Source organism: Chenopodium quinoa, unplaced genomic scaffold (genome assembly GCF_001683475.1).
Source record: "Chenopodium quinoa cultivar QQ74 unplaced genomic scaffold, ASM168347v1, whole genome shotgun sequence".
NCBI classification, from domain to species: domain Eukaryota; kingdom Viridiplantae; phylum Streptophyta; class Magnoliopsida; order Caryophyllales; family Amaranthaceae; genus Chenopodium; species Chenopodium quinoa.
Genome location: NW_018743212.1, coordinates 4983976 through 5119713, shown reverse-complemented (window position 1 = coordinate 5119713; position 135738 = coordinate 4983976). Strand labels below are relative to the sequence as shown.

The following is a 135738-nucleotide window of genomic DNA, read 5'->3' as shown; positions in this document are numbered from 1 at the left end:
CGTATGGTGATGTGTTTAGGCTAAGGCTAAGAGAGAGAGAGAGAGAGAGAGAGAGAGAGAGAGAGAGAGAGAGAGAGAGAGAGAGAGAGAAGCTTATAGCTTAGAGAGTGATTAAGATGATGATTGTTGGTGATCAAGCTTGTTGATGATTGAAAATGGGGTAAGAAGACCTTTATTTATAAGAAAAAAGAGGGTCGAAAGATCAGAAAAGAGTCAGAATCCGACTAGGAGTAAAACTGCTTTTCGTCGCGACGCGATATTTTTCAAAAGATAGAATCTGTACGGAATCTGACTCCCAATCAAATTGGGTTAACCGTGTTCCGTACGTATTCTAATATTATCAAAATATAAAATCATTAAAAGACAAGTGTTTTGCCAAAAGTAAAATTCTTAAATTTTTATCTTTTCAAAAACAGGGTAAGTTAGAACCTTCTAGTGGATTCTAGAAGATAATAATAAATCCTAAGGGATTTAGGAATAGAGTTAAGGTTAACGGACCCTCCACATGGTCATTGGGTCGTAGGTAAGGTTCGGTTTGGGCTCGGTTTAGTATTTTGGCCATAACTTGTTCGTTATAACTCGTATTTAGGCTTATAATATATCGTTGGAAAGCTCTTTTCAAACCCATCCAAATACACAATTATTGGACCCAAATTATGGACCAAAATAAACTAATTTGGAAGTTTTTATAAAGAGGACACGAAATGAACTATTTTGGGTTTAAAGATACGAAATAAATGATTTTGGCTTAAAACATTTAAGAAAAGTTTAGAAATGGTCAAGGTTAAAGGGAAATTCACGAGACCCTTCAACACTTCACCTAACTCGATAATCAAAGACGTGAAAGGTACTCATCACTAGGTTTAGTTTTTGGGGAAGACACAATCAGGTGTCTACACCTGTCTTGTAATGTACTTACTAACTTATTACAGATTTTTTTAATAAAAAAACTGGTTGCTCACTAATTTATAATGTTTACAACTCGCAAAATAAAAAAAGTAGTAGTAGTTGTCTAAAAAATTTAATACGTATGTTTACAATGTGATTTTGATATTTATTATTTAAAGATAAGTTAGAATTGGTGTATAATATAAAATTAAGTGATGCTTTTAACTGGTTACAATGTACCCTACATGTTTCGGTTCCAAAAAATTGAGAATCTGAACCGGAAAATGTTGCAACAGGTTCTCCATTTTGCTACCCGGAACCGGAACTTCTTGTACAGGTTCCAGTTCCGGAACCTTCGATTCCTAACAGGTTTCGGTTCCGATTCAAGGTACCTTGATTTTTTTCTCACCCCTAATTAAAATCATGAAATATCGAAATGGTCCACATGCCGGATTGATTAGCCCAAAAATATCTCCCTGAATTCTTTATAAGAATTTTGGGGATTCAGTAGCAATTTTATTCATAGATGGCCTTATTATTAATTTGCCAAGTGAACATACAGAGCATGTTAACTCATCTGATCGAGCTATTTTGACATTTCTTATTGAATGTCCAACTGAATTTGCTATAATTCTTTGCATCATCCTAATTGCTGGATGTCTCAAACGATCATGCCACAAAATAATCAAGTGTTTGTCATCTAACTTCTGGTTAGATATCATACTGATTTCCACGAGTCGTATATTTATACGATATAACCCTGAAGAATATGCTGGCAATTTCTCATAAATATGTTTAATGAGTTTGGAGGCAACCTATCAAGCCAATCACTTGCCTTGCCCATACGAGAAAACTTGAACATGCTCAACAAAATGCTCTCCGGAGTCACCCCATTTGCCTTCACGGTACATACTACAATACCGTGTAAATTGCTTGAGATGCGCAATGGGATCCTCATGTTTTGCCCCGGAGAATTGGTGACCCTCTATCAAGGTGATAAGGGCGGGCCTTATATCAAAATTGTTTGCTTCGGTAGTGGGAGTAGCAATCCCACTTTCTTCTAGATAAGGTGGAGGAACACCAAACTCTCTCAAGGTTTTATTTGGAAGAGCCATTTGAAATTGATGGAAAGATGAAGAAGTTGGAGAAGTCTTTGGTGATTCTAATGGAGTGGTGTCTACACTAAATTCACTGAAACTAGAATGCTCAGATTCAATGGATACTTGCGGCTCACTTGAAGTATCTTCACTATCTCTCGCCCTCTTTTTTCTTCAATTTGCCATTACAACCTTTTTTAGCTTAAGATTCAATGGCACAAGAGGTAGTGCTCTATTGCTGCGTTTGGGCATAAAACAAAGAAAACTAGATTGGAGATTAGTAGGTTAGTGTAAAAAAAAAATAGAAAAATAAAGCTATACAAATGAACTAGTCTCACATGTTTCATAAATAACTCAATGCTCAACGCCATTCCCTGACAACGGCGCCATTTTGGTAGAGGATAAATCAATCGTTGGTCGAATACCCTAAAGCCAAACAATACTTCTACGTAAACCAACCTAATACAAGTCTAGGGTAAGTAAAGGATCGTAACCACATGGAATGGGTATGCGTACACCAAGATTATGAAACGGTTGTAAGCTAGTTTGGTCACAAGATTGAGGTTTTGATTAATTAACTACTATGGAGACAAACACTAGGGGGAAATGGGAATCGACACCAACCAAACCAATAGATCAATACAATAGGTAAAAACTAACACAAATTAAGTGATAGAAAGGGCACTCAACATTGCCTTCTTTTGGAGCCACAACACTAAGCATTCCTAAGCCAAACTCAACTAACATGATAGGCTAACCAAGTCTCAATGATAGAAAGTAGACTACTAACTCGGGTTTGTCTTTCGATCGTTTCAAGAAAGCATTAAGGCACAAATAATTGGGGATTTCCTAATTATCGTAACTAAGACTACTACATCATCCAAATAAGGAACCGTAACCAAGAGGAATTTAGCATAATAGTAATGGAAAAGGTTCAAAACTAGACCTCATCTTTCAATGCAAGCATAGAAGTGAATACATGAGCAATAAGCGGCCATCCAATTACACATGCAATTAACTAGTCCTGTAACAATCAATCATCAACCCAAAATGAACATGCAAGCACAAAAATTAATTAACCCATGGCTTGGTTGGGTCTTCACCCAACCCCTAGCTAAGAAACTACTCACTAATCATGGTGTTCAACATCCTAACAACAATATCTAAATTCAACATTAATCTAACAAGTTGAGAGAAGTAGTAAGAACAAAGTAGATTGAACATGCAACAACAAATAATCAAGATTAGAGAAGAAATTAACAATAGAAAGCAATTAAAAACAGAGAATAAAGAGTAAGAGATAGAGGAAAGAGATTACTAATGAAGCTTCAAAGTTGAGGAATTGTTGAAATTAAGAGAACAAACTTCAATTAAACTATTACAATGATTGAGTTTTGAGAGAATCTAAGCTAAATTAAGAGAGTTATAAGAAATTAAGGGAATAAGAAGTCTAAAAGGGAAGAAGATCCTTTCTACAAATGAAGCCAAAAGGGTATTATATAACCCGGCCCCCAAGAAAAACGACGGAGAAAACAAGGAAACGACTCGTCTACAGGTCGGCACGGACGTGCCAAAGGTTGCACGGACATGAAAACCTATTAAAATAAGTGCAGTAGCTACTGCCTGCCCTTGCACGGACATGCAGAATTTGGCACAGACGTGCATGGATGTGCACGGACATGCCACTTTTTAGCACGGACATGCAGCATTTTCTGACGAAAACAACTTCGTTTCGGAAGGCCATAACTTCTTCATTTCTTATTGAAAAAAGGCATGTGACCAGTCGTTGGAAAGCTATTGAAATGAAATTTAATCTCCAATTGAAATCACTATAATATGTTGAGTAGAAAAAAATTCATGGTCATTTGAAGTTGACCTTAGTGTAAAAATCCTTCCAAAACCCTTCTAATTTACTTAACTCTTAGACACTTTTCCTTGATTTTTTCATTCTTCCTTCATTGATTCATTCTTTCATTGCTCCCTTCTTTCCTCTTCTGGCCTCAAACTTCTTTGCTTTTTTATCCAAAAGCCTCAAAGTGCCATCTTTATACCTAAATATGCACCAAAACACTAACAACCCCGTGAAGCATAGGATACACAAGAAATGCATAAAAATAGAGTAATTAGTGAACTAAGACATTGATTTCTCACAATTACAAGGCTCAAAACCACTCTAAAATCATACAAAATTACAAGCTATCAAATCCCCCCAATCTAGGCTTTTGCTCGTCCGAGCAATATAATCATAACAACCAATTTAGGAGAGGAAAGAACCCGTTAGGATCAAAGCAAAGAAAGGCAAGATAATGCAAGGAAAACCTCACTCATGGCAAACACGAATCAGTTTTAACACAAGTGGGAAGCCATTTAAACCCATAAGTCGCCTTACAGGACGAGTTTTGATCTCGTGAGGGTTTCCATTGAGCTTAACCCACAACTCACGCAAAAACCACAAAAAACCATCAAGGGTTACACAAGTTCCAATGTTTTTATCACCCAAGTCAACTCGTCGGGATATGAGACACAAGCAAGACAAGTGAGCAACTTTCAAGAATTACCAATCATACAAATGTACACATGAGTTGGGGGTAAAGAGGAGAACTAAACAAGGTTGCACTAGGATACTTCCTTAGACCTTTTACTGGTTAATTATAGCACATCTAAATATTCCAAAGTTGTAACAAGCCCTCTTTCGGTTATAAAATCTCAAACTGCTAGTCCACCTCCCAAAATGCACACCTAAGGCCCCTTAACTACACTCTAACTTGGGAATTTCACAAGAAACAATGATGTAAACAAGGTGTGGGAGGCATTCACGAGTTGACCTCTAAAGAAGAGAATCTTTTTTTTTTTTTTTTTTTTTTGAGAAATTTCGGGGGAGTTTTTATTCTCCCTTTTTTTTCTATGCCCCTTTTTTTCATCTTTTAATGCTCTCGCCTCTTTTAACTGTGAGCGACTCTTTCTTTTATTGATAATATGTGACTTATTATGCTACTTATTACACATAACACAAATAGAACCAATTCCCTAATAGAGTTTCATTTCGGGGAGGAAATGAGGCACATCAAGGGCATAAGGGACCGCAAATTGACTCAAACATATCCTACTTTGGGCGAATTCGACAATATCCTATACTAGATGTGCAATTGAGCATTCATTGGCTTTCATTTCATATACACTAATGCAATTAAGATTAATAAGCCTCTAAATGACCCCAACTCTTGCATACTCCCTTCTAAAAGAACTAGTACTCATCGCTCAAGAGTCAAGCAAGGAAAACATATAAGCATTGTCATTTGAATCTCATCCTTGGACAATTTTTTAATCATTTTTTTTTAGAACAAAATCCAAGCAAGAATATTTAAAAATCTAAGTTAAGCATAAAAAAAAAAAAAAAAAAAAAACATATTCACAAAACTAATTACAGAGAGAGAGAGCGAGAACTAGTATTCACATGATCTATAATTCGTAAGACAAGAAAGAAAAAGAGAGAAAAGATTTACCTCATAGGAGAAAGCACAAACTCCATAAATGATCCAATATATTACACCTTTTTGATCCATAATCCCGCAATTTTTTCTCATCTCTAAAAGGTAATAAAGGGAAGATAATCCCACCATGAATCAAGATCCAAACCTAAGCACCAACCTATATACAAAAGAGCAACACCAAAAAGGAAATAAAAGTGAGAAAATACAACAAAAATACTTGGGTTGCCTCCCGAGAGCGCTTCTTTAACGTCACTAGCTTGACGCAAATTCAAAAAGTATCCTTAAGGTGGGATAAAGTTCGAAACCATTATTTTGCCATTGCTTTCATCATTACAAATTGCCTTCATGGAAAAAACCAAATTGTTTTCTTGACTAACACTAAAGGCAAGTTAATTCACAACTTCCTTTGAATTCATCTTCTTCTTCCTCTTTCTCTTTGCCTTTCCTTTCCTCTTCTTCTTGGAAGCTTTGGTGTCATACCCTTCATCCTTATGAGCGTCGGACTCACCTTCTTCAAGCAATGTCTTGAGGCAAGAAAGCATGACAATCACCTCATCAAACCTATCTAAACCTTGCTTTGACTCATGAACATCAACAAAAGAGTTAGTGGCACAAAGCAATTTCAAGTCATGCAATCTTTCATGGGGGGAGGACATCCTCTCTTAGGATCAATAGTAAGACAAAATTTATCATCACCCACATTTAATGTGATTTTTCCTTCCCTTACATCTATAATTGCACCACCCGTTTGAAAGGAATGGTGTCCTTCCAACAAGTGTATTATTCCGATAGAGGGTTCGGAATTATTAGAAAGCTAATTATTCAGTGAGGTCAAATGATCGGAATGCCTGGGTGGAGGCCGCTTCCGATCAGTAATATTAATGTATAATTAATATTGCAGCTTAATCTTGACTGAACCCTTCGATTCGCACCCCAATCGAGTAACCGATCCGAGACGACGAATCAATCCGAAAGATTAGATGAGTCAATAGAGTATTACGAACAAAGACGTCGGATATCAAGCTTAGAGCGTCGAAACCGAGCGTCGTAAGTCGAGTCGAATTCAAAATTCGACTAGACGTGAAATCAAGTAAGCGACAAGTGCAAGCTAACCATTGGCATACCCATGCGAGTGGTAGGCTAGCATGGGCCACCAACCGCAACGCATGGCTATCCCGTAAGCCAAGCATGCATGTGCGTGCTAGGCTCGCTGGCCGAGCGTGCGTGCAAGGTTGGTGTGCCTAGTCGCACACATGCTAGCGTGCCAATGTGATGGCCCTTGCATAGCCACAGCTAGGCTGCGCTTAGCACGAGCATCGCAAGCAACGTGCTATGCGTGCTTGCCAGCATAGCAGCACCAGCCACAAGCAGCAGATGGGCCTCGCTAGCACACGCAACGCAGCAGCAGCAGCAGCCCGCATTGCGTGGCTTGCTTGCTGCGCTCTTGCATATGCGGGCTGGCCTGCTAGCCAAGCCAAGGTGCCAGGCACCAACTAGGCAGCCTTGGCAGCCAGCTATGGGGCTTGGCCAGCTCACGGTCAATGGAGGGGACCGGTTTATGGGGATTTCTTGGGGAGCAAGGGAATTTTGGTCCCCCCCTTTAGTGGTCCTCACCTACTCTTGCTCACCATTTGCCACTTGGCGCTTGTTGATTCATTTGCATTTTAATTTGTTTTTAGATTAAAATAAATTGAGCAAAATGCAATTTTCCCACATTGAAGGGAGATGGGAAATTAAGACTCCCTTCCCTATAAATTCCCATGTTTTGAGTTTGGGAAGAAGCACTTGAGTTGAACTCAATAAGGCATCTCCTTATAAGTGAGAAAACCTTTAAGTTCATAATACTCTAGTATTTCCTTGGTCTAGCCCCGATTAACCTTCGGGGTAGAGACCGCTCGGTCGGGTCGAGGGTGCGAGCCGTCGGAGGCTTACGCACTTGCGAAGCTAGAGCTTTCAAATAAGAGCTCGTAAGCGAGCGAAACACGCGTCGAGGGTAAGATTTTGTTTTCTTTTGCTCTCTCTTCTGTTGTTTAATTATGTTATTGCATGTTTAGTTACATTAATTAGTGTGCGATCTTGGGCGAGTTTCATTCCACGTAGTGTCGGACACTGCAAAACCAACAGCGGTATCGGAGCCACGCTCATTTTAATTATTGTAACTAATAATAAATTAAGGTGATTTAAAATGGATTTAAATTTCTGGTTTTGCTTTCTATTTAGATTAGAAGCTTGTTTTAATTTGTTTTAATCTTGTATTTATACTAATTTTGGCTCAAGAACCCAGATTTCGACCCAAAAATAGTGAATTTTGGGTGGAATTGATGTTCTAAATCGTTTTTGACCCTCTTTGAAAACTGTCCAGAAGCCAAAATCCACCCAGAAACATGTTTTTCAAGGGATTTTTCGTTTTTGACGAAAAAATTTAAATCTTTAAACCTTGATAAATTATGGCATGTTAATGTTAGATTATGTGTATGGTTACATCATTAATCTACTGCAATAATAACCCTTATTAAGCATGTTTATGAAGTCATATTTGGTGCTTAATCTGGTGAGTTCATTTTTCACATAAACTTACAATTTCACATTTTTTAAATTAATTGCTTCAAGTGTGAATGTTTATGGTGAATTTGTAATTTTGAAGTCCTTAAAAGTGTTAAAGATCCAATCTTTAATTGTTTATTTGGTTGGAACTTAACTTTCTAAATTCCATGTTGAAGTAATATTTAATCATTTTTAGTTGATTAAAGTCTTGAAAGTTCAAAACTTGTGATTGAAAATTTAATTAATCTTCATATTGGAAGATGTAATTTTTCAAGTTTACACAAGTTAGTGTTGGAAATTTATCATTGGATGATTGTGTTTATTTTTCCAACCCTTTTAATTTTGTCAAATCTCATTATTAATTTATGTATGGTTAAATTAATTGTGAGTATAGCCCTTCAATTTTGTTGCATCAAAATGACTCAAAAATAATTTAAAGAATGGTTCTTGAAATAATTTTAGTTTGTGCACTAAAATTGAATTTATTTAAGTTGGACTTGATTTATTTAATTTTTGCTCAAAATTAGTTCTAAAATAAATTTAAAATTAATTTTATATCACACATAAATCGGGATCAAATCCCGAGCTAAGAGCACACAAATCGAGGCAAAGACCGCCCAAGCACACCCTTGGCAAGTTGGGCTGCTCACGCAGCCCACATGTGGCTGCCAAGATGCGTGTATGGGTTGCTCATGCCTCAAAGGTGCACAGCCGTGTGGTATGTGCGAGCTAGGTGCACGCTTGGTGCTGCGATGGGAGTGCGTGGACTGTTAGGCACTCGGCCGTTTGGTGGGCTACCATTTTGCGTTATTTGGGCCGTTTTAAATATTTAAACGGGGCTAGGCCTCGGTTCCTCCGGCACTTGCAAAATAATTTGTCGAAATTTGGGTTAATCGGCTTAATTAATTGGATTAATTAAGTTGGATGGGGAATTTAGTGGGAGCTTCGTTAATTACTTGAGCTAATTTTATTGCGTTTAATCACATAATCGATAACAACTTTGACTAGTTTTAATTAGGCACGTTAATAAGATTAACCACCTAAGTTAGTTACTAGCTTGTGCGTGTTATGCATTGTTACTTGTTTTTCGTTGTAAAATGCATGGGCCATTCACATATAGTGAATGGATGAATGGAATGTATATTCTATCACAGGTTTTGTGAAAATGGCAACTAGTGGGACCCGATTAGGATAGTAAATACGGACTGAGATCCGTTATTTATTTTTGTAAATCTAAATACGGTCTGCGTACCGTTGCGTTTTTTTGTACCTTAATATTTAGATTAGTCCTAGTCGTAATTACTAGTAGTTGCATATTTGGTGGAGATGTCTCGAAGACGGCGTTTCTAAGAAGACAAGCCAAGAGGATGCATCAAAGACCTTTGAAGACTCAAGGGGCCATGCTAGTTGCCAAATGCATGTTAGATGCATGTTTAAAATTTCGAATGTTGCGACGATTAATTAAGTTCACTTAAATCAACCAACATAGAAACCCTAGGTCCCTATAATATTGAGCCAAATTTGCCATTCCAAGAACAACACTTACCAAACTAATGCGCGTAGTGATGCCAGTGATGGGCTACGCCAAAGCGAGGCATCACTACTTCCCTAGGAACGTAAGGTATACTAGGTATACAAGTTGGTCTTGGTTAAGCTCAACGATAGCAGTAAGGAGTCCTTAGATGTCGTGGCAATGTAGATAAAACGTCAAGGAAGCATTAGATGCGACGTTTTATCGAACCAAGAGTAGCTTAGAGCTATTAGAAATTGGATTGCTAACCCTAAAATATTAAGTGTTAAGACAAGTCAAAGCATGCTTAATCACTTTTTGATTTTTGGGATCTTGGAATCGTTTTATTCCTAAAAGGGAAAAATTTTAATGCGTGGATAAGACGTGTAATAAGATTGAAAATTTGCATGTATGCTTTAAATTTTAAACTTATTATGTTTGTATCCTGATAAATGGTTATACTTTGCACTTATTTGTAGAATTCTAAATCAAATTATATTGTTTTCAATGATTGGTAAAGGAAATCTTTGAGGATGGTTCTCAAAGAAAGGAAAAGCATTTCTAAAATACAACTCTCATAAATGACTTTTATAACTAAAGTCCGAAAGGACGGTTGGATATCATGTATTCAAAATACTAGGTAGTTTTGATGAACATGAAGTATTGACTTGAAAAACTCAAATTGTCAATAGTTGACAGCCAACATATCTTTTTGCTTCATACACTAATGAGTAGGACTCATTGATGTAGTAATTCAAGCATGAATTAAAGAAAAGATGGAACTTTGTTTTACGACGCATTATAGGCTTAATTATGCCTAACAAAGTATAAAAGTCAAAACACTTAAAGAAATGGTTCTTAAAGTAATGAGATGATGTATGATAAGAAATATAGGAAATAAGGAACAAAGAAAAGGGATAAGATTCCTTTTCTAACCATGAGTTCATGTTATTCTAGTTAACTTAGCAATTTGTTATCTTCACAAGTATCGGATACTGCTTGAGTGTTCCACTTTGAAAGTGACCTCAAACCATTAAAGTTAAGCTAAGTTATTGACTTACAAGCTTAGAATGAAGCAAGAAGTGCTACATCAGTTGTAAGGTCATTTGTTCTATTTAAAGACCTTTTTAGCTAAGGCTGGAACGAATAATGGTTATTATGTTCCATAATCAGCAAGCGATCCGTTTACACATGGAAAGACTCACATTTAAGGTAAAAGAGCAATAGTTGCGGGTTTTATTTGAATGGCATGGTTGTCTAAGCCATGAGTCAAGAATGCTAGATTATAAACAAACATTTCCCTAACATAAAAACTCACAAAGTTCAAGTCATGGAAATGATTTGTGTTCCAAACATCTTTAGCAATGTCACATCGACAAGAACGTACTCAAGGCTCTATTAGATAGACTCTATTAGATAGACTCTTGATAGTTGATCGATTTGGAATCGTTCTAAGACAAGCAAGTCTTACTTGTTGAAATCGACAAAGAAATGAGCTATTGTGCTTGGTATAGACAATTGACTCCGAAAGCTAAAGAGAATTCCATTACTTCAATGTCTCACAAGAATTTGAAAGAATATGGATATATTCATCAAATGTGAACAAACTGGACCTTGAGTAGCTCAAAAGTTCAGTGAAGTATAGAATCGACTTGGGAAGATATCAAAACGTTTAGATTAGATCGAGCGATGTTTTCTTGAGCCAAGAGTGATCTTATCAAAGTTATGAAATTGGAATTTCATAATTAGCTCCACAAAGAATATAGTATGTCTTGACGGAGACCTCGATGCCATTTGGAAATGACTCGAATGATGATGGATCACATCACTTCTTATAAAGTTCTTAAAGATTTGCACAAATGACTAGTGTTACACTAAACAAAGTTGTCGAAGCTAAGAAAGGACACCATATTTAGTTATGGATAAAAATAGTTTCTAGTGTCTTTTCAGGTATATATATAGGGCTATTAGCTTAGTGGGAGTTCACTGGCTCAATGGGAGCTAAGTGGCTCAATAAGGGCTAAGGTAGCTTGAGTGGGAGTTAACTGTTTGTTTCACAACAAACTTTTACCCAAATACTATATACATGTCTCTTTGTAAGATTCAAGTGAGACTACAGGCATTACTTCCACAACCTAATTGAGAACATAGTATTTGTTGCTCTAAGTGGTGTCTTTCTAGAAAGTAACACATTTCCAAAACGACAAGTGGGAGGAAAATGAACTCGATGACTATCGAGATTAGCAACAAACTCAAACTGAGAATCTCCGAAGACTTTAGAAGGGCTTCGTGGGAATGATTGATCAAGAATACTCAAAGAACTTCACAAGTTTCTTAAATGAGAATCCAGTCCTCACAAAACTTTAGAAGTGTTGTAGTAAGATCAATATAATCAAGGGCTTTAAAAGTACCTTGAAACTCAGTGTTTGATGCAATTACCCCGTATAGGTATAGAATTCACCAAAGGCTTGGATTGAATCCTATAAATTAATATTAAGTTAGACATAAACCTAAGACTTACAAGCATACTATTTACTGTTGGATGGTAAGGGAATAGTGTCTTGTAAATTAGCTACGACGAATTCAAAATTCCGAATAATGGTTAGAGGCCATAAAATCCGAAATAGACTCCATGTTTGAAAATCATGTTTGAAACTTGATTAATTTTCATGAAGGGTGAAAGACCTATCAATTGAAAATAAGTTTTCAAGGAGAAAACTGACAAATGTGGAAATGTATATGCATACATATCTAGATTGGTTGAAAAGGATACAATTAATTCACTGCGTTGATTTTAATAAAAAACTATTCACTAATCGGAATGCTTAAGTCTTTTCGTGATTATTCTAGCAAAATTGCGCATATGAAATATGACAAAATAGATAATGAAACCGCCTTCCTAAAATGGGATTTTGGAAGAGACTATGGAAATAGTCTAAGGGTTTTGTAATTCTAAATAATGCTAGATTTGAAAGCAAGCTCAAGAAATCCATTATGGGATTAAGTGAAGCATTGCATGTAGGAATTGAAACGTGTATTCTCATAAAGTTAATAAAAGGCTTAGCTTATGGAGAATCAAAAAAAAAATTATGGATAAGAAGTTTAGTGGGAGCAAGAGTTAATCTTGCAAGGTCCAACAAGAAGTTTATGAACTCTATTGTGAAATGACTATCAAATGCTAAAAGTTTAGATTTGAAAGGATTTTTGACAATGGACCAAGCAAAAGGCGATACTTAGTACATAGTGGGAATTAAGATCTATTGGATAGACTTAATAAAATGTTTGAACGAGTAAAGAAATTTACTGTGTTAAACATGAAGGACCTAAAAAGGCTTTCAACCCATATGTATAAAACTAAGTAAATGGTTGAACTAAGTATAATCTAGGCAAATACTAAGTCAGACAAGAAAGACTCTAGTAGAGACTTTCAACCGTATTACATAGCAAACAGTTTAGCAAGACTCGGTGAAACTAGATGAGCTAAAAGGTCACATGAATGGAATAATATTGGGAATAATTCTGCAATTGAAACCATCATGTATTCTATGATATGGAGTCGTCACACAACTTACATGCTTAGAGCATGAGAAGCATAAAATACTAATCAATTGAAATCTAAGTAATGGATCGTTAGATTATGATCAAGAACATCCAAAGTAATTGGATAAGTAAAAGGGATGGGTTCTTGATGCATGGAAACAAATGTAATTTCAGAATTGATGTTGCAAGCACATCCTTAGCAAGGATCAGATCCTTAACAAGGAAGCCATTTATAAGCACGAGCTAAAATGCGTCGTGGCTTTAGAATGATAACATGGACACGCATCCATGTGTAATGTGCGGAAATTTAAGGTAAATTTCCATGATCACAAGCGATTAGGGTATCCCAAATCATTGTGAGCCGTTTGGAATGAAATCCAAGCAAAGCACCATTAGGAAGTCTACTGAAATCATTGTCGAACGTTGATGATTGTAGGTTGTCAAGTTGAAGATCTCAAATCATGAAAATGAGTAGGAGCCATCACTTGGACAATAAATCCTAAATCATATATAATCCATAACACTCTCAAATTTTATCTTCTTATTATGAAAAATGTTCGATAATGAAGATGCTAAGATTTGCAAAGTAATCATAACTAAGCTGATGCAATAAGTGAACGACAACATTCACAATTGCATGAAAGAAATCAAGCATATTAAATATGGGTGTGATTCCTATTAATGTTTTGTCAAGAGTATTACTCTTAAAACATTTTGAGAAAACCAATGATCATAAGATGAAACGTTGAAAAGTTTCATAGTGGAATAAAATGTTTACTAATAATTCCACAAACTATTTAATTATGGTTTAGAATTAAATAATGAGTCCAATCAATTTTGAGAGTATTCAAAATAGGGTATCAAGACAATGTCTTAGATAAAGAAACACCTATGAGAATATTCTAAGAGATTTAAAATCGTCATAAGTATATTTCTCATTATAACTATTGGAACCTCTTTCCTCAACCATGAGTATTGTAAGTTCTCTTGTTTGAGTACTGGTCCGTTTCGATGTTGTCAAACGTCTGCCGTAAATGGGGACTATAACGGTAACTCGGGCGGCTAGGTCCTCTTATTAAGGAAGCTAACAATACAAGACTGAAAATGTCCCCCTATTAACAATAGGGAATATGTCTTTGTTGTTTACAAGGCCTCTCGAAGAGCGAGACTGAAAATGCATGGCCGTGCTCAGATGGATTTTCGAAATCATCTGCTTATTGACAGTCAAACTCGGAATCGAGAAACACTTCTGGACGTAATAAGGATGACGAAGAATCTTACCTGATAGTTCATGAAGAGACATTAAGTGACATAGGAAATGGGCTTTACACTAACTACACACTTGTCCAGAAGGACAAGTGGGAGATTAAAGGAATGATGTCCTTCCAACAAGTGTATTATTCCGATAGAGGGTTCGAAATTATTAGAAAGCTAATTATTTAGTGAGGTCAAGTGATCGGAATGCCTAGGTGGAGGCCGCTTCAGATCAATAATATCAATATATAATTAATATTACAGCTTAATCTTGAGTGAACCCTTCGAGTCGCACCCCAATCGAGTAACCGATTCGATACGACGAATCAATACGAAGGATCAGATGAGTCAATAGAGTATTACGAACAAAGACGTCGGATATCAAGCTTAGAGCGTCGAAATCGAGCGTCGTAAGTCGAGTCGAATTCAGAATTCTACGAGCCGTGAAATCAAGCAAGCGACAAGTGCAAGCTAAGCCGTGGCATCACATTGGCATACCCATGCGAGTGCTATGCAAGCATGGGCCACCAACCGCAACGCATGGCTACGCCGCAAGCCAAGCATGCATGTGCGTGCTAGGCTCGCTGGCCGAGCATGCGTGTAAGGTTGGTGTGCCTAGTCGCACGCATGCTAGCATGCCAATGTGCTGGCCCTTGCATAGCCGCAGCTAGGATGCGCTTAGCACGAGCATCGCAAGCAGGGTGCTATGTGTGCGTTTGCTGTGGTTGTGCGTGCTTGCAGCATAGTAGCACCAGCCACAAGCAGCAGCTGGGCCTCGCTAGCACACGCAACGCAGTAGCAGCAGCAGCCCGCATTGCTTGGCTTGCTTGCTGCGCTCTTGCGTATGCGGGCCGGCCTGCCAACCCAGCCAAGGTGCCAGGCACCAGCTAAGCAGCCTTGGCAGCCAGCTATGCGTGGCCAGCTCACGGTCAATGGAGGGGATCGGTTTATGGGGATTGCTTTGGGAGCAAGGGGATTTTGGTCCCCTCCTTTAGTGGTCCTCACTTACCCTTGCTCACCATTTGCCACTTGGCGCTTGTTGATTCATTTGCATTTTAATTTGTTTTCGGATTAAAATAAATTGAGCAAAATGCAATTCTCCCACATTGAAGGGAGATGGGAAATCAAGACTCCCTTCCCTATAAATACCCATGTTTGGGTTTGGGAAGAAGCACTTGACTTGAACTCAATAAGGCATCTCCTTATAAGTGAGAAAATCTTTAAGTTCGTAATACTATAATATTTCCTTGGTCTAGCCCCGACTAACCTTCGAGGTGGAGGCTGCTCGGGTCGGGTTGAGGGTGCAAGCCGTCGGAGGCTTACGCACTTGCGAAGCTAAAGCTTTCAAGTAAGAGCTCGTAAGCGAGCGAAGCACGCGTCGAGGGTAAGATCGTCTTATCCTTTTCTCTCTCTTTTGTTGTTTAATTATGTGATTGCATGTTTAGTTACATTAATTAGTGTGCGGGTCTTGGGCGGGTTTAATTCCGCGTAGTGTCGGACACTACGAAACCCAACACCGTTTCCAAGAAAGGTCGACCTAGGATGATAGGGGTGAGGGCATCTTCCGTCATTTCTAGCACAATAAAATGAACGGGAATAATGAAATTGCCCACCTTAAGTGGGACATCCTCAACCTTATCCTTAGGGAATTTGGTGGATCGATCGACAAGTTTAAGAGTGACATCGGTCAGTACCAAACCACCTATGTCAAGCTTCTCATAAACCCAAACAGGCATCAAACTCACATTAGCTCCTAGATCACATAGGGCATTTTCAAAGGAAATGTTCTTAATAGAGCAAGGAATGGAGAAACTTCCGCGGTCTTTTAGTTTAGTGGGTGAGTGGTTCTTGATGATTACACTACAATTTTCAGTTAATCTCACCGTGGTAGACTCACTTATGACAACCATTTCATCCTCACTTAACTTAGACTCCTTATCATCTTTCTCTTCCTTAACCTCCTCTCTCTCATCCTTTAATTGCAAGCTCATGGGTGGAGTTTCTTTTATGGTAGTCCCACATCTAGATATAATTACATTACAATGTTCTCTAGGATCATTGGCTTGACTAGGCAAATAGGTGCTAGACTAGAAGTGTTACTCTTAAGCGCATTAACTAATTGAGTTAATTGGGTTTCTAACATCTTGTTATGGGTTTGCATTTGATTGATACTCTCCTCTAAGTCATTAGTTTTCTTCGTTTGAACACTAACATATTTTTCCATTGTAGACTTAAAACTTGACTTAAGAGGTGGAGCTTGAATTTGGAGAGGTGGTTAAGGGATAGGAGAAGGGGTTGGTCTATTTCCTCTATTAAAACCGGGTGGGTTATTGTTAGAAGGATATTGACCTCTTTGATGGTACCTATTGTCATTTTGATGGTTTGCTTGGTTATTTGACACATAGCTACCATTACCTTGGTTCCTATAATTTCCTTGTTAATTATTTTGAACATTCCTTTGGCCACTATATGACCTTGACCATTTCCTTGAGTTTGGCCCCCTTTCCCAACTAATTGGGTGATGTTTCCATCCCTCATTATATGTGTTGGAATAAGGGTCATACCTAATTTAGGAATGGTTTGACCATTATTGATTGCATTAACTTGTTCCATAGGAGGATAGGGGGAGCATGAATCATTTAGCAAATAGCACTCAGAAGTCACATGATCATCACCTCCACATGTATCACAAGACATCATTTGTATTGACATATTTTCATTAGATGAACTAGATGCATGTGAATTTTGACATGGGGAAATGGAAAGGGAAGAGGATTGCAATTGATCAAACTCAGAAGAAAAAGCATCTAATTTTGAGTTAATCATATTAATAGCATTAACCTCATACCTTCCTCCCTTCTTGGAGATGCTCCTTTCATCAGGACTCCAATAGGTGTAGTTTTGAACTACATCCGTTATGATCGTGAGTGCTTCCGATGGTGGCTTATTCATGATTAGTCCACCCATGCTTCATCCAATAATATGCGATCCGCTCTCAAAAGGCCCCTGTAGAATCCATGGAGCAAAAGCCAATCCTCTATGCCATGGTGTGGGCATTGTTGTTGGTAGCTCTTGAATCTCTCCCAAGCATCATAGAGAGACTTGTCGGGATTGTTGTAAGTTTGATAGTTTAGACCTCAACTCCGTCGTTTTCCCAAGAGGAATGAACCTCCCGAGGAACGCCGAAGTTACCTCAGTCCAAGTGTTTAATGAGTTTAGAGGCAACCTATCAAGCCAATCACTTGTCTTGCCCGTAAGAGAAAACTTGAACATGCTCAACAAAATGTACTCCGGAGATACCCCATTTGCCTTCACGGTACATACTACAATAGCGTGTAAATTTCTTGAGATGCGCAATGGGATCCTCATGTTTTGCCCCGGAGAATTGGTGACCCTCTATCAAGGTGATAAGGGCGGGCCTTATATTAAAATTGTTTGCTTCGGTAGTGGGAGTATCAATCCCACTTGCTTCTTGATAGGGTGGAGGAACACCAAACTCTCTCAAGGTTTTATTCGGAAGAGCCATTTGAAATTGATGGAGAGGTGAAGAAGTTGGAGAATTCTTTGGTGATTCTAGTGGAGTGGCACTACTAGAAAATAGTCGATTTTCGACAAAAACCTTCCGACGGACAGATATTTCCATCGGAAAAACCAAAATTTCCGACGGAATTATAATCTGTTGGAAATTTCCGACGAATTCAAATATTCCGTCGGAATAAAAAATTCGTTGGAGTTTATGTACTTTCCGACAGAATATTCCGCCGGAAATTAATATTTTCGACGGAATAAATTTTCGTCGGAAATTTGCGACGGAATTTCCTTCGAAACATTAATTAAAAAAAGGAAAAATTCATGGGAATAATCCCACCTTTGGGCCATTTGTTTTTAATAATCCCACCTTTGAGATATTATTTAATAATCTGACCTTTACCCTCCGTTCTTTTTTATTGGTCCCATTTGACCAAAAACTGGTTGAGTAGTTAAATATTTTTTTTAAGTTTAATTTATACGTGTCACAATTTGATTTGTCACCAACTTCCCAACCATCTTGCCACCGTTCCCTCTCCTCCTCCCCTTTACGCAGCTCCCTTATCCCCCAGCCCAGAAATCGGTCGGCCGGCGTCCAACCCACCCACTGCCGGCCGACCCACCCCCTATAACTCCGACCTCCCCTTAACCGTTTCCCCACCCATCCAAACGAACCCTAACCCGCGAAAACCTCAGCCAACCTCCACCTTCAATTTGGGGCTTTTTGTTTGGTTAAGCTACTCTTGTAATTCGTTGCACCAGATGAATCTACGTTGGATTATGAGCATTTTGATAAAAATTTCATACATTTTGGTGAAGAAATGAGTAGGCTACCATTATGCCGAACTCCATACGTGAGCTTCAATGGAGTTTCCTCCATTGTTGTCTTCTTTAACCTTAAAAATGGGGTTGTCAAGGAAGGAAGGGAGGGGGAGGGAGGCCGGCGGTGGCCGGCGCGTCTGCCGGAGCAGGTACCGGCGGCATGGGGCTGGGCAGGCTCCCTGGTGGTTGGCTTTTTTTTTTGTTATTTTTTTATTTTTGACCAATCACAGGCCGCCACGTGTCATGTAACCTGTTATTAAAAAAGAATGGGGGGTAAAGGTCGGATTATTAAATAAATTCTCAAAGTTGGGATTATTAAAAAAGAATGGCCCAAAGGTGGGATTATTCCCATGAATTTTTCCTTACAAAAATTATTTTAGAATAATGTCGGACTCCTCTTCTCATTCTCTCTCTCTCCTCTTCTCTTTCCCCTTTCCCCTTTCCCCTTTCCCCTTTCCCCTTTCTCTTTCTCTCTCTCCTCTCCCTTTGTTTCCCCTTCCGCCTCTTCTCTTTCCCCTTTCTCTTTCTCTTCTTTCTAGATCTTTCTCCTCTTCTCTTTTTCACCTCTTTATTCTGTCCTTTTCTTTGCCCTTTTTCTTTCTCACATTGTTGGGTGGGGGTGGTCTGGGTAGGTGTGGTGGTGGTTTTTTCTGGGCAGGTGGGTGGGTTCGGTTTGGTTAGGGTTAGGTGGGGTGAGTGAAGTACGGTGGTCTGGGTGGGTGTGGTGGTGGGTTTTTTTGGGCAGGTGGGTTGGGTTAGGTTTGGTTAGGGTTAAGACTTAGGAGGTGGGTCAGGTTGGGTTAAGGTGGGTAGTAGGGTGATTCGGTGAGAGTGGTAGTGGGTGGCTGAAGGTGGTGACAGGCTGTGCCGGTGGTGGTGCGGCCTGTTTTTTTTATTTATTAATTTGATTGCACCAGTTTTCGACCGAATTTCCGTCGGAATTTTCCGACGGACTTTTTCGGTGCCGGAATTCCTCTTCATACAGAACAATTCCGACGGAAATTCTGTCAGAAAAGGTCGTTTTTTCCTACAAAAGGTTTTCCGACAATCGGTTCCGACGGAATTTTCGTCGAATACGGGTTTTTCGACGGAATTCCAGGTGATTCCGACGGAATTTTTCCGTCGGAAATGGACTGTTTTTTTAATAGTGTGGTGTCTGCACTAAATTCACTAGAAGTAGAATGCTCGGATTCAATGGGTACTTGCGGCTCATTTGAAGTAGCTGCACTATCTCTCGCCCTCTTTTTTTCTTCGATTTGGCCTTACAACCTTTTCGGGCTCAAGATTCAACGGCACAAGAGGTAGTGCTCTATTGCTGCGTTTGGGCATAAAACGAAGAAAACTAGATTGAAGATTAGTATGTTAGTAAAAAAAGAAAAAAAACAAAGAAAAATAAAGCTATACAAATGAACTAGCCTCACATATTTCATAAATAACTCAATGCTCAATGCCATTCCCCGGCAACGGCACCATTTTTGTAGAGGATAAATCGGTCGTTGGTCGAATACCCTAAAGCCAAACAATATTTCGACCTAAACAAACCTAAGACAAGTCTAGGGTAAGTAAAGGATCGTATCCACAGGGAATGGGTATGCGTACACCAAGATTATGAAACGGTTGTAAGCTAGTTCGGTCACAAGATTGGGGTTTTGATTAATTAACTACTATGGAGACAAACACTAGGGGGAAATGGGAATCGACACCAACTAAACCAATAGATCAATACAATAGGTAAACATGAACACAAATTAAGTGATAGAATGGGCACTCAACATTTCCTTCTTTTGAAGCCAGTACACTTAGCATTCATAACCCAAACTCAACTAACATGATAGGCTAACCAAGTCTCAATGATAGAAAGTAGACTACTAACTCGAGTTTGTCTTTCGATCGTTTCGAGAAAGCATTAAGGATAATTGGGGATTTCTCACCTAATTATCACAACTAAGACTACTACATCATCCAAACAAGGAACCGTAACCAAGAGGAATTTAGCATAATCATACAAGAAAAGGCTCAAAACTAGACCTCATCTTTCAATGCAAGCATAGAAGTGAATACATGAGCAATAAGTGGCCATCCCATTACACATGCAATTAACCAATCCTGTAACAATCAATCATTAACCCAATATGAACATGCAAGCACAAAAATTAATTAACCCATGGCTTGGTTCGGTCTTTACCCAACCTCTAGCTAAGAAACTACTCACTAATCATGGTGTTCAACATCCTAACAACAATAACTAAATTCAACATTAATCTAACAAGTTGAGAGAAGTAGTAAGAACAAAGTATATTGAACATGAAACAACAAATAATCAAGATTAGAGAAGAAATTAACAATAGAAAGCAATTAAAAACAGAGAATAAAGGTTAAGAGATAGAGGAAAGAGATTACTAATGAAGCTTCAAAGTTGAGGAATTGTTGAAATTAAGAGAACAAATTTCAATTAAACTATTACAATGATTGAGTTTTGAGAGAATCTAAGCTAAATTAAGAGAGTTCTAAGAAACTAAGGGCCTAAGAAGTCTAAAAGGGAAGTAGATTCTCTCTACAAATGAAGCCAAAGGTGTATTATATAACCCCCAAGTAAAAGGACAGAGAAAACGAGGAAACAACTCGTCTACAGGTCAGCACGGATGTGCCAAAGGTTGCACGGACGTGCAGACTTGTTAAAATAAGTGCAGTAGCCACTGCCTGCCCTTGCACAGACGTGCAGAATTTGGCACGGCGTGCAAGGATGTGCACGGACATGCTACTTTTTAGCACGGACATGCTGCATTTTCTGAAGAAAATAGCTTCGTTTCGGAAGGCCATAACTTCTTCATTTCTTATCGAAAAAAGGCATGTGACCAATCGTTGGAAAGCTCTTGAGATGAAATTTAATCTCCAATTTGAATCACTTCAAAATGTTTAGTAGAAAAAATGTTATGGTCATTTGAAGTTGACCTTAGTGAAAAAATCCTTCTAAAACCCTTCCAAATGCTCTTATTTAACTCTTAGACACTTTTCCTTGCTTCTTTCATTCTTCCTTCATTGATTCATTCTTTCATAGCTCCGTTCTTTCCTTTTCTTGCCTCAAAATTCTTTTCTTCTTTATCCAAAAGCTTCAAAGTGCCATCTTTATACCTAAATATGCACCAAAACAATAGCAACCCCGTGAATCATAGGATACACAAGAAATGCATAAAAATAGAGTAATTAGTGAACTAAGACATTGATTTCTCACAATCATAAGGCTCAAAACCACTCTAAAATCATACAAAATTACAAGCTATCAAGTTTCTTGTTGTAATTTATGCTTTAGAAATATTTAGATCATATCTATTTGGTTCTAAAATTATTGTTTTTACATACTATGGGGAAAATTTTCAACTCTCGCCCTACTGTGGTTCATGTATTTAAGTATGGCGGCGCTCCAAGGATGTATTTAAACTAGAGATAAAAGAGTCGCCAACAAGTTTTAGGAACTTTTAAACCGTTCACGAGTGTGAATGTTACACTCCATAGTGGTCTGGAACCATGACTGGATGTTCAGGGATGATAGTACGAATCCAACCTAAAAGAGATTGAACCCGCTCTAAATAGGCGTCTACTCAATTCATATGATATTCTTGTGCACTTTTCGATCAACATACATAGGGATGTCAATGGGCCGGGGCGGGGTGGGTTTTGGCAATCCCATCCCCATCCCCGCCTCATATTTTCATCCCTATCCCCACCCCCATCCCCATGACGGGTCCAAAAATTATCCCCATTCCTGCCCCGGCGGGTTCAACTCCAAAATCACCTCTGCCCCGTACCCGTCTCAGCCCCATACCTACCAAATCCCCGCCCCATACCCGCCAATTCCCTTCACTGGAGAGCCTTCTCCAGGCCTTCTCCCAGCCTTCTCCGGCAACTTGGGGTTTTTTGGAGATGGCTAGGAGAAGCCCAAGAGAGCCCTCTCCAGGACTTCTCCCAGAAAACTTGATATTAAAATGTTACATATTAAAATACTAAAAATTAGTAGTACATACGGAAAAAAAAAAACAGTAACTCCAAATTGTCCAAAGTTCAAACATTAAAAATACTACAAGTCTACAAACATTCAAATACATAATAAGAAATTTATTAGGCCTTGAATTATTCGGTGCAAACTCCACTTGTTCCGGAATCAATATCCCATGTTTCAAATCCTTCCTCTAATTCTCCCACTAATTTAGCATATTCATCATCCTTAAATTCTCCACAATCTGCAAATACAATGTGACTTAATAAAAATTGTATGCATCAAAAACCCCAGATCCCACGGGGGAAATGGGTTAAAAAGGGACAAATTTTAGCAAATGGTGCCGCTATTTACCTTAATTAAATAAAATGTTATTTTAGCTATTTACCTTTAAGAGCAACCCATATCCAATTTTGAGTACACATCAAAGCTTCGACAGCTTCCGGTAAAATCCGACTACGATAAGGATTAAGAACCCGACCACTTGTGCTAAATGCGGACTCTAATACAACAGTAGAAACAGGAATGCTCAATATATCTCGTGCTATTTGCTGAAGAATGGGATATGTGCCTCAATTTGTCTTCCACCAGTTAAGAATATCAAAATCTTGGACTAGAGGTACATTAGCAGCATCTAAATACTTATCCAATTCAGAAATTTCATGACTTGGGTCCTTATCTTGTTGCAAAAATTCTGCAAATTCTTGCATAAAGGTCTCTTCATTGGCTTTGCTACTACTACCCAAATCAAAAGGTTGTTGACTGCTACTACCTTGAGTTTTACCAATCTTAGACCCATATTCATCAACCAATCTTCGTAGAAGATCACTAATTCTACCAACCTCAATTTCAAAGTCATGCTCATCAAAAAATTTTGCAAAATAAAAGCGAATAAGAGCCATTTTGTATCTAGGATCTAGTATTGTTGCCACTCCCATTAAACCATTCACACTAGCCCAATACTTGTTATATTTATGTAACATAATGTCAGCCATTTTCCTTACATAATCATGAGGAGATAAAAGCCAACCAGAAATAGCAATTCTCAAAGCACAAATTTTAGGAAAATAAAGATTGGCCGTAGGGTAATTTGTTCCTGAAAAATTAAGGGTAGTTTTACTAAACACTTCCAAATGTTCACACATTTTCTCAACTTTTTCCCAATCTTCAGGGGTCGGTGGATTCTTATATAAATTATTACGAGCACTTAATATAACAAACACTTGTTTATAACAAATAGCAGTAGAAAGCATTTCATAAGTAGAATTCCACTGGGTTTTGCAATCAAGTGCTAACTTTCTACTACACTCAGGAGCTATTTACTTAGCCACTTGTTCAAACCTTTGTACTCTTTTATCAGAAGCAGTCCAAAACACAACACTATCCCTAATTCTTTGAACATTTTCCTTACATAATCATGAGGAGATAAAAGCCAACCAGAAATAGCAATTCTCAAAGCACAAATTTTAGGAAAATAAAGATTGGCCGTAGGGTAATTTGTTCCTGAAAAATTAAGGGTAGTTTTACTAAACACTTCCAAATGTTCACACATTTTCTCAACTTTTTCCCAATCTTCAGGGGTCGGTGGATTCTTATATAAAGTATTACGAGCACTTAATATAACAAACACTTGTTTATAACAAATAGCAGTAGAAAGCATTTCATAAGTAGAATTCCACTGGGTTTTGCAATCAAGTGCTAACTTTCTACTACACTCAGGAGCTATTTACTTAGCCACTTGTTCAAACCTTTGTACTCTTTTATCAGAAGCAGTCCAAAACACAACACTATCCCTAATTCTTTGAACACCATTTGATACCACAACACTTAAACCATCTTTAACAATCAAATTTAATATGTGAGCACAACAACGCATATGAAAAAAATCACCTCGCAATAAAAGTGAGCCATATGGAAACACTCCTTTCAAAATTTCCATCATTGCATCATTAGTTGAACAATTATCCACAGTTATAGAAGACAACCTAAGATCAAGATTCCATGATTGAATGCTTTCTTTCAAAGCATCAGCAGAACCTCGGTAGTATGAGGGGCGGGGACATATAAAAACCTACCAAAACCAATTAAATTGACTTAATTATCGGTCTATTCAATAATATTGTGGATATATGGGCTCATTATTATCATCCATCATCATAACTTATAATTATTATGATTTTTCCAGGGATCAACAATATAAAGGTATGTTATCATTTTCAATCGCACACAAAAAAATATAACAATACAAAGGAAACCAAAAAATTAAACAAGTTATAAGTAACCAGAAAACGATACCTTATGATCCGACTTTGCAACTTCCATGTATTATCAATAATAGGTGACCGCCATATAACCTTTTCTCTGGTTGTCAGCAGTCCACATGTCAGTAGTTAAGGAAATCTTACCCTTTGTTTTCCTCAACAAGGTTGCAACATTCTCCTTCTCGAGCTCATATCTTTTCATAATATCTTTTCTAGTTGTGTTGCGAGACGACACTTTAAATCCAGGTTGGAGTGTCTTGCTATATTTTCTAAAACCCATATGCTCAACCATGCTAATTGGATACTCATGCAAAATAATCATCTCCGCCAAGTCTCTTCTTCCATCTTCTTGGTGGAATTCGTAAGGAGCCAATGTCTTCGTGTCATTCTTATCATTCAAGTTTTTTTTTGTACCAAACATTCTTGTTTGTTAAAGATCTTAACATACTCTCTTTGGACATATTTTTAAATGATCTTTCAAATGAGTAGTTCCTGCTTTCGACCCACCAGCAAGTAGCTTGGAGCAATGGTTGCACTCAGCTTTTACCACATCACCAACTCTCTTTCTCTTAAAGTCAGACCACATTGTTGAAGTATGCCTAATAGTTATTGGTAGGACAGAAGGATCGGAATTAGTCTCCACAGGACTTTCATCATCATCTAATGCAATTGGAGTATTACTAGCTGAAGTGGGAACACTAGCATTATTCTCATTCTTTGATGCCATTCTCCCCTATAAATTTAAATGAAGACAATTAATGCACTAGACATGAACAAATCAGTGAACATAGAAAACCAAACATATGAAAGTGATATTAATCTAAAAACACCAGTAGCTAGAAGAAATTAAAATCACATCAATGCATTTGTCATTTCACTTCAAAGTGTAAAGCTAAAATGAATTTGTCATTTCACTAAGAGTATATTTTCTTAGTTAGATTTTTTTTTAATAGAATTTCTTTGTCAAACAATAAGGTTAACAGGAAAACTAGCAATCACAAGTTACTATTTAGCTAGCAGGTGGAATATAATTTAGATTATGAGAAGGTAAAAAATGAAAGTTGAAATTTGAGATAAAAAAAAAAAAAAAAAAAAAAAAAAAAAAAAAAAAGAGTAAAACTTTGGATTATTTGGCAATGCAATACAACTGAAAGAAAAGAGTCTTATTTAAGTAAGAAAGAAAGAAGGACAAATCATAAACAAGCTCAAATTTCAAGTAATAAAATAATTATACTACCTACTTATAATTTGATTACACCCCAAATATCTAGTTAGGGATATGATATCCTTTGATTATTTGTTATTGAGTTTCATCCTACTGCACAACATTTGCCAAAATCAAGTTACAATCAAATATCACAAACGAACCATAGATGTCATCCTTTCTAATTCCTTAATTGACAATATTAATAAAAAGCATTTTGTTATAAATATAAAGCAGACCAATATGATCAAAGGTTTAAAAAAAGGGAATTAAAATTACGTTCACATACTAATCTGAAAATTCATTGAAAGGCTTCAAAGAATCAAAACCCACCCCATAAAAACCCACGAAACCAAAAAAATGACTTAAAAAGAAACGGAACTCAGATGAGCAACATATGGGTTACAAATCTACAAAAAAGGGACAAATACCATAAAATTCAAAGATTGAGAGTGCGAAAACGTTTACCTGATGAAATCAAGCAAATTGAAGAATTGCATATCGGAGCATTGAGAGGAGAGATTTGATCGGAGCGGCGAGATTCAGAGGTGGTAGATTCAGAGCTTGAGAGGAGAGAGGTAAGAGACTGAGAGGAGAGACTGAAAGAGTAGGCTAGGGTTTAGTTTTGAGAATGAGTGTGGGTTACTGGGTTCTAGAGACTTCATTAGGTTTAGTAATATTTTTTTTTTTTTTGTTGTATGCAGTATGCTATGGATGGGTATAACGCGGGTATGGGTTGGGTATGGGGTGGGCATAACGCGGGTATGGGTCGGGTATGGCGGGGCGGGGCAGGTACGGGGTGGGTCGCGCGGGGCGAGTATTACATAAAAACCACCCCCGCCCCATCACCCATGGCGGGTATGGATTTTAGACCCACTGACATCCCTAAACATACATACATCAAGTCAATTCTAAACCTGTTTAATCTACGTTGGTTGATTATTAATGCACAATCAAATCTATTATTGGTGACCACTTGAATTAAAGTCATATTAAGCCTAAATCAGATTGTTAGTATCTAATTAGGCGTGATTTCAAGTACAAATTCCCTTTAAACCTGCAAAAAGGGGCGTGATCAAGCAATAACAATAAATCATGAATAATCAAGCAACATATGATCAACACAGCAATTATCATTATAAAAATATTATCAAAACATCGTTAATAGTAAGATCCTAGGCATGATACTAAACGAATTAATAAAAAATCCTAGCATGTCACTAATAACAAAATCAAGGCATTATCCTAAACATGATACTAGGAATTAAAATAACAATGTAAGCATAATTTCAACTCTAAAATCAAAGAATAGTAAAAAGGATAATTGAATTACTCACTTTGATGCCTCAACTTTTTTCTATTAAAACAATACACACGTTAGTAAACTTCAAGAAAGTTAAATCAATAAAGTAAATAAATCAAATATGAATTGAAATATAGATTTGGGACCAAACCCTTTGAACTCATCCTTTCATGTCGAGGTCGAAGGCAACGTCGAGGATGGCTTAGAGTATCTGAATCTCGTGAATGAGGTATTATGACTGATTTGGGAGAGTATCAAGGATGTTTTTAGGATAAGGTTAAGAACATTGTAATTGAGAATTCCGGGTATTAAGATGATGATTAGAGTAGTTGATTATAGCTCATGGTTGATGTTATCTGATTTGAAAACAGGGAACACGACCTCTATATATAAGGAAAAAAGAGAGTCTGGACCATCAGAAAAGATCAAAATTTGGAACAGAATAGAACTACTCTTGACGCAAGGCGACAGACTTGTCGCAGCGCGCTAGAATCCATCGCGGCGCGATGAAGCTGACGTGTCGCATTGGTTTTGTCGTACTGCGGTGATTTCTGAAGATAATAAAGTCGTACAGAGTTTGATTCCCAATAGAATTGGATTTGTGAAATATATTTGACGTCTTTCAATTTGAACGGGATAAGGACTATCATATGAGAAGTTTTATTCGATCTCGAACTCTTTTGATCTTAATCTTTTCGGAAAGGATAAATTAGAACCTTCTAGAGGATTCTAGAAACTCCTAATGAATCCTAATTGGTTTAGGATTAGGAATATGGTATTTCGACCCTCACATGATCATTGGGTCGTAGGTAAGGTGGACCTAGGCTCGGTTTGGGCTCGGTTAAGTATTTTGGCCATAACTTTTCGTTTTAAGTCGAATTTGAGCTTATGACATATCGTTGAAAAGATATTTTCAAGCCCATCCAACCAAATAATAATTGGACTGGGAACATGGACCAAAATCATTTGATTTGGACATTTTTATGATTTGGACACGAAATGAATGATTTTGGGTTTAAAGACACGAATTGAATGATTTTAGATTAAAAATTTTTAAGAAGGGTTAGGGATATGGTCAAGGCTTAAAGGAACTTCACAAGACTCTTCAACACTTCACTGAACTCGTTAATCAAAGACGTGAAATGTGCTCATCACTGGGTTTGATTTTTGGGGAGATATAATCAGGTGTCTACACATACATACGCCAAGGCGGAACCGAAGCATAGGCTTCTCCGTTGGGTACTTTTGCTCCAAGACTTCGATATTGAAATTAAAGATAAAAAGGGAGCAGAAAATGTAGTTACAGATCACTTGTCAAGGATCAAGTATGATGAGGGTAAGGATTCCACTCCTATCTTTGATTCTTTCCCTGATGACCATTTGTTTGCAGTTGTAGAGCAACACCCTTGGTATGCCGATTGCCAATTATTTGGTAGGCGACACACTACAACCTAACATGTCCAACCACCAGAAAAAGAGCTTTCTTTATGATGTGAAACATTTTTTTGAGGATGACCCTTTTTTGTGTCTTGAGTGTGCAGATGGACTTTTTCACAGGTGTGTACCCGAATGGGAAGTCCATGGCGTCCTAAATAGATGCCACAACTCACCCTATGGTGGACATCACGGCCCCACAAAGACAGTAGCAAAGATTAATGAGTCGGGTTTCTATTGGCCTAGCATGTTTAAGGATGCTCATTCCTTCGTTCTATCTTGTGACTCTTGTTAGAGGACTGGCAACATCTCGCGCGGCATGAGATGCCTCAAACCGGTATTTTGGAAGTTGAAAATTTTGATGTTTGGGGTATTGATTATATGGGACCTTTTCCTTCTTCAAAAGGGAATCGTTATTTCCTTGTAACCGTTGATTATGTATCCAAGTGGGTAAAAGTCGTTGCCACACCTACCAATGATGCCAAGGTGGTCCATAAGCTTTTCAAGAAAACCATTTTTCCTAGATTTGGTGCCGCTCGAGCTATTATTAGTGATGGAGGCTCTTACTTTCATGAGCGGAAGTTAGATACACTTCTTAAGAAGTATGGTGTTTACCATAGGACAGGGTTAGCTTACCATCCCCAAACGAGTGGTCAAGTTGAGGTTTCTAACTGAGAGATTAAAGGTATTCTATAGAAGGTGGTAGCGAAGTCTAGGAAAGATTGGAGTGATAAGTTAGATGACATACTTAGGGCATATGGAACCGCATTTAAGACCCTTATTGGTACTTCCCCCTATTGACTTGTGTATGGGAAAGTATGTCATCTCCCGGTTGAATTGGAATATAAGGCTTATTGGGCAATTAAAGAGCTCAATATGGATGTTAAGGCTGCGGGAGAGAAGACTTCTTCAACTTAACCAGTTAGATGAGTTTCGATTGTTAGCCTATGATAGTGCACGTGTCTACAAGGAGAAAACTAAGAAATGGAATGACAAGAAGATCCTTCTGAGAGAGTTCAAAGAAGGAAATAAGGTTTTGTTATTTTATTCAGGCTTAAAATTTTCCCTGGAAAGTTAAAGTCTAGGTGGTCGGGTCCTTTTAATGTGAAAAGGGCAAATAAATTTGGTTCTGTGGAGTTATATGATGAACATGGAGGTGTTTCAAAGGTAAATGGCCAAAGGTTGAAGATATGCTATGAAGGGGCTACGATAGGTGCAGTTGAATTACTTCACCTAACCGATTTCACCTTATCTTGATCTACATATGGTAAGGAGGTCGTGCGGGACCTAGATAAACCAACGCTTTGCGGGAGCCAACCCTTATTTACTTGTTTTCTAGAGTAGTTTTTCCTTTTATTTGAGAAAGAAGAGAGGAGGGAATTTTACGTGTATTAGAGGGTTTTTGTACAGGTTTAGAGCCAAGAGTTAGCTAATTTTCAAAGAAAAAGGAGAAAAGTCGGAGAATAAGTGTTGCATGCGTGCCTGACCGGGCGGTGGTCACCCGACCGGGCGCGAGAGTGCACATTTAGAGATCGTAAAACTACCCAACCGGGCAGTGGGCGCCCGACCAAGCACGAGAACAAGGTCGATTTCGAAGCAAGAATCGCCCAACCAGGCGATGGGCGCCCAGCAAGTGTGAGTTTGGTAAAGTGAACAAAATCGTCCTCCGATCGCCCGACCGGGCGTGAGTACGGAAATTCCAAGGCTTATTTTTCGCCCGACCGGGCGAGCAGCCGCAGGCGCGTGTCTTCTTCACCCGGATTCCCCCCTTTCCTTTTCTTTCCTTCTTCTTTCTTCTTCTTTTGTCTTTATTCTTTCTCCTATTCCCACTCAAACTCCATACTTTCTCTCTCTACAAAACCCTCTTCACTCTCCTTCTCTCTAAGATCCTCACTTCAATTCTCACTCAATATTTCTCATCTACTCACCCTCTACATTCCTACACTAATTTTGTTTGCTTTTGGAACATTTTTTTCAAGGACGCAAAGAGGTCAAGGATCGGGATCAAGAGCTTCTCAAATCGACCAATCTATACAACTTGATGAATAGACAACGATTGTCATCACCACCCCCGCAACAAAAGGCACGATTGGTCAACCTCTACGAGAGGGAGGTAATTTTTACTCGGTGGTTACACCGAGAAACTCTTGATACAATATATGATAATTTTAGGCAATTTATGAATGACATTGGTATGAGAAAATTCTTGGACATGCATTACCGTACTTATCGTGAAATTACATGTGAATTGTTGTCGTCTTTAAGTATTGGTAAAAATAAGAATGTTCCCACATTGCGTTTTAGGTCAAACAATCGTAATATTGAAATGTCACTTGTTGAATTTGGACAGTTGATTGAACTAGACGCATCCCTCCCCCACATGCAACATGATGATTGTACAGTTGCTGATGTTAATTTTTCTTTATCAAGGAGACCATGTCCTAATGTCCAACATGCTAGCACCATCTCTTTCCACCATCCCGTCCCTAAAATCATCCAAAGGTTCTCCGGGACTTATTTTTTAGCCCGTCACAAACCACACAATGCCAATATTTGGAGCTTGATATCCTAGGCCATTATATTCATGGTTGGGGTAAACTTAACATTGCCCGTTTTATTGTTAACCATTTGAACCGACACAGGAATTCTTGTGATAATAACGTTAAAACCCCTATTTATTTCGGTGGCTTGATAACTTTATTTCTTCTTTTGGTTGATTTATCTTTATTTCTTCTCTGTCTTTTTGATTTTTGGTGTTTAGATTAGTTTTATTTCTTTCTAGTGTAGTTTTTATTGCTTTTGGAAAAAAGAAAAAAATACAAAAAGAAAAAAAAAACTGAAAAAAATAAAAATACAAAAATACGTTCCAATGAATGATAAATCATGCTTCCCTGTGCCCCATACATATTCAAATTTTTGAAATTGTTTTAATTCTTGGTATATGATAATGGATATTTTGGATAGGTTAGCCATGATTTGATGTTTAATTGTTTTGATGCCTTAATATGAGTCAACTTTATCCAACTGTTTGTGGATTTGGTGCTTGACTAGTTATATTGGCCTGGTGAGGAAATGTATGTATTAGTTTCTTGGTATGTCAATGAAGTTGAGTATTGGTCTTTAAATTTGAGTAATATTTGTGTGGCTTAATATTATGCACATTGAGGAGGACGAAGACGTTTGTTCTTTTAGGTAGCCCTTCATATGAATTTAGATACATATGTATGTTCCCTTCTTGCTACCCATGTTGTTGCTTGTGCCCTTTTCATTGTTTTTAGCCACATTACAAGCTTAATTTTTCCCCATTAATTACTAGTCCCAAGCTTGGCTTGGGGGAGCTAATAGTGAGTAAGGTGAGGGAGTTTGTAGTGTGCTTCATTATTGCACAATGTGGATAGGTTTTGAAAAGTTGTTTTGTTCATTACTCATGATTGTGGATTATTATTGATGAGTTTGAGAGTTAGAAATTCTTGAAAAAATAAAGTGTGAAAAAAAATAATAAGTTCAAGAAAAAAAATGTGAACTTCAAAAGAAAGAAAGAAAAAAAATTTTACAAAATAAAATATAAATAAATAAAAAGAGCAGAAGAAAAAAATTGTGAAAGTTCAAGTGTTCTAAATGTAGGTTGCTCAAGAAAAAAAAAGAAATGAAAAAATAAGTTTCAAAGAAAAATCAAGTTGAAAAGAAAATAAAAGAAAGACTTCAAAGTTTATTTATTCACTCAAGTTCTATAATATCATATTTTTATGAGTGAAATTGTAAGTGTTAGAAAATTTGTGAAATATTAGATTGGTTGTTATGGTGAATTTTAGTGGATTTGAGTTGCGTTGGAGATGATTTGGTCATTATTTACTTTTGGCCTTGGGTTTATTTGTTAGGATTTTGGCTCCCTTAAGCATGGCTTTATTCCCCTTATTTTTCCCAAATTTTTATACTACCTTTCACCCTAGCCTTACATTACAAGCTTTGAAGACCTTCTGACCTTTGTGCATAGAGTTGTATAGATGTGAAATTAGTTGTTTATCAATGCGAAGAATGATTTGACATATCTCGAGTCGACTATTAGGTTGAGTACTTGTCTTTTAAACACACGAGTGTTATGAGTTTGGGAGGGCATTGTTCACATTAAAGGGGTTGGATGGAGAGAGATTGGATACATTTTATGTCTGCCACAAAGATGAGTGAAGAGTGCGTGAGCACTAGTCATGAATTCCATATACACTCGTGGTTTGCTTTGTTTGACGATTGTTTAAGGAAGATTAGTAGTCGAATGGATTTGATTGGTTGGTTTTGATGCATATTTGTTGGATTAGCCTTGAATCTTATCTATTGGATTTAAAATGATTTTTGGGGTGAAGTATGTTTTACTTGTTCATTGATGAGATCTTTTCTTAGGGACAAGCAATGGTTTGGCTTGGGGGAGTTTAATATGTCTATTTTATATAGTGATTTACCCCCATCCTTTGGTCATATTTAGGAGTATTTTTGGCTCTAGGGAGCTATTTTTATTACTAATATGCGTTTTCTAGTGTTTTCGTAGCTATGATATTATTTTATAGGAAATTGCGGATTTAGAGCATTTCCCACGATTATTAAGCCACTAAGAGCATTGGATATGGAGCACACTCATATGACCACTTTCCGTAGCCCAAGGCCGTGTTAAAGTATTTAAACCCAGTGATTAAGGGCTCGACGAGGAAGAAGGACCCACTAATTGCAATCATGTCTCGCAAGTTGGGTTGGAATTGAGAATTGGCCCAAGCAATTATATTGAAGAAAGGCCCAAAGTCCAGAGCATTTGTGTAGGCTCAAAGACTCGCCCGGCCGGGCGAGAGAAAGAGAATGTTGAGTACCCGGAGGCTCACTCGATCGGGCGAGATAGCATTAGTGACATCCGGAGGCGCGCCCGGTCGGGTAGTTAGGCGCCCTATCGGGCGCGTGTTTCTTCAAGAGATAAGAGCTTATTTAAGTCTTTGTTTAATTTAGGATTTTCTTGCTTAGTATAAATACTCTTTTGTTAAGCGAGATTAGGACGTCATTCATTAGTTAATTTCCAGATTTTGAGTTTTAAGATTTTCTAACAATTTGTTCTCTCAAGATTATTACTCTTTGGTTTATACAATTCATATTTCCCTTTTATTTCGGTAACAATTTTCTTCCCTTTTATTTCTAGTAATTCTATTGCTTTAATTTAATTATGTTATCTTTAATTGCTTTGCTTAGTCTAGATTTAATCATGTGTGAGTAGTTTGTTTCTAGGATTCTTGGGGATCCGTAAATAATATGAAGGGATGATTTATTATTATTGATTGTTGGTGTTTTGAATTAATTTTCTATTGATTGATTTATGCAATGGAATTAGATTAGGCCTGGTTTAATTGTTGAGTTATGCAATATTGAGTCGAGATTCGATAGATGAGAATTGATTTTTAGGCTTAGTTTCAATAGGTAGGTTGATTTATAAATGGTTAAGTCAAGATTCGAGAGATGTGATTTAATACCGCTATTTTAATTCTGTGATTATATGTAGCGAAAGCCCTTTATAATCTGGTTACTTTATGCATTGATAATTGATTTTTGTCCTTATATAATATTTATTAGTGAACCTATGCCCTATACTTTAGTTTATGGAAAATTTGTGTAAAAGGACCTTTTAAGTGGTCGATTTTGTTTAAAAGGACCTTTTATGTGAAAGTTTGTGAAATTGGACCTTTTAAGTTGTATTATGTTGTGAGGGGGTACTAGGTTGAATTTTTCGGGTGGTCAACGGCGGAGCTCCGGCGTTGACTCTCACGTGGGACTGTGGGAGTCACGTGACTTTTATAAAAAAGCCTACACGTTTTTTTAGAAAGTATGAAAGGGGGAAAATAATAGGAGTAGTTCGAAAAGGAGGGGAAAGAGGGAAAAAAACGTATGGGCTTCTTTTTTAGAAGTCACGTGACCCCAACGTGAGAGTCAACGCCGGAGCTCCGTTGTTGACCACCCGAAAAACCCAGCCTAGTACCCCCTCATTACATAATACAACTTAAAAGGTTCTTTTTCCCAACTTTTCACTTAAAAGGCCCTTTTAAACAAAATTGACCACTTAAAAGGTCCTTTTACACAAATTTTCCTTAGTTTATTGATATTCTCTTAATTTTAATTTCTTAGTTTAATTATTTTTCTTAGTTTAATTCATATAAATCACACTAGTTACTTGGTAATTTAGATTATATTAATTTAGGGATATTCTCAATAGTGACCCCAACTTTTGCTACGCACCAATGTTGACCTCCCTTTTTTTCAATTATACAAAATGACCTTAGTTAAAAATTTCATCTCACTCATAACCTTATTTCATTAAATATTAACTATTGTTAAATTTATATTTTAAAAAAAAAACTAAAAAAATTTACCCAACCACCACAACCATCCACCCCTACCTACCAGCCACCATCTTCTTTTCCGGTGACACTACCCCAGGATCCCCCGACCGCCGATGAAGCTGCGCCAACTCCACCTTGACCACCAACAATTCAGATTCCCAAATCCCCACCCACGACCCTCCTTCTCTCTCCTCCCTTCTCACCGTCACCACCACTAGATCGCCAAACCCAAGCCACCAATCAGCTGCGCACCACCACACAAAACACCACAGCTCCCTCATCAGCCCACGCACTTACCGTCCCAGCCAGAAGCCCCGCAACAACCACTATCACCACCAGCCTAGCCACGCTACTTCTTCCCCTCGCAACCACATTCACCGCCCAACCACCAATCGGCCACCTTATACCTAGTGCAGCCTGCAATAACCACCTTACACACCACCGCACGAACCAGCCACCTACCACCATCACTACCAATCGCGCACCTCCTACAGCACACGCAACGACAGCCACAGATTTCCAACCACCGAGACCACCAAACAACAAACCGCACAACAGCCACCACTCTACCTCCACTATTCGACTTCCAATCCACTTGCAATCAACAATTTGGCCATCAACAATTACATTTTCGGTCTCTAATTGCGGTAATTTGGCATTCAACATCTCCAATCTTCAACCAATTGAAATCCAGAGTTTAATCTTCAATCTTCAACAAATTCAACATTTTCATTTAGAGGAGAGAGAGTTGTGAGGTTAGGTTTCAGAGAGGGCATTCGGTGATTGCGGTGAAGGTGGAGGTGTTGCTGGCTACGTCTAGTGGGGGATGTGGGTGGCGGTGGTGGCTGGTTGGTGGTTTTCTTTTTAGTTTTTTTTTTCAAAGCTAACCATAGTTAGGTTTTTTTTCTAAATAACACTCAATAATGTCATAAGTGAGAAAAATTTCTTAATTAGGGTCATTTTGTATAATTGAAAAAAGGGAGGTCACCATTGGTGCGTAGCAAAAGTTGGGGGTCACCATTGAGAATTTTCCATTAATTTATTAGGAGTAAAAGAACATTGTTTCATTATGGATTCGACCCTACTTCCCTATCTGCTTTAGTTAAGGACTTAGGAATTTCTTTTGATTAGGTGATACGACTAGATCCTGTCATGTTCCACTGTCCAAAAGGCATTGATATTCAGAACCAATTTCAAGCAGATCCATATCTTCATAAAATAAATATGAGATTAGTTTAGAATAATATCATACAAACTTTATTGATGATAAAAATTAAAAGTACATGACTAGATATTTAAAAATACAGTAAATAAAAGAAAATACATTAAAACATAATACACATTACATTAGTGGATGGGAAATCTAAGCATTGTTACTTTCTCCAAATATGAAATCATTTTCAATCTCATTGTTGTCCATGAAAAAATTAGACACATCAAGGCTAGGACAAGGAGCATTTTCTTCATTAACATAATTTGCTTTCGCGTTTTACCCTTTGCCTTTCACAGGAACTTGGTAAGATCTACCAAAAGTGTTGCGGTATGACAAGTACGTCCCAAATGCCATGTCATACCACATCTGTAACATATGTCTTTTCCTTTTGAAGGAGTTTGTTTGTGGCTTCCAGATATTGTCCCTTCTTTTTTTAGAATTCTTGAAATTACTGTTTCTTTGAAAATTATTTTTACCTCATCCACGGCCTCGTCTGCGATAATTTCCACGGCCATTGTAATTTCCACGTCCACCTCTTTGTGTAGCATTTGCCTCGGGTGGATAGGAATTTGTTGCATTTGCCTCATGAGTGGCCAAAGACCCAATTGGTCTAAGATTATGATTTTTCAACAAAAGATCATTATATTGTTCAGCAACAAGCAATACACTCATCAATTCATTAAACTTTTTGAAACCTCTTTCACGATATTGTTCTTGCAACAGTATGTTGCTTGCATGAAAGATAGTGAGTGTTTTTTCTATCATCTGTTCATCGGTGACTGGATGATCACAGTATCTCAATATAGATATTATCTCATGTATAGCTGAATTGTAATCAATTACAGATTTGAAATCCTAGAATTGTAAATTGTCTAGTCAAATAATGTCTTAGGAAGGAGCACCCTTTTGTGGTGTCCAAATTTTTCATTAAGGCAATCCCATAATTCTTTCGGATTTTCAACCATCATGTACTCGGTGTTCAGGACTTCATGTAAATGATGTCTTAGTAACATAACACTAAGGCTTTTGCCTTTTTCTTATTCAGTTACAGGTTACAACCGTCATTGCAGAAGTGGTAGTATCGGTTGCTTGACCAGAGGGACTTTTATTATCTTTAATAGTGTGCTCCAACCCTTGAGCTTTCATACTCATCATTGCATCTACTTTCCATTCCAGAAATTTCTTCCCGGAAAAATCTAGGATGTTGAATTGTCTTTTCATAAGATCTCCCATTTTAACTACAACATATTACGTGATAACTAGTTTATAATAATAAATCATATGTACAACACATATGTTTAATTCTTCCAAGTTAATGAAACAAGTGATAATTTAAATTATTTAACAATAATAAACCATAAATAATATAGTTCTTTTCTCCCCCTTGGTTTATTATTGTGAGTAAATATATAATTAGGCAAAAATGAATCATGTTAGTTGCAAAAACAGCAAAACGACAACAACAGCAATAATAATAACAATGATTATAATAATAACGGTAATTTTATACAATTAATAACAACAAAATAACATAATAAAACAAAAAAAAACTTTTAATATATCGAAACGACAAAATAAACGAGCTTCACTTGTGTATAATGACAAAATTTAATATTGCTACTAACAAAACTACGAGTGTCATAATTAGAAAGAAATATTGTTTTATTTTCCTTAAATCTTCCACAAAAGTAAAGGTATGGGTGTTTTGGTTGCCGTCGACGGGAAACATATCAAAGAAGTAGGGGGTGAAAATTTTTGGGTGATTTTTGGATAAAAAAAATGGGAAGGGATAAGGAATTTTTGGTGAAATCGGGAGAAAAATCTGTCTTTTATAGTGGTAGGTTTATCCGTAATTATTTTGTACAACTGTAAAAAATATCATATAATAGTCTAATGTACTAGCAAAAATATTATGGTCCAAATATAAATATTTATAATTGTAGAAGGTTATCACACTGCGAAAATACAAGCCATAGTAGTTCGATAGCCCTTATACCCTTAAAAGATCATGGGTTCGAAAACAAAAAGAAACAAAAAAAAGTATCACAAAAAGTATGTAAAAGAAAGAAAAATAATAAATATAAAAAGGCTGCATCTTTTTGTCAATTATAGTTGATATGCATGCAAAGTTACATAGGTTACAACTATGCAATCATATAACTAAAACCAAATTTTACGTAGTAGGTGTGTACACAATAAAAAACAAAATACCAACATGAATTGAATAAAAACAAAGGAAGAATAGTAACAATTTCTTAAGGAAATTTTTCACTGTTGTTTTTGAGATAAAATTTGCACAATATACGGTATAGTAAATGTTTGAGTTTTTGGTATAGAGGATCCCAAATATGGGAAACTATAAAGCATACTCCTCAAAACAATTAGAAGTAAATAGTATTAATTTGTTTCAAATTTTGAGAAGCATGTATAAATATACGTGACTAGAAATCCGTGCTGATAACTTGTTAAAATTTTTACCGATAGTAAGGGATTTATCAATGAAGAGATAAAGATTTAAAGTAAGTAGTATGATAGAAGCTTTTTGATATTTACACACACTAGTTCACAATATGTGAACTTCTCTTATATAGCCAAAATTATGGAATATAATAGTATACATTATTGTAATACATGTAAATTATTATACTAGGTAAAATTGCATTAACCGGTTAAAACTACATGCATGTGAACTTCAATCATCTTTGTATTTTTCTCAACAGTTCCCATTTTTTTTCATTTTTGGATCCTATGAAAATACCTACCTACCCTTATTTTTTTGTCTTTATCTCTTAAAATACCTAAAATACCCCTATATTATATTTTTGTAAGACTTTGTGATACCGCCTGCATTTAACTTTCAGAGCATGACCAATGGTGAATAACCACTAACTCACAATTCTCTCTCTGCTCTTTGTGAGTTAACTCATTATTGTAGTTTGTGTCACAAAGCTTACCCATGAGGAGGGGAACAACCTACTACCGGGTCACTGACATCAAAGGCAAAAACAATTCTGATTTTATTGTGGTTCAATAGTCTTGACAAGTGTCAGTGACATCAAATAAATGTAAAATTTGATTTCTTTTAGTATTGTGGTAAGCAACCTTATCATTGTAGAAAAATAAATAAGGTGACTCATAATACTCCCTCTGTATTTTATTACTTGCTCCATTTCTCCATGCATAGAGTTTTAGGAGGAATAGTTGAAAGATATAAAATACTTGTATGATGGAAGTGGGGTTAGTTGCAGAATAAAAAATCTAAAAAATCAAAAGTGAATGTAAGTAGGGAGGAGGGAGAATATGAAAAATATTACAACATGATGTGAGGGGACCATTAGTGAAAAGGAAAATAGTAAAGTATTGTCAAAATTTTCAAAAAAAAGAAATGGAACAAATAATAAACTACGATTGCAAAAAGAAAGTGGAGCAAGTAATAAAATACAGAGGGAGTAGTAACTTAAGATAGTGGAAAGTTATGTGAAAGATGATTTAGAAGAGAGATTAAGGCATGCATAGTTGTGAGGTTATTCACCATTGGTTATGGTCTCATGCTCCACTCATTTCTTCTCTCTACTGTACTAATTATTTCACTTTACTTAGGAGCCGTTTGGTTGGGGGTATTCATCAAAGGGAATGGGAATCAACTGTCCTGATTCCCTTTGTTGTTGTTTGTTTGGCATTTTTTCTCATTCCCTTTACCCTCTCCATTACCCCAAATCCTTCCAACTTCATTCCCCACCCCCCCTAGGTTTTTCCATTCATTTTCCTTAACCACCACAACACCACCACATCCAAACCAGCCACCACCATCCTACCCTATCCCCACCACCCAGCCACCATCGCCGCACCTCCACCGTCCCTCGCCGAAGCTCCCCTGCCCATTGTCGGAGCTCCCCCGTCCCTCGCCGGAGATCCCCTCCCCCGTTCCTTGTCCAAGCCAACGCTCGTGAGCTCGCCGCTGCTCTCACATGCACCACCTACTGGGTGTCGTCATCCCAACCAAAACCCCGACCACCATTGAATTTGAAACCCTGGCCTCTCTCAAACCCTATAACAACCACCAAATCTCCGAAACCACCAACAACCCCAAAACCCCTCTTCTCCTAAAATCTCCCACTGCTCATGGGTTGATTTATTTTGCTTGGGTTCGGGCTGCAGAGGGATTTTAGGGTACAGTGGGTGGGTTTCAATGGGTTGGGTGGGTGGATTTCGTGGGTTTTGGCGTTTAGGAGGTGGCTAGGTTGGGTGGCCGGATTTCAAAAGTTGGGTGGTTGGGTTGCTGGGGTAAGGGGGATGGACCTAAGGTTGGATTACTAAAATAAATTTTCATTCCATTTTCTTTCATTCTCTTTGTTCATTCCATTCCGTTTACCCCATGCAAACCAAACGGCCCCTTAATTCTTTCTTTCTCATCACTTTCTCTCGATATTGGAGGAAAAACCAAAAATATTTCCTTCTCTTTCATTTTGCATAGTCGCTAATCTGTGTGATTTTTTTTGATTGGCTGAAAAATTTGCCTTCTCAATTTTAATTGGATGTTACTAAGTCGTATGAATTAAAACTTTTGTGCTTTGTTCTTATTAATTGGCTGATTGAGATAGTGGAATTCACCAAAGAATTCCCACTTCAAAACCGTCTCTTTTCATCACTTGCTCCTTCTAATTTTAGTAAATCATTGGCATTTTCTACTTTTAAGGTATTTTATGTACTTCCTCCTTTTTTTTCCCCGAATTTTTTTCACAAACGGGAACTATGTTTGGGAACGGAGGAAGACTAATTTACTACTATTAGGGTAATAAAAGTCAAACTAAGAAAAATGAAAGTGAATATAGGGAAGGAGGAGATAGTGTTGGTGTGATTATAAGGAAAATTATGTAGTGATGGTCTAGGATACATGGACACTTCACCCGAATGTAGTGTCCGTGTCGGACACCGACACTCGTTGGACACACGACGATACGTCTCGAACCGTGTCCTACTATGATACAGGCCGTTGTGGTTTTGACACGCCACCTTATCTTTTCAGTTTTTTTTTTTAATGAAAAAATTTAATAAGTAAAATAAGATAGATAAGGTAATAGTTAAATAATAGGGGTCTCTTCATATATAGCTCATTTCATGAACTAACAGAGTATTATGATATTGTTTATATGATAAAGTGTGTTCTAATGAGAGGATGGAATGACATACAACATAGAATTAGATAGGAAAAGAAATAGATTATACAAGTACTTCATGCTAATTAATTTGATAATTTTGTAATATTTGGATTTAAAATTGTAAGTATATGTCATTTATATGAATTTTAACACGTCGCTACCTGTGTCCCCTATTTTAAGATTGACGTTTTCTCATATCCATTTCGTATCCGTATCCATGTTAGTACCCGTTCTCGTGTAACCTAGGTGATGGCGTGGTATGAGGTGAATGAAGAAAAAGAAACTATTACCATTTTCGGGGTAATAATTACACTAGGGTGGGTAACTAACTAACTATGACCCTCATGAAGTTAATAAATCCTCCATCTCTGTATTTAATTCATGGCACAACTACCTTATTTCATTTGTAAACACATTGCCTCCTACAATAACACCTCTAATTACTTGTGTTTTTTTCAAATTTTACTATAATTACCCCCTTAATCAGGGGCGAAATCGATCAAGGGGGCTAGGGTAGGGCATGGCCACCCCCTTGATTTTGCATAAAATGTTTTTGTTTGTATATATAAACAGTTTTTAGTCAGTAGGTCCGTTGGCTTAATTTTTATGGAAAAGCATTATGAGTTTGTGACAAGGTTTCGAATTTGGTTGGACTCATATACTAGTAGATTTTTTTTAACTTCTTCATTTTTTGTTGTACGGCTGGTAGTACTCATTTTAAGTTTTAACTCCCTCATTCTTATTGTATTTGCTACAGACATCTAGTTAATATTTTTTAGCATGGTTTTTGAACTTGTATATTTTTTTTTAATAAAAAAAAATAAAATAAAAAAAAAAAACTTTTTAGCTAACGCTTTAGTAGCTTATTTTTTTGGAAGAAGGTCAAAATTTTATGTGTTATCCAATGAGAAATTAGAAATTATGTTGATGTTCCCGTCAAAAATAAATAAATAAATAAAATAAAATAAATTATGTTGATGTTAAAAATATATATAGATGATATTGACCGTACCCCCTTTATGTAAAATTTATGGTTCGCCACTACTCTTACTATTATACCCCCAATCCAAGCATGGGGGAGTCCCATTTATTATTTTGATGAAGGATTTATGTTTATCTAGGGGTACCATCGTATATTATAGGTAAAATTTGCACTAAAATCGCTATTTATATACGATAAATAGTTAAACCATGTGCACTTATTTACGATGTTGTCACTAGGTAAACAATTGTTGTTTAGCATGAAAATCAACTTGTATTTTCTCGTTACTTTAAAAGCGCAATTTATTTTGTACTCCTAGTCTCCTAGAGTACGATGTTCTTTATACTCCAGGTTCTTATTGTTTCATGTTATTTTAAGGTGTGTATTATATTATTTAAAAATGTATTTCATGTTATTTAACTATACATTAATGTTATTATTACATCATTTTCATCATCGTATTTCATATTACAGATGTTACTTTATTTATTGCATTATATTATTCAACATGATCAAACTCTATGTTATTGTGTAAGAGACTTTTTGTTACATAAATTATATATTATGTCACCTCTACTACTATTTTGGTTCTATCTCTTTTGTTTTCTCCTACCTCCATTAATTATTTCACTTTTGTTCTCTGTTTTTATTGAGGTATTTATTGTAAAGTTAGTTTTAAACAAAATAATGAAAGTTTTTAGCAAAATAACACAATGTTTAATCAATATTTTAAAAGGATTTATATTAAATAATAACACAAGATTTTAAGCAAAATAACAAAATAGTTTAGAAAAATAACATAAGGTTCAATCCAAAATAACATAATGTTTGAACAAAATAACAAAAGGACTAATATAAAAAAAACGATCACAAATGATAAGCAAAATACTCTGTAACATTATAGTTTAGCAAAATAATGGAGTATAAGGTTTAATTTAAAATAACACAATAATGTTTAAACAAGATAAAAATGGGATTGAGTTAAAAAAAATTAAAAAAAAAATAAATAAATAAAAAAAAATAATAAACTAATATAATAAATAACACAAGTTTAAGCAGAATAACATTAGATTATGATAATAATAGCATAAGGTTAAATTTAAGAGAAAATCAAGTCGATAAGTTTGATTTACATAAATTTGTAAATCAAGGGGTAGTATAGTCATTGTATCAAATTGGGGTACCTTTGTCTTTTTATCTACTTTTTTTCCCCATATTTTATTAACTTTTTAATTTGAAAAAGGTGGTTGCTTTACATTTTCTGTAAATCAGCTAATTGACTAGATGTCTCTCGAGGAAAGAGAATTGGTGGGATTAAATTTTAAGATTTTTGATATCTCAAACATTGTAGAGATTTGGAAGGAAAACTCATCATTCTTCTCTCCCCTTCCCTATCTTTCCATTCATTCCTTTTCCAATTCTCCTACCCTACCCTCCCCTTCTTTTCCTCCCCCTTCCTTTATCCAAACACACTGCTAGAGGGTTTTTGGTTCTTGCGGGGGCTAACACAATGAAATTTAGAAAGGGAAACAAAGAGAAAGAAAAGGAAGGACCTTGATTTTGCCTACTTGTTTGGTTGTTTTGCAAATGGAATGAACTACTCATGGATTTCCTTTGAGATTGTTTGATTCAAAGCACGAAATCTAATTTTTAATTTGGTAAAAAGTTATTAGAATTAAACTTTTTTTAATTAAAAAATGATTCATTAAAAAAAAGTCATACGACATCTAGGAAGAGATTTATATCTAACAAATACATGACAATTGAATCAAATAAAACCTTTTAGTAAAGCTACAATCGTGTTGCAAATCATACATTCTTCATTCTTCTTTCAAATTGTTATGATTTACATCCTTCTTCGACAAGGGGGTTTAGCAATCTGTTGTAGCCGTAAAGAAAATTTCCGTCCGATTCATCTAATTGTATTCGAAAGACTAACCTCTTTTTCAATCCCGCACAAATCTTTACCCATGAAACAACTCTAGTAATCCATCAAACAAAAAAAAACACAAATCCTCTCCCTCAAAAGAGAGAAGAGAAACTTCGTATTTTGAAGGAGAAAATTCCTCCTAAAGAAGAAGAAAAACCCCTTCTTTCGAGGGAAAATCATTCCTCCTAAAAGAGGAATAATTATTATAAACTTAAAGCAAATAAAAACAACGAGAAAAAGCACACAAGAAACAAAAATTAGGCTTTACACCGGTAAAATCCGATATAGGTCCCTCCAAAATTCAACAATAGAGGCTAGGGTTTTAGAGAGAGGAGAAGGGAGAGAGATTAGGGTTGTATATTTGTTCAAAATAATTAAAGTTAAATTATCATAATTAAACTAGTAAATGAAATAAAAAATTATCACATACTATATAAAAATAAATAAATAAATAAACTACCATCTAATATCATATCATATCACTAATAAATAGAGTCGGTCTCGCAGTCAGCGACACATGGCATTTCAGTTTTTCGCCAAGTGTTGCGCCACGTAAGAGATAAATAGGTATTATTGTGACACATATGATTCTAAGTAAGTTATTTTTGGATAAATTTTATAAGATAAAATTGTTGCATAGAGTTTTATGATCGATAAAATTCTAATATTTCATATATACGAAATTAATCATAACTTTTGGTAAATATCTTATAACTCAATTCTATTTCCATCATCAAATTTGTTTTAAAAAGTTCTTTAAAATAAGATCCATTTATAATATATTTAATCACAAACTTTTATACGTAGCTAGCCAAACCCTGTCACCAACTATTACAAGATCAGAGTTATTTCGTTAGTGCTATAGGGGTTACTTGGTTAGTGTTATAGTGGTTACTCAATCAGTGTTATAGATAGGGGTTACTTAGTCAGTGTTAGAGGTTACTCGATCAGTTAGTATTATAGGGGCTACTCAATCAGTTTTATAGGGATTACTTTGTCCGTCCAGATGGTGTAATTAGCCGCATACAAAATGCATTGTTATTTAATTTATTTAAAAAAAAATTAGATAATTAGTAAAATAAGTTTTAATCAGTAAAATAATTTTAGTTTGGTAAAAATACTTTCACTTCAGTGCAATTAGTTTACGTTCAATAAAAATAATTTCAAGTCAATAATAACATAGATATCTATTTACAAACAAAACTATACAAAGTACAATCCATATGATATCGTATGTCTAAATATCCTACATTATCAGAACGAATTATTTGACCATATTTAACATTTCAAGTAAAAATGTTATCTTAAAATTTTATCAACCACCTGGCATCGCCTGGGCACAAAACTAGTCACTGATAAATAAAGTCGGTCTTATAGCTAGGCCACGAGACAGCAACACTTGGCATTCCAATTTTTCGCCAAGTGTCGCGCCACATAGGCGACAAATAGGTATTATTGTGACACATATGATGTTAAGTAAGAGAATTTTGGAAAGATTTTTTAAGATAAATTGTTGTATAGAGTTTTATTATCAATATACTTCTAATATTTCATATATACAACATTAATCATATCTTTTTATAATTATCCTGTAACTCAATTCAATTTCCATTATAAAATTAATTTTAAAAAGTTCTTTAAAATAAGACCCATTTATAATATACTTAATTCATTTATATAAACAATAGAGAATAAGTAAAAATAAGTTTTATTAAGTAAAAATAAGTTTTATTATGTAAAAATAAGTTTTAATCAGAAAAAAAATACTTTCAGTTCAGTAAAAATAATTAAAATTCAATAAAAATAATTTCAAGTCAATAATAACATAAATATCTATTTACAAACAAAACTACAAAAGTACTTTATTATATAAATAAGCGATATGATATCGTATGTTTAAATTTCCTGCATTATCAAAAGGGATTACATGACCACATTTAACATTCAAGCCAAAAAGTTTTATCATAAAATTTTATCAACAATTTGGGCATCGCCCGGGCACAAAACTAGTATATATATAAAGGGGAGATTTTTTCCAAGTTTTTAGAGAGCCACGTAAGATTTTAATTTTGTAAAAATTATTAAAGCGCCATGTAGAATTAGTATTTTTGGGCGTGACGTGTAGGATTATGCCACGTAGGATTATTATTTTAAAGCGCCACATAAGATTAAAATTAAAAGTTTAAAGCTCTCTAAAACTTTGGAATATATACACACACACAAACAACAAGAGTTGGTTTGTATTGTTGTTTAAACAAAAATTTTTCAAAATATACATTGTTTATATATGTGTGAACCTTTATTGTATAAAATTAAAAACAAATAGTAATATTATGTATTAAATTTTTTTGTTATAACGATTGAATATTAAATGTTAAATTTAACTATTAATAAAGACTCGTGCATCAGACGGGCTTAAATCTAGTATTAAATAAACTAAACCACATATAGGAATTAAAGTAGCAAATTTAAATTAAATTATCACTACAATTTGATAAATGCAATGACTATACTACCCCTTGATTTACAAATTTATGTAATTAAGACTAATCGACTTGATTTTTTTTTTTTCCTTCCTCTTTTTTTTTTTGGATTTTCCATTTGGTACCATTGTAGTTTAGGCTTTTCCATTTAATACCCAATTTTTATTTTTATTCCAAATGGTACCACTATACTTTCAATTTATTCTCTGTCATCGCATTCCGTCAAATAAATTATGTAATCTTCAATTTGGGTGTCAAAAAAATTGATCGGTTAAGGTTAATAGGATGTTTTAGCCCTTAACAGCCTTAAGGTTCAAGTTCAAGGTCGAAAACAGCAAAAAAAGCTTAAAAATGTCACGATTTATGTGCAAAAAAAAAGTCTCGTCTTGTATATTTCGATTTGTTTAGCAAAAAAAAAAAGTCCGGTTAAAGTGTTGGGCTCATTATGATCTTAAAGGATCAAATTTTGCAGTCGAAATTAGAAAATTAAGGACCATCGCACAAAACTAATGTTTTATTTAACAGATGCTATAATAAAGAATAAGTCAAAATTACAATGGTACCATATGGAATAAAAATAAAAATTGGATACTAAATGAAAAAACCAAAATTACAATGATACCAAATAAAAAATCCCTTTTTTTTTTTAAGAACCTCATTTATTTGTTTTAAAAAGAAACAGATTATATATATATATATATATATATATATATATATATATATATATATATATATATATATATTTAATAAGAAACAAACTATTTAATTAATCAAATCAAGTTCCACCAAAATTTAAAACTTCAGGGAAAAGAGTTTATACAAAATACACGCAGAGTTAATATACGGAGTAAGATACTCCACCCTCCATTTTCCTTCCCTTCTTTCCCTCTATCTCCTTCAATCTAAACACAATAAAAAATAAAAATAACAAAAAACAAAACCCACCCATACAATCCAAACACACTGTAAAGTGTAAATTGACATTTAACAGAGTTCTTCAATGGAATCCCTCAGTATTAATTTCTGGCTGAAGCCAAACCCCAATTCCCAGTTCAACAATCGAATTTACTTTTATAAAGATAAGACGAAGATTAAAGTGGGAACCCAAGTAATTTCTGCTTTATCTTATCAAAAATTTGTAGACTTTGCTGTTGAAGAAACTAAGCGTCGTACCCATCTCATGTCTTCTCCTTTACAGGTTATTTCTTGCTTCCTCTTTGATTTTTCAATAATTTATTTTCTGGGTTTTAGTTGATATTTAACAATTTTAATGGTATGTCAATTGTACAGTATGTTGATTATAAACTAATCTTTTACGTTTTTGAATTTCCCATGTATTAAAAAATTTGGAGTTACTGAAGATTTAATCATTAAAGAAGATTTTATATGTTGTGAAGTTATTGCCAGTGATTCATCTTTTTTTTTTTTTTTTTATATGATTCATATGAAGTTGGTGTATTGGATTGCAGAGAAATTGGTAGGTTGTTTTTGGTTTGGAGGAAAACATTTTGAGTTGGATATTGTTTTTGATGGAAAGTATATATTGATATCGTTTTCCTTTGTTTGGTTCCATGATGGAATAGTTATGGAGGGGATTGGGTGGTAATGGAGAAGAAGAGGAAGTTGAGGAATAGGGTCATAGGGAGTAAAATATGGCATTCCTATATTAAGATTACTAAAGGTAGGATTTGGGAACAATGATGTAGAGAAAACTAAGTCTTAGAGCAACTCCAATGGTTGTAGCTAGGGGCTTGCTTGCAATATTAAATAATCTCTAGCTACTAGCCTAACCATTGGAGTTAGAAAATGCAATTAGCTTGGTCAAGCAAATTAGCTTTGCTTGGAAATTTTTTTGCTAAAATAAAACAAATTAGAATAAATAAAATAAAATTTAAAAAACGTAAATTAAGGAGGTGTTGTTCATTTAAATAGTAATCTAATAGCTAGCCATTGGAGCTCAAATGATAATTAGCTTAAAAGCTTATGTGGCATGACAAGCTAATTTGACAATTAGCTTGCCATTGGAGTTACTATTAGGTATGCGAAATTGATAGATGGCTTTAGGAAGGCAATCAATGAAACTTATCAACAAAACCTTTTTTTGGAAGGTTTTGATGATTTGTTTCTAATTGTACCATCTTTTGTGGAGTGACTGCAATATTCATTATCTCTTTTGTTTAGAGGTCTATATGGATGAGGGGGCGGGGGAGAAGAGCTTGACTATCATGCCATTTTGGAATGGGAGTTTGGTTGTTGGATATTTAAGTCTGATATAGTTTGTGTTTTTAATGGGAGGTGTTTTGTGTCTTTGTGATACTTGTTTATTGGTCAGTTACTATTAAATAAGTTGGATTTTTTTTTTTTTTTTTGGGTAATATCTCACTGTAGTCTTGTTGATGGTTGTTTTGTTGATGATTAGTCTATATCACGTTAAGGTAGTTATATCTACCTCTTATGCTTCTAGGCCAAGCATTAAACCATATAACTCTACATCATGGTTCATTAGGGAGCGAAATCCAAACTAGTTTGTCCAGTGTGCATCTTTTGTCATGCATGTGCTGATTGTGTAGGATTATTTTTGTCTTTAATAGATTTCATCATCATCTTGTTGTAATAGACTTTCTGCATCTCAATTATTTGTTTGTTAATTCCTTTTTTTTTTTTTTTAATCATCCAAACTATTGTTTGAGCGTCAACAGAAAAATTTTAGCCATATTGAAGCTATAGATGGAAAGGCCAACCTCAAGTTTCAATCTTTTGAAGATTCTAAAATTAGATTACTTCGCAGTATGCACATTGATGGGGGTGATTCGCTGCAGGTATTTCTTTCTTTCTTTTTTTGCCCCCCTAATACATACATTTTTATGGGTGTAAGGAAAAACTAATAAATGCTCATAGATAAATAATTGGCCATACGCAAGAGTTAGTCTGTTGTGTAACTCTTCTGAAAATCTTTATAAAAATGTGTGAATATGCTAATTCTACATACATTGAAATGTATATGACACACATACCAGTTTAGTAGGTGCACCTGTTGCTTCGAAGATGTCATTGTCTTTTGATTTCACCAGCATTCATTGCCTTAGAAGTTAGAACGAACGCATTGTATGCAGATTTTACCAGATACCAATTTAATAGGTAAGCCTGTTTTAAGAAGACGTTAATGTCAATTGAATCACCAATATGTAATGCCCTTAAAAGAGCACTCTGTATGTCGATCTTGGATTTGTTTAATGATGATGACTCTACATTAATCATCTCAAAATAAGATGACAAATTGACTAAGTTTGACTTTCATATAGCTCTTTGGCTGTATTGTAGAAAAGTCAGATCATGTATCATTTGTTTGTGAACAAAGTATCTTTGGAAGGCAAATGTTTCTCTAACAAGATCCTGGCCTAGGAGCTATCAAGTTAACATCATCTATCTTTTGTTTGAGAAGAAAAATTCATCTGGAAGGATATTGTTTCTTAAACAAGATAATCGTACAGTAGGAAGTAGGCTCTATTTTGTTAGTCTGGGGCCTCTGGGCCATATATAGGTGCAAAATCCATGCGATTGAAGTCTTACTTAGATATTCTGGATAGGAGCAAGCAAGGCTGCGGACAGTAGGTTTACATCATGGTTTACTGTTTATTGAGCACCTTGTCCTGAAATTTTGACAGATATTCTGAAAATATTAAGTTCTCTAGCAGTCCAGAAGGTTCAATATAGGTGTTAATGTGTTATGTGTAAAATTTTTTAGGTATTAGCCTGTAATTTTATTATTTCATGCATATTGCAGTTTTTAGCTACAAGCCTACAAGGGGTCATAATCTCATGCATTATAATGGGGTCAAAAAACTTTGTATTGAAGAATTAGTTGTGTGGATTAGCCATAGAGGAATTAGATTGGAATGGAGGAATCTGTGGTTAAAGATGTTCTCTACATTGTGATGGACTTGTAATGGCAGGGCATGAGTGTTTTGATTTTGGTACATTTTCAATTTTAATTTGTAAAGAAGCATGCTCATCTTTTGATGCCAAGAAAGGAATGTCTCCAAACAGTAGATACTTGAGATTTTATGCTACATAGGGGTATATTGTTTAACAAGCTGAGCCAGATACATATGAATGTAAGCTACATTGGGGTGTAATATGGTTAGCTACTCCATTGCCTCAAAACATAGATAGATTCACCAAATGATAGTTTAGTTGCTAACTCATTACCCTGCCCTAGTTATGAAACTACTCATAATCATCATAGAAATCATGGGACAATTGTACTCGTGATTGCATCATAAGCATGATCAAAACTTTAAATTTACCAATCAAGCTAGTAATTTAAACATAAATTTCGAAGACATATGAACAATTGCGCTATATTATTGCTATCAAATTGGGAAAATCAATTTAATGGCTAAAATCTAAATCAAGGATGACCTTGAGGAAAGAAAAAGTTCGCTGAATTGAGCTTGAATATTGAAGAATTTGAACTCATGATGAACTTTCTCTCGCTACCAATGAAGTTATTTCTCTTTAAAATCTAAGGATCGCCAACTAATCTCTCTCTAATTTTTTTCACTCAAAAAATCTGATTCATAATCTAAGAATGAATTAATCATTTTAATTACATTTTAATTACATTTTAATAAGATTAAAATATGACATCAAGATGTTGATCTCCGGACTTGCCACGGTCACATTTGTGGTTACACCGAGCTTATCTCTTGGTATAATGATCTGGGAACAAAGGGCATTGTAGGCATGCTCTCAATATACCACCAGCACACTCTCAACAAGCCATTGGCATGTCCGTGTGAATCCTGCAGGTGCCACGTAGATGTTATCCAACATCTGACTTTTCTATTTCACACCTGCGGGCAGGGTACGGGTGTAGAGCGCAGGTGTTTTTTGATTTATTTCCGTCAAACTCTTTTGATCTTTTTCTGTTCGCTTATAAGCAACATAGTTATATCTATATAGCATATATTGTGAAAGCATAGACTAGGAGCAAATATGATTAAATGACACATTAAAAGCCAAAAAAGGAGTTGAAACGAGCGCAGCTGATAAATTATGTGGTAGGCAGCTGCGGGAACTTATCTTTTCAGGCTAGGGCGCAGCTGATAAATTATGTGTTGCTTATATACTGGGTTCATGTGTATGTTCTGCCTAGGAGTGCTTGACAACAACAACAATAGCAGCAACAGCAAAGCCTTAGTCCCAAAATGATTTGGGGTCGGCTAATATGAATCGTTATAAGGAACTGTCCGATATAGAAAAAGGGACATAGCAAGATAATCAGCTGAAAGAATTTTAAAATGGTGTGTAAATTTTGCAGAGCTTCCTTATGGAGTGGGGAGTATTATAGCAGGAAGGCAGGGTATGTAGCTTGATAACGTTTGTTGTCCTAAATTATATGGAAGCCTTGGGTATTGAGAACCTTGACTTATGGAATGCTGCATCAATAGGTATACATGTGCAATCACAAATAAGCAGGATAACCTGTGTATATTATGGATCATAATTGGTGGAGTTACCAGCCTACTAAGGATAGTTGTTGGAATTGGAATAAAATTTGTGAAGTGAAAAATATTGGAAGTACTATGCTGTGGTAGTGAGTTGAAAAAAAAATGTACCAAAATTGGCTAACCATGCTTAAAGAATAATATTCAGAGAAGAAAATGTACCAGAATTTGGAAGTGAATGGTCTCAATATACCTTGGACAAGGAAAGTATGGAATGGATTGTTTGTTCCTTAACACAAGTTCATAAATTGGCTGGCCATGCTTAAGAGATTGCAACCAGGGAGTGATTGGTGAAGATACCATATGTTGGAGAGCTGTGGAATCTCATAAGAATTGGTTGGGGATCTGATGCAGAACAAGGGATATATTGCAGGGATGCTCAATTGGATCAATAGAAGATCAAGGGATCAAAGTTCTAAAAGGACGTAAATACAGCAGCAACTGACGTTGTGGTTTACATAGTATGGAAGATCAGAAATGATTCCTTATGGAATTATAAAAATTTGACAATTAATCACTCTGCACAAAGAGTTAAAGACACACTTAAAGTGATAATAGTGATAAACGGTGGATTTTTCATTTTTGTCTTCGTAAATGATATTTGTCGATAATAGCTTGATCATTAATGTTTGGTCTGTCTTCTGATGGATCCAACCTAGTTTATTTTCTTATTGATTTTAGATCTTAGTTTATATCCCTTTTGAATTTCAATAGTATTCTTGCTCTTAGCAACAAAAAAAGGAAAAAAAAAGTTACACTAAATAATTGACTTTTATTTCTTAACAACTTTCTACAATGCACATCCACTGTCCACGTATTATCTATCTCAGCAAATTTTTGCAATTTCCGCCTTTCTTTTCTGTTTTACCATCACAATGTTATGTGCAGGTGTTGGACTTTGGCATCTTCCCAAAAGTTGCTTTTGACTTGCCTATATTTTGTGCCAACTTTTTCAGCAGCTCATCGACGAACATTATTGTATTGTAAGTTGTACCCATTCCAATGTTGCTTCACTTGTGTGTGTATTCGTGTATGTGTGGTGCTCTGCTGATGAATGTTCTCTTGCTTCTTTGTTTTCTTTTTAACACCTTTATATCACACTCTTATGTTTATCCCTTTTCTTTTATACGGTTGCATCAGGGATCTCAATCCATTGCATGATGTCATTACTAATAGAGAATACAAAGAGAAGTATTACAAAAGTTTAATGCCTCTCAGCGTTAAGTATGCTGAAGTAAGTTTGTACTTCTTCTACATTCCTGGATCAAGTCTTGATGCTATCATCTCCTAACCCATATTAAAATTTCACTGATTTTAATTCAGATTATATGCAGCTTTTGCCATGGGGAGGAAAACTTACAGGTGAATCTTTGAGGTTTTTCTCACCAATAGTTATATGGACAAGATTTACTTCAAGCCAAGAGAAGCATGATATTCTATTTGACGCATTCAGTGAATATTACGAGGTGAATATCAACTTCTAGACTTGACTCATTGACTCAAATGCTCTGATATCTTGCATGAAATAACAGCAGAGGCAATTAATCATATTTGTTGATTTGTTAGCTGGTGATGTTTTGATGTTGGAAAGGGAAATCATAGACCATAACTTCATAAGCAATAGTTTACAACTTCACATTATATAATGTGTGGCTTTTAGTGAAATTAACAATCCACAAGACCACAAGTTGGAACCATGATCGTATATTTAGCAGATTCTTGGGACTGTCATTGCTTTCTTTGGTCTTGGTGTCTTGCTGGTGACTATCAGTTCATGTCTTTGTGTAGTCTTTTGTCATTCAACCTTCAAACTTAGTTGTCCCTAGAAGATTGCCCTAAACCCAAATATTACTTTTTTAAGATTCAAAACAAATTTATGCACATGGGTGGGCACAATTGTTGATGAGAGAAAGAGAGAGAGAGAGAGCAAGTGAGGTTGCAAAAGGAAAATTATACTAAATAAGTTATGGGGCAATCTATTGACTGGATTATGGAGATCTTGTCATATTGCTGAAGTAATAGTAAAAAATTGTTTCGAGGAAGAAGTAGAAAGTGTAGATTGGTTTTTGTATCCTAAATTAATGATTCTACTCCGAAGGACACAGGACACCATGTACAAATCCTTAAAATATGTTGTTATCTGTGCAGACATGGCTTGACTTGATGGAACATGCAGTGGAGGAGACTGCTGCTGACCAAATTATGCTCAACAGTGAAGCACAACATAAATACCTTACCTGGAGAGCAGAGAAGGTAAAAATATCTTCCCCCTTTTCCTTTTCCACCAGTATCATTTATTAAGCTTTTGCAAAATGACTTGATTGTTCCTCAATATGTTGTTTGTGAATTATACTTCGTAAATAGTATACACTGAAATACGTTTGGCTGGGGATGGTTTACAGAGAGAAATACTTCTAGTGGGCTAAGAAAAGTTTTTGCCAAGGTGGAGAGTTTTTGTTCTCATCTGAGGAATGAATGCCACACTTTCTATGGCTGAACATCTATGTTTTATTGTGATAATGTTTTCTATAATATCTGATTCCACGATTCCCACCATCCCAGTTTATAACATAATAAGCCTGACACTATCGTAACATTTGCAATAGGATCCGGGGCATCCAATGCTGAGGAGATTGCTTGGGGAAGAAAGAGCAAGAGTACTTTTCTTGAACTGATGAGCTATCTTCTAGCTATATTCATTTGTAATATGGGTGTAATTTAAACTAAGACTTTTTTTTTAATGAACTTCTATATCACAGAATTTGCTGAGGAGCTTTTTATTTAATGGAGTTGATGAACTAGGCAGTAAAACATTTCTGGACTACTTCCCAGAGTACAAGCTTGACGATGGAACCTTAAATGAGAAGCGCAGTATCATGGGGAAGTCTTTTGAGAACCGGCCATGGGATAGTAGAGGGGAACTCATTGATAACTGTTAAGCTTAATTTAATATTTGGGCTCAAAAGGTTGGTTCGTCGAAGTTTAAGAGCAGTCTCGCAGTGTTGCAACAATTGCAAGTGAGAAGCTGAATTTGAGTTTACTATTGGCAACGTTATTCTGAACGTGATCTGCTGATCCATGTTCTTAGCATTGGCTTGCAAGTCTTATACTATGTATATAATGTGAAATCAATTTATTCGCTTAATGCTCATGATTTTTTTCCCTGTTGGTTTCTCTTTAGATCAAAGCTTCTCTCAAGATACTTTTTGTTCTTGTAATACAGGTAGATTAAGTGTTAGTTTGTCTATTAGGTGTCTTAGGACATTATGTTAGTGATAGAGCGGAAGAATGTTTACAGAAATTTCTTTTTTCAATCACAAAAGAGCTGAATTACGAAAAAGCTTTTCATCTCTTTGCTTGATATAATGTGGTTTGAATCTTTTGGTTATAGTTTGATTGAATCTTGACTGCATTTTTGTGTAATCTATTTAAACGGAAAATACTACAACATATTTTAAGATGTTTTTGAAGAGAGCAAAAAATTGTACAATGACTTATATTCATTAGTTTGCTATTTACAACTAAGTGCAGCGAGTATTAGGTACTACTTGGTATTATGTAACATTGACATATTTTTGTTTTTTTTTTTTTTTTTTTGAAACACAATTTGTTTATTTAATTGTACTCCACATGTCTTTACTTTGGCTATATTTTTGCTACTAAAATATAAAATAATTTCGGTGTAACTGCCTTTAATTGACTTTTTCTACACAGGAATGACTAAATTTCCCTTTGCGGGGAAGGGAGAAGGCTGTTTTGTAATGTCTGATTAGGGCAAAATAACATATTTTAAATGTTGTACTGCATAAATTACTGTGGTATAAACGTACAAGCTTCGTATGATACCCTAGGCTTTCCCAAAGTTATTTGTTGGAGACATACACCTTGTTCTCTTGATGTACTTTTACTATTGTTTGTCATTAATTCATTAATAATATTAAAATAAAATTAAAAAAATCAATCACTCGAAAATAATCTTTGCAGATATAACTATTTATGTGAACATTACAGTTTGTGTAAACTCATGATTTACAATGCTTTTACAGGTTATAATTTATAAAACACCCAACTTTAACTTTCTTAGAAATGTGATTTTAGAATAGATGTTTCTTACAAGACCATATGAACCGCTAATTAAATTTTTCCCTGCAAAATTTTCGATCCTGCAAGCTACATCAACTTTCCAGCCGAACACGAAACAATGATTTACAGTACTTTCTCAGGTATTAATGTACAGCAGCTATATAGCTGAATGATATTATGCAACAGCAACAGCAACGGCAACGGCAACAGCAACAGCAACAGCAGAAACTCCAAAAAATTGTGACACCTATTCATGTAATTCATCTCCCTACCGCTTCTCTGACAAGGGGAAATCGATCAGCCCACCGGGAATAACCTGTGATCGTGTTCAGAAGTGCTGTAAATGATATGCTCAATACAGTGCAGAAGACCTAAAAGTAGTACTAGTACTTGCTGAAAGTGTCCACAAAATATTGTCTACTGGTCTACCAAAGATTAAAAGATATGCTTCATGCCTTCATCATCAACTAGAATTCCAAGGAAGAACAGAAAAAAATAATAATAAAAAGATAAAAATACATTCAGTGAACTGAAATTTAATTACACCGACTTTATATCACACAATCTCAACTTGGATATCAGAGATTCAGAGAAGTTGAACAAACCTGCAGCTATTATCTGATGAAGATCCACATCCGAATTTGCATTGTTACAGTTTTTCTGTGACAAATTTTTTAGAACGAACAATTTTTTAGAAGGATCTCAAACTCTCATGAAAAGCCAAGAAAATATTAAGCGGAGAAAAGTATGTGCATAAGGAAATTACGAGTAATGTTTCACTAATTAAGATACAAACAAATGATTTCATATCTACTAGTGAACTCATCCCCTGATTAATTTGCAGCAACAAAGATTAATCCCACCAGGAAACAAGCAGAATCTTATACGCCATATTCCATGCAAGGATTTATGAGATTGTTATTCAGACAAAAGCATAGACATTATGGGTTTGCTATAGGAGCTACATAATATCTGATGAATTACAGTATATCTGAAAGGAGACCTTAAAATTTTTTAAGGAACTCTCAAAGTAAGATGCCATTTCTTTCCTCGTCCCAACCAAAACAGTTTCACTATGTTGACTGCAAAAGGGTGCATTTCTCAACGCCAGTGTAAAATACATACGCGGAGGAAGCTTGGTATTATACTTCTCTTAAACTTTTATCCCAATTTATCTAAAGAGGCTTTCACTCTGGATGGGTTGAATATCTAGCTATCTACTGCCTTACTCCTATAGTAGCAGCAAAGCTGTCTAGATCAGACATTTAAATCGAAATGCTAACACCATTTACTACATAGTATATAAAAGCACACTGACAGCATAACGAGTCAGTCACAACTAATCCAATATAATACAAACCCAAATAGAAAACACTGATTTTTGAAATAATTTTGTTGGATTCTACCAAGCAAGAACAACAATGTAGATTCTCAAATGTTGCATGTCTCAACATAAAATGCATGTGATTGAACAAAATACAACTTTTACCTGTGCACATACAACCAAGCTTCTTGCAATGAGCTGAGACAATTTATGTAAAATGCTTATATCAATCCCTGGATATGTCAGCAGGGCCTTCTCTGATGTGTTGTCAAAAATAAGTGAACATATGCTTGACGCCATCATGATGTAAGTTGAGTCACTTGTTCCCTCTGGCCATTACAGAAACAATAGCCTTGTATAAGAAAACACATAGCTTAATAGAAATTTTGTATGACTTGTATCTATTTTATCTTTCATATTGATGGATCCAGAGGCACCAGATCCGGTCAGTAAAATACCCCACTCTCCAATAAGAGTATAAGACAATTGAAAGATAGGAAAATTAAAAGTAGTGGACAACAATTTTTGGGTATTATTGGTTCCTGGAGTGTTCATGTCTGGCATTAACATATTAATAACGGCAATTCAAACAGCCCTTCCCAGTAACTTGTCATTTTGAGGTCACCATACCTCACTTTGTGGGGTCATATCACTGATATGGATTGGGCTTCAAACACTTGTTAAAGTGAGATTATTTTATATAAAGTTCAAGTTTGACTTAAATCAGGTATACAGGTCTAATTAAGTCTATTTTTGTCTGTGTGTGTGTACGTGTGCTGGTTCCTGTGTGTGTGTGTACGTGTGCTGGTTCCAGTCAACTTAGACACAGGTCAGAATAATGTTGGGTCAGGATGAGGTTCAGGTCAGGTCAATGTTAAACTGGATTCTTGTGAATGTAGGGGAGGGTGGGAAAGGTAAAAAGAAATTGTCGTGTGCAGAGGACAAAACATTAAGATGCAGAACAAGTATTACTAGATTAAGCTTAATATCCTTTGCCTTTGTTATGCAAGTTCATCAAATGTATGGAAAGAGCAAACTTTAGGTGTTTTTAGATATACAGATTTTTCAAAGGCAATATGAGAATCTGACATCCAAAAAAGGTACCTGTCCAATAAGTCAATGCCTTCAAGACTTGGACAAACACAGCTTCATCCAGCTGAACTTTGATGTGTTCCCTCTAAGGAAAGCAAGGACAAAATCAAAACCACAAATAACTGAATAAGTACCATTTAATGCAAGATAACCAAGGGAAAAGAAACAATATTGCTAGTGGCATTACCTTCAACAAGAAATTTATAACTGTATCACATATTAACAATACAGAATCACTATTTTCACTGAGACGGGAATCTTTACTCATTAGATGTACGAAATACTCCATAACCTGGCCAGGAACCAAAAAAATTAAGATGCAAGGAAGCCAAAATCAATGAACAAATACGAATATTGTATACTCCAAAATAAAGTAGAAATTGTATTGCCAATTTTACTCATGCATTGCTACCATAAGTTCACTAAGTGGGTTAGGACCATAGAAAGTTCCCACAATATTCAAGGACGTTCCTTCATTATTGAAACTTTAAGATAGCTAGAAATTACCTTTCCCCCCATTTTGTCACTTGTGTGTTCAGATAGTGATAATGCTGGAAACCAATAAAGGAAGCAACAAATGTGATAACCAAATGAGCATTTAGAGAAATGAAACATCAATTGGCGTTCCAAATATTATACTCACATCAGAATTTAAAGAAGAGGTGCATCAAAATAAAATAAGCAAGCAATCTGGGAAAAAATGAACAGCTTCACATTCTGGTAGAATACGAGCTTTTCCACCAAGAATGCAGTTGCTGGAAGCATAGGACACAGAAATTGTTGCATATACTCTGTAATTATACAGGATAATCAGAATAAAAACTGATTGAATAATCCCGAGACATTAATGACTGAGGCATAAAGCGAGGGTTCTCTTTAGCCCCCTTTTATTTTCTTTTGGTAAGTTATTGCTACTTTACTACTGTATATGGGAGCGGCCGAGTGGGAGCAACAAAAAAGAAAGACAATTTCCCATATTATCCATTCTAAAATCAAGCAATAATTAAATTCTATTACCTTTACAAAAAAAAATTGCATCAAGACACATTTGTATTTACTAAACAATTAGCTGGTCATATGCATTATAATAATGAGGGAAGAAACTTACAGCTTTGTAAGCTCCAGAGGAAGCCAGCATTTTGACTCCTTCAGTTGTCATTGTTGCTTGGCAGATCATGGGAAGCAAGAAGCTTCTAGAAAGAAAAGGACTGCCACAGAAAAATATATCAAACATGCTATTCAAACTCAAATAAATTTTATTGACTTCGAAAATGTACACTGTATTCAAAACTTACCTGAACTCATTTTCTCCTTCAATTGACAGCAAATAAGCTAGAAGCTCCTCGACCTTCTCTTTGCTTGCAAGGGGAGCCTCTGCCAAGTAACTGAAACAAAAGTATATCAGAAGCAACCTCAAAGGGGACAGATCTCCTATTTTGAAGCTGACGAAATAGAAAAGAGGAAAAATAGGCACACCTTCCAACAAGTCGTACAGAAGCAAGAAGATCATCTCCCTTCTTTTGACCGTGGTCCTTCACAGCATTAAGATTAAGTTTAATATTGTGAATCTTTTAATTGCATTTAATAACACCACATAATTACCTTTGCATCCTTAAGATATTCAAGGACTACTTCAACCGTCTCATTAAGTCCAGAAATGACCTTTGTGAATGTGCCTTCACTAATAATACTCTCTGCGGTTGCAGAAAAATCGTCAGTGTCATTTATCAATCAATTTAGTGACTTGTGTCAGTCAAATGGAAAAAATTCAATCCATCACACAGATACACGTATAATCATTCGGCACTAACTATTAAGGTAGGAAGAACTCCACATTCTAGCCAAGCAGAAAGTACTACTTATATTTGGACAACTAAAAGAAGAATATGCAAACAAAAAATTCCACGAATATGGGTAATACTACAATATATAATAATCTTCAACTCTCACATTCAACAGACAAGAAGTTGTTGGAGGAGGGGGGGGTGTGGGGGTGAAGACAGCATAAAAAATTATAAATGTGAAAAGCAAGAAAGAGTTTTCCATGACCTTCAGCAGTAAAGGCTTCTAACAACAGCATCAAGGCAATAACAATAATCAGAATGTTCATTGTAGAGCAAATGTTTACAATCTTATTTAAACTGGTCTCCCAGCCAGAAACTTTAAGATAGCTGATGCCCCAAGAGGTATAAACCTTTATGCATATGTATCTTTTATATAATTTAAGAGTCAATTCACCACAACACTCCAAACCCCCAACTCTCAATTCTCATGCATTATCCCCCCCCCCCCCCCTTATTCCAAATTAACATGAAATAAAAATCCATAACTTCCTTTCCCAAAATAAAAAAATAAAAAAAATTCTATAACTACCACTTATACTATTTTTTTTCCTAAATGTACATATATCCCGTGCATTAACACGGGTACATTCTAGTTCAAAGAATTCAACCATGGATGAAGAAAATTATAACAAACGTGATCCAGAGACTGAGATGATTACATTTTTCAAAATGAGATTAAATCATTAAATTACCGCTACTTTATCTCCCTTTAGGCATAATTTGTAAGGAACCATTTTCAAGATTAGTGTACTGGTGTGGAGCTGAGGATCACACTCCAATATCGCCAAGACCTCTGGTTAATTTATTTTCTGATTTAAAGTTTCCAAGTCTCATGTCGTATCCAAATGACCAAATGTTGAAGGGTTCATGCAGATGCTCTGAGATGTAAGGAAGGAAGGAAAAAAAAAAAAAAAACATTTTTACTCTTAAAAGCAAAGAAAATGTTGAAACAGCATTACCTTCATCTTCACTAAGATTTGAGATGAGTTTAATAATATTTTCAACCAACGAAAACACAATGGCCAAGTTACGTCTCTTTAAAAGGAATGCTTCGGGATTTGATGAAGCTGCTTCATATTTTAAGTATGCCAGCTCATTAAGCAAAACAGCAATCTCAACCCGTGCTGACTCTAGAACAAGTAACAAGCACCTGAGAAATAAAGAAGAAGAAAGAGGAACTATAAATTTAAAACTTCAGTAGTGTAAACGAGTTGAAATGGATGACTGAAAACCAGAAATTCACATGTTACCAACCTTTCAGATTGAAAGGACTTATTCAAATCCGGGACATCCAACTGGACAATCAGCCACCCTTCTCCCAGCATAGCTAGCATTGCCTCAGCCACAATAAGAGCCTGAATCTTTTGCTCCGCAGCTGCAAGGAGAGACAACGGAAATCAGCCTTAAGATTTTAAGCTTAAATTGGAGCAAGGCTAATAAAAAGGCAGGATAGCTTATAGCAACAATGGAAGGCAGTCTAACAAGTGCAAGACTTTCCCTTTGATCCTTCAAAAAAAGGATTTAAGTCCAACATTCTTTGAAAAGAGGCATCATAGACCCTCTATAACCCAAGCATGACACAGCTCTTGCTCAATATATGCAGTAGAGTAAGCCATGAGCTAGAAAAATAATTAATTTAGCACAAGGAAGATGTAAATAGAAAAAGGATTTGGCAGTCTTTTTCTCAAGCTTGTTTATGTATGTTTAAGATATTTCTAAAGCTATGATCATGAAGTTAGCTTTCCACAAATAAAGCAGACAATTAAATGGAAAAAAAGATTCATGAAAAGCAGATATTACAATAGCATAAACATACCAACACGATTCTGTAAAATATCCATTATTCCAGCACGCACATAAGCAGACCATTTATTATCCGACATGGCTCTGAGTGCATTTTTCAGAGGAACCTAAAATATTTCAAAAGTATCATAGAGGTTTTCAGAGTCATGAATACATCAATACGAAAAATCTGAACGAGATCAAATCGACCATCATGTTCATAACCATAAACAATAAAAAAAAAAAAAAAAACCTACAGTTCGCAACAGGCTACACAAATAACTTCTTTTTTTTTGGTTTATTGACAAGTATTAATACAATATACTGTGACAGACAGTATGTGAGCATGAGGGAGTCACCCAGAGAGCCATGTCCACTAGGAGGGGACCTTCTAGCCATGAGGTTGGAGGTTCAATCCACGCTAGGGACAATTTGGGGAAGGGTTTTCCTTATCTTTCCTCTCACTCTCCTAAGTTGTCTAGCCCACTAACCTAGGCTGAGTTGACCCGTGAGGGGTTCCGGCCCGATAGGGTCCTTCATCTTACCTACCAAAAAAAAAGTACAAGGCAAAGGACAAAGCTCATATTTTTGAAGGCTTGAGCTATGATGGAGCAACTTGTCTTCAAAATCAAGAAGCATTAAGTATCGCTCATAACCTATTAATTTACTTGAAGACTAGAGAAAAGAATATAAAACCTTGACGAAGGGAAGGTATACCATCAAAAATCCATTAGTTTCATTCTTTCTAAGCGTCCCACAAAAAATGCCAACAAAATTTTCCACACTTTAACAGGCCAAGCTTGCTTCAACATATTTTCCAAGCTATACAAGTATCTTTCCTGAAACTACATTGAACCCGATTCATCCCAAACAAGGCTAGAGATAGATGCAGAAGGGAAAGAACACAAGGACATAAGGGTAAAAGATGATAAACCGACTTCCTCCTTGAGACCAACTACAATGGCTTGTATTGTAAAAATAATAAAAACACAATTCATCACAGACAAAGCTAGAGATAGCTGCAGAAGGGAAAGAACACAAGGACATAAGGGTAAAAGATGATTAACAGACTTCCTCCTAGAGACAAACTACAATGGCTTGTATTGTGAAAATTCCTCCTCTTAAGAAATTCCACCATTAGGATCTTCTCTATGACAACTGCCAAAGTAGCAAAGCAAGCTTTAGGAGAAGCTAAACTGAAAGTTTTTTAAAGTTCCACTCACTTTCCGTTTCACGGTGTTTCACAAAGTTTGACTCACTTTCACTTTATTTTATTTTTGGTAAACCTTTTTACAACCTTACTCCACTTACCCCACACTATCTACACCTTTCCACTCACACTCTTACTTAATTCACCATTTTCTTACACCCACTCATTATTTCCAAAAATTCCTAGAAACAAAAGTCTATAGTAAGTCAAACTTTTGGGAATGAAAGGAGAGTATATATAAGTTTTGCAATATATCATGATGGCGATACTTGTCCCAAAATATTTTATTTGCACAATTTACAATTAATTTTGTGTACGACACTAATCCATACATAAAGCCAGTCTTATACACCCCTTGTCCTATAAATTATAGAAGAGACCAAAATTCTGGCAAAGTTCATAGTATATAATTTTAATTCAAATCCTTTTTGTCCATTATATAATAAAAGCTTTTCTATCTGTCACGACAGAAGACCTTTATTACTAGCTTCATCTCCAAGCTATAATATAAAACCTTAATGCATCATTAGGGCTTCTGTGGATTTTCAATTTTGTTCGTGGCCTTGCCGTATAAAGAATGATCAAATTCCAAGCCACTTTAAGAGTTTGAATAGAGTTTACTTAGAAGCATCATAAGGAGTTTGAACATACCGAATGATCCGATGAAAGGATAACACAAAGAAGCTGGAGCAAGTCAAATTTCAGAGCATTTTGAAACAGAGCAAACTGCCTAGCTATGGGTACAACCTGAAAAATAAGGATTCAGTCAGAAACTTCATAATTTCTTGATGAACAAGCAAAAGTAGAGATGCAGGAGCATGTTTGAGAGTTGCTGGAGACAAGATCAGATATAGTTTTGCAAAAAATAAAATTGGGGGAAATATTTAAGCTGAAAGCATGATACAGCTTCATAAACTTTGTCATAGGGGGAAATATTTTCTAACTTTTATATCTAAAACTTTTGTTGCTCAGTCATCCAAAAAATATGAGGGTTGATTATTATTCATTTCCAAATTCTTGATCTTAGCACAATAACAAAATGGAGCTGTCTCATGTAATTGACATCTTTGAGAGTTAATTAATGAATATTGGTTTTCTGTCTCAAGTTTGAACTTTTTTAGTCACTTTCAACTGTCTTGGCATATATTAGTAACTTCCTAGCCACATTACAAATTAATTCTAACAAATGAGTGGCATCAGGATGGATTGTAGCGATCAGTTTTCTATGAATGTCAACCTTTGCTTAGTGCTTCTATGATAGATCCATATCCTTTATCTTAGTTAAAGGTAAACACAAAAACCAATTAATAGGATTTTTTCCTTGATATTCAGCTCAAGTCAGTTGAGAAACAGTTTTACTAAATATGATTTACCCGTCCCAATGAGTAGAAATACACATCAAGTAGATAGTGTGTTACAGATTAGCTCACCATAGTTGCCAACTCTGGTAAATGTCTGCTTATAATGACATCCACAGAAACTTTACTTAAGATGAGTTGGAGAAGTCTCAAGGAAAGTTCCAAGACCTGAGAGCCTGCAAATAGAGTCCAGTAGTCCACAAATCACTAAATAAAATGAAGGAGGTATGCATATTCAAACATCTCAACAAGAAAAGAAATCCCACACAAGATACTTGTCAGCAAACCATTTGCTAAAGATCTCAGAACAAAGAAGACAAAAAAAGTCATAAGTAAACTACAAGAGGATGACAGAACTATTTTGTTTTCATACCATCTGGAAGCGAAGGCAAGTGAATAGAAATCAACCTCAGGCCTCCAGACTCATATAGCGTAGCAACTCCCTTGTCAGAAACTGATGAAGTGAGAAACAGTATTTCATAGCATTCTTCCAAAATAGAAGAAGATGACCTGCATTTGAAATGTAAAAGCTACTAAGTATGGCCATTTGACTAAGGGCCAACGACAACAACTTCTAGACCTCAAAGCAAAGGCTAGAGTATAGATACATAATACAAGAAAACCAGCTAACTAAAAATGCGCAGATTTGACAATAATCTAATAAAAATAGCTTTAACAAAAAAGTATTACTCTTTCTCCATGATTTCCAGGATTAAGGGTATCTTTGATACCATATCTTCAGATGCCGCTATTTCCGGAACACGGCAAAATGCTGCAAGAACTGTGATGCATAGGTGCAGATAAGCATCACGATTGTCACTTCCGCTATCGGCTATATTACCTTTACCCACACCTAACAGAAATGCATAATAGATTGCGATAAAAAAGGATCTCTAACTTTTGTTTTATTAAGTTAATTGATCGTGCAGGAAAGGAAAAACTAAAAAAATTGCCAAACAAAAATCACAGAAAAAAGAAATTGGGGGCATAACTGCTAAAGAAACAAGAAAGTTTAACACATAGTTGATATTATTTTAAGTTAATTTTGCATATAAAAGAAATATATGTCTAAAGAAAAGAAAAGAATTTTAAAACTTAGCTGCTTGTGTGCTACACTGCCAACAATATTACTCAGTGCTACCTGCAGAGCCAAAACCAACCCCTAAATTCCACACTCCGCTTGTCTCTCTACTCTCTACGTCTCTTATCCTAATGCTGAAAATCATGTAAGGTGAAATAAATCAATCTAACCTTAACAACAACAGTTGGAATCCCCCATATCCTCTGATTCTACCACCTTAATTAAGCATTCATCTTTAACAATGCTAAAATCCCCATAAATTATTCCAAATATTAAACTCACCATTGAATATAGCAAGCCTAATTTAGTCACAAACACGTACATATACACGATACTTTAATCCATGACGGAAAACACTCTTGCAAAATTAATAAACCATAGTAACCCTCTATTAAGACAAACCTAATATTAACGCGATAACAAGGAGCTTAACCTATACCAGTAAATCGTAATCCACAAGTAAGTCGGTTTACTACAGAGTGGAATCAAAAACATTACAGCACTGCTTCCTTAATAATCCTAGCCAAATTCTTCACCATATAGTTATTGCAATAGCCATTTTCTCAGTATTTATGGCAGCAATTGTATCTCAATTTCATAATTTTTTTTATTAAATTAAGCATCTTAAATATAAGGAATATCCAAATTAACACACTCAATTCGAATACTGCTTGAACATGATATATAAAACAAATAAAATTTGGTAAATTTATGAAAAAAAAAAAAAAAAACACTAAGGAATGAATTAAAAATGAGTTACCAGTTCGTAAAAGGCGGTGGAGGAATCGAACACCAATAGCATCATACACCTTAACAATGGAATGTTGGTCATTCTTGTCACAACACCGTGTGACTAACAGTAAGCCGGCGAGACGTTTCTCGTCGGTTTCGCCTCTTAATAGCTTCAAACAATCCTCTAGCATCGGCACCCGAGTTTGCTGCTCCTCTTTCCTCTCTTTCTCTACTACTTCCTGCAACTCCCAAATTCAAGTTGAATATAATTTACAAGAATAACAGCAAAAATTGTAATAGCAATGTGATTGAAAGTAGAAAATACCATGAAATTAGAAAATTATGCGTCAATTAATTGAAATTGATATTGAGAAGGAGAAGCCACTGTAGTCTATTCCTCAGTTCCTCTGTCGGGACTCTCTAGAAAAAAGGAGAGTTTGTAAAGCGAGCCGTAGTTTGTCAATCTTTTTGGCCACCTCAGTTTTCTGCCAACATACGCGATGACTCAGCGGATGCGAGGCAGACATGTAACCAAACGAAATATAACTCCGCGACCTAAGAACATTGACGCCGTATGCAACCTTAGGTTTGAGTTGGTGAATTACTAAACATCGCCTACAAATTACCAATTAAATTCCACACATTTTCATTGAATTGACAATATTGCCCTTGACCTAAAAAAAAACACTCTCTCATCACCCCAATAAAAAAAATCTGTGCCACTTTCATTCTACGTTTTTTAAAAAAAAAAAAAATCAAAGTCCGGCAATGTCGAGGCGGCAAGGCAAGGAATTGGCGGCGGCGGCGACGGAGGGAAGGAGGTCTCACGGTGGCAAGGTTGGTTTTTTTCCGTTAAAAAAAAAAAAAAAAAAAAAAAAAAAAAAAAAAAAAAACAACTTCATGGCAAGGTGGGGCGCATTGGGGAGGACGCCACGGCGGTGGTGGTGGCGCCAGAATCAAACTCCGGAACCACGGTCATGGCGTCTGGATCTGGCGCCGCCACCACCAGTGTGGCTTCCTAGCCAGGCACCGCCACCACAGGAATGGCATCCTGGCCCAGCGCCGCCACCAGCGGTCTGGCGTCCTAGCCAGGCGCCGCCACCCATGGCGTGGCGTCCCAGCCATGCGCCCCCCCCCCCCCCTTTTTTTGTTTTTTTTTGGAAATCAATTTTTTTTTTTGTTTTTTTAAGTAATTTTGTTTGAGTTTTTGTTTTTTTATGATTTTTTTTTTTGAATCAGTTTTTTTTTATTTTGTTTTTTTTTTTGGAAAATCATAATTTTTTTTATGTTTTTGTTATTTTTTGTTTTTAAGTAATTTTATTTGGGTTTTTGTTTTTTTATGGTTTTTTTTTTTTTGAAATTCTGTTTTTTTTTTATGTTGTTTATTTTTTTGAAAATCATAATTTTTTTATGTTTTTGTTGTTTTTTGTTTTTTTGAGTATTTTTCTTTGGGTTTTTGTTTTTTTATGTTTTTTTTTAAATCGGTTTTTTTTTTATTTTGTTTATTTTTTTGAAAATCATAATTTTTTTATGTTTTTGTTTTTTGTTTTTTCCCCTAATTTTTTTTGAAAATAAAATTTTGTTTGTGTTTTATGTTTTTTTAAGTTTTTTTCAATTTTGTTGTATTTTTTTTACGTTTATACTTCCTTTACATTTCTTTGTATGTTTGTTTTGTACAATTTTTTTTTTATATTTGTTATTGCAATTTGTTAGTATGTTTCTCTATTTAGTTGATATATTTTCGTTAGGTTATTTTTTTTTTCTTTTATGTTTATATAAATTTTGTATGTGTTGGTTTTTTTTTCTTTGTTTGTGTATATTTTATTCTGTAATTTATTTTAAGTGTTCTGTTAATTTCTTTTTCAGGGTAGTTTGCTAGTATTTTTTTAATTCATTTGATTTGGTTTTGGTAGTTATTTTTCTTATAATTTTTTTAATGTGTATACATTTTTTAATTTTTTGAAGGTGTCGCATTTTCGTCATGGTGCGGGGAAGAATTTAGACCTTATTAGGTCTGGAAACTACTCGATGGAGAGCTCGGGGCCCAAACATCTTAGATCCCATGGTATTTCGGCCTCGGCTCGTAGAAAACGGGTTCACCATCGAGATGAGGAGGATGATGATGATGATGATGATGAGGAGGAGGAGGAGGAGGAGGAGGACGCATATGAGGATGTGGACGATGGGAGTGGACCATATGATGATTACGGTCCATTCAGTCAGAGGCTAGATGACATGTACGAGACACATAGGGTAGATGTGCGTAAGGGTAGGGATGGTAGGTTTGTGAGTAAATCTGGCACATCATCTGCATCCACCGTGTCTGGGGCAAGCAGAAAACAGTCGAGGGCCGTTAATGATTCTTGGGTGGTTAAGGGTGCGGTGTCTGGGGGGCCTGTAGATGGGAGTGTGATTCCTAGCTTTCTAGGACACATAGCTACCCGTATTTGGGAGGACCAGGAGAGGGGTTTGGTGACCGGCATTTTGAAATGCCAAACCCGAGAAAAGACTTGTAGCGTTTTGAGCAGATGGGCTGAGGCTTGGCCGTTGGAGAGCGAGATGTTCGACTGACTTCAGGGCACTGGGGTGAATCACCTTCCTGCCACCATGCACGATAAGATTGATTGGACGCTGATCACGGCTTTCGTTGAGCGATGGCAGCCGGATACAAACTCTTTCCACCTTCCATTCGGTGAGATGACGATCATGTTGCATGACGTCGAGGCCATTCTTGGGATTCGCGCAGAGGGTAAACGTGTTTCTGTTGTGACTGATGCGGATCAGGCAGATTTGCTAGCGGAGCTGTTGGCGGTGGACAGGGTTGCGCTGTACACAGGGGCGCTTGGTGTTTGGGACCACGGAGGTGTGAAAATCGCATCCGTCTTGCAGCGTTGTTTGCACCCCGGTGCACGTAGGACGCACGATGCACAGCTAACTGCTTATGTTTTTCTTCTCCTCGGGTGTACCTTGTTTCCGGATAAGAGCGGAAACAAGCTCATGCCACGCGACATAGTTGATGCGTGTGAGCCCAACAGTGTTGGTCAGTTTTCTTGGGGGTCGGCTACGTTGGCGTATCTGTATCGCCAACTAGGATTTTCGAGTCGGGCTGACGCGGCAGGTATCCCTGGATGTCTGACTTTATTGCAGACCTGGATATACGAGTATTTTTCTGCATTTCGACCACACCGTGACCCAGTTCCTATTGGTGATGGGATGCCTCGTGCCTGTGTGTGGAGTCCGCGGTTGGAGAAGAAGTCTGTTGACTGCCTCTGATCGATACGGTTATCGCTTGATCGGATGTCCCCCTTAAAGGTAAAGTGCATACATTATTTCAAAATTTGTACTGTACTGCATTTATTATATAAAACTTACTAATTTGAAACATTTTGTGCAGGTGAACTGGATGACTTTCGGCCAGAACCCTAGTAATAGGGTACCCAGGACCCTCTACACGGGACTCATATAGTATCGTGAGATCGTGGAGGCGTACATGCCCCAGCGCTGTCTTCGCCAGCTTGGGTTCGTCCAAGTTGTCCCTCCTCCACCGGCATGGCCGAGTAAGGCGGTCCGATCTGCGTCGTCGAAGGAGTACGTCGTCCAATGGCCGGATAACATGATTGCCATGTGGGAGCAGTTCCCGATGGTTGCCCGCTTATGGACTGCGGAGCTGCAGAGGCCGCCTACTAGGGTGCCTCCCATGTGTGACCAGCACTACATGGAATGGTACAACCGGTATTCGCACCCAAGGTTGATTAGAGACCTCGACCATGGCGACGACGCCGATGATCATGATCCACCGCCAACTGCCGTAGATGCGGTATGTCTGAACAAAAATTTATTGTTGCGTTTTTTAAAAGTTTTATATATCGTTATTCAATTTCATCATTTTTTTGTGTAGTGGATGGGAAAGGTAATGCAAGGCGTACAAAAACTCTCCCTGGAGAAGGATAGCATGAGTGCAGCAGCGAGAGCTGCTGTTGATGAGTTGGAACAGACCCTTGCGCATTGGGAGTCGGCGGCAAAGAGGGATTACTGATGTTATTGGCATTTTGTTTGTTGAACATTTTTTACATTATCAAATTAGTTTGTGAAATAGGACATTATCTTTGTAGTTTGCAGAATTTTGTACAATCGTTTTAGTTTTTAACATTTAAAATTATTATCGTTTTAGTTTCTAACATTTGAAATTATCGTTTTAGTTTCTAACATTTGAAATTATCGTTTTAGTTTCTAACATTTGAAATTATCGTTTTAGTTTCTAACATTTGAAATTATCGTTTTAGTTTCTAACATTTGAAATTATCGTTTAAGGTTCTAACATTTGAAATTTTAGTTTCTAACATTTGAAATTATCGTTTTAGTTTCTAACATTTGAAATTATCGTTTTAGGTTCTAACAAATGTAATCAACAGTACAATACGAGGATAATAAGCAACGTAAAAATAAGGTTACACGGGAATAGTGTACAAAAGAAAAACTAAAAAGATGCTAGGGTGTTCCATTGATGGATCCGGTCATGATACAGCGCATCCCAACCCTCTACGCTTGTTGTGCGAATGTCGTACCACCGAGGTATGATCGGTGGGACAGGAAAATCGGATGACAGGTCTAGTCGGATGAAATGTTTGTATGACGACCCAAGAAATGCAATAGCTAACTCTCTGACCGGTGTAGTGACGGTCTCACGCGATGACCAAGGGAGAACCGTTGTACAAGGATAATAAGCTCGACTATGCAATCCCAGCCCGAAATGCATTACTGCGCACTTGTAAATGTTTGCAACGGCAAATAGATCTAGTGGCGCGTCGAAATAGTGATTTACGCCGCAGAGCACTATCCAAGTCGTCTTGGTACACATGACGATAAACATCTCGGTTAGAGGCAATTTTACTGTACATCAACTGACGCACTAAGCCGTAGTTGTCTTCACCCATCTGAAACACATCAGCCACGACCCGAAATCCGCAGTTACCATCTCCAACTACATCATTCCAGCCGTCTAAGTATGACATGATGATGTTAGGTATCCTATCCTTGTATGGAAACTGGTCAATATCAAATCTTCTTGTTGAACATATCATTAAACACAGTGAACAAGTCAGCAGTAAACTCAAAACCATTATAAAATGTAAATTAAAGTAAGCTATTGTACCAGTGCCGGGCATATTCACAGACGAAGAAGACTGGCTACGACTGGATGACGACGTACGACCACGACCACGAATGTACTCAAACGCACTCCTGTTCCGCCGTTGACGGCCTCTAGGTCGCTCAACCCCTTCAGGTTCCTCGTGATCTAAGCAGGACGTGTTGAACATGTCATGCAGTACGTGAGTAGCATCACGAATAATGGAAGGATGACTGGAGGATACTCGGTCGTACATCGAACGAAACTGATCCAACTCCTCCTGCTCGCGGTCGGCCGTCTGCGTATCTGCATGCTCACCAATAACGAGCGTCCGCCAGAATGGATGAACCTGATCAACGTGTAATGACGTCCTATCTTGGATAATTACGCGGTGAATGGTGCATGCGCAAGGTAATCCATGAGTTACTGATGTAGCACATCCACACCGAACATCAACTTCATCCGCCAACTCCCTCATCCTGTTGTGCTTGGCCAGAATCAACCCCAAGCAGTAGTGTGACACACGCCCATGTAGAATCTTAAATATGAAATGGCTATACATCGTACCATTCGCCGCCTAGAGTCCTCCAGAGAGTTCCTGATGCCGTTCTTCTGAGTTTCAATTACCTTGTTTATCCTCTCGAACAGTGTATCCAGAGCAGCGGTGGAAGAATCAATCCAACCCTTCGTAGCTCTATGAGCACTCTCAACTCTACATGTTGTAGTGTTTCCAAAATGAAGTACTTGGTTTGTCCAATATTTGACAAACTTTTCCCTGTGAGGTGTCCACTGGTGCATCACATAGTTAACCACTGCCGGACACCATTGGTACGAATCTGTGAAGTTAGCCAAGGCTCGATCATACTCTGCCTCTGTGGTAGCTTGTAGGATCTTCCGCCACTTACCATTCACCAATCTCTCTGCCATTTCCAAATTCTTATTGAAATGGTTGTAGGCTTTCACCTTCACACAGTTGTTGATGTGCCATGTGCACAACAAGTGCTTTGACTGTGGAAACAGCTCTGCTATGGGGGCAAAGAGACCTCCCTCACAATCACTGACGATGACTGATGGCTGAACATTAGGGCTGATGTAGTTTCTCAGCTTCTCCAAGACCCAATAATAACTCGGAGCCGTCTCATCCTTGATGATTGCATGACCAATCAGAAAGTTCTGGTTCATTGGAGTCATCCCAATCATCTCAACCAGTGGGAACTTGTACTTGTTTGTCTTGTACGTTGAATCGATCAAAATCACAGTTGCCCAAGACTTGATCATATCAGCACAATCAGGATGCACAAGGAATAGATGAGTCACCTCCGCTGTATCTTCATCAGAATCATACCAGAATAGGTAACCACGTGCTTGTGCCTGGTGTAGAAGCTGTTATATAGGGTTCCTTCCCTCTGACCGTTCAAACCTCAGTTGCTGTCTGACGTTGTAGATGTGTCTTCGGTTTGGCTGGTCTTCAGGAAATTTCTCTAGCACAGATGTTAATATTTTAGCAGGCTTCACTTGAGCATCACTCATTTCTTTGACAACCAGTTTTGCAGCAGGACTTAAGCCGCTCAACTGTCGATGACCCACTTCATATACTATCATCTCATGGTTGTGATACCCCCATTTGGAGTAACCCTTCACTTCCCAACCTTCACGACTCTCTAGTTCCCGAACCTTTACTCTGAACTCACACCCACAACCTTTCCGCTTTGTATCAAACCGAGTGGCTGTACTGAAATCTCTTTCTTCTCTTTTGCGATAACAGTCGCATCTCAAAATGCGATCCATTCTACCATCCCGTTGAGATTTATGACTTGTTACTACCAAACAAAAACCAGAAGTAATTGCAACCTGTTTAGCCCAATCAATCGCTTGTTGAGCATCTTCGAAGGGACCATCATGTACAAATATCCCACTATAATCATTTCCGTCTCCACCGTAATCCTGCATAAATTAGATATTATATTTAAATACACATAATTATGTAAAGCGTAAATTAACACAAAATTAAAAACATAATTATGTATAACAATATTCATACACATACAAAATTCAAACATAATCATTTATAAAAGTATTCATACACATACAAAATTAAAACGTAATAATGTGTAAAAGTATTCATACACAAACAAAATTAAAACATAATTAATTTTTTTGTAAATTATTAACACAAATCTAATTTCCACGTACAAAATTATAAATTATTAGCAAATATGTAAATCATTATTTCAAGTTATACATTTTTTTTTTACAATTTAAATTTCTCAAATTTAATAACTAAAAAAAAAATTAAAAATCTAATTTCCACATACAAAATTGTAAAATAAATTTATTAACAAATATTTAAAACATAATTACAAATAAAACATTTTCTTTTTTTTTTAGAATTTTAATTTTTCAAATTTATAAACAAAAAAAAAACAAAAAAATTAAAAATAAATAAATAAAGGTAGTGGCGCCAGGCTGGACCACCACCACCATGGCAGTGGCGCCTGGCTAGGACGCCAGGACCGTGGGCGTGGCGCCTAGCCTGGAAGCCACCACCACGGTTCCGGCGTCCTGGCCAGGCGCCACCTCCACGGTGCCGACGTCCTAGCCAGGCACCACCGCCATGGCACCGGCGTCCTGGCCATGCGCCCCGACCATGACGCTGGTGGTCCATGGTCACGCCTCCGACGATGTTTTACCTCGTTTTGCTGCGACGAAAACGGCTCTTCGGTGTCCCTCGGCTCTCCGGTCTCCCGCGCGGACCCAGTACGACTCCACATTTTTCGATGTCAGAATTTTTCGTTTTATGGTAAGATTTCACAAATGGCCAAAAGTGTCAAACCAAGTGTCTTTTTCAATTCGATTTTTCGATGTCAGAGTTTTCCGTTTTTGGTAAGATTCCACAAATGGCCAAAACTGTCAAACCAAGTGTCTTTTTTAATTTGATTTTCCGACGTCATAATTTTGCGTTTAGAATTCACAAATGGGCAAAAGTGTCAAACCAAGTATATTTTGCGGGCTTTATGTAGTAATTTGTGGGCGATGTTTAACAAATCCCTTTATTTATAGAGCACTTTAAATATCATCGTTTTAATTTATTAAATTGGACATTATGTTGTAAGTTTGTAACATTTTAGATTGTTCTTTTAGCTTCCAACTTAAACATATTATCATTGCTATTTTTAAATTTTGATATAACCGTTCGTGGATCCGCGCAACTTACCCATGCAACATATATAATGCAGTAAGCAATACAATATAAAAGATTAATGTTCTCATTAAAAGAGCAACGTACAAATAAGATTACAAATAAAGAATGTAAACATGAAAAACTAAAATGCAGCTAGGGTGTTCCATTCGTGGATCCGGTCATGATATAGCGCATCCCAACCCTCTACGCTCGCTGTGCGAATGTTGTACCACCGAGGTATAATCGGTGGCACTGGAAAATCGGATGACATGTCTAGTCGGATGAAATGTCTGTATGACGACCTAAGAAACGCAATAGCTAGCTCTCTGACCGGTGTGGTGACAGTCTCACGCGACCGCCAAGGGAGAACCGTGGTACAAGGATAATAAGCTTGACTATGCACTCCCAGGCCGAAATGCATGACTGCGCATTTGTAAATGTTTGCAACGGCAAGCAGATCTAGGGGCGCGTCAAAATAATGATTCGGGAAACAGCTCTGCTATGGGCGCAAAGAGACCTCCCTCACAGTCGCTGACGATGGCTGCTGGATGAACATTAGGCCCGATGTAGTTTCTCAGCTTCTCCAACACCCAATAATAACTTGGAGCCGTCTCATCCTTGATGATTGCATGACCAATATGAAAGTTCTGGTTCGTTGGAGTCATCCCCATGATCTCAACCAGTGGGAACTTGTACTTGTTTGTCTTGTACGTTGAGTCGATCAAAATCACAAATGACCAAGACTTGATCATATCAGCACAATCAGGATGCACAAGGAAAAGATGAGTCACCTCCGCTGTATCTTCATCAGAATCAAACCAGAACAGGTAACCACGTGATTGTGCCTGGTGTAGCAGCTGCTGTATAGGGTTCCTCCCTCTGACCGTTCAAACCTGAGTTGATGTCTGACGTTGTAGATGTGTCTTCGGTTTGGATGGTCTTCTGGAAATTTCTCTAACACAGATGCTAATATTTTAGCAGGCTTGACTTGAGCATCACTCATTTCTTTCACAACTAGTTTCGCAGCAGGACTTAAGCCGCTCAATTGTCGATGACCCTCTTCATATACTATCATCTCATGGTTGTGATACCCCCATTTAGAGTAACCAATCACTTCCCAACCGTCACGACTCCGTAGTTGTCGAACCTTTACTCTGAACTCACACCCACAACCTTTCCGCTTTGTGTCAAACCGAGTGGCTGTACGAAAATCTCTTTCTTCTCTTTTGCGATAACGGTCACATCTCAAAATGCGATCCATTCTACCATCCCGTTGAGATTTATGAGTTACTACTACCAAGCAAAATCCACCTGCAATTGCAACCTGTTTTGCCCAATCAATCGCCTGTTGAGCTTCTTCGAATGGACCATCATGTCCAAATATCCCATTGTAATCATTTCCGTCTCCACCATATTCCTGCATCAATTATATATTACAATAAATACATTTAACGGATAATACATTTAATTTCTATATTTACACAGAATTAATACAAAAAAAAGCATAATTATATATAATCAAACTTAATTTTTATAAAAACCCAATTCGAATTTTCAAACTAAATTTAAAAATATACCATTTCAAATTTTCAAACTTAATTTTAAAAAAACCTATTTCGAATTTTCAAAATTAATTTAAAAAAAACCCATTTCGAATTTTTTTAAAAAATCATTTTCGATTTTTTTTTTTTAAAAAAAAATTAAATAAAAAACAACAACAAAATCAAAAAAGAAAAAAAAAATTAATTTATAAGGGTGGCGTCTGCCAGGGCTGCCACAGCCACTGGACTGGTGCCTGGCAGGGCCGCCTCAGCCAGTAGAGTGGCGCCTGGCCAGGACGCCAGTCTGGTGGTCTGGGCGTCTGGGTTGGACGCCACTCTGGTGGTTCTGGCGTCTGGCTTGGACGTCCAGGCTACGGATTGGGCGTCCATCCTAGGCGTCGGAGCCACTCTGACGGTAAACCGTGAATTTTAACGGTGACTTACCTCGTTTTCCGTCGAAGACAACGTACCTCCGGCGTCCCCCGCATCTCCGGCCTGCCCTCCGGTCTCCCCCGGCGAGCCAGTACGGCTCCACATTTTTTAAACCGAGATTATTTCAATTTTAGAAAATGGGCATAATGGTCACACCAAATCATATTTGTAGGCTTTATATGGTAATTTGCGGGCGATGTTTAGCGTTTCACTAAATAAAATGACAAAACCATCAGTAATCCCTCCTCGACGACGACTCCCACTGCGCAAGGGTCTGTTCCAGACTATCAACAACAGCTCTCCCTGCTGCACTCATGCTGTCCTTCTCAAGAGAGAGTTTCTGTACGTCTTGCATTATCTTTCCCATCCACTGCATACAACAAAAAACAGAAGATGAAATACAATAACAACATATAAAACTTAATTAAAAGACAACGATAAATATAATATAAGACATACCGCTTCCATGGCAGTAGGCGGTGGCACATAATCATCATCGCTGTGGTCGAGATCTGCGATCAACCTCGGGTGCGAATACCGGTTGAACCATTCCATGTAGTAATGGTCACACATGGGAGTAACCCCAGAGGGCGGCCGCTGCAACTCCGCAGTCCATAAGCGGGCCACCATCGGAAACTAGTCCCACGTCCCGGTCATGATATCCGGCCATTGCACAACGTAGTCCCTCGAAGATGCAGGTCGGACCGCCTTCATCGGGCATGCCGGGGGAGGAGGGACAACTTGGACAAATCCAAGCTGGCGAAGACAATGCTGGGGCATGTACGCCTCGACGATGTCACGATACTGAATGAGTCCCGTGTACAGGGTCCTGGGTACCCTAACACTAGGGTTCGGGCCGAAAGGCATCCAGTTCACCTGCACATAGTTTTAAAATTTAATAACATGAATATAATATGTGCAAATAATAAAATGTAGAAACAATTTATAAACGTTACCTCTAAGGGGGACAGCCTGTCCAGCAATAACCGTATCGATCGGAGGCGGTCAACGGACTTCTTCTCCGAGCGCGAACTCCACACACAAGCACGCGACATCCCCTCATCAATAGGAACTGGGTCACGATGTGGTCGCAATGCAGGAAAGTACTCGTATATCCAGGTCTACAATAGATTCAGACACCCAGTGATACCTGCCGCGTCAGCCCGACTCGCAAATCCTAGTTGGCGATACAAATACGCCAACGTAGCCGATCCCCAGGAAAACTGGCCTACACTGTCGGGGTCACACGCCTCCACTATGTCCCGTGGCCTGAGCTTATTTCCGCCGCTCTTATCTGGAAACAAGGTACATCCGAGGAGTAGGAAAACATAAGCACTCAGCTGTGCGTCGTGCGTCCTACGTGCACTGGGGTACAAACACCGCTGCAACACGGATGCGATCTTCACACCTCCGTGTTCCCAAACACCTAGCGCCTCGGTGTACAGTACAGCCCTGTCCACCGCCAACAACTCCGCCAGCAAATCTGCCTGATCCGCATCAGCCACAGCACAAAGTCGTTTACCCTCAACACGAATCCCCAGAATGGCCTCGACGTCATGTAAGATGATCGTCATCTCACCGAACGGGAGGTGGAAAGAGTTTGTATCCGGCTGCCATCGCTCAATGAAAGCCGTGATCAGCGTACTGTCAATCTTATCGTGCATGGTGGCAGGAACGTGATTCACCCCAGTGCCCTCCAGTCGCTCGAACATCTCGCTCTCCGCCGGCCAAGCCTCAGCCCATGTACGCAAAAAGCTACAAGTCTTTTCCCGGGTATGACATTTCAACAACCCCGTAACTGAAGGCCTCTCCTAGTCCTCCCAAATACGGGCATCTATGTGTCCTAGAAAGCTAGGAATCACACTCCCGTCAACAGGCCCACCGGGCACCTCACTCCTAACAACCCAAGAATCATTACCGTCCCTCGGCCGTTTCCTGCTTGCCCCAGATACAGTGGACGCAGATGATGTGCCAGATCTACTAACAAACCTACCACCCCTACCCTTACGCACCTCCACCATATGTGTCTCGTACATGTCATCAACCCTCTGACTGAATGAACCGTAATCATCATACGGTCCACTGCCATCGTCCACATCCTCATCCTCATCTGCGCCCTCCTCCTGATCCTCCTCCTGGTCACCCTCCTCAGCATCATCATCGTCATCGTCATCCTCATCCCGACGGTGGATCCGTTTTCTACGAGCTGAGGCCGAAATACCACGGGATCTGACATGTCTATGCCCCGACCTCTCCACTGAATAGCTTCTACTAAGAAGCTCTACATTCTTCCCAGCACCATGACGACCCAGTGAATTCTACACAAAATTTTAAAATATATAAACATACAAAAATTTATACGAAAAATTGCTACCACTCCCAAATCAAATAAACTAAAAACATACAAATAATTGTAAACAAAATATAAACATAGAAAAAATACAACAAAATTGAAAAAATTTATAAAAATAAACAACAAAATATAAAAACAATTCAAAAATATATTACACAAAAAAAAAAACAATATTTTAAAACAAATATAAAAAAAAAAAATGGGGGGGGGGGCGCCTTGGCTGGACGCCCAGCCAGCGGTGGTGGCGCTAGCTGCAGACGCCGCCACCAGTGGGCTGGCGCCTGGGCTGGACGCCACAGCCACAACCGTGGCTATGGCGTCCAGCCCAGGCGCCAGCCCACTGGTGGCGGCGTCTGCAGCTGGCGCCACCACCGCTTGCTGGGCGTCCCACCTCCGTCACGGCGGTTTTTCCTTTTTTTTTTTTTTTTTTTACAAATTGTACCTTGCCTCCTTGGGACCTCCTTCCCTCCGCCGCCGCCGCCGCCAATTCCTTGCCTTGCCGCCTCGACATTGCCGTTGTTTGAATTATTTTTTTTTTAAGAGAGGTTGAAAGAAGATGAGCAATGAGAGTGTGAGTGATGAGAGTGTGAGTGTTTTTTTTTTAAGGTCAAGGGCAATATTGTCAAATCAAGTGAATTTTGTGGGCTTTATGTAGTAATTTGTGGGCGATGTTTAACAAATCCCTCCTAAAAAGGTGCAACCTGATTGACGGCGCAATCAGTGCAGGACACGTGCCCTTTAGGGGCGTCGCTATGGCGCCTTTCTCGGAATTTGGGCCTCCTGATGTTAGGAGGCTTTTTCTCTTTCAAGTGTCATTTTGTTGGCCACGTGTCATCTTCCTATTGGGACACGTGTCGTCTTTTTATTGAGCCACGTGTCACCATGGGATTGGACCACATGATGGGGTATTTTTACCCTAAACAATAATGATCCTTACCAAAATAAGAAGTGTTGCAATTATTATAAAATGGGTGTAAAGGAAAGTATTGCGATCATTATGAAATGGATGGAGTAAAATAAGAGATAACGACTTCAGACTTTGGTACAATGTAGGCCTTGTTCACTTCACCTAAAAAAATATTGAGTAAAATTAATTTCAGTTCAGTAAAAATAAGTTTAGATTAGTAAAACTAATTCCAGTTCGGTAAAATACAGTAACTTTAAAGAAGAAATATTACAGTACCAGTAAAAATAATTCTTATTTAGCAAAAATAAGTTCAGTTCAGTAAAAATAATTTAAGTTCAACAAAAATAATTTCAGTTTAGTAAAAAATTATTTCGGCAAAAATAAGGAGAAGTAAACAGGACCTGATTAATATATTTTGAACTATGGGGAAGCATAATCGTCTTCAATACATATCTCCAAAGTAGGAACTGTATCAATTCATTCACATACTCTAGAATGGGTAGCACCATATGTGGCAAAGCACTACAGATCTTGGGTATGGACTTATGAGATGGTTCATAGCATTGTTCCAATTTCTGATGATACTACTACATTCTTTTGAAAACTCACGAAGTTCCAAAGATATGCATTCAAAAGAATTATTTATGATGTAACGACATACAAAGGAAGAGTTATCAAATCGAGGTGCAAAGTGTACATATCGAAATAGTTGAAAGAAAAGTTAGTTCTCCACATTTCTTAATCATATATGTTTGAAGATGTTCATTGCAAATTCAAAGATTCAATCTGTGTCTAGCAACGACGAGTAAGAGACCCTACTGAAGCAAGAGTGTATGTATTTTTCTATATTGCTCAATATCTCAATTAGTTCATAATATAGCAATAAAAGAAAAGCCCCCAATCATAATACATGTTGAAATACTACTATAGTAGCGTCAGAATGGTTTAAAAAATCATTTAGAAGGAGTATTACATGGTGAATCCTAGTGTATGATTATCTGGAAGAGGTTGAAGCTGAAAGATACCTATCCTTAGAACGAAAGAGCATTTATTGGATATTTTTGTCACATGGGATGTAACACCCCCAAATATCCCTCTACAGAAATACTAGTATAATACATATAATTATATTGTAGAGATAGACTTAGGCGTATTACCGCCGCGTGATTACGCAAGGCTACCAAAACCAATATTTCGCAGCGGAAACTCAAACTCTTTCTTTATTAATAATAGCTATAAATAGAAACCATTGTCATGAGTAGGGCCGAGCAAAACTATCTGATAATTCGAAATTCCGATCCGCATCCGATCCGAAAATTTAGGATAACCGATCTGAAAACATTTTCAGATCGGATATTCGATCCGAAAATTTCGGATATCAGATCGGATATCGGATATCAAAAATTTCGATTTCGAATATCCGAATATCCGAAAAAAATCGGATATCGGATCGGGTATCCGATTCGAAATCCGAAAAAAAAACACTTTTTTTTTACCATTTAAAAAAATTCCGGATAACCCTAAGACCTAAGTCCCTAATCCGCCTCTTTCTCTTTCTCCTCTATTTTCTCCCTCCTCCCTCCTTTCTCATCTCAGATCTCCCTCCTCCCTCCTCTCTCATCTCAGACCTCTCTCATCTCAAATCTTTCTCCTCCCTCCTCTCTCATCTCAGACCTCTCTCCTCTCTCATCTCATCTCAGACCTCCCTCCTCTCTCATCTCAGATCTCCCTCTTCGCTTCTGCTCTATAGGCTACCATTATCGGCAATTTCCGAGCTTTCTATCTTGACCGGAGGGGACCAATGAAAAAACACTTTTACTCTTCCACCGCATCGAGGAGCCGTTCGTAACGAGGTTCAATACATCAGAGCGTTGGAGTGAAGAGGTTGCTCTCATAATTGAACTCCGAGTTCATCTCCATCCTGTTTTTTGGAATTTCCTTGAGACATATCTTCTTGTTGTCAACGACTTGTTTAGCTTTTTTGTTTCCTTTTCACTCATGTTTTTATGAACTGATATTGCTTATAATTTCGCATAAATTGTGTGGAAATTTGAGTGTCTGAATTTGATCATTGCAATAATTCTGACAAATTTTCTTTTAAAGGCATTATGATTTTTGAGTTAAGGTATGGTACTAATAATTTCGGATATAGGATATTCGACTTATCCGATTCAAAAATTTCGAATATCCGACATTTTCGGATCGGATATGGATATCTGATCTGAAACTATGGATATCCAATCCGTGCTCAGGCTTGTTCATGAGTGCTTATAAATAAACAAAGACCAACCTTCCTAATCTAGGTGAAGAACATCCCGGGACTCCCATATGCTCAAATATTGACTCCGCCTAAAAATAGTCAACACTGCTTACCATTAAGGTAAATAGGGCGAACCAAAACAAATAGGAAATACGGATTAACAAAATATGCTAAGTACGATAAGTACAAGATAAGTAAATTCAATTTATTTGCAAACATGCTTTTAAAAACCAATTCCAATGTTAATCCAATAACTCAATAATTCAATAAAAATGATTTATAAAACCAATTCCTCTTTTGAAAACCAATTCCTCACCCAAGTGTGCACCCCCCCCCCAAGCTCATCTGCTACTATTTCAAGGCTATTTTTGAGGAAAGACTCGATCATACAAAGTCCAAAGTCTTATCTACCAAATCTGCATAGTGGGATTACTGTCAACATGCTTGTAAAGCTTTAATAATAAAAATTTAATAAATCCTTTTCCAATTTCAAAATTCCAAAATAATTCAAAACTCCTTTTATTTGCTCTCAAAACCAAACCCTTAAAAAAAAAAAAAAAACTCTTTCAAAACAATCCAACATACGTTTAAAAGAAAATCAAACTCCCTTAAACATAATAATTTCAAACCATTCAAAACATGATATAAAATCAATCCTCCAATTTATTTATCAAAACCATTTTTTTTAAAAAAAAAATATGCTTATTCAATCCAATCAATTTCAAAGGTATCTAGCCACCTAAACGTACCTTTGATCCTTGCTAGCAACATAAAAAGAAAATTTCAAGAACATTGATCGAACACACCCTACAAATAAATATAACCTTAATTAATATAAGGCTAACAAATAATCACAACCATTAAATTAAAAACCCCCAACTACATGTACATGAACCTTACAATTTATTTTTCATAAACATGAAGAAAAATCTGATTTTATTTAACTAAAACTACTCATAATATTTTTTTTTTATAAATCCCCCATAATAATAATAATAATTAATTAAATAAGAGAAGAGAAGAAGAAGAGGTAGAAAACCAAGGAAAAAGAGGAAGAAAGGTGGCAAAAAGGGAGGCGACAACTGCGGCTGCCGGCGGCTGCCGGCAGGTGGCCGAGGGTGGTGATTGGTGGTGGTTGTGGTGTTTGGTGGTGGTGATTGGCGCAAGAACAAGAGAAAAAGAGAAGAGAAATTAAGAGAGAATTAGAGAATTTGGTGTGAGTGTTTAGCCATGAATCAATGGGTATTTATAGGCTAGCTCATGCATGAATTATGGTAGGAGAATGTAGGAAGAATTATGGGAAAAAGAATTAAGGAATTACTTGAGGAAGAGTATTAAAGAACAATGGAAAGTTTTAATATTAAGGTGACTAAGAATAATAAAATTAAGGAAAGTATGTCGTCATGAAAAATAATATGGCAAAAGGGGTTTACTTGGGGAATAATCAAGGATGAAATAAGGTAGGGAAAGAAGATGATCAAATATTTAGAAGGTGGGAAATAAAAATTAAGGAAAATAATAGATTTAAAGGAGATAATTACAATTACAATTTACCAAAATAATTCACCCAAAATCCAACCTTGGTGGCCAAAATTTTTGATCTTCCATAGCTCAAAATTTCGGACACCCTACGTAGTATTTAGGGAATATTTTGCTAGATTTAAGGGATTAAAAATAATTGTGTAAATAATATATTTTGTATAAAATAATTAATTAAGAGAATACCAATTACTCACTAAATAATTTAGCTAAGAAAATCAAATTTTCCACACTAGAAAAATTCAAAAATCATAGCCAATCAATAGGAATTTTCGGACCTCTCAATGAAATAATAAAATATAATTTTGCTTAATTAAAAAAATATCCATAATACATATAAATAATTTGGTTTTTAAAAATAAAATAAATCCAAAAATAATAATTAGGTTTTAAAATAATTTTGGCGCCAAAATTCAAATATCATTTTTGGCTCCAAAATTCAAATAGTAAAATAAATTACTAATATACCTTTTTTAGAAAATATTAATTAATTTAGAAAATACATTTCAAAAATACGGGGTATTACATGGGATGAGTCATATGCTTCCAAATGTGTCTAATAATTGTGCATAGAACAAGATAACCCCATGTATATTCACTATGAGGGCAGCAAAGATAGTGAAGGTGACCTACAAGAGATAATGATGGATGAATTGGTGGAAGATTGAGCTCCACAACAACAATCATGCATACTACTTTTACTGTAACCATGTTTTAAAGGAGTGTTAGTATTTTTAAAAGTTTCTTTGTAAAAGGAATGGACGAGATCCATTTGCTGAGTTAGGATGAGAATCCTATGCAACTTTGGTTTCCCTATATAAAGGAACTTAGACAAGATTTGAAGACAAGCTTGAAGAGAGTCTTATAGAGTTTTTCTGAAATCATAGAGAATCCGATCCTATAGAGAAAATCACCACCTAAAGAAAAAAATTGGTTCTCCATCTCTCTAAAAGTAGAGAAAAACTCTAGTTCTTGTCATGTACTTTTAAGCTTTTAGTTTAAGTGTCGTAATAATTTCAAATTAAATAAAAATTTCTTTCTGGGGGAAACGTTATCATGGCCTCTTGAAAGTCATATTTCAAATAAGTTATCTTTCTGTTTAAAAGCTTTATCATAAATAATAGAGATTGTTTGATTAGAGATTATGGTCTAAGGTTGGAAACGAATTAGATCTATGTTGTGCCTAATCTAAGGAAGACAGGGTTGGGGTTAGCTACCTTGGTAAAGTCGGAAGCTCAGAACGCTAGTGGTTCCAGTGTCAACTAAGTTCATGCATTGGCCAAAACTCTCTAGTTAAGCATTTAATATTGCGAAACATGGTTGGCTATTGAATTTAAATGATAATTTATCTTGATATATGATTAGTAAAGTAGTAATACGCTAATATCGTTAAAAGTTATTAACCTAAAAAACAAGTTAGGTTTAGTATATTTTTTTGAGGGCAAGTTAGGCTTAGTTAGTATTAATATATGATATCTTAACTAGTATCAGAGTTTGTAGGTATAAGAAGGAATGCTAAATAAAGAGTTTGTCGGTATCAAAAATAATACTCTGTACTAATAAGGAGTTCGTTGGCATACCAACGACATAAAAAACATAAAAAAAAAAATAAAAAATCAACCTAGAGCTGCTAAAAGTGTTGGGTTATTAGAGTCATAGAAGACTCGCTTTACTAGAGACTGAAATCCTTGTAAGTTGAGTATTACCATTTTTTTTTACACGAAGAAAAAGGATTTCATTAATAAAATATAGCCAAATGACACTTACATATAATTTCTAAGAAATCAAGAATTTCAACACAAGTACATAACACCTAAAACTAAATACATCGTAGATTTGATCAACGATTGCCTTAATAAAATACTTCATCTGAAGTAATACAATCTGTGTGTTCTCATTGATTCGGCTTGAAATCCACTGATGCGTAGCCGTTTGAGTGAAAATACTCATGCGGTCCTCTGGATTCTTGTAGAGATTATGAAACCCTAGATCTTGAATTCTCGCCATACAAACATAAAAAGAAAATAAATTCAAGAGAAAAAACATCATCTCAAGGATGAGATCTATTTATTGAAAGCAATTGAAAGGTTTTTTCGGGCTTACCACTAGTAAGAACACCAGTGGAAGCCCCTACAAAGATTCACAACTGAGAGTATGAGACCAAGAGGAAAAAATATGGTAGAGATGGAGAGAAAATAGAGAAGAGAGAAGGAAAACCTTCAAAAAAAATTAAAAAAACCTTAGCAATGGAGGCTAGGAAAAACCCTCATAAAGGAAAAACCCTCATAAAGGAAAAACCCTATTAAGTTGAGTATTACCATTGAGTGTTAAAAACAACTCACTTTATATTTCCATACTCTAATTTGAGTTTCACCCTTGGAGTGGTCTAAGACCCCCAAAATGAAGAAAAAAAAAAAACTATATTTACATTTTTAGCTTTAAAAATTAAAATTTCAAAAATTTATATTTAAATAAATAAAATTTTAAATTTAAGAGAAGAAGTTTGAACGCCTAATTTATCGTTTTTAGGTTATAATATTCAAATTTCAAAATGTAAAAATTTAAAATTTCAGAGAATAACGGGACCCAAGCCTTGTACCAAGTGCCAAGTAGAAGTTAGAACACCAGTGTTGCAGCTTGTGAAATAAATACAAAATCTTTAGAAAGCTAGGACGACCTAGCGTCATGATCATCACAATTCTAGATCTCCGGCCACCGCAACTCCACCTCCGACAACCAAGCTTCTCATTTTCTTAGCTTCTGTAAAACTAATTTGAAGGAAGAAACATGAATTCCTCAATTAAATCAGCCCTTAAACCCCTCTTTCCACTTTCAATTATACAAACTCCCACTTTTTCCATTCCACCGCATTTATTCACCGAGCTCGTCGCAATTCCTCCAAAGCTGTAAGTCTCGCTTTCCGCTTATTTATTTTTTTTTTTTTAACTCAAAATTCTTTTACTTTCTTCCCTCAATAATAAAAAAAAAAAAAAGATAAACTTTAGTTTCAACTGGGTTTTCATTGAGATTACTTTACATTAATTAATTATGTTATTTATTTATTTATTTATTTATTATATTTACCAAATGGAGGAGTAAGTAACATGGTTTTGGATTGAATTGGGTTTAGAAATTTGGGTTTATGTTTTGATTCCTAGGAAATTTTTGGATTTTGATGAATTAAATTAAATTAAATTATATGTTGCTGGAGATAATGGGTATTAGCAAACTGTTTTTATTCTTTGATTCCTAAGAAATTTTTGGATTTTGATGAACTAAATAAAGTTATATGTTGTAGATGATAATGGGTATTTAGCAAAGTGATCAATTTTGGTTTGAATGGGCTTGGTTGAGCTAATTTGATTCATGGGGCTAATTTAATTTATAGGGGAGGCATTTAAGAACTTTTTTGGCCGTCTAGAGAGGATGGGGAAATTATGTAGACGAGATTTGATCCGGGGTTATAGTATCCACCAATTAAGCTAGTCGACTTCCACAAATTAATGTTATGTTGTTACATGAATGTTGATTGTTGTAATATGACAAATTGATTTGTGATGGTTTTGTTTGTTGCAATGCAGAAATCCAATAATAACAACAACAATTACAGATGGTTGGGTCATGGAAGGAGCTATTTTAAGCAAAATATAACAAGTAAAGTGAAAGCTTGTGTTCGTAACCTGTTTAAGGTGAGAGTTTGGTGATACTTTTAATATTTAGCAAACCAATAACTTGTGGAATGAGATTGAATTTTGATTTATTTGCTTGTCAGATTGTATTATAATTTCAATGTCTAACGAAACATATAATGAGTCAATGCCTAGTAGATTTGTCATTGTAGAATGAAATATAACAAATAAATCAATTGCCTAGACGAGTAGACTACAGCATTATCAAGGGATCATTAGAATATCAATGTGAAGCTACTTAATTACCTATATAATCAAATCTTAAAAAGTGAGGCAAGAAATCCACAACTTAGTGGATTCATCGATCCTTGCATCATGAGCTTAACCAAGAACACGGAGTATGAGAGTGAAGCACAAAACCGCAGCTTGCATTTATTTGTTGAATTTGAATTATTGTTTGAATTGGGCTTGATTGAGCTAATTTGATATATGGGCCAAATTAAATGTAACCGGGGGGGGGAGGCATTTGAGAATAATTTGGCCGTATAGAGGGGATTGGGAAATTATGTAGAAGAGATTTGAACCCGGGTCTTTATTATGACAATTGACATGTGGTGCTTTTATTTGTTGAAATGCAGAAAAACGACAACAATTACAAAAAACAGAAGGTCGGGTCATCAAAGGAACCATTTCAAGCAAAATTTAATGAAGAATGTGAAAGCCTGTGTTGATTACTTGTCTAAGGTAAGAGTTTGATGATGCTTTTCATATTTAGCAAATCCAATAACATTTAGGATGAGATTGATTTTGATTTTATTTGCTTGTCGGGTTGTTAAAATAATGTGTTTCTGTTGGATGCTCATGTTATTGTGTCGGTAGAAATGACTAGTAATTTGAAACACGTGTTTGTAGCTATATAAACATCATCCACCAAAAGTTTAAGCTAAACTTGTGACTTAAGAAATTTGAAATACCATCAACTAATTACCATAAGAAAACATTATTTGAGCTCATTAACTTTGTATTATAATTTCGTGGTTTAACCGAAACATATAATGAGTGTAGATTCTAATTGTAGATCAAAATAGAACAATCAAACCAAATGCCTAGATGAGTAGACTAGAGCATTATCTGAGTCCTAAGTTCCTAACTCCTTGGGATTATTAGAAAATCAAACTGAAGCTACTCACTTATATAACCAAAAGCTTTAAAAGTGAGAGGCAAGAAAGCACAACATAGTGAAGTGATCGTCCCTCGGATCATGAGCTTGACCGAGAACAGTGTATGGAGTATGATAGTGAAGCAAAAGTACAGCTTTGGTAGTTGATCTTTCTCGTACTGGTAACCTTAATACAGAGGAGGGCTTGGGAGTATTTAGTTTGCATTGCATTTGTTTGTTGAATTTTAATTTTGTTGTTTGCTACAGAGCCATCATCATCCACTAGATGTATCATTTGAACTCTCACTACACCCATAGTATGTTAACTATGTTATGCACAGTTCCAAATTCTGCAAAATTTACACTCAGACCAACTACTTTTTAGGCATCAAGAATGTCTTTCATACAATAGAAGGAACTTTCTTGTGCATGTCATCACTACCCCAAAGATTAACCTAATATGCTGGTTAATCTTCATGTTAATAAAGATTTATGATCTCTTGATTCAGCTTTTAGTATAATTTTAAGTACCTGTGTGGCTGTGTCATACACTCAACTCAACATAGGTATGGAATTCTTACCTGACACTTAAGTTTTCGCTTTAACACCTCAATTATCGCAAACCACATACCCGTAGGAAAAAACATAATAAGATAGGAAGATTGAAGAGAAGTTGTGTAACATTTTTAATCTTAAGGATTGAGAACACATGTTTTTGCTACCATGAACTTGATTTCTGTTGTCTGCTAGGACTGAATACATGGTTAATTTCTGACTACTATTGCCAATGTGGTTGTTTACAGAGTTGGCAATCTATTTTTGGCCAAGATGACCAGTCATCTAATAAGGGTCCTTTGCGGTACAGGAAACCTCATAATGGATCAGGAAGGACTTCTTTTACCAAGGGACGTCAAAAGAAGGAAAGAAGTAAGGATAAATTGTATATATTGCTTGCAAATGTTTGTTGTCTATGTTTTTATGTGCCTTTTTCCAGCATAAGTTCTGCAATCATATATCATCCTTTTGTTTATCATGTTTCTCTATAATTTTTCTTAAGTAATTAGGCATTAATACCTATTTTGCTGCAAATGGAACATTTTAGTTGCCTAGTTGTCTTATTTGAAAATTGTAACTGGCAATATGGGAAACCTCGATGAGGGTTGGTCTGACTTCAGGTGACCTATCACACTAGACCATGGGTTTGGCTTATTTTTTGGGTCTGTTGCCATGCTTTACTCATTGCAAATCTGTCAGGGTTTGTGTTTAATTGGAGTAAATAGAAATATGAATTGAGATGCTTATATAATGTATGTTTAGAGATGGCATGGAGTCATGGACATGAATTGCGTGATAAATCCCGATGCAAAGAAGTTATATAAGCATGTGTAGGTAATGGAGACCGACAAACATAAAGTATACAGGTCTTGTTAACTGTTAAGCTGTTGAGGCATCTGCTCACCCAGTCACCCTTTTTAAAAAACGAGGCCAATTGCTGATGAATTGATGGATCCACAACTTATATATCTTCAAAGCATAATCCTAGCAAATATATAACTGAGTATGAGGTTTAATATGTGCAGTTTGTTTTTGTGTCTAAGGCTATGTTCACTTCACTTGATAATATGTGATATGATTCGATTTGAATTTCTTTGATATGATTTGATATCCTAATTTGACATTTTGACCTTATGTATACAATAAAAAATACCAAATGAGATGTCATTAAATATTGTATTACTGTGACTTTCCAAATATGAAACTATCTTCTTCTTCTTCTTTTTTTTTTTTTTTTTTTAAAAAAAAATAATTTTTTTTTTAAAAAAATAATTTTTTTAAGTTATGAAATCAATAATATTTAGTAATAAGCAAACTCAAGTAAAAAATTTGTAGTCTAAACTGGTTTGGTCATTCATGAAATAAGCATATACTTAAATAAGTTGAATTGAACATGTATGTAATAGCCATCCCTTTATGCTTTATATCTAATAAAATGTCACCCGTATGATTGCTTGATTTGTGTCCAGGAAGATATGAAGATGACCATGATGATTTCTTCTGGTGGTATATGATATACTCATCACGAAAGTCTGATAATGACGATGACGACGATGACGATGACTTCTTTTAGTAATGAATGGTAGTTAGTTGGTGGCTGATTGATGTAACTAGTCATATTATCTGGTTGATGACTAGTTGGTTGTATTAGCCGGTTTGACTATCTAGTTATACATAGCTAATTGTGTAAAAGTGTTTGGTATGTACTAAATTGGTTATTGTTAGTGGTTTAGTGTATAAAATAACCAAAAAGCTAACTGTTCAATTCAATAGACTAATTTTAAAAGCTCTTGAGCTTTGTTAGTCCATAAAGCTCTTTCAATATTTTGCTTTTTACCAAATAGTCTAATTAGCTTTCTCTTAATGGTCAAACTTCTAATAGGTTCAATTACTGAAAAGCTCTCCAAAAAGCTCTTTAATGACCAAGGTCAAAATGGCAAAATAAGGGAAATATGGTGAGCGTTATAGTGTTGACAAATTAAAGTTATACTTTCTCTGATAGGATATTATAAGAGAGTGTGCTTTTAGGAACCACTTGCTTTGTTTACAAGTTTATAGAGGAGAGAAGAAAAGTTTTAATATATTTTGAGGAAAAGAGAATGTATGAATGAGAGAGCATAGGCCAAAGTAGGGGTGTGCCAAAATAAGCAATGACTTGAAATGGTCTCCGGTCCTTGTAATTGCAAAATTTGCCTCCTCCCTTCTCCTTCGTAATAAAGTCATTTTATTATTTTTTAGTTTCGAATCATCTATAAAGTGTTCATTTGTTTGTAAATGTTCAATTTTATATCATTGAATGTTTAATCTTGTGAATATGATGTGCAATATTGAAATTATTCATTTAATTATTAATTAGTCTTCTTATTTACTCAAAGTTAATTTACAAAGGACTTTGTTTGGAATATTATATGTCAATATTGAATAAAAATAATTCAATTACAATTATTATATCATTCTAAATTATTACATATTCATTATTTTAAAATTTTAAATAGGAACATTTTTTACTTTCCAAATGTACATATGCTTAATTTTAAAAACCAAAAATCAATTTCTCCACTTTTTCCCTCTCCTTGTAAAAATACATTACTTAATTAGAAAAAAAAAAAATTGCTATTACATTTTCACTCTCCTTAAAACCATACCACCTTCCCACTCATATTTTTAAAAGTCATGATGAAATGACTCTTGTTAATCATTTCTCCACAAAATTACTCGTGTTTCCAATAACTTGCTTATTAATGACGTCACATGCTCGTTAAAATGGTTGGAATCCGGTTCTTGGATGTAGTCTTTAAGGTTTGGTATCTTTTAGGTTGTATTTTGCAAATTAGACTTGTAAGATTGTAACCCATAAATTTGGTACTTTTGCTGGCTAATTTTCCTAATAGCTTATTAGGTTCGATGGAGGATAAACAATTTGATCGATACAATGAAGGAGATATAACGTTCGATTCCGCCTTTGCTTCCTTACTCTTAGTATCCCAGCTGGACATTTCTGAAAGCCTTCTTCCCTCTATGACACCAGTTCTAGTCAAACAACTAACTGGCAATCGTTTCCTCTTCTGTCTCCCCCCTCTTAAAATCCTTGCAAAGGATCATTCGACCATTATGGCCGAAAATCCAAATTTGCTTACTCTCTTTTTTCGAAGGGGAGGCTCTTGCCCAAGACCCTATAATTGTAGCAGGTGACTCAGCCTTAATTCTTGCTCTCAATGAGTCAAAGGGGCAGCGGGGGATTAGAGGAGACAAAATGCTAAAGAAAAGCACTCTACATGGCCTTGGATAAGTCTCTGGATGATCCCACTTTTAGTTGTGCTCTGAATATACCAGATGAAGTCACAAATATAGTAACAAAGAAAACGAATTAAGGATACGGAAATCCTGACTATGAATATTCATGATGATATGCTAAAAGAAGCCCGCTTGCAGACTACGTACAAAGTTTGGTATCCCTATCAAAAGTGGAGTAACATCTTGGCTTGAAGACTTCTTACATGTGCACCTTGTTGTCCACCTAATAGCTTCTTTTAATTTATAACACAAATAAACCCTAAACTATTCTCTATGGAATACATTAGTACCCGTCATGAGCATATCCGATTATAGGAAAGAAAATGAAGCAAAGCAAAGTTCGAGGAAACTTTAATGGCAAAAGCTTTTAGCTTTGAACAATTATCCTCAAAAAGACCATAACTTTCTCTTTTTATTCTTCTTATTATAAAGGGAATTATGGCCAAATGTCGAAAAGCTATTGAAGCAAGGTATCACCTCCAACTTGAATTATCTCATGCTAGATTGATAGACTTGTGTACTTAAAGCTTGCTCGTACCATGTCTCCTATATTTTCAAGTCACAAATAATAACCTTATTTAAGATTTCTTTAATTTAATCTTTTAGTTTGATCACTTAACAATTTATTTAGGTATTTTTAATCTTATTATTACCCCCTCCATGATTTAAAGTAACGATGGATCATAAGCTTTGATTGATAAAAAATTCAAAAGTCCGGCTACCAACCAAATCAGAGTTAAATACATCAAACGACCCAAATCCATCCATTAACAATTCCTAGTTATGAACCCTAACTACATTTCTTGTATAATGGGTCTTGTTTCACAATCATGAATTGACTCGAGCTATGTTTATCTGTTTTGTTTTTTTTGAATAAATGTTTATCTGTTTTAAGCAAGGTTATTAGGATCGGGATCCTACCTTGGATCGATGGGGGGGGGGTGGGATCGAATCAATATAATTGGATCGTAAGATCCTACTTAATAACGTATAATATTATATATTATGCTTTAAATTGACTTCAAAATATTTCTTCTAAGGGATTTCAATGCTAAAAGACATTGGTTTTCTTAAAAAATGTCGATCTTCATTTAGCTTTGTCTGTATGGTAATTAGAAGATTAATAACACAAGTTTAAATTGATAAATTATGTGCAAATTTGTCAAGAATGAGACCTTAACTATGACAATTGCAAGTTGTCAATTGATAAAATCATATTAATGTCTCGGATTCGCTAATTTATTAGCGATAATTATTGAATACATTTAATTTAGATGCATATAACCTAATGAGTAATAAAAAAAATATGTCAAAATAAATTAAAGTCTCATATTGTAATGAAATGTTGGATCGGATCATAGGATTGTAATAAAATCATATAATCGTGTTGAAATCCTATCACCCGTAATAAATATCAGAGTAGGTTCGCAAGATCCTACAAAATTCAAGATCCTACCAAAGATCCGGATCGATCATTCAATTTTGGATCCTAGAATCGTAAGATATGGATTGGGATTTTAACAAATGTGGTTTTAACCGAGCTAACTCGTTCATTTTCCGTTCCTAATTACCCACCTTTCTCTTCTCTAATATCATCATCCTTCAAGTCTGAAATTCATTCTCAATCTCCCAAAAAAAAAGGTTGAAGGAAGGAAAATGAATGCCTCAATAAAATCAGCCCTAAAATTCCCACAATCCAGTTTCTTTCATATAAAGTCTGCATTTTTCCATTCTACCGCAGCTCTTGGGCGAGGTCGACGCAATCCCTGGACTGCTGTAAGTCTTCTTTTCAACTTTTCTTTTTCTTTCAATAATTATGCTTTCTTCCTAATAAAAAAACCTTAACTTTTAACTGGGTTTCATTGAATTTAATTACATTTATTAATTAAGTTTTTAGATTGTATTGGTTTTCGAAAATTGGGTGATTCTTTTTTATGATTCCTAAGAAATCATTGGATTTTAATGCATTAAATTAGATTGTATGTTGTATTGTTGTGGGTGATAATGGGTATTAGCAAAATATTCAAATTTTGGTTTGAATTGGATCTGTGGTTAGGCTATTTTGATTTATGGGGAAGATTGAAGTTGGGGGGGGGGGGGGGGGAGGGGGGAGGCATTTCTAACTTTTTTGTCTGTGTAGAGAGAAAAGGGCAATTATTTTGATGAGATTTAATCTCGGGTCGTAATATTTACTAACCTAGTTGACATCCGCCGAGTTACATTGTTGAGTACTTAAAACTTTGGTTAAACATCTTGCAACTTTATATTTTCGTGTCCCTTCATGTTATAATAGTATGACATGTGATGATTTTATTTTGTTGAAATGCAGAGATACAAGAATAATAATAACAGTTATAACAGAAGAGCAGGTTATAGAAGGAACCATTTCAAGCAAAATTTAATGCGGAATGCGAACGCCTATGTTGATCACCTATTTGAGGTAAGAGTTTGAGGATGATTTTTATATTTAGCAAATCAATAGATTTCAGATGAGATTGAATTATGATTTTATTTGCTTGCCGGATTGTGAAAGTAAGGTGTTTTTGTCGGATGCTCATATTGCATATTACATTGGTATTTTTGTTGTGCGAATTGTGCCTTGTTTCGAATGTGTAGGTTTCGGGCATGGAGATTGTTCTCACAGTTATTGAAATAGTAGGAGCTATTTATCAGCAAGAACCTAGTGAAAGTAACTTAAAATGAAAAATTGAGAGGGTTAGGAAGAGAGAAGTAACATTACTTATGGAAGGATTTCTTCCACTAATGTCACAACCTCGAAATCAATTCACATCAAGCAGTTCGATAACATTCTGGATTCTTTTTATGATTTTCTATTTCCAATCGTAAATATCGTTCTAAATGTGTCAAAAACCTGATATATTTCTTTCCATATATAGAGGGTAGGAGTAGATATGGTTATATGGAGAGCATTTTTCTCTACGAGAAATTAAAAGTCCTTGCAAACCATTCTAGACCACCGGTTGGTCTCTGGAATGAGCTGGGATCTAATTCAGCCGAAGCAAAGTTGCAGAGCAGAATTAGATGTATCAGCTGTAAGACAGTGCGCAGTTTCTTCAGCTTTATGACAGATAATACATGGTATTATATTGGGTTCAAAAGCGCAACTTTGGTAGTTCATCTTCCCTGTAATGTCAACCTTAATACAAAGGAGAGCTTGGGAGTAGTTAGTCTGCAATGCATTTATTTGCTGAATTTGAATTATGGTGTTTTCTACAAAGCCATCTTTATTCACTAGATGTATCGTATCAAGTCCCATTGTATCCATATTATGTTATGCACAGCTCCAGATTCTGCATATCAACTACTTTTTAAGCGCAAAGACTTCCTTTCATACAATAGGAACTTTCTTGTGCATATCATCACTACCCCAAAATAAAACCTAAATACGTTGGTCAATCTTTATAAAATTATTAATATATAAGCAGTCTTTAAATCACAAATTTGTTTTCATGTTGTGTCCTTGCATCCATGTTCAGCTTTTAGAAAAGTTTGCCCATGTCTATATTAGTTTATGTGTTTGGATAATACACATGAATATCTGGAAAACAGCAATTGATCTGATCCCCGCTTCCAATAAGCAACATTTCTCTTTTAAAGTCAAATGTAAAAACTTAGACTATGATTTCGTACCAATATAGCAATAAGTGTAATCATGTGAGTATTTGTAAGATTTGTCTCAACTTGTAGTTTTAAAATATTAATATTATTTTTACTGAGACATAATTGTAAATATTGATGGTCATCGTACTGGATTGGAGACTGCATTAATTTTTGAACAGAGGAAGGATGGTTAATTAAAGCTTCATTCTTTATTTAATTTAGTCGGATGGGCAAGTTGGGGGGGGGGGGAACGTTGATTTAGCTATGTAGAGTTTCTGTATCTAACCAGCGTAATTGGCATTGGTTTTTCTTTTATTTTTTTAAATTTTTTTTTTTTTGGGGTTTTGGGGGGGGGGGGGGGGGAGGGGTGGTCTCTCTTGCTTCTTTGTTTTGATCATAAGGATTGAGAACACATATGTATACCGCTTTTGCTACTACTTGATTTCTGTTGTCTACTGGGACTGGTTATATGGTTATTTTCTGACCACTATTGCCAATTTGATTGTTTACAGAGCTGGCACTCCGACTCTGACCAAGATGACCAGTCAGCTAAGGGCCCTTCGTGGTTCAGAAAACCTCATAATGGATCAGGAAGGAATTCTTCTCATACCCAGGGACGTCAAAAGAGAGGAAGAAGTAAGGATAAATTGTATTCTTTGCTTGCATATGTTAGCTGTCGGCCTGTCTATGTTTTTATGTGCCTTTTCCCAGCATAACCTCCACAATTATCATCCTTTTTGTTTGTCTCATTTCTTTACCATTTTTCTTAAGCAATTAGGCATTAATTCCCTATTTTGCTGCAAAAGAAAGGTTTTTGTTGCTTGGTTGTCCTATTTGAAACTGGCAATATGGGAAACCTTCTCAAAGAAGGTTGGTCATGTCCTATCACACCACATGGGTTTGGCCATGTATTTGGCTTGTTGCCATGCTTTTTACTCATCACTGATTCGTCAGGGTTTGGGGTCAATTGGAGTAAATAAAATATCAGAGTGCAACGGACTAGCGTGATACGAATAAGAAAAGTAGTCTGAAGGTTGATTGGTAGATAAAGCTCAAAGCTTGCGTACAACGTCAATGGCTTTAGGCCATTACTCTCCAAGTTCTTAATACAATTTTTGGATACCTCTCTACTCCCAAGGCTTACAATATTTATACTACTACTACAGCTAAGTCACTTGGCCTAATGCCTTAATTGCTCCATCTACTCTTGTCTTCTTTCCGAATTACCACAGTAAAAGGCTAATAAGCCAAAGAAACCCCTGCAGCTTTTAAGGAGCCGTTGCTTGGCCATGTAGTGGGAAAATGCTGCTGTTGCCCTGCTTGCTCTGCTGTCGTGGTCTCCTGCTGTAGGTTAGGGTGATTGGTGGTGGATGCATTGCACAGAACTGAGATGCTTATGTAATGTATATTTAGAGATGGCATAGACATGATTTGCATGTTGAATTCCGAGGCAAAGAAGTTATAAATCAATGTTAGTGAAGAGACACAGAGATATTAAATATATTGGTCTTGTTAAATGTTAAGCTATCGAGGCATCTGCTCACCCTCTTTCAAATATCAAGCCAATTGCTGATTTATTGAGGAATCCACAACACATCTTCAAAGCATAATCCTTGCAAATATAAAACCAACTATGAGGTTTAATATGTGCAGCTTGTTTAAGTGTCTCTTTAACGAGCCAGTGTCTTAAGAGGCTTGAAAGTGCTAAACTAAGTTCACTAAGGCTATTTTCATTTTATTTGATATCATGTGATATGATCTAATTTGAATTTCACTGATATTTTTTCTTAATAATTTGACTAAACCTTGACCTTTTGTGTACACTAATTCAAGAAAAGAAATTATCAAATGTGATGTCGCTAAATTTGTATTACTGTTTACTAAATATAAAGCTATCATAATTTTTTTTTGTATTACGAAACCAAAGATATTTAGTGAGAAGCAAACGCAAATAAAAAATATGGTCTAGTGTGTCTGATCATTTCTGAATTAAGCATATATATTTACTTAAATAAGCCTTCCTTTCTTGCTTCAGATCTGAAAAATAACCACCTGTATGATTGCTTGATTTTTGTCCAGGAGGATTCAGTTTTTGTGAAGATGATGATGATGTTCAGAGACTTGAGACCATATTCCAATCCGCATTTAGCGATCGATTTTTCTTCTGGTCATTTGTGAATGATGATTACTCTGATAGGAGGAACTCATCACGATATTCTAATAGTGGTAAGACCTCTTGGAAAAGGAGACAGTGGATTGAAGACGATGATGAATACGAGTACATGTCAGAAGATGACACGAAGTCATCAGATCTAGCTTCAGAGAGGATAGCTCTTGGGCTGAGTGCTTCTGGTCCCCTAAAACTTGATGATGTGAAAAATGCGTGAGTTTATTGGACTTGCTTCTTTTATTTCATTATTTAATGTGTACTGAGGATTCCATTTTGTTGTTGTATCTAACATTTATGTTCCAGGTACCGATCCTGTGCCTTAAAATGGCACCCTGACCGTCACCTAGGAACCTCCAAAGTAACTAAAATCTGTCCTAATCTCTTCAATCTAATTTATGTAGAAAAAACAGTGAGATAAACTGACTTGTCTAATAATTTTTCCATGCATATGAATGACAGGCTGCTGCAGAGGAGAAGTTCAAGCTTTGTACTTCAGCATATCAATCTTTGTGCGATAGACTAGCTATGAATTGAGATATAGGTGCCCTTCTTTTAAATCCACCATGCCTCAACTAGCTTTTTACCGTTTTCAAGAGCTTTAGGTGAGTAAACAACGCACTTGAATTTGGTTGCAATTTCCAGTTTGTGGCCTGATGGTAAAGATCGTTTCTGGGGCAGAGCCACCATCATGGTTCAAATCCTACTGTTTCCAGTACCCCACCTTTCCATAAGGGCATTGTATCTGAGTGGGTCTTGATTGTAGGCGGACTAAGCTGAACTAGGGGTAAGAAGCTTTGCTCATGTTGCCGAGCAATGTTAGTGCATCATCCCCATGTAGGCGTGTACTTTAGTAGTACAGTTAGAAATGTAGTGCTTTTCTTTGGTAGATGTTGAATGTGAAAACTTGTGTCTCACGGTGAGACTTGTATATTTGGTGCTGTAAATTTCCTTCTGAAGGTAGGCTTTTGGTTATTATATACTGAAATATTTAGCGACTGGTTGTGCGACATCTGTCGGTTGTCACTAAACTTGTAGTTTCACATTGATTTTAGATGCAGTCTTACACAACATCTACATAATTGTTCATGCACAACCCTTGGCCTGTTCAGGGGGCGTTACAAAGTACATTGATACAAGGATACTCGGTTATAATTGCACTATGATACATCATCTCAAAGGATCTTGTACAAAATCTATTCTACAAGATATGAATCATATGATAGCATTCCGAACTTAGATTTGTTTAATCTTGTACAATAGCTAATAATTGGTCATTCTTCTTGTCTACCTTAAATACAAATCTACCAACATTGTCAAATTTTCTCGCTTTATACAAAAAAGACGGAAACCTAGATCTTGTACCTGGGTCTAGGTGTACATGACTATATTTGCTAATTCAAGTGAGCAAATGAGTTATAAAACAACCTTAGCTACATCTATTTGTAGATGTACCTGATTAGGGTGATTACTCGAAAACAACTAAAAATTTGTAACGAATGATACATAGTTACGATGGTCATTATAATTTACACTGGAATGTGAGTGCCAAGTTTGGCAAATTCTAGGGTTCTCTTCCCTTGTAGCTTGTTAGTGACATAGTGCTTACTATACTCTCCATGAAGATATTTTCTGTACTGGACTGGGTTGCTTTCGTCCACAAATTCGGACATCGGCCCAAGTTCTACTTCATAACTTGGCGCATAAAATGTCACAATTGAGAGCCTGTCTTTTACCATGTTAGTCACTGCCCTATGCTCCACACTTTTATATTTCCCATTAGTTAACACCTTCATAAAAACCAAAATTTTCGTAAGTAAATTTAAAAAACAAATTAAAAACCCGTAGTTAAAGTTCTAAGCATTTGACCGAGGTAATAATTTATGATTCTGGCTTGCTCAACTTGTTAACTCGAGACTTGAACAAGTTGAGTCAAGCAGAGAGTTAATTAAGCTCGACTCAAAAAGCTCGTAATTGTATACAATATGCTTAAACATATAAGTTAAATGAAATAAAACGGCAATTATAAGTGATAAGCTCTGTTCTCCAACAGTGCAAATGACTAAAGGAGTTAAGCTGTCAAATATAGCAAACAACTTGGTTTATGCTGGAAAAGCAGTACAAGAAAAGGACAAAAGAATTAAACTTGATGCCACCATTAGTCGACAACTCAGCCCCATTAGCACAAAAGTGGAAAGAAAAGTGCTAAAAAACTAAACTTTATTATTATACTTTTGAGAGAACAAACTTAAACTTATGGTCTAGTGATTAATGAAGATTAAAGGTTTAAGTTGTCCCCCCTTAGGAAGGTTTGCATATACATCGAGCTTTGACTTTAAGTGCAATTGAATTCATCATTGCATTTACTTCTCTTGTTCTTTTTCTTTCCTTTTGTCTCCTTTGAACTTATAATAATACATTTATTATGCTAAATGAACTAAACTACTTCCTCCATTTCTTTTTAGTTGACACGTTTCTTTAATCACGTTTGTCAATGCACAACTTCAACCATTAATATCTCTAATTACTGATAAACAAAAATTATGAAAAGTTGATATTTTGAAAATATATATTGTAACGAATCTAACAAGATTCCGAATGACTATATTTTTCATTAGGTATAAAGCACAAAACACGGTCAAAGGAAAGTGAGTGAATAGTGCTAAAGTCAAAACATGTCAACTAAAACAACGGAGGTAGTATAAAAATTTTACACTTCTCAAACCCAATTAGAGCATTTTACATGTTATAAATGCAAGTTCTTAAGAAATTATTTAGGTGCTAAGACTGATAACATGTCAAACCAAACTCAACATTCGACTAGTAGATGAATCTCGAGTTTTTTAGACCTTGTAATTTCAAGTTCAATTTATATTAGCTATTACTCTATCTTGATTAGAAGATTATAAGCAAGTATCTAATTTAAAAATATGACCTCATAACTGAGTTTTTCTTAATGTTATGAGGTCTTTCATTATTAATAATATCAGGGTGAAGATTTGTTCCAAGGCAATTGTTCTTGGAACCAAGAACTTAGAGGAGGCCCCCATTTAACAACTTTTGTTTATCTGATTGCAATTTCGTAAATAATTGCATAAGGAAATGAGACAGATCACTTGAAAATTGCTAAATTGCTTACACGTGGGTAAAGTAAACAAAGGTGTGAAAAAAAATTGTGGAATGTGATTTTTAATGTATGTTAAGCTTATTTTGACGGACGTTGGTCTATTTTAACCATAGTTAGTTGCAAGGCTACACATGACCACCTTCTTTTATCATTTTTTTTTTAAATGTTTACTCCAAGAATCAGAGAGAGGTGATGAAAATGAGCAAAAAAACCGAATTACCACTACCAAAGTAAACCCAATCGCTGTCTCAGTAGCCGCCACCTGTGTCGTTGAAGTCACCAGTCGCAACTGCCCCAAATCGCCGCCGCCTGAGTCAGTCGCCACCGCCCTAAATCTCGGTCGGCTGCGTCGTTATGGTAAACTAGTAGCCATCATTGTCGCCAAATCGCCGCCGTTGTGGTTTTTACTTGATTGGTGAAGTATCACTGGGTTGGTGAAGTTTCGTGTTTTCTAGGGGTTTCTCTCTCTCCTCTTTAACTGGCCTTCTCTCTCCTATTTAACCACCCCTTTGGTTTACCTTGGGTTATCTATGGTTAATAGAAGTAAACGGTTGTCAACTTTAGTAATGGGACATTTACGTGAATACCTTTAGTAACTGCAGCAAAGTTACGAAAAAATCCCCCGATTTATCGTGGGAATAAATTAGAATTTCCTCAAGAACTTATGGCTCCTTTGATTTGCCCTAGAAAAATCTTTACCTCTAATATAATTAGAAATAACTCGAGCATTTTCACGACTTCTCAAGCCTAACTTATTTGAATACAACTTACTTGACTAGTCCATGAAAATCTCAATTAGATCGCAAGCAAAATAGATGACTTGTTATCACGTACTTATATAGAAAGAAAAAAGAAAGAAAGAAAGAAAGAAAGAAAGAAAGAGAGTAATTTACTTCAAGAGTATCTCCAATATTGACAACAAGAGCACCAGGGATTGGATGGATGGACACCCACTTATTGTCTTTGAGCAATTGAAGGCCAACAGAACTTCCTTGCTTTTGTTGTAAAATAGTAAGTGCACTTCCATCAGAATGAGGGCTTAACCCTAACACAAGGTCTGGTCTTGGACATGGTGGGTAGTAATTCATTCTTATGGCTTGAACAGCTTCCCCAAACATTTCCTCAAACCTCTCGGCTCTCAATCCAAGGCTCACCGCGATACACCTCAATAGCTTCTCGCATAAAATCCTTATCTCCCTCGTGTAAGTCTCAATGCTTTCGCTGCATGAAAAAACAATTAGAAAATGTGATAACCTTTTTTCAAACATATTAAAGCAATAGTATATATAACTATTAATTTCGGACAAATAAAACAAGACATTAGCTGTTTACCTGAAATTTAGTGGCTTTGTTGGCCAAAGACTTGGGTTCCTTATAAAGTGTGGATGGATACCAAGAGCAAACATGTTACACCAATCAAGCTTTTGTTGCTCAGAGAAAACAAAAGCTTGACCATATCCTTGAATAGTTCCTGGTGCCATTTTGTACTTTTGTTTTTCCTCTAATGGTTGCATGAAAAAGTCCATGGACAATTTTTCCATCTTCTCTAGAATTTTTGTGTCAACTCCATGGTTTATGACCTAAGCATGTACGTAACATTAAAAATCAAACATGGTAATAGATTTAGAATTTAATTTAATCTTTATTTTTATGTTTTTATTTTTAAAGTTAAGCATACTTGTGAAAGGTTTTAATAAATAAATTATTATTTTGCAGGGGACCAAAGTTACTGAAATGTACAAAGATAGGTCTACTAATTTTCTCAATTATTGTTTCAAGCACCAAGTCCTTTTTTTTTTTTTTTTTTTTTTTTCCGACTAGTTGACTACATGCTTTAGAAACTTATAAGTTGGAAAAAGATCCCAAAAATTTTTGTTTGAAAGGCTTCACGCAATCGATTAACTTAGATGAGCGAAGTGAGCTGTAAGCATATTAAAGTAATAAAGTGATCCGACCATATTAGTACAACACATAGTGGCTGATTTGGAAAAAATATTTAACGAGGTCAAAATATATTTGATAAATTTTAATGCGGTGAAGTGAGTAAATTTTATGTATTTTTATTTAAAATATTTTATAGGAACTTAATTGTCGATTTTTTTTTCCTTTTTTCATGTTCACTTGGGGTCAATGGATCCCACTTACTTATATGTGCATCCGCCTCTGACAACCCATACAACTTGAGTTAAAGAGATGAGTTAATTAAGCATAAATAAAATGTGGGGCAACATATAAAACTTTTCCAAAATAGTCGAGTTGAAACTGACACTTAATGTGTACGTACAATTTTAGCATGCTACGAGTAGTGATTTTATATTGCTAGGATATGTGATATGAAACTATGAAAGTAGAAATTAAAGCAATAATGATACCTGAAAGAAACCCCATTCCTTGCAAGCAGATGCTAAATTAATAATTTCATTGTAGCTTCCTTTAGTAATTTTTAAAAGATCAATAATAGAAACGTCATTACTAATAGGCGAATCAGGAATGACTGAATTGATCTCATCTACGTCCCTCATAAATCTATCAGGAACTGTGTTGCTTTGAATTTTCCTTAGCTCTTGCACATCATCTATGTGCCCTACATTCATGTGTGTGATTGGTGCAGGAGCCATTATATAAACAACTTAACTCCCTTTTTTTTTTTTTTAGCCTTTTGTAACTTTGATAGAGAAGATTGAGCTTTATTTATTTCAATAGCTCTATACCATTACACTACTACTAGGGGCATGCCTATTTATAATGAAGAAATGGTGCAAATAAATGTTTGCATTTTTTGGAAGTTCTATGCCGGCCAGTGGTCCCCACTACTAGGTCCCATCTTCGAAACACAGTGGATGTTTAGCTTTCTGAATTCATAATCATCAACAATTGGACTCCAGTGAGATACATACTGTTATTAATAAGGCATATTTTGGAGAGTTTATTGTTAGATTGATAAACAAACTTTACTTCTCACAGTCATGAACTATAAGGTTTTTTAAGTGGATTTACATATCATAAGGATACAGGTAACTATGAGCTTGATCTTGCAACCATTGATACCATATTACTATGTATATTTATATCACTTCCAATTTTGAGGGTGAGGCGGTGGAGTAGTGACACCACTTCTGAAGGAATTTTGTCTTCGTCAAGTGCAATTATTACATATATAAAAGATCGAATTATGAAGATAATTAAGTTCGTTCTTTTGAGTCGTCGTTATATAATAACTAGAGGTTCCAACAATCTTTGGACTAGTAAATTAGGCCAAAGCCCATCAGAACGGATCCTATAAGGTCACACTATGAGGCCTAGATTGAACAACAGAAGAATAGACCCATGTTAGGCTTTTCTTAGCTTCTAGGTGGCCGGTTAGATGATATGGGGAGGATTAGGAGGTTTCAGTCTTGCTTTTTAGTCTAGTTATAATTTGATTATAAATAGATTAGGTGCCTAGGGTTTGAATATGAGTTGATCAGTCAACAAACCCGAGTTAGAAAACACGAAACATAGCCTTCTCTCTCCCTCTCTCCTTCGTCCCTCCTTGTGCGCCGGTCGTGCGTGTGCGTGGTGGTTCGGTGGTGGCCGGTTGTCCGTGGAATTGAAGGTGAAGATCGTGGTGGTTTTGCCTCTCTCCCCCGACCAATCTAGTATTGGTGGACGTTCAATCGATTTCCGTGGACTAAGTAGCTAGAGGAGCAACGCTTGGGGCTCTATTTGATTTCTCCCTGATTTGTAGCTAATCGCAACGTGGAATTCACGCCTCAAAGGTATTATTATGTGATTCTTATGTGTTATGCATGTTGATCTTGTTTAGGTGCGAATGAATATGATTCGTGAAATTTCGCAATATAATACCTAATTCCCTACAACTCCCCACCTCAAATTCTTGTTGTTGAGGAATTAACTTTTATGAGATTCTTTAAAGGATTTCCCTTATCCTCCCTTTTAAGTAAGTCCTCTTCATCTTACTTTAAAAAAATTATTTTGATTTTCTTATCACACAGGCCTTATATTATATCAGATGACACAATCACTTAAAAGCTTAATATAATGGTTGAAGTTTGAGCGAGATTAGTTTTTATACTTTATCAATAACTAAGAGAAAAAAAATAGTAATGTGTGATTTTGTTAGAGTCATATTGATGTATATTTTCAATATATAAACTTTTTATAATTTATTTTAATTTATTGATATTTGAAAAAAAATTATTGTTTGAATTATGCACCATCAAATATGCCTAAAGAATATATCAGATAAAATTAAATGAAACGAAAGACGGATGTTTTAATTTCAAGTGATTAAATTAAGACACATAAGTTGTTAATCCCGGATTACTAATGCATAAAAGGACAAAAGGAAACAAACTAAACTTGGTTTCACCGTTAAACCCCGGCTCAACTTGGCCCCTACTACCTCCCATGAACCAAAAAAAGTCCTAACAAACTAAACTTAATGTCAAGTGATTAAGTGATTTCAATGATGTAGCTTTGAGGGTCCATGTTTCCCCTTCCTAGGCCCCTACTCTATTCTTCACCCATGAGGCCATCACAATTGGGAAGTTGAGAAAAAGCTTGCATATTCACCCCACCTTGACATGTAGTGCCATTTAATCAATTATTGTTGTATACTTCACATTTTTATGCCCCACTTTGTTTAGCATATAATCTCACGTTAATTTTATGAGCCCATTAATAGATATTGTTCTCTCTACGTAATGGCGCTCTTACATTGAAAGTTGAGACAATCAAAGTCTTTCTTATATGGGGTTGATACCTCAATATAGTAGAGGCCTTTAGGGTAGTAAGACTTCTGTTCTGCACCAAAGCAAATCCTTGCGGATTAGGATTTAAAGAGGACAATATTTACTAGTAGGCTCGTGTTGACCTAGAGTATTGCATATGGTATAAGAGCCTGGGCCCATTTCGATATCCTATTGTGTCTTCGAGACGCTGGATCCTTACAGAAGGGGAGAAGGTGCCTACGGCGCTCTCACATTAGAAGTTGTGGAGAACAAATAATCCTTCTTTATATGGGGGTTAATACCTCAATCTAGTAGACACTTTTTTGGTAAAATTGTTGTCCTGTATGTAATAAAGCAAATCCTTGCGATTAGGGCCCAGAGAGGACCATGAATATTAGTGGGCTCATGTTGACCTGGGGTGTTACAACTTGTTAATACGGAAATTTGACTAATATTGTCCTTAAATATCAAAAAGCATTAATTTAAAAAAAAAAAAATTTTGATATTTGAAAAATAGTGCAAGAAATAAAGAGAGACATTTATTTTAGACAGGAGGGATTTCAAATTTAACAATCTACATTGACTACATACTTAGGTAGACTGTTTATACTTTCTCTATATTTATTAATTTGCACCAATGGATATTGGTTTGGATGTAAAGATTAAGATAAGGAGTAAATATTCAAAATATAGATTTGATTATAAAAAATGAGAGAGAGAGAGAAAGAATGAGGTGACGACGGTTAAATATCAAATGTGTGTAAAGATATGTGTGTGCACATAATAAAAGATGTATAAAAGGCTGGATGCATACATAATTTGGAAGTGATACAATAAACGTGTTATATTTTTTAAAATTAATTAGGGTAGCTAACGTGCGTGATGCGTGTGCATGGTTAATTATGTCTAGGAAACTCTTTTGGGTTGACCTTTTGTCATAAATTTAATTGTTGACAACATTAATGAAAGAAAGTATGCAAACAAATATTTTTAAGGATATAAATGTCCGCACATTATTTTAAGAGTTTAAAAAAGAGACAATTAACATTAATAAGGGCAAATAAGTAAATAAACCTTTTAAAGAGTATAATTGTCCTAACACTATTCATAAGAGTTGTCTCGTACTTTTTAAAAGGTAGGGATTAAATTATTAACCTTCGAATAATGTCCGATCTATAAATATGCTTCTTTCAAAAGAGGGAACAATGGCGCTGAAAGCAGTTAAAGAAGTATTTGTTAGACTTTCTGCTGGCCAAGCTTGAAAAATGTTGGTTTGGGGAATATTTTTTGGGCCCGAATTTCGAGTCCAACCTAATATTTAATGTATTTTATTTTTTTGGGTTTTGTGGAGCTTAAAATTTCATTTTTAGTTAAAATTTTAGCCAAGACTGATTTTCGCACTTTTAGTTAAAATTTTAGCCTAGACTGATTTTGGTCGAGAATCGCAAATTTGATCGTATTTTTGCCCGAAGACTTGGTCTGAAATGGGCCAATTTTTTTGGCCAAAGCCCGCCTAACCTCACCTCACCTCGATCCATGACCACCCTAGTATTTGGTTGAGGTGAAGAGAAAGTTCCATTAAAAAAATATTAATTCGACTTATCTTTATCTCCAAGACTCCAACATTTCTCAAATGTAGTTCCTTCTTCATACCAAAATTTAATCAACAAAGTTGTATTTAAAATTACCAATTTAATGGTTTATAAGACTTAATGAATGAGAATAACCATATATAAGCATCTTCCTGACGTTGGATATTCTCTAGACTAGAACCATGAGGTCAAATGACCCCTACATAAGGAAATTTTTCACTAGGTTAAACATAAGCTCACATTGAAAAAAAATCTGACCATAACCCCAACCAAGTTTATGTAGTAAAACTAATTGGTGATTGGTGGAGAAGAGTATAAGCTCACAATATGACTCACTTTCCTAACATGTCTACATATGTATGTGTCTAAAGACTAAACATATTCATTAATGAAAGCTGCATAATTTGTTGCTCAATTAGATTCAAAGTAGACATGATGTGAGTCACTAAAGAGACTTACTATCATATTTTTTTTTATTTTTTTTTTTATTTACTTTTTTTACTTGAAAGGGTTAATACAATGTGATAATCGGTGTAGTACCAACTATAGTCCAAGTGTTTAGCAAATTACCAAGTGGGAGAAAGTGATCGAAATGATTTTTGTTTTTAGTAATAATTTTATTTTTTGGGTGGGAAAAAGGAAGTGAGTTTATTTGAAGGATATCTACCATATTTAGTATCGGCCAATTGAAGGCCGACAAAACAGCTTATCACCGTTGATTAAATAGTTAGTGCATTTTATCACAATAAGAGCTTAAAGACCCAATACAAGTTCCAAAACAACACTTAGTTACATGCTTCTTTCGTACAAGTATTTTATTTCTTTATTGATTTTTTTTTCTTTTTTTTTTTCCTTTTTCCTTTCATTTTATTCATTCTAAAGGAAAATAGTAGTATTATACTTGGTACTCGTAGTATTTAGGAAAATTTAATAACAATAAATCAATCTTTACTTCGTTCTTTTAAAACGGACCAATCTTTAAATCTTCTCAAAATAAACACAAGTTTGTATTTTTTTTCTCTCTTAGGACTTGTTATTTTCAACTTGTTTCAAATACTTATTACTTATTCCTTAATAAATTCAGATCAGATCAGAATAGACTAGAAACATTCAGATCGGATTTTTTAATTATCATTTACTTATTGTTAAATATCGTTAATTGCGTATTAAAAAAATATGAAAATTACATATTTGAAAAGTTCATAATGAGACAAATCTAACAAGATCCATTTTGATAATGTTTATCTTTATAGATTAGCACTAAAATGCGGTCAAAGTTTAGTCAAATTAATAAATCAGATCAGACCCGACCATATAATAAAAGTTCAGATCAGACCTTAATAAAATCAGACCAGATCTACTTGTTTCAGGTGAAGAGAACAAGTTCTTAGTAAACCCAAATGACTTGTGACCTGAATAACCAGTCACTTTTTTATTTTCCGTTAATTATCTTTCTTAAGTTAATTAAAAAAAATAATAAAAAAAACTCAAACCCCCATTCCACTGCCCCCCTGACCCCATTGCCAGCCACCCCTCCTCCCTCCGTCTGCCGGCGGCCAACCCACCCCCGGCGCCGGCGATCCCACCCTCAAACCTTAAACCACCTTCTCGAAACCACCCTCCTACACCACAATTCACCCCTCAATTATCCACCAATCACCACCAACCTGCTGCAACGGTCCACATCCCCTGCCTTACCACCATTCACCACACACTCCTTCTCCAGCCACAGCCCAAAATCCCACCAATCACACCCAACAACACCACCAGTCAGCCGCATCTTTCACACCAATACCGCATCAATATTGCAGCCACGCAACAACCCACATAATCAACGCTCTAACCTCCCTCATCTTACTCTGACCCGTCACCTGTCGTCGGCTAGCAACACCTCAACCCGCAACGAACCCTCCTGCAATCACAAAATCAGAACCAAGCAAATTCAATTTCATCCAAAGAACCTATCTCAAAGTTCGGTTCAAATCCTGCTTTCAATCGAGCCCCATTGCTTCCATTACTGCCTCCTGGTGGTCCCTTGAATCAACCAGGGTCAAGTTTAAATCATGATGTGTTGGGCGTCGGCCACCGGCAGGGGAGGGTTGGCTGGTGGGGAGGAGGACTAGCAATGGTGGGAAAAGGAGGGAGTTTTTATTTTTTATTTTTCAATTATCAAATTTTAAAAATAAAAATAATTAAAATTTTTAATTATCAGAATTTTCAAAAATTAAAAATATTTAAAAATAACCTAATGAGGACATGACACGTGGATTGCAACATGGTAGAACAGGTCAAGTGACCTGCTTGGTTTGCTACGGGAGAAAAAAACACAAACTTGTGTTTATTATAAGAAGATTTAAAGGTTGGTCCATTTTAGGAAAATGGGGCAAAAGTTGGTTTGTTGTTATTAAATTTTCCTATTATTTATAGGTTGGTTAAAGAGATACTAATACTTCATTATTTATTTATTTTTTTTATAATTTTTTTTATTTATAAGTTTTATTACAATATATAAGAACAAAGTTTATTTTTGAGATTTGATATTCAGCGATTTTAATAATAGCACTATGATGTTGGTCCTTACATCTATTTTTCGAACACTTTAGTCTTTACTCGTAAGTTCCTGTAAGTTGTTATGAGTAAGAGATATGATTAAGGGTATGCTTGAATTGAGGGAGTTGTATTAATAGGGTAATAAAAGTCAAACTAAGCAAAATAATGAAAGTGAATATAGGGAAGGTGGAGATAGTGATGGTGTATATATGTGATTGTAAGGAAAATTATGTAGTGATGATGGTGTGGTATGAGGTGAAGAAAGAAGAACAATTACCCTTATTTTGGGAGTAATAGTTACATTAGGGGGAGGGTGAGTAACTGTTCCCCTCATTATGAGGGTTCTATCTCACAACTAGCTTATTTCATTTGAAAACACTTTTTCTCCTACAACACTATCTCTAACAACTTATATTTTTTCAAGTTTGACTTTTATTACCCCTATATTACCTCCAATCCTAACAAGGTCTAAAGAGTGAATCACGTACATTTGTAGCTTGTTTAATTTCTATCCAAAAACAGCTCACTTCGAATGAGGTAGGTTCACTTCTATTGGAACAAGAATACACTAGGTTGAATACCTGAACATGTAAGCTTGCTTTAGATGTGTGATCAAGAAAACCCCTCTGATGTCTAAATTAACTAGAGAGCAATAAGTGAGGTGTCACTTATTGGCTTAGGAGGCTAGTGCAAGTAAAGTAAATGAGACTTAATTAGTTACCCATTAAGTTCTTTTGGATATCTATTTATATAATAGCCTTAAACTTAAGGATTTGTTCTATCCATTTAATATTCACTTGCTTGTTGCAGGAAATATAAATTCTGATAATTCTAAATAAGTTTAGATAAGATAAGTTTAGGAAAAATAAAGTTTTGATAAGTTTAATGAAAGCTAACCTAATTTAGTTTAATTTACAACAAATAAATTTAAAAAAGAAGTAAGTTTTAATCAGTTCATATAACTTCAGATAAGATAAGTTATGTTTATATAAGTAAATATCAGATGAATAGATAGAATGCACACTTGATGAGTATCATATGGTTATTGGGCCTTGATTAGTTGATTGGCATTGGGATCTTTTATGGTACAAATATCCTTGTGCCATTTATTAAGTCCTCTCAATGGATTTAATTTGTATTGACAATTACTAATTTTGTTACATAATAATTGACACAAGTATATTTGACATATTTAGGGGTGTTCAAAAATCGGTTTGGATAGGAAAAATGGACCAATTTGGATTACACCAAAGAAATCAGTATGGTCTTCAGGTCGAGAAATTTTTAAAAATCAGTCTTCAATCCGGTCTAGTCCATTACCTTTTATAATATTTAATTTTAACTTCACTATGCTATAAATATTTTTATATTGCAAGTAAGTTAATTTTAGATGTTCAAAATATGCATTAAACAATCATTTTTATATTTATTTTTCTTTTTTACATAATATAATAATAATTATTTAAAAGTAGAGATAATTCAAAACTGGTTTGGTCTGGGTTTTGGATCAATTTTATCGATCTAGTACAGTCCAACCTAAATTAGTCCGATTTATGAGTCTTGAATTTTAAATTTTCGATCTTGAATTTGATTTGGAATGGTCTTGGATCGATGAACTTCTTAGGCACATGTGCCAAATGCTAATACACACATTTGACATTAGATATAAGTAATTACTATTTCAAATCTAATCTAAGTTAAATTTATAGTAACACCACCAACAAAAGCATTCACGAATTACATGTCTCTCCTCTAATTTGTTTTTCAAAAAGTAGTATGCTAGTAACAATATAATAAGTTAATAACAAAATGATAATATACGAAAACAGAAATCAATTAAACACATAATTGTGAGATGAGTACGTATTCAATGACACAATTAAGTTTACAACAAATTAGTGTTAGACACTCGTATATAAAGAATTTTTTTTATTAGATTAATCAGTCGTGTAAGTGTAATTAATTTCCTATCACTTTTCTTGATAAAAAGTGTGGCAAATATTATATTATTTATTTGTTTGAAATTTAATTAAGAAACGTGACATATAATATGGTTCGTTAACTACTTAACGTCACTACAATCATTTTGTTTGGCTTTTACAGCCTACCACTACAACATAAAACTATAGAAGTATTGATTGAAATTAATTTATAATGAATTGCTAAAATCTTTGCTATGTGTGGAAATTGTCCATATTCAACGGTAAGGAAATTTTAAGAGATTAAGTAATCATTCACTACTTTACTATTATCAACGGACTACAAACAATAAGATCGTCGTTGAATACATGCATTTCTTACTTCCTGTTACAAGAAAAAAAAAAATAGTACAAATCATTAGTTCCTAATTAATTGATCGATTCACCACGTACCGTCCCATTTTTATAAAACGGCAATTTGTTTGGGAGAAATGTCTAACCACATCGTCCACATACAAGATCATTAAGATTCCACATTAGAATAAGGGGATGGGGGTGTTTTGGTTCACACAAACAGGTATGCAGTTAAAACATTTAAAACCATATTTAGTTCGTGAATAAGAAAATTAGGTATGGGACTTTGGAATTCCAAGGGGGAGGTTGAGCCATGGAGAAGCTTGTACCGACCTTTCACAGTTTCAAGTATCAATCAATAAAATAGTTACATAACTCTCGAACAAAACCAAACTCATGGTATTAGAAATTTAAAATCAAGTTTCAAACTAATACCACCTTGGTTTTATTCAAATTTCGTATAAACTTATAAACATAAAACCCTAATAATAGGTGAAATATGTTGCTAGCTAGTTTGTATTATAAACTTATATCCTCGTCCTTTTTCTCATATGCGACTTTCTTTTTTCTTGCAAACATAGAAGAAATTTGACAACTTTGCTTCTTTCCATTTGGGGTTCGGCTCAACTCGAATCTGTCATAACCCTAGACATTAGATATTGGGTGGATTTCGTACGAGCTAGGTCACTCACCATCCCAACCCTCAATCAAATCATTTGCTAAATGGTGGGAATTGAACGTAATTAGTAGGCCACCAAAGTAACATATCTTCGGAACATCTAACTAGACAAAGTCATTGGTGTTCCGTCGTCTTAGGGAAAGTTAAGCCAACTTTAGTATAGTGGAGGAAGGGGGAGTTGCCATTCTTGCAAAACACCTAACTTTCTAGTTGTCATCATCAACACTCACGACTTGCGCATTCAAAACAAAGAGGAAAAGGTACGGCTGCCAATTTTTCAAAATATAACGAATCAAAAATATATAATCACCTTTAGCAATAATATATAGGAGTATCTTTTCTTATATTCTAATTTTGAATTAACAATTATAAAGTATTCCAATTAATTTGAGGTAGTATTTTCTTAAATGATTCCAAAGTCAACTTCTTGTTGTGGTCGGATTCATTAAATTAAGATACTTTAGTAAAAAGTGGCATGGGAGGGCTGTGTAGATTCACGAGTCATGTCAATGTGCCTCGTGCTTAAACTGACAACAATTAAAATAATCAAATGAAAGTCATTTCAAATTGTGCTCTGACCACTCTTTCAAAAACCGAGCCCATGTACGACATGACCTTACGTCGAGTTGTGCCTAATCGATCCTCATGCAATGACGACCCAAGTTCTGTGTTATGTCGAGTTGTGGCCGATCAACCCTCATGCAATGACCTACTAGCGTGCCCCTCATGTCATAAGTCATAACATGTCGGGCTTGTGGTGAGCTTGTGCGACATTGAGTCATTTCGTGTTGTGCCTGATCGATTCTCATGCCGACTTGGTCCATGCCCTACTTTACACATATAAAGCAACGCATCATATTAGAATTTTCGATATTTTTCAAAATTTAAGACTATTCCAATTAATTTTGCTAAATATGTCGATTGGGTCAATTAGGTTTGTATGAATTGTCAAATGATCGTACTCCCTCGATATTATTTTAGTTGCTTCATTTGGCTTTTCTTTTGTGAGACTTATATAAGTCAATTGAGCCAAGTAATATAGAACACTTGTTCTTTTCAGCTTATTTCAGAGACTTGTTGACTTATTGCTAATTATCTTTGATTACCTATTAAAAAATTTATGAAAATTACATATTTGAAAAGTACACGATGAGACGAATTTAACAAGATCCAATTTTATAATATTTTTTTCACATAGTTTAGCATAAAAATTGAAACTAATTCCATATTATTGAATTGGTTTCAATTATACTCTCAAAATATAATTTTTCTATAAAATGTTGCCTAGTGGTGAGTGGTGAGTGGTGACTATAATGAGTGTAAACATAGACCTAACCCCTTTGCATCATCAAACGACCCAAGTAATCATTACCCTATAAACCCAATATCTCATCAATGCATATAAGCAAAAGATGAGTGCAAGATGATGCAAGCTAATGAACTTAATATAGCATTCATGCCTTCATGGGATTATCAATCAAAAAAGCTTGTCTTCTAGTTCTAATTTAATGCAAAAATCCCAAAGTGAATTTTCCAAGGAGCCAAGAGGTCAATGTATCATGATTACTAAAAATAAAATTATATATATATATATATATATATATATATTATATATATTTTTATATATATATATATATAATAAAAAAAAAAAAGCATGATTGTTTTTCCCACCTAAATTACTTTTGTAAGATGCACGATTTTCTTCGAGCATACAAAGAAAGCTGCAAAAATGACCAAATGGGATAAACACTTAGCAACTGAACCTCATTTGCATCTTTGTACCTTATTATAACAACTAACAATAACAATTAGGTCATAGTGTATGAATTAAAGGTACATTCTATTTCTCTTGATTTTTATTTAACTAAACTTGTATAAAGTTGTAAATCGAATTTATGTAGTCCTTATTAACACTTATTAAAACTTAATATTAATTAATCCTTATCTAAACTTATTTTTCTTGAAATAAGTAAAAATAAATTGAACATAAAGCTTTATTTCATTTTAGTAATCATCTAAACTACTTAACATCCACAAACCATGATTTCTTGTCAGTATCTATCTTAACTACTTATGTTTCCAAAACCTAAATATTGTTTCTAGCTTAATTTGTCTATGTTGGCTTGCGTTTCTTGCAAAATTGCGACAACATAGTGTGGCTTCCTTAGCTCAACATTAGCATCAAACCAAATATAAAAGTTTCGTACAACGCTTGGATAGTGAGTGTGACTGTGTGAGCACAAGTCAAGTGCCACCTTAAAGAGTTAAAGTCTTCCATGCATACCTTTTTCAGTACACCTGAATGTACAATGAATTTGCGCGAAAAATATCACAATCCTCACATAAATATGATGCGTATCGTTAAGAGACATTCATTGTGTTCAGTACTTTGGTCACTAAAGAGCAAAGTATCACCACTAGGAAAGGCAATAACTATTGGATGGCCACTAGATTGTTTGCTGTGATAGCTCATCTTTTCCTGCATCAGAAAAAGAAGAAACAAACACTGGTGGAAGACTAACAGTATGGACAACCAGGGAAGCTTTTTTTTTTTCATCGGTTTTTGATTACTAATATAAGAAGCAATTTGTATGGTTCTCATAACAAAATGGCCCTATCAATTTGAATATCAAAGATTTGAGATTGTTCTACATTTTGTTTTTATTAATCCGAACACATATAAAGTAAATATTTAGTCGATCTTTTTGACCTTTTTGTAGACTTGTAGCAAGAATTGTCCTAATCAAAGTCGATCTTCATGATCAGAGAAAAATTCAGGATTGAGGAGAAGTGAAAGTAGATTAGAATCAAAATAAAAATTTAAAACTGTTTAAAAGATTGAGTTCAACCCTGGCCTATTTCTTTGTTTTCGGTGCTACATCACTTACCTGAAAACTCAAAACTAAAGTAACTTAATAATTTTCTTAGTAATCTACTACGTATATGTTTTTTTTGTTTGTTGTCAACATTATTAATAAGAATTAACAAGAATAATCCCAACTATTGCTTACTTTCTCATTATGATCTCAACTACTATTTACTGTAACCTAAAAAAATCCCAACTATTAGGGCAACCTTCTCAAAACATCCAATCTCAGCCGTGATCTTCAAAATCGGTAATTTTTTTTTTTCCATAAATTACATACCCTCTATACTCTGCCTTAGCATTATCTGTCTTGCACCTCAGCCCCACCCCAGCCAACACCATGAACCCCTAACTCAATTAAGATCCCCTTTTATTCTCATTTGTTATGTCTCACAAATTTCTGAATTGAATAGATTTCTTCTTTGATATAGGTGGCTTGCGTGTGAGATCAAGAGTGATTCCTAAAAAAAGAACGTGTTGGTGTTAAATTCAGACTAAAATTTTGAAAGCAAGAGTGAGTTCAAACTCGAATAATCGATTTTTTTTAGATTCTGATTCTGTGAAAGCGAGTCATCTATTTCATTAAAAATTTTGAACTTGAATTTCTAAGTTTGGAGGAGTAATTGGTTGATATTTGCCATAAAGTTCTTTTTTTACCCAATTTCAGTCTACCCTGCGATTCTTTGAAAATGTTTTGAAACTTAACGAGGGTTTGTTATTTTAGAGATGAGAGGGGTAGACTGAATTTGGAATTAATGGATGTGGAGCTTATAATTTCATTAGTCTTGGCTTCTTGGATTTGATTGTTTAAATAATAGTGGGCATGGAGGAGGTTGGCAGATGGTTCAGGAGAAGGGCAACGATGCCAAGGGTAGGTTGTGCAGGACACCAACCGAAAGTCCGAAACCATGGCTGCTAGATGTCTGAGAAAGAGAAGAATTTGAAAAGGGGAGCTAATCGGAAGTTAAAAGACTATTTAGAGAGCTCTAAAATGAGAAGGTGAGCAACAATAAGATTATTTTTATTAATTTTTTCTAACAATAAAGATAATGAAGAGGATACCATATATTTTAGTGTGACTAAAAGATCCACAAAAGTACCGTAAGAAACTTATTAATTACCATACACCGAAAACGCTCCACCAGAATCTCAAATTTTTAAGTAAGAAGCACGATCACAACCTTTGCATTAAAAAAAGAGGCCTTTGATGTTTTGAACAAGGGTTTGAGTAAGCTAGGATTGTTTCACCTATGTTTTAATTCTCTAATATTTAAGTATCAAGATGTCTCCAACAAAATTTGTTAAATACTTGTGATCGACATGTGCATATCAATAATAAGCAGAATTAATAATTTTTTCTTTACCAATAGTTATAGTCACCAAGGGCAACAATATATGTAGTTAGCATAACTAGGAACTCTGAACACCATATAATCCACCGATACCTTAAAGCAACCATGATGAAAGTAATATATATAGATTCATAACCCAGAAATAAGGGGCATTTCATTTTTGTATATGAAAAACAAAGCTCATCTATAAAGAATAAAATAATCCTGTAAAGAATATTTCGAGACTAATATTGGTTTGAATGAAAGGGTTAAAAAGAAAATTCTAACAGAAGCAGGAAAACTACATGAAGAACTTCATACATAATCAGTCTGTAATGTGAAGTCCTGGACACCAAGATCATGGTATAAGCCATGCACAAATTGCAGAATTGATTTATCATCAGCCCCTGCCTTTAACTGTGGAGTAACAGATTCAAGATTAGTAATCATGCACACAAAAAGGCATTATCTAATATATAAATGAATGAATAATATAAGACTTTTAAAGACTAGAAAACAAAAGCCAAAGCAAAACAATGTTATTTATGGATGTTTTTTTTAAGAAAGATCACCTGTAAGGAGACTGAAGCAACAAGATATCCCGGTACCAATTCCCAGAAACGTGCTGCATAAACTTCTGTGACATCTTCAAGAGCAGCAATCTAAAAACATTCATACAATGCTATAAGAATTTGACACCAAACTCAGGATCATCCAAGTGTCTAGTAGCAATTAGCAAAAAGAATGCATTTAATCACCTGTCTAGAACATTTGGTCATTGCTGAAGATGAAATGCTAGGTGGGGCCATTTGCAGCAAAACTCCACCTGTTGCCTTAAATAGTGGCATTACAAGCATAAAGACTGTCACTGAAACTAGCCCCATACACAAAACTTCAGCATTTTGAATCCTGAATAGCAGACAAACATATAGAAAGAGAAGCAAACCATTAGAGGAATGAAGGGGAGGAATTATAAGACAAAGTTTACAGAGAAAAGCCTGTACCCCATAGCCAAAAGCCAAGATGCCAGGATCAAACCTGCACTGAGAGAAGGAAGGTACTGCTTAAGATATTTTCATCCACACACAAAAAAAAAAAAAAAAAAAAAAAAAACAGGTAGAAACATTTCCAAAATAAAAAGGAAACAGGTACAGAAATTCACTTCACAGCCAAGACAAATCTACCACATACTCTTTATTAAATAAATCAAAGGGGGGAAAGCATGAACAAAAAGGGAAAGATAAAATAACAACCACCCTTTTTCTTCATTGCAAAACAATCCAAACTTATAAAATAAAAGAACAAATTTAGAGCATTACATATGTCAAAGAAATTGAATAAGGGTAAGAGTGTTAAACCTGCGAATAGAATCAGCAATCACATGGAGGCACACTGAGTGATAGTTCATATCTTCGGCATTTCTGTATGCTGCAAGTAGAAAAGTTCTTCATAACTCAGAAGCTTAAACTTTGAGAGGATAATTATCCCCTTCCATATGTACCCAATAAACAGCTTGAAAGGCAGAATGAAGAAGAGACCTTAATAGCAAGCAAAAATTATAAACAAATTATATTGCTTTATCTAACATTCCTCTCAATCATACATTACTCATTTCTAATCTAATACAAAGAAACTAGGCTAGCACAAAGAACTAGACCTCATCAGTTAAAAGAAATAAGTAGTGAAGTAACATCCATGTTACCACCTTGGCTTTCATCTTTCCAACATCGATGAAGCCATAATTGGATAAAAGAGTAAGGAATATAAAATGTAATAATTGGTCACAAAACAGTGTAACAAATGGCAATTAATAATTGTAAAGCTGGGGAATCGATAATTGAGAGGGGTAAAGCAAACAAAGATGGACTTTCCACTACCAGCCCTTGAAGGGGAGGCCCAATCCCAAAATGAAAAGTATTGTATAATGGGGAAATGTAACATTAAGAGAGTGAGGAGAGGAGGAGAGAAAATAATATATTCAGTCTGGTTTTGAGCAGTGTACTCAACATCAGAACAAATAAAATTCTGACATTTATAGCGTAAGTTCCAGAACCACAAAATTAACGAAATCTCTAACTTAACCTTCAACATATTTTCCTCTATAAGGGTTTTGAAATATATATATATATATATATATATATATATATATATATATATATATATATATATATATATATATAAATACATGTGTTCCCTAAACATCAAGGCACCAACACAATACACCCCAATAACACTCAGAAGATACCATACAGATAGATCTACAGCATAAAAGATCCACATTTATAGGTAAAATTTCTAAAGATATCTTAATGTTAGAAGTTTTAAGAAGAAACTTTTACTTCAACTTTTGATAACCTTTTAACACTCGAGCTTGTCTTAACAGGAATAGGACGAAAGAAGGAACATAAAGATACACACAGAAGAAACTCCGGTAAACACTTCCAGCGGCAAAGTACTGATAATTAACAACTTGATCATGAGACAGGAAACCCAAAACCATATAAGATTAATTCATTTGAGATGAATCATGATTTTGTATATTATAATAAACTAAAGATACACCCAGATTTGTGTACTATAAACTGACCCTCAGACTAGCATAAATTCTCTGGGCTTTAGTCTCACAGTAGCCACCCACACCTCTCCCACCCAAGCAACCCACAAACTGCCTAAAATCTAGCTCTTATCTTATGCTCAATCAGCCACCAAGTTCTTTCCAGGTTGAGGACTCGTTTTTCAACAGCCCTCCCCATGCTTTTATCCTCTTCCAGTAATTAAAACTTCTCCAAAAGCAACCACTAAATCTAGCTAAGTGCATTAAAGATCATTGCCTACACCTTCAAATTTTTCCAGGCACCCAGAGTTCCAGACTATCTATTCAATAAATACAGAACATAAAAAATCTTGGTAAGGGTCCATAATACATATTCTCTAAACAAAAAGGAATCTTGACTTACACATATAGCAGTGAATGTACATGTCAAATCATAAGAGAAATTATTTAAAGGGATGGAAACACCACATTGAGGCAAGAATTTCCTAAATACTTGGGAATAAATCAAAATGAAAAAGTTAGTGATGAGTTCTTATTGAGACTTGACTTACACATATAGCAGTGAATGTACATGTCAAATCATAAGAGAAATTATTTAAAGGGATGGAAACACCACATTGAGGAAAGAATTTCCTAAATACTTGGGAATAAATCAAAATGAAAAAGTTAGTGGTGAGTTCTTATTGAGACTTGTGAGCAGCAAGAAGTCATATTCCAGATAGTGAAATTTTAAATGGAGATAACGAAAGGAGAAACAATGAAGAATGAATTGCCCTGGTAGCTATTTATAGGCTATGTACAGTATATAGCATAGAAATCTTTAGTTTCCATGCATGCTGTTAGTCTATTACAAAAAAATCTGCCAGAAAATCTCATTTTGAGGGTAAATGTTAGGATAACAATGCCTTCACCCAAAATGCACTTAATACGGAACTTTCTAGATTCCTAAATGACCCTAAAGATAGGTCTGGTAATCACAGAAACCACGGAAATAAAAGAAACTAAAGACAACTGAAAAAGGATAATCAATTTACCCAGATTTCTTCTAGCGTAGTTCCTAAAGAACCAAACACCAACAAGATTCACCAACAGATTTGTCACTGCTGAAACAATGAGATAATGCCTACAAGGATAGAGAAAAAAATGATTGATACAACATAAATATAGCACAATGGATATAATTGTAAAAAGCATCACAATTTGGGGTTTTTAAAGGATACGCTATCAAGAACATGCAAACAATAATAAACCTAAAAATTTGTAATAGCTGCATCTGACATTAAATAAATAAAATGATTTACAAGCAGCAAAGGACCACAACCATCAAGATCACATCATGTCTATGAACTTACTTGTGCTCTGACTCATCTTGTATGTATGCGTGAAGCGCTTCCACAGCCAAAGAAAAAGACAAAAAGAGAAGAAACAGCTGTCTACAAATGCAGAGTAAATCCGTGTCAGACACAGCTAAAGAAAAGGTCTTAGCTTCAATAGACATGATAAAATAGTATAAAACAAATGAAAGAACAACAGAAAGAATACATCTTAAAAATCTTTGCAGGCTCCAATACCTAGCCCCACTGCTCTCAGGATGAGACCAGAAAAAAAAAAATCAAATTACGTGAAAATTTGATAAACATAGATTTCCAAAAATATCTGACAAATGCATAACTTACAGCATTTGTGAAGGCAGACATAACTTCAAGCCTCTTATACCTGAAAAAGACAAAAACTCCATTAACATAACAATTATAACATGTATAGAAGAGAAGAAGACCCTGATCTTAAGTTTATCAGATTGAAGATGACAAATTACTAGCCAGAGAAAAAACAGAAAATCAAAAGCTAAGTGTAGGTAGTAGTGGAATAAATATTTCAGTACTAGATTCAACCTTGTAGACCCAAAAAATACTACTAAATCCCTATTGAACCATCTAAAGAGTTAAAGGATCACATCATTTTTAAGTCCATCCAAGTCATCATTTGTCTCACTAAACCTATTCTAAAATCTCCAATATCCCAACGCTCTAATTTTTACCAGCCCATCTTTTGGACGATGTCGCATATGCCCAAACCAATGCAGCTGTTTTTTTCATTCCAAATGAACCCAAACATTCATCACAATACCAGAGTTTTGCTACACCCAACTTCTCAACATGATTCTTCCTGGATGTCATGCTAACCCATATAACAGAATAACAACACTTTACAACAGCAAACATATTTTCAGTAAAACAGTATCAAAAGCTTATGTACATTTTTTTAAATACACTTAGGCTCTGTTATCTTCACCTTATTCTTATAACATATTATATATTCTTGTTCAAATAATACCAGAAACAGCTTAAATAAGATGAAGCGAAAATAGCCTTATATTACCACCATAACTTTAAAGGCCTAACATCAGTTTTTCTACCAGGATATATCACTTATGTCACAAAAACGATTTGAACTTAATTTAAGTTTCTAAATGGCCATATACATGTCAGTGAAGGTGACTCAAGTAATCTGTCACTTTGCCTGTACAGCCATTTAATTAAAAACCTTCAGGTGAATTCCCCCAATAATATAGATATCTGCTACCGTGGTACCAGCGGCGGATCTTCACAACTTTCTCATCAGGGGCCAAATCAATATCTAAATTTTATATAGAGATCGACAACAAGTACGAATAAATGAATAACCTTGCTAACTTTAAATTTTGTTAATAATTATAATTAAAAAACTATAAACAGTTAAAGCGGTGTATTTATTGATAATATCCCAAATAAAAAAAATCAATACTTGCATAACATACGCAATTAGCATTAATTTATTTGAACTATGAAAAAATAAACAATTTGATAAAGTTAATACGAAGTAACAAATACTTGTATCTCGTACTACAATACTCTATTATTTACAAGTCTAGATAGATATTGGGCACTAGGCAATGAAATACACTAATGTGACATATTGTGAGTTTTATCAATTATGAAATTATCAATTAAAATAATAGACACTGAATTTTGTGCCAAATAAAAAATAATATTAAAGTACATGAACAAGAACTAAAGCAAGTTTGGATTTTGACAGTAAAGAGCTAGGAGTACATTCTAAATGGGCCTTTCCTTCAAAAAAAATATTAGGCCTTCCTTAAAATTTTCTGGATAAAAAAAATTTTGGGTCAAGTTTTAAGGGGGGCCAGACCCCTACCCACCCCTTAGAAGGTCCGCCCCTGGGTAGTACATACTAATATCCACTGCAGAGTTTAAAGGAGGTTCCATTTGTTTTCAGAAACTTCTTCTGTCATCAAATTAGTGTAGCCAGAGACTTTAAAATTCACTCTTTTTTTTTTTTTCTTTTCCCCAAAAACAATGGTATAGTAAGGCTTAAAAGGTACTTTTGCATCAACAGGCCAGCTTGGAAGGCTATCTCTCAGTTTGTAGTATTTGTACACAAAGAAATAAGTATATAAATAAACAAACTACCAAGTCCCATTCAAATTCTGTCAAAGACAAGTACAGAGTTCCAGAATCCAGACCAGGAATAGTATTTCTCCACTGGCAATCAATATCATGGGTACATAAGCATAACCCCAGGGCATAAGAAATAAAAAAGTAACAAGAATAAAGGAACATAAGATTAAAATACACAGAAACTTTTGTAATTCTGATCAAGAAGTTACTTTCAACAGTTTTCAAGAACTGGAAGATATACCAGTTCATCTGCAAAGTCAGAGATGCATCTTACCCGTAGGTGTAGGCTTGATCTGGCTTTCTCCTAGAAACAGCCATTGCAAATAATGAAAACGTCAAAAGGCCACATCCAAACGTCAAATGGAACGCATCAGATACCAAACCTGGTGGGGTAACAGAAACACACGTTCAATATCCATGGCAACATATATTCAATAATGATTTTTTTTTTTTTTTTTTTTTTTTTTTTGGAAGGGGGGGGGGGGGACACAGCATGGAGAATGACTGAAGACAACACTCACTCTATCACATATACAGACCAGTGTATAACCCAAATAAGCAGAACAGGTAAGAATCGCAATATGCTAGTCGGCAAATTTTCAATTTGTTGGGGATTTGTTTGGTGCAGATTTTGGGAACATAATTCATCATTGGTCTTACTGATTTTTTTACGTAGTTCTTGAGAAAGAAGATAATTAATTAAAGGATGGAAGGCTCATTTAAGATTTTACAGGTAGATATACAATTTCCTAGTTGATATAATGTTTAAATCTTTTGTGAGCGGCAAAAAATATATAATTTATAGTGTTAGAAGTACAATTTAACACAAAAGGGGGAATTAAGAGAGAGAGAGAGAGAGAGGCATTAAGTTGTTTAAAGTCACGTGGTTTTCTAAAGTTTCAATTTTCAAATATTTTCCTAACAGTTGTCCAACCCTATCCCTTCCTCTATGAAGTATCTTTAACTTTCAGCCTCCTCATGACCAAAAAAAAAAAAAAAGAAAAAAAAAGAAAAAAAAAAGAGAAGAAACAAAGGGGGCTTCAGATATCAAGAAATGAGGATCGCCCAAGAGGACAGTGAACTGGTGCATTAGTGAACTGCAATTTGGAAATTGAAATGGGAAACTAACGCATTTTGCAGGAGATAAGAGAGAAGTAGGTAACACTGATATGGTATACGAAGTATAAAATAGGGATAGAAAACTAGCACTTTCCTGAAAGGCTGAAACTTTTATGTTGAAATTGCCTTCTAAAATTTGGTCAGAAATAAAAATAGATAGTTAACACTGAGGCCCAAGATCTATATAAACAGTTGATTACTGCAGCCTCCATTGCTATTGCTGCAATACCTTTCATTCACATATAAAACATTTGTGAAAAAAAAAAAAAAAAAAAAATTGTAAACATTTGCAATCCTTTTGCCACAAGAAAACCACCAGAGCTAACATCTCTCCATGAAACAAGGACTATAAAGGAACCTTAGAGAGCTTATTTCAGGTAGCCCCAACGATGTACAGTATTTGATCTTATGATAGTATAATGTACTGTTCTATGTTCTTTACAACAAAAAAAACCAATACTTCATCCTTTCCCATATGTCTTATAAAACCAAGCACATACATTAAGAAATTGTTGGTCACGGGCCTCACGGCATTGGTATTACAAGCTCATATATTATATTGCATCAGAATTTTTAAAAAACAAGTAGTCATCCATTAATATCTTAAGTGAAAGCTAAGCGGCCTGATAGTTTAAAGTGGACAGGATTATATACTTGCCAAGTTCTTATACTATTCATTCTTATAATAGTTATCCCTTCAACCTACTACGTCAATCCACAATCTCTCGCGCACACAAATCACAAACAAAGTACCGTCCTTGAAATTCATAAGTTGCCCAAAGTAAAACCGAATCCAGCATTCAACTCGCAAAAGCAAAATCGCTACAAATACTAATTTATCAGCCTGAAATTTGGAGAATGATAAGTGGAGTATAATCACACAAAAAAAATACTTGTAAAACATGATGTATAAACATCCAGCTAATTTAAAGTATAAAACCACGAAAATTCCTCAATATATTACGAAAAAGCACAAGTTAACATTACAATATTGCAAAATACAAGATTATCAACAAAAAGAAAGATCGAAAGCCTTACCAACACGACCCGAAAGAAGCCCGATGAATAGTTCGGCAGTCGAATACGCCACATTTAGCGAAATCATCAAAAACAATCTCTTCATAGGCCGATTTCCCGTCCTCAAAGCTCGAAAAACCGATGAAATCAATTCAAACAACGATAAATTCGCCCCAGAATTCGGCGAATCTTTCCACAAATTGTAATCAATATCATTTCCGGGATGAATTGAAGGCGGAATATCAATGCTCGAAGTACTCCGAGAAAACACCGGCGTCATTAAGTTTTTATTGGAGATTATCGTCGTCGGAGTTCGTGGATCTTGATACTGTTGAAGTGAAGATTGTCGATTATATGCGTACCTTCGATCTGATGAATTAGGGGTTTGCTGTGAGTTGTAATTGAATGATGTGCTCTTCATGAATTGAAATTGGGGATCGGAAGATCCTTCAGGAACCCTAGAATTTTCCATAATTTCGATTTTCTGGAAAATTTCACGGGCTAAGTTGCGAATTAATATAAACGCTAGTTTGATTCAAGAATCAATTGTAAGAGTATTGACGTATTGTAGAGAAGAATTAGGGAGAATTACTATTCACGATTAGTTGCTACAGTAGTTATCATCATAGAGACTTCCGACGACAGTCAATGCCGTTGGTCTGAGTTAAAACGCATTTATGGAGCACCCATTTTGTTGGAATAGCTATTACGGAGTAGACCTAGCAATCCTGACCCGATGACTTGACTCATGACCCAAAATTGATCCTAAAATATCGACCCAAAATTAACCCGAAGTTTGAAATTGACCCAACTCGAACTATACTCGACCCGAAAATGGAGTTAACCTGATCCTGATCCTGACCCGACACCTGAACTAACCCGACTCGAAGTTGACCCGATCTGAAATTGACCCGAAGTGTTTGACCTGAACAAACCCGATACCCGAAATTAACCCGGTACACAAAATGTCCCGAACTAAAATTACCTTATAATTGAACTAAATATGTTTGATGCAAAAAATAACTCAAATTGTTCATCTTCAACCGTAACTAAGCTCATAAACTGAATTGATAGTTTTTATTATAACAATAACAAAATATAAAATTATTGATTTGAGCTTGATCCAGAAATGGAGCAACCTGAACATTACCCGACCTGATTTTGACCTGACCCGAATATGACCCGAACATATTTGACTCGAAAATGGTCTGAACCGAACATACCCGACTCGAACTTGACCCGAGTCATACCCGAAACCTGAAATGACCCGACTCGTATCCGACCCAAATGTTAACTGACCCCGACCCGACCCGAAATTGACTCGACCCGTACCCGACCCAAATGACCCATTTGCCAGGTCTACTACGAAGTATTGATTCGAAGACTCTAAGGGGGCGTTTGGTTGGGGGTATTCAACAAAGGAAAAGGGAATCAACTACCATGAAGGCATGAATCCCTTTGTTGATGTTTGATAGGCAAAGTCAATCCCCCTTTTTCTTAAGAAAAATAAAATAAAAGGCAAATTCAATCATTCCCTTTACCCATCTCATTACCTCATTTTCTTCTATTTTCACCCCCCTCGCCCGCGACCAAGGGGATCACTCTAACCCCCAAACTCTTCTTCACCCAACTACCTTGACCACCCTTAAAAATATCAACCGACCACCGACAACACCGCCCAGAGGCTACTAAGAGCACAATAAAACTATGAATCATACCCATACAATTTGACGCGAAATCAAATATATTGTTAAATTCGTCTCAATATCTACTTTATTCTTCTTGTTAAAAAAAACATCTACTTTATTGAAATTTTTTATTTTAATTTTTACAAATGCGTAGTTAAAAATTCAAACGGTTGAAATTATGCATCGACTAATGTGAAACTTAAATGTAGCAAGTAAATAAAAATGGGGGTTGCTTATCTTAATATGTTAGTGACTCAACCTGTTTAACACGAAACTATTTCAACTCGAGGAAAACCAAATTAACCCATGACAAATTGACAATCCTTTAACTAGGATACATGGACACTTCACCCTATAAGCGTGTTTGTGTCGGATACTTCACCCTATAAGCGAAGTTAAAAATACCAACTGTACAAACACGCGTTAGGGCACATGACAATTTGTCTCGGACACACCGAAATAGCGTAGTTTTTTTAGACACTTGTGTGTTCTATTGTGATATAATTTGTTTTCCTTAATGACAAGACACCTCATCTTTACAACTTTTTTTTTGAGGGGGTAAGATTAAAGTAAAGACGGAGAGAGAATGTGAGGATTATATTAAATGATCAATGAATGTATCTGTTTTGTATCCATATTTAATCTCATGCATCATATCACACCTTAAGCAAATTAATCTGAGGTGTTCTAAATCTATAATTAAATTTGGATGAAAGGTATTAGAAACATTTTTAATGACTTGAGGCCGCATTTTAACAGCATCCACAGTTGGTGATTCTGGTTTGGATCTTTTGTCACTTCCCTCGATTTTCGAAGAAAGTAGTTGGACCAATTACGGGTCCCATTTTTGGAAAATTTTAAAGTATAGTGTTTACGGTGATTTAGTTTTGCATAATACTGTAGACACCTAAAAATGTCTCCCCAAAACTAAACCCAATGATGAACAACCTTTCACCGCCACTATTGTTTGGGTTGCGTATGGAATCTGTAGAGCTCTTAAAACCACAGCCTTAGCCCAACATTTCATTTATTTCACCTAAACCAATCCAATTCCTAGCCCATTTCCCCAAACCATAACTTATTTTTCTCTTTTCGTGTCCACAACACAAAACCGAGAAAGAATGATTTTTTTGCCTCATAATTTTGATCCAAATATTTTTTTTGGATATCCCTTAAAATAAGCTTTCCAACGATATATCATAAGCCCAATTTTGATTTAAAACGAAAAAGATATGAGCAAAACACTAAAACTCTGTCCAAAACCGACACCCTTGCACTAAAATGACCATATCTTAAAATGTACAAAATATTTTTACCTGATTCTAATTTTTTTTTAGAAAGTAGACTTAAATATATTTTCAATGATATATTATATGCCTTATTCCGAGTTACGGATCAAAAGTTATGGAATTTTTTAAAATGCGTAAAAATTGGAAAGTACTGTGCCACATTACTAGTGCCGTGCCGGGGCACCAAGATCTTCCCAAATTCTTTTCTTAACGCGCTTTCTTTTCCAAAAATGATAAAGATTAGTACCATGCCACGGTACTTATGCCGTGACACGACACCCAGTGCTGTGATGCGGTACCTTTTTCTTTCACGACGCCTTGTTTCTAGGTTTTCGTACCTCACTCCATCATTTTTCTCTATAAATATGAGGCTCATTTATGAGCTTCGAAGCAGAAACTAATATTCTCTCTTCCTCCTCTCACATTACACATATAATTCAACCATCCTTATTACATTATTCATCCCTTAAGCACTCGAAGGAGTCCTTATTATACCTGAAGTTCCACCCTTAAACCAAGGCGTGAAAGGGGTAGAATCGATTGAGGGTTTGGACCAAATCAACTCTACTTAAATATAATTTGATTTCAATTTGGTTTATTATTCTTTGAAGTTACTAATACTTTATTCATGATGTAACAATTTAAAGAAGCACGGAACTTGAGTAATTCATTCAATTACTTACTCTTATTTTATATAGTTAGTATCATGTTTAGGTTTATTATTATATTTTGATGATTTGACTAATGATATTATGGTTAAATTGCTTTCAATATTAATGTTTATTCTATTGTCTTAATTGATCACTGTTTAGGGTAAAAAATACCCCATCACGTGGTCCACTCCTATAGTGACACATGACCCAATAAAAGGGCGACATGTGTCCCGATAGGAAGACGACACGTGGCAAAACAAAAGAGCACCTGAAGAGTGAAGGCTTCCTTACATCAAGAGGCCCAAATTCCAAGAAAGGCGCCATAACGGCACCCCCAAAGGACAGGTGTCCTACTCTGATTGCGCCACCAATCAGATCATTCCTTTTTAGGGCACCAACCCTAGAGTGCACACATTCCCACCCCTATAGATACCCCAATCATTTATGATGGGGCGGAGGGGTGGACAAAGACATCTCACTTATTGCATAAGAGTTGCTCTAACCTCTCTCTACTTTCTCTCTTTAAAAACTTTTGCTTTCCGATCACTAACTTGATCGTCGGAGGCAAATATTCCGTCAAACTGATATTTGTTGTTTTGCAGGTGTCCGCGGCTGTCCGGCTATATTCAAGACCTGTATCCCAACGGATTTCAAAAAACCCCAAAATATTTGGCGCCATCTTTGGGGATACACGTCTGAAATGGCTAAAGATGGTCAGACACCCGGCCTTGGTCAGGACAGACGTGAAGAGAATATTGAGGTTACTATCAACAACAACGATCCTCTAACCGCCTCGTTCCATGAGGCCGAGGATCCTCCTGTGACGGCCGACTCTTTGTAGGCTGCTTTGGCCAAGCTCCGAAATGGGTTCGAGGGCAGGATACCCTCTACTTTTAGGTATCCGCCTAGGAAAGAAGGAGAGGGTACCAAGAAGAAGCACCATGCGGCCAACACTAAAGATGCGAGAGTTACTCCGTTCAGGAGGCAGCCGAGGTCCCCAAGGGTGCCTCGGACGAATTGGTCGAGGTTGCTTGAGAAATCAAAGTCGGTTGGGGGCAGATGAGGCCGCCTCTGAGGCAACCAAACGAGCCATCCCAGCGCTTCAAGGATGCTAGAGACTATCTTCAGCACAAGCGACAGGAGTGGATACAGTCTTACTACTCGGAGACTGCTTCCATTCCTACCATACTGGATGAAATGTCATACCATACCTTCTCCAAGCATACCAGCTTGGTCAGGACCAGCAGAAGTCAAGCTCATTGTAATCTAACTCTAGTTCCTTTATTTATCTTAACCAGCTCAGTTTTTAATGCCCCATAACTATGATGCAATTTTGCCGCCTACTTTCCCTATGTATGGGCAGTACGGGCAATATGGCCCGCCGTACGACCAAGCTGCCTACCTGGTTGGACCGGCCTCCCAAACTCAGCTTATTTATTGGCAAATTCTCTTGTTGACTCTTGGTGACAAGCCGCCTCTGTTTTCTCAAGAAATTCTCAACTCTCCCTATCCAGCTAAAGTGAAAAGTGTAATTGTTTCAAGTTCGACTTGATTAGGAAAAAGATTCGGACATACGCAGGTGTTCTGCGAGAGGCCGAGTCATACATTGAGGCAGCTGATTTATGTTCGCTTACAAAGGCAGAAGAGCCGGCTAAGGGCGTTAAGAAGAAACCATCTTCTCAGCAAGACTCGGCCTGCAAAAAGAAGGAAGGAGGTAACAAAAGAAAAGAAGTCTGGGTGGATGATTGCCAATAGACCAAGTCCAAGAAAGCCAAGACGTACGAACCACAGTATGAATACAACAAAGATTGTTACTCGATTTTGATGGAAATAAAGGATAAGTTTGAATTTGAGAAGCCCCAGCCTCTAAGGGGGTCGGCCTAGTATCGGAACAAGAAAAAGAATTATCACTACCACAAAGATATGGGGCATGATACGAATGAGTAAATAACCTAAAAAAGTTATTGGACAAGCTGGCCGAGAAGGGCATGCTCAACTCGTATGTCTTGAAGTTTAAGTTCACTTACTCTCGGACGGACAATAAGTCTGAGAAGAAGGAAAAAAAAAGATAATGAAGATGGGAATAGCACGGACTCAGGGTTCGTGGTCGTCATTTCAGGAGGCTTCGCTACAGGCGGCCCAACCATGAAGGGAATCAAGCAGGATATTTGGCAATCCGGAAAGGTCATGCACATGGAGGATGTAAAAGTGGAGCCATTCCTAGAGGTGACTATCTGCGAGGAAGACAGAGGCAAAATTAGATTTCCCCATGATAATCTAATGGTGTTCATATTGAAGGTGGCCAATTTGAAGGTTGGACGAGTGCTAATAGACACAGGTAGCTCGTCTGACATAATCAGCTTAGCCTGTCTGAATAATTTGAAGTTCCTAGAAGATGCACTGAAGGATATCTCCCACATGTTTGTTGGGTTTGGTGGGGGCATTATCCACCCAGTAGGCCTGATAGATTTGCCAGTCCGGTTCGGGCCAAAGAGTGAAGGAAGGGACATGGTCGTCTGCTTCTTAGTTGTCAAAGAGCTTACAAGCTATAATGTCATCATCGGGCGTCCGACCTTGAACTCAGCAAAGGCTGTAATTGTCCTTCACTTAATGATGTTGAAGTTCGAGCGGTCGTACGGGAAGATAGGCTCCATTGAAGGAGACCAAGCGATGGCAAAGGAAAGCTGGCTGTGAAGCCAACTTCACTCGGACACAAACAGGCATCCTATCAAAACTCTGAAGAACGGTCACTCCAAGCAATGCAGGTCGGCAAAAAGGGCAAGTCAGTCAAGAAAGAGCAGGCAAAGTAGTTAATGACTGTCGACCGGCTAGAGGAATTAAGGCTGCAGCAGGCCGACGATCATACGAACATAGTGCTGGATCTAGAACAGCCTGATTGGACGGTCAAAGTAGGCACTATGGCCATAAAATTTCTTGGAGATGACTTAGTGAAATTGTTAAGAGAATTCAGAGATGTGTTTGTGTTTGAAGTCCCTGAGATGCCGAGTATAAGTCCAGACTTGGCAGTTCACAAGTTGGCTGTGAACTCGGTCGTGAAGCCTGTTCGGCAAAAAAAGAGAAACCATGGTGAGGAAAGGAATCAGGCGGTCGCAGCTGAAGTGAAAAAGTTGATGGACGCAAGTTTCATTCGGTAATGCTATTATCCTAATTGGGTGGCCAACATAGTTTTGGTCAAAAAGCCGAATGGAACTTGACGGATGTATGTTGATTACACTGACCTTAACAAGGCATGGCCAAAGGATAGCTTTCCCTTGCCTAAAAGCGGCCGCCGGGTTGATTCAATGGCCAAGCATGCCTTGATGAGTTCTATGGACGCTTATTCTGGATTTGACCAAATCCCTTTATGAGAGGAAGATCAAGAGAAAACAACATTTGTGACCGAGCTGGGGTTATATTGTTACAAGGTCATGCCATTCGGCCTGAAGAATGCCCCAGCCACATTTCAAAGACTTGTGAATATGGTCTTCAGAGATCAGATCGATCAGAACATGGAGGCTTATATTGATGATATGATTGTTAAATCAAAGAAGCCGACCGATCATTTGAGTGACCTCCGAGAAACATTTACGGAACTCAGGCGGCATAAGATGATGTTAAAAAGTGAGTCTTTAGTGTTAAGTCTGGCAAATTTCTTGGATTCTTGATCGATTAGCGCGACATCGAAGCTAACCCTGAGAAGATCCAAGCGGTTTTATACATGAAATCGCCCATAACCATAAAATAAGTTCAGAGATTGACTGGTTGCTTAGTTGCCCTCAGATGAATTCTGTTAAGATCAGGGGATAAGTGTCGCTATTTTTTCCAAACGATCAAGAAAAAAATAATGTTCGAGTGAACAGAAGAGGCCGAGGAAGCCTTTGTTCAGCTGAAGAATCACTTTCATACACTCTCTCGGGTTGTCAGTTCGCTCAAAGATGAAAAGCTATACATGTATCTTGCAATTTCGATTACTCCTTAAGTGTCGTCCTGCTTGCTAAAAGGGACGACCATTAGATACCTATGTATTTCATTAGCCGTGTGTTGCACAATGCCGAGCTTAGGTATCCATCTATTGAGATGTTCGGCTTGGCATTATTCATGGCATCAAAAAAGCTAAGGCCTTACTTTCTTGCTCATTCAATTGCGGTTTACATGGACCGATAGTTGAAGAAGCCGTTCACTACACTTGAGGCCAGCAGCCGAATACTTAAATAGGCCTTAGAATTGAGAGCATTTGATATTACATTCGAACCCAGAAAAACAATTAAGGGTCAAGCCTTTGCAGATTTTTTGGCTGAGATGACACAAACGGACAAGCAATCGGCAGGGGATCAAATATGGAAAGTGTTTGTTTATGGAAGTGCAACAGCGACCGGATGTGGCGCTGGTATCATTTTTCTATCTCCGGAAGGAGATAAATTTGAGTACGCCTTGAGATTTCAGTTTCAAGCCTCTAACAACGAGGCCGAGTATGAAGCCCTCTTGGCCGACCTTAGAATGTGTAAGGCGGCCGGGGTAACAAAAATTAATGCTTGCTCGGACTCTCAGCTGATAGTCAGCTAAGTGAATGGTGACTACGAGGCTAGGAAGCCGAGAATGATGAAATATCTCCAAATGGTGAAGGAAGAGGCCAAGGGCCTAGAGCATTTCACGCTGCAACAAGTTCCACGGTCCGAGAACAATCAAGTGGACGCCCTGTCCAAGCTAGCCTTTTCAGCATCATGTGATACTCTGAGATCTGTGTGATCGGGGGATAATAGGTCGTTGGTCTACTACCCTAGATCAAATTTACAATATATAATCCTAACCTAACTCTATCAAGTTTACACTAGATAGTGGAAAGCTAGGGTCAAACCACAAGGACTAAGTGTATTAATTTGAGCTAATTAAACTAGTAGGAAGGGTTGTGAGATAGAGAGAGAAACAACTAAAACACTACTTAAAACAATTAACAAGGTACTAGGGAAAGGGGAATTTAATTACATTAATGAATTCAATGACAAGCCACAATTTGATGATCATGAACTCAATTAGGAACGATCAACACACTCAACTCACTCCCGTGGAATTAAGCATGTTAATTATCCTACTAAGCTAATTCACTCCCACGCAACTAGCCTAGAAAAGGTATGGAAGAATCTAGACTCTTAATCAACTCACTTCCGCACAATTGATTGCAAGCACAATGAAGAACCTAGAATCAATTAGAGAAAAAAATTCTAGTCAATGTAAGCATCATCCAAACACAATAATCAAGAATCAATTGCATACTAATCACAACCAATCACTCAATTCATCAACCTAACCTTCATACATTTCCCTAGAACAAAAACTAAGCAAACATAATGAAGATGAACATGGAAAACAAGATAAAACTAGAATTAAAGCAAGAATCAAACAACCAAACTAATTAACTACTCTAATCAACAATGAATTAAACAAAAATAAGAATTAAAAAAAGCAATAAAGGTGAGAGAAAGTTAGAAAAGCTCATTGAATAGATGAGAAGAAAATCCACAAAGTTTCTTCTTCAACCTCCGAAATCTCCATTAAAATCCAAGCTTTCTCTCTCTAAAACTACTCCTAAACTAGAGATAGAAACTCCTAATCTAAACCTAATCCTAATTAGAGGAGAGAGAAAATGTAGAACTCTATCTTAGGGAAGTCTAAGAAGTCCTCTATTTTTATTACAAGAAGAGAAAGAAAGAAATCCGAAAATTAAGCTCGAAAAAGACCGAGAAACTCGCGCTTGCGGTGGTCGAAGCCGCGCTCGCGGCAAGGCTTCTCCAGAAAGTTGCAACAGCTTGGAAGAATAGAGGGCCGCGCCCGCGGCACAAGTAGTCGCGCCCGCGGCGGCTGCACAACCTAGCAGTGTCTTGCAGATTCAAACGACCATAACTTCTATTCCAAAAGGCCTCTTTGGACGCGTGACCTATTGTTGGAAAGCTCTTTAAGTCTAGTTTCCAATGCAATTTGTATTGCCTCAATCCAATCTGTAGATAAAAAGTTATGGAGGAAAGAGTGA

The 135738-nt window shown here is 36.0% G+C and overlaps 5 protein-coding genes and 1 long non-coding RNA gene across 8 annotated transcripts; 3 read left to right on the top strand and 3 right to left on the bottom strand.

The window, feature by feature from the left end:
* Positions 1-47749: 47749 nt before the first annotated feature.
* Positions 47750-55864, top strand: LOC110734512 (phytochromobilin:ferredoxin oxidoreductase, chloroplastic-like). Its single transcript, XM_021914676.1, has 8 exons — positions 47750-48200; positions 49702-49821; positions 53401-53495; positions 53653-53746; positions 53847-53978; positions 54661-54765; positions 55119-55169; positions 55272-55864. Exons 1-8 carry the CDS (start codon positions 48003-48005, stop codon positions 55449-55451), a joined length of 975 nt encoding a protein of 324 aa, XP_021770368.1. The 5' UTR covers positions 47750-48002; the 3' UTR covers positions 55452-55864.
* A 609-nt stretch (positions 55865-56473) lies between these two features.
* Positions 56474-67741, bottom strand: LOC110734511 (neurochondrin-like). 3 transcript variants are annotated; one of them, XM_021914674.1, is made up of 18 exons: positions 67344-67739; positions 67047-67257; positions 65896-66058; positions 65579-65715; positions 65278-65381; positions 64499-64594; positions 62672-62765; positions 62110-62230; positions 61815-62005; positions 60614-60705; positions 60488-60543; positions 60307-60396; positions 60120-60219; positions 59199-59303; positions 59024-59096; positions 58085-58248; positions 57201-57255; positions 56474-56911 (listed from the first exon to the last, which is right to left on the bottom strand). In XM_021914674.1, the coding sequence occupies exons 1-18, from the start codon at positions 67344-67346 to the stop codon at positions 56856-56858; spliced, it is 1911 nt and encodes a 636-aa protein (XP_021770366.1). In that variant the 5' UTR covers positions 67347-67739; the 3' UTR covers positions 56474-56855. The 3 variants fall into 3 exon arrangements, 2 of the variants coding, with proteins under 2 accessions (XP_021770366.1, XP_021770367.1); XM_021914675.1 differs by lacking the exon at positions 67344-67739 and having other exon boundaries at positions 65896-66420; positions 67047-67180; XR_002513830.1 differs by lacking the exons at positions 56474-56911; positions 57201-57255; positions 58085-58248 and adding an exon at positions 59519-59562 and having other exon boundaries at positions 67344-67741.
* Positions 67742-86254: 18513 nt separating this feature from the next.
* On the top strand, positions 86255-91503 carry LOC110734510. Its single transcript, XR_002513829.1, has 5 exons — positions 86255-87265; positions 87941-88048; positions 88627-88732; positions 89951-90074; positions 91172-91503. It is a non-coding gene; the product is annotated as an uncharacterized LOC110734510 (long non-coding RNA).
* Positions 91504-94494: 2991 nt separating this feature from the next.
* On the top strand, positions 94495-99861 carry LOC110734508. The gene is made up of 6 exons (XM_021914673.1): positions 94495-94772; positions 95326-95436; positions 97130-97253; positions 98697-99000; positions 99091-99145; positions 99247-99861. Exons 1-6 carry the CDS (start codon positions 94653-94655, stop codon positions 99319-99321), a joined length of 789 nt encoding a protein of 262 aa, XP_021770365.1. The 5' UTR covers positions 94495-94652; the 3' UTR covers positions 99322-99861.
* Positions 99862-99959: 98 nt separating this feature from the next.
* On the bottom strand, positions 99960-104529 carry LOC110734507 (protein SRG1-like). Its single transcript, XM_021914672.1, has 4 exons — positions 104284-104529; positions 103244-103491; positions 102805-103132; positions 99960-100574 (listed from the first exon to the last, which is right to left on the bottom strand). Exons 1-4 carry the CDS (start codon positions 104527-104529, stop codon positions 100314-100316), a joined length of 1083 nt encoding a protein of 360 aa, XP_021770364.1. The 3' UTR covers positions 99960-100313.
* Positions 104530-118062: 13533 nt separating this feature from the next.
* Positions 118063-126766, bottom strand: LOC110734506 (metal tolerance protein C2-like). The gene is made up of 10 exons (XM_021914671.1): positions 126105-126766; positions 124222-124330; positions 122166-122205; positions 121842-121918; positions 121524-121612; positions 119294-119363; positions 118940-118978; positions 118694-118844; positions 118508-118597; positions 118063-118352 (listed from the first exon to the last, which is right to left on the bottom strand). Exons 1-10 carry the CDS (start codon positions 126553-126555, stop codon positions 118251-118253), a joined length of 1218 nt encoding a protein of 405 aa, XP_021770363.1. The 5' UTR covers positions 126556-126766; the 3' UTR covers positions 118063-118250.
* Positions 126767-135738: the final 8972 nt, after the last annotated feature.

Excerpts from the sequence above, each read along its gene's own strand:
- LOC110734512 (XM_021914676.1), top strand. The coding sequence starts at position 48,003 with ATGGAATCCCTCAGTATTAATTTCTGGCTGAAGCCAAACCCCAATTCC. Across the intron at positions 53,747-53,846 it reads TCAGCGTTAAGTATGCTGAA|CTTTTGCCATGGGGAGGAAA; the intron begins GTAAGTTTGTAC and ends GATTATATGCAG. Across the intron at positions 53,979-54,660 it reads CATTCAGTGAATATTACGAG|ACATGGCTTGACTTGATGGA; the intron begins GTGAATATCAAC and ends TTATCTGTGCAG.
- LOC110734511 (XM_021914674.1), bottom strand. Across the intron at positions 64,595-65,277 it reads TACCAGAGTTGGCAACTATG|GTTGTACCCATAGCTAGGCA; the intron begins GTGAGCTAATCT and ends CTTATTTTTCAG. Across the intron at positions 60,544-60,613 it reads AATATCTTAAGGATGCAAAG|GACCACGGTCAAAAGAAGGG; the intron begins GTAATTATGTGG and ends AATGCTGTGAAG.
- LOC110734508 (XM_021914673.1), top strand. The coding sequence starts at position 94,653 with ATGAATGCCTCAATAAAATCAGCCCTAAAATTCCCACAATCCAGTTTC. Across the intron at positions 94,773-95,325 it reads GACGCAATCCCTGGACTGCT|AGATACAAGAATAATAATAA; the intron begins GTAAGTCTTCTT and ends GTTGAAATGCAG. Across the intron at positions 99,001-99,090 it reads CTTGATGATGTGAAAAATGC|GTACCGATCCTGTGCCTTAA; the intron begins GTGAGTTTATTG and ends TTTATGTTCCAG.
- LOC110734507 (XM_021914672.1), bottom strand. The coding sequence starts at position 104,529 with ATGGCTCCTGCACCAATCACACACATGAATGTAGGGCACATAGATGAT. Across the intron at positions 103,492-104,283 it reads AGGAATGGGGTTTCTTTCAG|GTCATAAACCATGGAGTTGA; the intron begins GTATCATTATTG and ends GTACATGCTTAG. Across the intron at positions 103,133-103,243 it reads ACAAAGCCACTAAATTTCAG|CGAAAGCATTGAGACTTACA; the intron begins GTAAACAGCTAA and ends TTTTTCATGCAG.
- LOC110734506 (XM_021914671.1), bottom strand. The coding sequence starts at position 126,555 with ATGGAAAATTCTAGGGTTCCTGAAGGATCTTCCGATCCCCAATTTCAA. Across the intron at positions 124,331-126,104 it reads GCTTCTTTCGGGTCGTGTTG|GTTTGGTATCTGATGCGTTC; the intron begins GTAAGGCTTTCG and ends TTACCCCACCAG. Across the intron at positions 118,353-118,507 it reads TTGCTTCAGTCTCCTTACAG|TTAAAGGCAGGGGCTGATGA; the intron begins GTGATCTTTCTT and ends GTTACTCCACAG.